The sequence below is a fragment of the Amblyomma maculatum genome, unplaced genomic scaffold (genome assembly GCF_055883805.1).
Source record: "Amblyomma maculatum isolate TAMU_Amacu unplaced genomic scaffold, ASM5588380v1 scaffold_13, whole genome shotgun sequence".
Classification (NCBI taxonomy): Eukaryota; Metazoa; Arthropoda; class Arachnida; order Ixodida; family Ixodidae; genus Amblyomma; species Amblyomma maculatum.
The window spans coordinates 333,049-477,227 of record NW_028146738.1 but is presented as its reverse complement, the minus strand read 5'-3'; the positions used below and the strand labels follow the sequence as shown (position 1 = coordinate 477,227).

Here is a 144,179-nt window from a genome sequence, read left to right as displayed (position 1 = left end):
CCCTGGGGCACTCCATGGGATACTGGCAGAACGTCAGAGGAGCAGTCCTTCACCTGAACAAATTACTGTCGGTTTGAAAGGTGTGAACATATCCAATTAACGAGGTTATCAGGAAAGCCGATATTCTGAAGCTTCGATAATAGTTCGCTGTGACAAATGCGGTCAAAGGCTTTATTTAAATCCAAGAAAACTGCATCTATCTGTTCGCCTTTATCTAGTGAAGAGGCAATTTCGCGAAAAGTGGTCACGAGCTGCCTAGTGGTTGATAAGCCTATTCTGAAACCGTGTGGAAAGGGTGAAATATTCTTGTTTTCAAGGTACGAGACCACATAGTCAGATAAAGTATGTTCGATGAGTTTGCATGTAGTGGAAGTAAGCGAGATAGGTCTAGTTTTCCACGTTCAAATGGTCGCCTTTTTTTTAAGAGCGGAACCACTCGAGCTATACGCCAGTCATTTGGAAGAATGCATTCTCTGAAGGACAAACAAAAAAGGTGGATCAGAATATGAGCGAGTGGTTCGGCATAGCGACGCAAAAACGCATTTGGTATATTATCCTGGCCGACTGAGGATTTAGTTCTGAGATTGGGTATCATACTAAGAACACCTTCATAGGTTATGAAATTGGGTTCATTGTCAGACGAGGGGTAATATTAACTACGTAAGGAACCGAGGGAGAGGAGACAGATTGAAAATAGCAGTGGAAGTGCTCGGCCACGTCGGACGCGTCGTTAACAACGGACCCATTTATTAATATCTTCCCTACTTCATCACCTGAGTCACTTCGTTGGTTGAGCCAAACTTTATTGGGGTCACTGGGTCACTTTTTAGAAACTGTGGAAGGGAACAACTAAAATACTTTCCCCTAGCATCAGACAATTTAGATGCAAGCTCACTTCTGAGTTGGGTATCATTGGATGCTGTTTACCGCTTTTCATTTTAGAGCGTTTAAGTCTTCGATGAATATGTATGATAATCCTGGTCACCCATGGGTTGTTCTTGTTCACTCTAACGCGCCTTTTAGGAATACGTGCATCGATGCAATCATTAATATTGATTTCAGCGTATTCCAAACTGAGTCGATGGTTTTCGAAAGATTCTCGCAAATGAACCAAAGACGATCAAGAATGGAGTTGTCGTCAGCTCTTGAATAATCCTTCACTGTTTTGTTCAGTTGTTCCTTGAGCATTTTGGGGTTTCCAAGCAATAAAGAGAGGTGAACGCTCTTGTGATCGAAAATACCGTCATGAATGGAGACAGAATAACACGAAAAACTGGAACTGAGGAAAAAAAGATCAAGAATTGAGCGTGTAGTGCCCGTAATTCTGGTGTATTCGGTAACAGTCTGAGTAACTCACACATTAACATTATATAGTCAAGAGGATTAGAAATGTCATAGGCAGAAAGCGAGTCACTCCAGTCAACACCAGTAAGATCAAAATTACCGGCCAGAATGATGTTGTCATCCTTAAAAGAACATTAGTAATCGTGTGCTACAAAAAAATCTACAAAAAAGTACGTCTACAAAAAAATCTGGAGTAGAAGCTGGAGGTCTGTAGGCCGCACATAAGGTGAACAAATGGCCCTAGCAGTTGACCTTAATAACCAAACTTTCGTGCTCGTCTAGCTGATTCAAAGGGTAACCACTCTGAGGTTTCTTTAAAATGATAGCAACGCCACAACCGCAGGGTGAACGGTCTCGCATAAATATGTGATAATTTGGAGGAATAAGAACTGAGTTGTTAATGCCATCATGAAGCCAGGTTTCTGTGATTATAGTAATATATGAATTATAGGCTAAAAGTAGGTATTCTAGTTTATCGGTATTATTTCAGAGGCTCTGTGTGTTCACGTTAAGCAGTCTGAGCTCCTTTGGTGCTGTACGTGACCGAACAGAATGTCAATCAGCACGTGCCGTCCTGGAAGGAAGTTCCACACGTTCGTTCCTTGCGTCATCTCACACAAACATTACGTCGCTAACCTTTAGTATGTCATGAAGTAAAGACACACGCTTCTTGCTGTCCCTATCGGCCCTTGAACTTTCCCAGAGCAATTTTCGCTTACTTAAAGTCGGGTGACTGCAATCGTTTTGAACAAAAACGTTTGTACCCTTCAATTTTTATGAGTTCTTCAACACAGCCTGTTTTTCATTGCAATCCTAAAAATAAGCAATGACAGGCCGCCGGCTTCCCGCGCGGCCTAGGCGGTGAATGCGTGCAATTGACTTGTATTTGACGCCAATATGTATTTCAAACACATTGCAAATGTCACTTTCTTTCAGGACGTCCTCAGTTTCATCTGACTGCTCATTAATACCGTAAACTATGATGTTTGAGCGGCGACTGCGGTCTTCAAGATCAACCACTTTACTACTATGTGACGCCATCATACCCTGAAGGGACTCTGTTTCCTTTATAATGAATGCTATTTGAGGCGAGGAGGCGATAGGCTGTTTAAAGAAGACTTCAAAGGAACGCAGCCTGGAATCTATCTCAATTAGGATTTTGCGATAATTATCCCAACATGCTTTGAGTTCAGCCATTTCTTTCTTAATATCAGCTTGGCAATGGAGGAGAGTATCGAGTATTTCGTTGATTGGGGGATCAGGATTTAGTTCAACTACACACGAAGTAGCACTATTAAAAAATGCACGAAACAGTGTGTCGGCGCGGCACAACAATCAGGAATATTTCTTTCCCAAATGTTACTTTGCGACTTTAAACCCCACAAACTAAATGTTAATTTGCAAACTGAAACGGAAAAACTAACCTGCGCAGCGAAAACATATATTGAAGTAAGCGGAATGGTTCCCATTGTCTCACCGAGCCCACTGACGGGGAAGCAGTCCAGCAGCTCTTCAATACGGCCATAGTCAGAAGACGTCGCAGATGACGGCATTCCTTGATCATGCGCATGCAGATAGTAGTCGGGGGGCGATAGTTGGTGGCCGGGGTGCGGTAAACGGCGACAGGTGTCCAGTTCGAAGGCGATAGCTGGATGGATGAGGCATATGTTACTTGAGTTTGCAGAACCGGCCATGACTGCGAGCTAGACCTGCACAGCGAAAACATATTTTGCAGTAAGCCGAATGGTTCCCATCGTCCTATATCTAGTAAAAAAAGGTTCATCTGCTGTGGAAAAAAAATGCTTATAACAGTACGTTGTGCGGTTTTAATTTCTGAAAGCAAAATACTGAAAGTTTTAATTACGTAAGGAAAAGGTGAGGGATATTAAGAACAAGTGATTCCATTTTTTGTCCAGCCCGGAACGTCTGGTTCATTTCATCGTCACTGATCGAAAGTTCAAGGAATGAGTTTGCAAAAGTTCTAAGTTTTGCGAGCGTTTTGCATTTCTCAATGCACTTTCAATGCCTATGTGTTCTAGTCCTCTCAGCCGAGTAGCCGAGGACTTTAGCCAAGTGACATTTACAAACAAGAATGGAGAGAAACAGCTTTTCTTAAAATTTTCTGGTTTTGGTTTCCACGCCGCCGCCGGTGGTCAAACCCGGCAGGGCGCACACCTCTACATTTCGCTGCAGATACAAGGAAGGTTGTCCGCGGGCATAGGTCACGTGAGCGATAACAATATAGCGAGCTACACTACGTTCTATTTCACTACCGATAACATACACTGATATAGTACCCGCTTCTTCCCTTGTCATTCCTGCTCTTGACGCAGCCCGACTACAGCGTTGCGATGAAATAAACTGCGGAAGAGTGACTACATACATCACTTCTTTTGATTCCCTTAAGTTGACGACTTACACTCTCTAAGGGCTTAAATCTACTCCACTCTAACGTCACAGACATCGCTCAGCTATTGAAATTGAAACTGATGAGAAAACAAATTCGGTTATAGATAATTTATTTGTTATATGGACGCAGTTTCTGCATGATGATATGTGCACTGTAATAACGTATGCATCATTGCAAAGAATAAAATACGCAACCAAAGAGAGAAGTATCCTGGTAAAAAAAGGCGAGCCGCGTGTTTGCGTGTGCGTGATGCCTCTCATTGTCCTCTCTTTTTGCCCGCCATTGATTTCTTAACATGAGTTATCAGTTCGCACAAACGTTTGCCCTTCTTAAAACAGTCGCCGCCTCATGCGCGATTTATCAGTCAAAGTTACATGGCTTGGTCCAAGATTTAGACGACGTGGTCTGTCTCAGAGTCCCAGCTCTGGAAAGCCTAAATGTTTTGGGTTGCGCGACTTTACTGCAATACGCCTCAAAAACATCGACGAGTTTTCGACCTTCTCACATTCGCTTACCAGCCAAACGACTCTTAAATAGGGAGACTGAGAGAATGTATTGATAAAAACAACAACAAGGAGCTGCCAGTTCATGCAGGCTAACATTTCAGGGTCAGCAAGCCTTCGTTTTTTGTTTTTTAAAAAGTGCCGATTTAAAGCGCAACTGGACTAGTTGGTAATCTTTAGACTCAAGGCACGTGGTAACCAGTGCTAAAGAGAAGGACAGAAGTGAGAACACCACGAACACTAGACATCAACTTGGTTTTATTCCAGACAAATACATTCAATATATAGGGAATCTATGTACAAAGGACCACACTCTAGAGCGCATGTGCAGCGGCACCTGCGCGTTCAATAATTGTAATTCTTTGGATGATAAAGATAAGCATGGCTCGCTTACGCACGACTGTCGTTCCATGTAAATGAGATAGGCTTCCAGTTTCACGCTCCTTCTAGTCTGAATTTGAAAAGACACTGGTCAAGCAGACAGGAGTAATTTTTTCATGTTCAGACCAGAAGGAGCGTGAAACTGGAAGCCTATCTCATATACATGGAACGACAGTCGTGCGTAAGCGAGCCATGCTGATCTTTATCATCCAAAGAATTACAATTATTGAACCGAAGGGGGCCGTTCCACATGCGGTTTAGGGTGTGATCCTTATTACATGGTTTGCCTATATATTGAATGTAGCTGCCAGGAAAAAAACCAAGTTGATGTCTGGCGGCCGTGGTGTCCGTCTCTCTTCTGTCCAATGTTTTTAGCGCTGGTTACCATGTGCTTTGAATCTAAAGTGGTGAACGTTTTGACAAACAATACTACAAAATTATACTTATTAAGGCACCTGGGGAATTAAACCACCTCTTCAGGAAATGAAGAAGCGCTCGCGGCATACCAGAGTTCGATAAATATTTGCTTCAGAACCCTGCAGTCCTTGCTACCGTCATCTTCGTCCTGGCGCTGAAGGAAACGGACGGCGAGTGCATGGTGGCGCCAGCCGCTCAGAAGTAGGTTCTGAGCGTTTCAGCTTCAGCGCAGGTACACGCTGTTGTTATTGCCAAATGTCGTTATGCATAGTTTACAGATGTCTTATTTTTCGAAGCTTTGCGTTGGTCTGCTGCTTTTATTCATGCCATAAAATGGTTTCAGATAACTTTGCAGAATCCAGCGCTGCAGGGCACAGCACGTTTGCTGATGACTAAATTGGCACGTCTTCTGTGAAGCTATGCATCGGTCTTGCGTAGCAGCGTTAAAACAATTATTGTGTTTAACATTTATTTGTGAATTTTACAATGCCAAGCGACTTTCGACATCTATACATGAGAAGTATTTTTCAAGTTGCAACCTGTGACCGACTTTGCTATCATGGCCTCTCCACTAAAGTTGATGTAATGAAATAAATCCCCTCAGCTGATAGTGAGAATAGTTTATACCAGGGTTGTGGTTCGGAACACAGTGAGAAAATAGCTGTGATGTTTATTTGGTTTAACGTCTTAAAGCGACTAAGGCTATGAGACGCCGTAGTAGAGGACTCCGAAAATTTCGACCACATGAGGTTCTTTAATGGGCACTGGCATCGTACAGCACAAGGAAGCCTTGTCGCCTCCATACAAAAGCGGCCGCCGAGGCCTGGATTCGATCCCACATCCTTGGGATCAGTAGTCGAGTGCCGGTGGACGAGTTTTAAGCTGCAGCCAATTACCTTTCTATAGGTAACGTCAATCAATAACATTTTATCTTTTATTGAATAAGTGGTTTTTTGTTGCTTAAGTTTCAACTAAACGCAGTAAATCAACTTTCTACTCCGATATATCAATCAAGAACATTTGATGTTTATAGACTAAGCTCAATAGACTGAGTATTTACAGGCGGTTTATAGACTCGATAAATGCTCAATTAAAAGGTAATTGCACCTCAATGTGAATTTTTGCAAATCCCAGCCACGTGTCACTGCCAGCCTTTGCCGTAAGAGGCAGCACAATGCAGGGCCGTGATGCTCGCTCACAGGCAGCAATTTTCCGGGAGTGTGGTTTCTACCTGAGGCAAAATTGATAGGGTATATGGCTTCCCCCCTGTTTTTAAAACACCCGTTCTGTACTGGCGGATGCTCGCTCTAATACCATCCCAGATAGTCTGTCGACAAGAAACCTCCACAATCCTTTCGGAAAGCACGCTTTAAGCAGTGCAGTGGCCCTGGAAATAGTGCGTTAACGTTAGCATATTTTTTGCCTCTTACCTGACGCCCTAGCGTAACGTGTCCACACCAAAGCGGTCTATCGGCAAGTGCCGCAACGTGGCACATGATAAAGACATGAGAAGGTGCAATTTAAAATTACTTCCTGACGTGAAAGATTGCTAAAGCAGAATTACGCAGTTTCCAGGGGACCTCAAGAGAAATTATCCCGATAAAAAATTCAACTAATCGATACATTTCATTACCTTTTTGACTGATGGCTATTACTTCACTTTCTACGGCCGCAAAGGTCATAGAAAGTGAAACACCAATAGCATACAGCAACAGTAACAAAAATAATATAAGGTTAAATGTTATGCATTAATCACAATAGAGAAATAGCTAATAAAATCAAATAGAGCAGTCGCAAGACCCGAAATTTCGCCTCACTTCCGGCATAATGCTCAGAGCACTGTTAGCAGAGCCCAACCCATGTTATCAACCACTCAGCTGCAAAATAGGAAAATTCCGGCTAGGTGCATACTGCAGGTATTGATCAGCTGCACTCACCACATTCACCAAGATTAGGACCACAAACGTTTCCCCTTACAACACCGCAACCACAGTTGCTCTAAATTAAACCCCGGTACTACCACACACAGAATGCAAACTTTTTTTTTTCCTGTTTGGTGCCTTTGGGGTTTAGAAACACACACTTATGGCAGTTTTCAGACACAGAATGAAAAAGAAAGATGGAAGCCACCCAGTCCTTTATCTTGGTTTGTCTGAATCGGCAGTACGGGAAGAGATAGTACAGTGCTCGTCGACGGCAGTTTCCAGAGAAAGAAGAAATTAAAAAAAAAAGGTGGAAACCACCCAGTCCTCTATCTTTGCTTGTCTCACTCGACAGCACGGGAGGAGATAGATGGGCTGGGCACCCCTGTACAGTCCTCTTCGAATCAGCGGCTTGTGAGGAGGGGCCCTCTGGTTCTGCCTTCAGAGGACCCTTAGTAGTCGTAGTCCGACTGCACGCTGAGGTCTGGGTCAGAAGCATATTCATCTTCAACCTCTTCATAGGAGCCTATGTCACTTTCCGTCTCGGAGTAGTCTTCATTTTCGAACACTATCTCGATTTCGTTGTTAGACAGCTCGATGTTCGGCAAGCTCGGCTCCTCCTCGTCGTCCCAGTAGTCAAAGTCCTCCACGACCACGTCCTCCAATTCTGGGGTCAAACGGTGTCGCCCAAACTCTGCGAAGCAATAACACTCCTCCTATATCGGGAGCTTTGGTAGTAACGTAAAACCCCGCACTCCTTTCTTTTAGATCACTTCTGTTTTGCAGGAAGCAGATTGAACTCGAACCATCCCTTTCAGTGCAGTGCGAATGCGGCTCTACATTGAACATCGTGTTTGGCGCGTGATAGCCTTAACTGCTTGTGTGGCATAAATCCTAAGACATGTACAAATATATGCACTATCATCTGCCACAATTATTAATGGCGAGAGGTTTACACATGTAAGAGCGTGTAATAAAATACAGGTCTACCTCAGAACGAAACACTCCGCACTCAGGTCAAATGTCAGCAGTAGCTACAACCGCATTCACGTCGACAATATCATCACACTGTCCATTGATGACTACAAGGTCCCCAAAGGGGAACACGCTTTCACGATCTGCTATCACCTGCCCCACTGAGACGGCGGAAGAGGTCGGAGTAGGAATTCTGGACGACTGACATCACCGGCCCTGCGACATAAGTTATGTGCACGTACGTGCGCGCGAGAGAGAGAGAGAGAGAGAGAGTATGCGTGTGCGTGAGCGTGCGTGCGTGGGTGCGCTCGCGCGCGCGTGTTTCGACCACATTGGGATTTTCAATGTGAATTCACACCACACAGCACAGGGCACCTTGAGTTTCACCTGCATCGCCGCCGCGGCCGATATCAAACCCGGGTCCCCTCTAACTGGTCGAACGCCATAAACAATGAACCACAGCAGTCGAGCTTATTCATGCATGCATGATGTAAGCATTTATGCATGTATGTATGCGTTTATCCATGTATGTAAGCACGGATGGATGTAAGCATTTATGCATGTATGTATGCATTTATGTATGCACGGATGCACGGCAGTATGTATGTATGTATGTATGTATGTATGTATGTATGTATGTATGTATGTATGTATGTATGTATGTATGTATGTATGTATGTATGTATGTATGTATGTATGTATGTATGTATGTATGTATGTATGTATGTATGTATGTATGTATGTATGTATGTATGTATGTATGTATGTATGTATGTATGTATGTATGTATGTATGTATGTATGTATGTATGTATGTATGTATGTATGTATGTATGTATGTATGTATGTACGTACGTACGTATGTATGCATGCATGCATGTATGTATGTATGTATGTATGTATGTATGTATGTATGTATGTATGTATGTATGTATGTATGTATGTATGTATGTATGTATGTATGTATGTATGTATGTATGTATGTATGTATGTATGTATGTATGTATGTATGTATGTATGGAAGCATACAATCGCCAACAGCATATATAGCTTAAGTTGCCTCTACTACTATGAGTCAGTACATTTGAATCTTTGGCTAAGTTAGCTGGGACACACACAAGATCAGGACAACGAAGGCTATACCAGATCCCAGCTAAATAAAACCAAGCGTTTAAACACGGAGGTACACAGGACTCTGAAACAAACTGGGAGATGTTGAAAGTATTACAGCCAGGGCTTCTTTTTCTTCGTCCTCCACGCTTTATTATTTGATTAGTACTTATTAGCTAACTTTTTTAAAAGGTTGGCTTCAGGCACAAACATCACCTTTACAAAAAGCTAAGAACATTATGCTTGCGCGAAGTTATCACTAACGTAAAGTGTTTTTCTTAACGGCATGAAACCATCCCGTCACTCCTCCGAGATCACTGTCATAAAAAATGTTATAGGACACCGCAATAAAAACGTTTCTACTACAACGTCCAGAGACGCGTCTCAGAGAACAAAATCCGCTTTTTAAAGTGCTCTCACTAATTAGGATTTATATGGCCATTAGGACAGAGCTATGAACTTTAGCTCACCACGTGATGGCTTTCTTTGAAGCCCGATAGTTTACGCTACGTAAATTGTACCTTGATGAAAACATCTCAGCTAACCTTCTCGAAGTAATCCCCAGTTTCTCTACTGCTGCTTTGCTCCTGATACATTTGTACTGATACATTTTGTAGAACAAAATTTACTGGAGCATAGGCCCGGCAACAAACACCTCTCAAATTGTTTCACAGTGCCGGGTACCGCTTGTTTCTTAAAGACTTGTATATGTTTAGCTGGAATAATCGGTTATGTTTCATATCTTCCAAGTGTTTTCGTGCCTTGGCATACCTCTGGAACAGGTTTGTTTTTGCTAAAATGGCAGATTTTTGCTGCCGGTGAACATGAGCGTCAGGCATCTGCAGTAGTTTGTGACGTACTCTACCGCTTTTTTGCTTGCACCTCTTTTCTATTTGCTTCGAAAGCTTCTGACGTTCACTTTTCTGACGTTCAGCCTATACTCTAGCGCAATGGTGGTTCGCGCGCAGGCAAATTAGTAAAGGAAAATAATGGAAATGCAACCTGAGAAAAATGACAGCTTAGCAAAGTATTGGTTTCTTCAAACTAGCAATCTGTATGCACTGCAGGAAAATGAATTAAAGATATTCCAGGTATGACAATCAATATGTTATTATGATGCACCCACGTTAGCTGCTTAGAAAGAGTTCTTACCTAATGTTACCTTACCATAATAGTGTGGAAACTAACTTCGTTATTTTTATTTATTTATTCTATACAGCAGGCATTAAACTGAGGCTGGATGGATCGACATACACTGCACGCACGCACGCACCCCTCCCCCCCCCCCCACACACACACAAAAAGCAACCCTTCATTTTTATTAATTTCTGTTAAGAGGATTACAGAGTGAGTATTTTCATATTTAATACATATAAACCTAACACCTCTTCTCTGTATTCTTTCCAGTGTTTTATGTTGTGTGAGACCCGTGCACAAAGTACTTTGTGCACGGGTCTCACACTATGCATTCATATTCAATTTTAGGTCTGGTTATTAAAGAGTAGCAAAGTAGGTTATAGTTAGGGGGGGGGGGGGGGGCATTTTTCAGTTTATGTCTTAACCAGCACAGTTCGCGAAATGCGGAAGAGAACATATTGCTTATGTGTGAGCTCCACAATATCTTACTAGTTATGGTATATTTCCTGTTTTTTCAGGTTTTGTCAGCTTTGCGAACCAATGGCCCATCGGACGCACCATTTCAAAACGTTGTTAAAAGCATTGTTCAGGTCATTTCAACCGACCTTGTTACTAATTTCCCTGATGAAACATAATATCGTCCAACAGAATGTAAGATGGAGTCCAACGACAGACTCCGCCCGCACCACTAATGTATCGCGGGTGATATCGCCCAACAATCGAATATGCACAGATGGGTTAGCAAAGTCAATAATATGAAAGGAATAGCGGAGAGCCCAATTAATTTCCCCGCGGAATACTGGATGAAATTGGAAAACAGCCCGAATGTTGTCTACCCCCCCCCCCCCCCCCCCCCAACAAATTGGATGAGGTTGTTTAGGCATGCAGTTGTCTGTGCTACTACAAAATCAGGAATTTCCGCAATCACCAATGCGCACTGGACGTCTCGCCATCGGCCACGCTTCGTGTTCAAAGAAGAGGCTAGGGCATAAGGAAAGATTAGTAACTGCTTGACTGAGGCCCTTCGTCCATCTTCAAGAGGTGCCTCGCGGAGCGACCATTTTTGTAACGTACTGCTGCGGCGCTTTTTCATTCACTCCCCTTTACTACAGTCAGGAAAAGTAGGCTACGCAGACATTATTGTAATAAAGATGAAGACAGGGGCTCTCACCGGCTATTGCAGCACCATCCCCGGCCGCAAAGAGTCCATTGTCCACACCTTGGAAGGGGCGTGGCAACAAAGCGTACCGGTTTGAGTTGCGAGCTACTGCGTCTAGGTAATAGGCCGCCGCTGCGTCGCGCAGCTCTTGCTCGTTCGCGAACACTGCGCACGCAAACAAGCGAACAGTTGGCACTGTTTTCCCTGGGAAATAATTCGGTGCCGCACTTATATTTGGTTACGGGTTGCAAAGCGCGACTCCACAGTGCGATTGACCGCCGCACTAGAGTGACGACGATAGATCATAACCCTTAACATGCTGGGCAGACGAAACTGGCTCTTGCGCATGATAGCTTTTTAGTGTGAAAGCACATATACGGACGCCAGAGCCGAGCAACGATGTGCCTGAATCCTGGTTGGGGCTCCAGGTCGTGACATCGCAGAGCATATACCCTGGTTCTGTCAATTCAATTAACGATTCCACTCTGTTTGATTTAACCAATTGCTTAAATAGGTTGAATCGCGTATAATAAATCTAGCGCATTTGATTAACTGCAATAAAGCGGTGAATAGCAATAGACGTCAAAGCCTGTAATGAAAAAAAAATCCCTTCTGTTTGAACTCTTCAAGATTCTCTGCCGCGAACGTCTCCGGCTGTCCTCTCTCGTATTGTCACCCCTAAGAACCTAATAAGGCCGGTGCATCTCCCTCTCACCCTGCAGCGAAAGTCGCGACCGAAGATAGGCGATAAAGAAGTAGCGAGGAATGTAAGCGCACAGGGATGGCTGAAATGGCGAAGGGACACCATGTGGCTCGACTCCAATCTGCGTTGACAGCTTCATTTGTTGGCGCATTGTCGCCTATCCGCAGTCGTCACATAGGCTGCATGGGTGCGCTGGCATTGTCAAGACCTTGTTTGGGACGGTCGTATTGTGCACGAAGCGAGTACTCATTCTCCCTTTCTTATCCATTTGGGCATCCAGCGTTGGTCACTGTTGTTCGGCGACAAAGCTGCGGTTTCAAGCGTCCTGGTTAAGCGGCCAGTCAATTGGCTCATTCATCACCAAAAAGACCTCGTTATTGGTTGAATATCGTAGCCAACGGTTGGCCAGTGTGAGCACCGAGTGAAGGCTATCGTCAAAAAGGGGACACGCTAGCTTATGATTTTGAGATTGGCCGCTGGCTACTTTCATATGATGACGCACTCATGCTGATGTATCCTCAAATGATAAGAAAAAATAGATGTACATTTAAAATGGCAGCCTTAGAGAGAATATAATGCGTAGTTGGTCACTCTTTACTTCGCTGTAGTTATTTCGCTGCCCAATCGCGCTGTGCTTTTGAGCATGACCAGCTCTTCAGCAAAAGGCCAGCGCGCATGATCTATGGCACTCCCCTTCCTTAAGTGCGTTATTGTGTCCAGACTCGGATATCAGATCGTTAACACTTCGACCACTCTTTTTTGATTGAATTCCGCCTCTAATCCTGTAGCAAGCATCCCTATCCGTACGTTTGCGTTTTCATATGTCTTATGAATCGTTCCACATTAAATTATTCTAGAAGCGAAAGCGGCAATTTTTCGAAGCAAAACGAAGTAAAACGGGGCAAAATTTCCAGAACTTTCGAGCCTAAGCTTTACACTATTCTTCTGTTGTTTGCCTTGTTCTGTATCACGGAGCTATGGTTTTGGCCACTTTCATAAATGTCACCTTTGGGAGTGCATTCCCTCTGTGGAAACGCCGCCGCCTCGGCAGGGCGAGAACAGACATAAAGGCTAAGATTTGCTTACCGCGATTTGCTGCAAGATAAGAGAACACATAACTGAGATTAGGTGATAACTCGCTAAATTTTTTTTATCGCTCAGTCAGCACATCAACATGTTACACTGGACTCATTGATTGCATAAATTAAACGTAGTGACCTTAATGCGACCGAGAAAGCACCATCTCAAGCGATCTTAAAAGGAAAACGAGTCGCATAAGCAGTTCTGTTATTTTCTGCCATAACAACAGCGCAAGAGCAGGCCAATCCTCAGAAGTTACACGGCTAAGCGCTCCGCGCGATTGCTGAGAACCCACGCCAGTAGCAGCCTAGGGGGCCCTATTAAACGTGTCGTACACCCAACATACTACCGTCACTATCTCAACAGCTGGTATCGATAATGAAATCTTTATAGCAGTGTTCTGTTCTGGCCTCGGTTACGGGACTCGTCAAAATCTTCACCGTAACGTCAACCTTGCAGGCACTACAGCCTAAACAAAGTCAAATAGCAGCCTCGACCCCCAAATAATGCAGTGTCCCGAGTATGGGATGCAACAGATTCTTTTCTCTCCCAGCTGGCAATGCTTGTTAGATGAATCACAAAGCATAAAAAAAGACTGAATGAAACAAGTGCCATACTACACGCAACAAAAAGTAGACGGAACTACGCAGCGCGGTGTGCACAGCGGTAAACAGCGAGCGCTTTGACGGCTCTCGCGTCCTCTCCCTCATAAGCGACTGGGACAAGGTTTCACCGGACAACCCAAATCAACGCTGACAGTTACTACTTTTTCACGAACGTCTTTTAATAGCCAGTAGGAAACAGCCCCACGCGGGCAGGCTTACTCTCATTGAGGAGGATGCGGGTAGCCATTGCCACGCCGTCTTCGTAGTCTGCTTGTGCTAGGAGTCGAATACGCTCGCTAATCTCGTGCCGTTCGCGAGCAGGCTGCAGCGCCTGCAGAATGTACAGCGAAAAAGACGCCATTCATGCACCTCAGAGCGCAAATGCAAACTTCGCGCCACAGATAAAATTAAGGACATGACTAGGGTTGTACTATCAGCAGGGTGGCTGAATCCCGTAGTTATACCAATTGTCTCGGCGTTGTCGATACCAAGCAGAAGGACGGGCTACAATCTCAATGTGTTTAAACGAGAGTACGAGATCATTCAGCGGCAACACGTCCGTCTTGCTCACAACAATGATGCCAATTACCTCGCGCATGCATGAATGACGCCGCGTCACGCTTCTGGAGCACATGTCATAATCACCAAATGTCTGCTTTATGATTACCCCGCGCCATCGCGCCAGGTGTGGCTTTCCTGTAAGCTATAAGCTCTTAACTATTAGCTCACAAAAGCCTGAAACTATATATTCGATAGAATAACGGCAGGATAAAAATGCGGAGATGAAATTCTGCCGTTATATCGTGGCGATGGTAGCAGCTTGTAAGATAAAAAACCGAAAGGAGAAAAAGGACCTTGACGGCCTCGGCAATATCTATCTAATAGTTAGGGCACCGCGGCTGCGGCCGGCGGAAATACAAGGAACAAAGAGAGGATATCGCGCAGAAGTACATGGTTGATTGATAACAATAAAAACCGGAATGCAGTTGGCGGGGTCTGTGTTGGGGAGGGGGTTTTGCCAAAGTGCAAAATGGCTATGAAAGGAAAGAAAACATGAGTTTTTCTCACAACACGTAAAAACACGCCAATAATCAGGTAGGTAAGCAGACAGGGCTAACTGGCCAGTGTAGTTGGGATAAATACATGACCTTCGTTCAAAGGGGGCACAGCCTATGCGCAGTGACTCCGAAGAGCACAAAGATATTTTTCAAACGCAGACGGCGCAGATGCGTAAAGGAACTTTACTAACGTTTTGCCATGGCATGCCGCGCAGTGGTCCTTAAAATAAGTCGTGCTATAATAGGGAAGAAGATCGCGAACATAAAAAATTCCGGACCACGCCTGGCAGTGCTGCTAGGCCTAGCGACCTTCAGTGCTTCGGTGAGAAGCGACAGATATTTTCCAATAACAGAGCAGAAATTGACGCGGCTACCGCTGTGCTTTCCAGTCATTTGCTCGCCTACGCGTAACGAGGAGGCACATCGACAGAGGCCAGGGGCTCTTGCTCTCTGTTACCTCGGATTATCATCGAATCGCTGATCAATTAGCGCCGGAGCTATAGTCTGACTGAAGGTGATAGGAAATGAGGTGCAAGATTGCAGCTCTCCCTATTTCGAGGCGCCAGCCCACCCGGTCTCCTTGTCCTACAAGATCGTCCAGACCTCTAGCTCTCCTCCGGACGTCCAAAGACAACGAGAGCACCGGCACTGCCACTTACCCCATCTCCTGCGTTCAGGTAGGCATCCTCGCCGACACGGGCGTTGTCACTGCCACCGCAACCGCCGGGCAGGCCTCCTCCGCACACGGCCATCGCGGTGGTTTCAGCGCAGCGATCTGGGGGTGGCCGCTCGTTGCCCTGGTACCACGCGCTGTGCGGTTGCACGGGTACACGCTGCGCCCCCTGTCTACAGTAAGCTTGCTTACTGCCTTCGTCGTTTTTCTGCTGCTGAACAACAGAATAAATGCTATTAGCTTACACGGTGGCAACGGTCGTCAGCGGCCGGGGCAATCTTGTGACAGCTGCCACTATGCGCGGGCGGAGCAAAGGCATAGCCGATGAAACTGCGATCGCGTTAGCTTGCGTCGGGACGGAAGCGAAGTTTGTCATCAGTGACAGTAAAACTGCCATACAAACTTTTAGCAAGGGCAGGTGTAAGGTCGTCAACAGTGTATGTTTTCTCGAGTTTTCTTTTTGTGTGTGTTTGTGTTTCCTGCCGTTTCGGGCAGCCGGCCCGCGAGGCGCGCGGGCGGAGCGGCGCCGTACCCAGGGAGGGGGGACCTTTTCTTGTTTTTGGGTTACAGTGTGAAGTGTCCCTGCTTGTGCGCGTTATCTGTTTTGTGTCTTTCTTGAGGGGCGAGGGGTCTCGCGCATTGGAGGGCACTCTGCCGTTCGGTGTTTGGCCTGGTGGCTAGCGCGCGAGGCTCCGAACTCCGTCGGCGGACCCCGTCGAGCGTCCGTTGGGTGTTGTTTTTCTTATTTTGTATGTGTAAAGCGCGGTCGTAAATCTCGTGCGCGTCCTCGAGAGTGGAATGCCAGTGGTGGAAAGGCCGGGGTTGGGACGCTTCGGCGAACTGGGCCTCGGCTACGGTATTCCACGAATCTGTGTGAACGGGGGGGACACCAAGGACGTTTTCACGGAAACGGAAAGCGCGCGAAAACGACGAGGTGCGATGGGTGGCCCGGGGAGTTGCAGCCCGAGCGAAGGAGAAGACGGACGTTCTCCCGTACGCTCGCTTGGGACGACGGACTGTCCTAAGCCGGAGGGCGACCCAACTCTGTGTTTTATTTGTTCTTCCTCTCAACTGTGCTGTGTTTGTTCATCCATTCAACCTATTAGTTTAATTAAATCAGTTTGTTAATTTAATTCGGCCCATTGAAATTCTTTCGACGAAGCAAGGAGGCGGGACCATTACCAACAAGAAGAAGAAGAAGAAAAAAAAGGAACTTCAAGAAACATCGTTAGGAGTTTACTGGCGCAGCCGAATACAGGATCACCGTCTCCCGTCAGGCTTCGGCGATCACAAAAAAAAACTTGCTCAGCAGGAAGACTTCCGGGCCGATGGACAGCGCCTGAGAAGGAGGTCTCCGTCGAAAGAGGACAGCACGAAAACACAGCAACATTGTGGCCGACGGACCGAGCCATCACTTCAGATCGACGGACCGACACTGAAGCTAAGGAGCTAGCGGCTCAGCATCGAGAGACGCCCAGCATTGTGGCCAACGGACTGAGCCATCAGTGCGCGTAAGGTGCGAGCCGCGCACCAGCGAAAGACGCCACGCATCACGGCCAACGGACCGAGCCAGCGGTGCTCAGCGCATCAAGAAACTGACTTCCAGCGCACCGGCCAAGGGAGCAGGCAGCGAAAGTGACATCAACCGCTAATGGACTAGCGGTGGACTTTTGTGCATTTTCCAAGTATTACTTCGCGCATTGGCAGCAGAGAGGAGCAAAGCCCGGGCGCAGGAACGGCAGACAACGCGGTGGTCAGGGAAGGCAGGGTGGCTACTCCAGCGGAAAGGTGAGTAGCCCTTATGCTGGTCCTCGGAGCCCACTGGTGCCGTGTGGTTTGTAGCGAGTGACAGGAATTGTGCATGATACTGCGTAGCGGTGCAGTGGTCACGAAAATGAGTGCGGAGGAGAGCGGAAGTGATAGCGGAGTTTCAAGAGCAGAGGAGGCGACGGGGGCAGGCGAAACGATGGAAACAATAGGATCAACAGGAGCAGATAAAAGCGGTGGCGAAGCTCCCGATTCAGCTATGCGACGGCTAGAAATGGAGCTGGAGCTTAGGAAGACCACGCTGCTCATTGAGCGGGAAAAAACACGTCAGTTAGAGCTGCGAAGTGGTGGACCACAGGGCTCGCTAACAGATGGTAAGCCGACGCGCGAGGAATCACTAGCGCATTTCGCAAAACGGCTTAAGAGTTTACTGACCGCAATTCCCTCAGATCCAGAGGTTCCAGTGTGGCTCGAGGGAATCGAGGGCATTTTTCGTTCCTATAGGGTGCCTGAAGAGGTTAGAAGCCATTTAGTTTTGCCTCTGGTGACCGCGAGATTCCCACACCTCTTTTCTAAACTTTCAACCGAGGAGCTCGACAGTTACGATCTGGTAAAAAAGTCGATTCTGTCCGAGTTGCGTCTGTCGCCAGGTGACTACCTCAGGCAGTTCCGCAATGCGCTTCCGGCTCGTGACGAGACCTGGCAGCACTTCGCGTCGCGAATTGAGAGCTACTATGCTTTTTACATGGCGGCGCGGGGGATCAAAACGCTAGAGGGCCTGATTGCTCTCCACGTGGCTGACCAGATGAAGCAGACACTGAGCACTGAGGCGTATAAGTACGTGAAACGAGAGGAGGGGGACGGTTGGGTGAGGCCACATGAGATAGCGAGGTTGGTGGAGGCTTACGAGGATTGCGAAGGTAAGGGGTCGGGAAGGAAGCAAACAGTTGCAGGCAGAATCCCCTCTGGCAAACAAGCAACTTTGCAAAAGTCCGGCCTAGCTGCGCAGGAACAGCTAGTCTCCTCGAGATCCTCAACATGCTTCATTTGCGACGGACCACATTTCGCTCGCTCTTGCCCTAAAAAACCAGCAACTGGTGACGCGCATAAGAAAAGCGTGAACAGAGTAGCGCAAGAAAGACTTAACGCTGCCGACAACTATGACAGCGGAGCGGTCGGACGGGGAACGACCCGCCACTTTCCGCCTTGCGGGGAGCCATCGGGGAAGGATGGCCTCGCGTCACTAGAATACGTCGACTTGAGATGCGGCGAGGCGGGTCTGAGGGCCCTGATCGACACGGGTGCAGAGATAACGGTGATTAAAGAGGGCGCCATACCGAGCGACCAGGTGGAGGTGGTGGGCAATATACCACTAGTGGGAGCTTTTGGTGCTAGAGTGGTAGCCAAGCTCGCTAGAGTGCCGCTAAGCTTAGCAGTAGATCGGGATCGGCAGATCAGAGAGAGTGCGTCGCTGTTGTGCGCCGTAACGAGTGAGCTGGCGTCCAGGGAAGCAGACTGCTTACTCTCTGCAGAGGCTTGGGACATGCTTAAGCAGACACGCAGCAGAGCTTGTGAGATGCCCGACATGAAACTAGTGGAAGCCGGGACCCTGGGAACTGGCAGCTGGGGAGAGCAAGAACTTCGGCCGTTGGGAAACAACGAGGCAGATCGGAGTACGGATGAGGTACTAGTGGCCGCTAACGAGACACACCTCGAGGCGACGAGAGCGCAAGAGAATCATGTATTCCGTGAGGCGCAGCGGTCGGACCCGGGCCTCGCCGATGCTTGGCGTCAGGGGAAAGCGAGTAGCCACGGGATGTTCGTACGCGATGGCTTGCTCTACCACAAAGACAAAATTGCCGGCATACTGTATGAGCAGCTAGTGCTGCCTAGGGAGAGAAGAGGCGCGGTACTGATGCTGGCGCATGAGTCCCCGTGGGGAGGGCACCTAGGAAAGAGGAAAACAATGAACAGAGTAAAAATGAGCTTCTACTGGCCGGGTGTTAACGCAGACATCAACGAACATTGCAGGACCTGCCATGGATGTCAAATGAGATCAGACCGCCGAACAGCAGATAGAATTCCTATCGCCCCGCTCACGCGGCCTAGTTACCCCTTTCAGGTGGTGAACATCGATGTTATCGGGCCGCTTAACCCCCCGTCAGCAAGGGGACACAGGTACGCGCTTTGCGTCACCGACCTACATACGCGCTGGCCAGAAGTCGTCTGCCTAACGTCGCTTACAGCGCGGAAGACGTGCGACGCGCTTCTTGAGATTTTCTCGCGCACCGGCGTCCCGGAAACGATATGCAGTGATCAGGGTACTAATTTCGCCGCTCAGATGACGCAGCTACTCTGCGAGAAAATCGGCAGTTCGCCGCGGTTTTCCACTCCGGAGCATCCTGAGAGTAACGGCTCCGTCGAGAGATGGAACCGTGTTTTCAAAAACATGATTTATCATGTAATTGAAAGTGACAAGCGTAACTGGGACAAATGTGTACCTTTCCTGCTCTGGGCATACAGAGAAGTGCCGCATGATACAACGGGAGTCTCTCCATTCCAGATGCTCTACGGGAGACACCCGACGGGACCCTTGTCCATACTAAAGAAAACTTGGTCAGGGGAGGTAGATATCCCCAATAATCTTAGAGAACCAGCGGCCCGATACATGGAGAAGTTGAGGGAGCAGTTGCAATTGGCGGCCGAGATGGCGGGGCTCACCGCCACCGCGAAGCAGGGAGCTTATGCCGCGCACTACAACCGCCGTGCCCGACCAAAAACATTCAACGTTGGCGAGGATGTAATTTTGTTCCGCACGGACAGTCACGGAAAGCTCGGCGCAAGGTGGTGCGGCCCCTATAGGGTCAGTTCGAGGCCCCGCCAGAACTCATACGAAATTGAGGTGGAAGACGGAAAGAGAAAGGTGGTACATGCAAATCACCTGCGCCCATATCATGCGAGAGTAAGCCACACAAGCGTGATTTTTGGCGAGGATGCCGAATTCGGGGAAGTCGAGTGCTCTCCGCCGCCCGATGAGCAGCTTGATGGTTGTTTGCCGTCCAGTGCGACAGAGCATCTGACTCCGTCCCGGGATGAGCAGATACGCCAGTTGTTTGGGTCATACGGAGATGTATTTCAGGGACGGCCGGGAGCGGCGCGCATCGGAGAACACAGGATAGTACTGAAAGAGGGGTTCATCCCGAAAAAGCGGTATACCTATCGCGTGCCTCAACTCCTCAAAAAGGAGGTAGCGAGACAGGTGGACGAGCTGCTAGATTTAGGGCTCGTATATCCGGCTTCGAGCGCGTTCGCCCATCCGGTGGTGTGCGTGACTAAGAAGGACGGCTCACTCAGGCTTTGTGTGGATTACAGGGCCTTGAACGCCGGTACTGTGGACGACGCTTTCCCTATGGCCCGCCAGCAGGAACTAATCTTTCGGGTGGGTGGCGCGAAATTCATTACCCTAATAGACCTAAAACGAGGGTACTGGCAAATTCCTCTGGAAGAAGAAAGTCAGGAGAAGACGGCCTTTGTTACCCACGTCGGGCAGTTTGCGTGGCTGGTCATGCCCTTCGGACTGAAAAACGCGGCCGCGACGTTTCAAAGAGCCATGAACGAGCTGCTACGGGCACACCAAGAGTACGCTTGCGCGTACTTGGACGATATAGCAGTATTCTCCGGAACTTGGGAGGAACACCTTGATCACCTTAAGGCGGTGCTCAGTGCTCTACGCGAGGCGGAATTTAAAGCCAACCTACAGAAATGTCAGGTCGCGGCACCGCACATCCGGTACCTGGGACACGTCGTGGGATCGGGGCAGCATGGACCTGACCCTGAGAAAGTTGACGCCATCAATGAGTTGGTGACGCCTGGCACAAAACGCGAGCTCAGGAGTGCTCTCGGTCTCTGCGGTTACTATAGAGACTATGTTGAAAACTATGCGGAAATTGCTAGACCCCTCACAGCGCTGACGGGAAAGAAAGTGCCAAATTGCATTCCGTGGAATCCAGAGGCGGAAGAGGCTTTTAAGAAACTAAAGGCAGCACTTTGTAGAGCGGCGATGCTCTCAACTCCGGATCCTGACAAGCCATACTGGCTATTTACGGACGCATCCGCTTTTGCGGCAGGCGCCTGCCTGGCCCAGATGGATGGATCAGGCAGAGAGCTTCCCATATCGTTCGCGAGCCACCGGTTCAACGAAACGCAGATGAGATGGGCCACAATTGAGCGAGAGGCCTTCGCAGTGATGTGGGCTCTACGCAGATTTGACACTTGGGTATATGGGGCGCGGGTGCATGTCGTATCCGACCATAATCCTTTGGCCTACATCACGGCCAGCCAGCCAGCCGGGGCAAAACTGGCGCGTTGGGCTTTGGCGCTGCAGCGATACAATGTGACTGTAACCCACCGAAGGGGCACCGCTCACGCAAATGCTGACGCACTGTCACGCTTGCCTCGCGCACAGGGTGGTAGCGAGCCGTTTTAGCGCCCAACACCGCTTTTGCCACCAGTGGGTTTCGGGGACAAAGCGGTCGGGCCACTCATGGGACTCTTTGTGTGAAGTGTATTTGCATGGCGTCTTGTTCTACGCCTCCCGTGAGGTGATTGTATTTAGGGTTCTGTAACTCGGCGCCAGATTGTACTGGCGGTTTTGTTTCTTTTTTTTGTGCGTTGTAATGAAGTTGTGACGACCTTTATGTTATTTATCGTGTGCAACAACCAGTGAGGTTGTTGCAACGATCTTAGGAGGGGCGTGTAAGGTCGTCAACAGTGTATGTTTTCTCGAGTTTTCTTTTTGTGTGTGTTTGTGTTTCCTGCCGTTTCGGGCAGCCGGCCCGCGAGGCGCGCGGGCGGAGCGGCGCCGTACCCAGGGAGGGGGGACCTTTTCTTGTTTTTGGGTTACAGTGTGAAGTGCCCCTGCTTGTGCGCGTTATCTGTTTTGTGTCTTTCTTGAGGGGCGAGGGGTCTCGCGCATTGGAGGGCACTCTGCCGTTCGGTGTTTGGCCTGGTGGCTAGCGCGCGAGGCTCCGAACTCCGTCGGCGGACCCCGTCGAGCGTCCGTTGGGTGTTGTTTTTCTTATTTTGTATGTGTAAAGCGCGGTCGTAAATCTCGTGCGCGTCCTCGAGAGTGGAATGCCAGTGGTGGAAAGGCCGGGGTTGGGACGCTTCGGCGAACTGGGCCTCGGCTACGGTATTCCACGAATCTGTGTGAACGGGGGGGACACCAAGGACGTTTTCACGGAAACGGAAAGCGCGCGAAAACGACGAGGTGCGATGGGTGGCCCGGGGAGTTGCAGCCCGAGCGAAGGAGAAGACGGACGTTCTCCCGTACGCTCGCTTGGGACGACGGACTGTCCTAAGCCGGAGGGCGACCCAACTCTGTGTTTTATTTGTTCTTCCTCTCAACTGTGCTGTGTTTGTTCATCCATTCAACCTATTAGTTTAATTAAATCAGTTTGTTAATTTAATTCGGCCCATTGAAATTCTTTCGACGAAGCAAGGAGACGGGACCATTACCAACAAGAAGAAGAAGAAGAAAAAAAAGGAACTTCAAGAAACATCGTTAGGAGTTTACTGCAGGATCTCGTCCTTAGCAGCCAGAATCCTAGGCCAGAAAAAGTTAGATAGGAAAATTGAAATGGACTCATGTGCTCGGAGCCGTCCCTGGTAATGAGGCAGCCCACAAGCTGGCTCGAGATCTATACCGCAGAGCAGCTACGGTGCCCCTTGATGGCCGAGGGAGCGGAGAGCGCTTGTTAAAATATGGGTAGATCCCGCAGCACTACAGATTGGATCGTAGATTTGTACCCCCGCCAGACCCGAAACTGAACAACAGACAAGCAGTCGCGTGGAGGGGACTGCAAACTTATACATATCCGCACCCTGTTATGGCGAACCACGTGTTCCCTGAGGCCACGAGTGATAAATGTAATCTTTGTGGGGCGAGAGGGACCCTCGACCACATAATGTGGGAATGCCCGTATTCTTCCAGGGGGCGCACAATATAGGCAGTACGGACACCTGGGAGACCCTGCGGCGTAGATCGGACCCTGAGCTCCAGCTCCTGCTCGTCCAACTGGCTGAAGAGGCTGCTGGGACCCAAGACCTCCAAGCCTGCATCTGAGGCGGCGGCACCCGCCACCTGACCTGCGTGTCGGGAAGTGGGTTCATCGCCTTATCCGTTTGATATTAAAGTTTAGTCTATCTATCTATTAGCTTTGCATAGCGTGTGGAAACGCGCTGAAAAGCTGTTCGCCATGCTGATCTTCATCTTAGAGCTCTCATAGAGTGTTTTTCATATTGTGTCCGACATATAATCCACGTTGTGAAAATTCAGCCATGTGTGCCTTATTTAATCAGTGTATTAAACAAACGGCTAATTTAAAACATTTTGTATTAAGATGTGTTTCGTGTAAACCGAATCACACTTGACAATCGGTCATTATTTTTTTGTGAAATAAGGGAAGTAACGAAAAGCATTCTGGTGGGAACTTAAGCTCCGCCTTTAAGAGTGTCACTCGATAGAGTAGGCTACCAGTTGATATATAAAGGCGCGTTTTAACCGAGCCGTATTAACGTGACTGCGTAGCCTAAGGGCAACATCAATGCAAGGGTCCTGGCAAGTTGATTCTGATACCACCCTCCCATGTGAGAGCCATGTGAGAGGAGAGGCCCGAGTTTGCATCTCCTGCTAAGTGCAATGTCAGGCAACCCTGCGTCCAGTTAATGCTCGGTCATGTCAGTTGCCAGCTCTCGCTTGCCAGTGCCGTGGTCTTGACGTTTCGCTCTATACACCAACGCCGGCGGACGGCCGCCGACTTCGGCCGCAGACCACGGAATTTCAGTGAACGGTACATTTAACGCCATGACATTAAGGAAGTTGCAAAACAATTAGGCTCTGCCAGCTATGGCTCTAGTAGCAGGCGCGTGTTTCCCTCACTTAACACGATAGCGTTAAAGGCCTCGCTTTACGAAGATCCGGCGTCGGCGGCCGTCTGCAGGCGTTGGCGCTGTGAGCGGAAAATGAAGCTTGGTGCTGGCTGGTGGTAGCTGGCATCTGACAAGAGCGAGCACTAACTGAACATAGGGTTAGCTGATGTTACATTTGGAAGCTGCCAAACTTGAGCCTCTCCTTTCCCATGGGACAGTTATTTCATAATCAGCCTGCCAGGGTCCATGCATTCACGTTAACCTTATAGGCCACGTATAATGTATATATGTTGTTACGACTCACGACTCACGGACACGGCTTCAAGCGGGCAACATGACACAGTTCGGTTTTGGCAGACCGGCGACCCGATGCTGTCAGGCGGGCTATTGCATAAGTAAAATCACTAATGCGTTTGACAACCACATATTGGCCGTCATAATGGGCCAAGAGTTTTTGATCTAGGCCACGGCGCCGAATTGGACTCCACAGCCAGACTAAATCACCTACAGAGTACGTGACCCGCCGGTGACTGGCATCGTATCGCACTTTACAACGTTCTTGTGAAGCACCAGAAAGTAATCGGGCGAGCCTCCGAGCTTCTTCGGCGAGACAGAGGGTCTCAGCCAGGCAGGGGTCTTCACGGCTTGTTAAGGGCAGGATAGTATCCAGGGAGTTGCGTGGCGGTCTGGCAGAGAGCAGGAAAAATGGACTGTACCCATTCGTCTCATGCGTGGAAGTATTAAACGCATACGTGATGAAGGGTAGTACGGTGTCCCAGTTCTTATGCCCGGCGTCCACATACATGGCTAGCATGTTGATAAGCGTTCTGTTGACGCGTTCAGTCAAGCCATTTGTCTGGGGATGGTATGGCGTCGAGTGTCGGAACGTTACGGCGCATAAACACATGAGCTCTTCAACAACATCAGCAGTGAATTGTCGCCCCGGTCAGGGATGACAATTCGTGGCGGCCCGTGTCGTAAGATGACTGAGTGCAGCAAGAATAGCGACACCTGATGCGCCGTAGCAGATGGAAGAGCGGCGGTTTGACAGTAACGTGTGAGATAGTCCACGCAGATTACAATCCAGCGATTTCCATCCACGGACTTCGGAAACGGAGCTACGAGGTCAATGCCTACTTGATCAAACGGAGCTGTCGGGGTCTTCACAGGGTGCAGCAAGCCAGGCGGAGTTGCAGTTGGACGTTTGTGGCGTTGACATTGCTTGCAACTGGAAACGTATTGTTCAATCGTCGAGCGCATTCTGGGCCAGTAAAATCTTTCTTGAGCACGGTGGAGTGTTCGAACCGATCCCAAATGCCCAGACGTGTCATCATCATGCATAACACGCAATACGTCTGTGCTTAACGTCTTGGGAACTACGAGGAGGTATCGCTGGCCGACAGGCGAATGACTCTTTTTCCATAGGCGGCATTCATGCACACAAAAACGGTACGCTGACTTGGGCAAAGAGAGCCTGCAGACTGCTGTCATTTTGCTGCTCCGTTTTGAAAGCATTCGTGTCGGGGAACGCTGGCTCGAGGGTCAATATATAATTGTCGATATCGTCGCTTTCAGCTCCAGTCGTGGCCATCGGCATCCCAGAAAGACAATCTGCGTCTGCATGACGCCTCCCGCTTTTGTACACCACGGCAAAGTCATATTCCTGTAACCGGAGAGCCCAGCGTGCGAGGCGATCACATGGGTCTCAAAGGTTCCGCAGCCAACAGAGTGAATGATGGTCAGTTACGATAGTAAACGAACGTCCGTACAAATATGAGCGGAAGCGCTGCACAGCGAAAACTACAGCCAGGCATTCCTGCTCGGTGACTGTGTAGTTTCGCTCCGGCTTGCTCAGGGTACGACTTGCGTATGCGATAACATGCTCTCGTTCATCGTGCCGTTGGACAAAGATTGCACCGAGACCGATTCCACTAGCGTTCATGTGTACTTCTGTCATTGCAGTAGGATCGAAGTGACGTAGGATGGGTTTCGATATTAAAAGAAACTTCAGTTGACGGAATGACGCGTCGCAGTCTGGTGTCCAGTCAAAAGTAGAGTTTTTGTGGAGAAGGCACGTCAATGGGTAAGCAACGTCAGCAAAGCAATGTATAAAGCGTCTAAAATACGAACACAACCCTAGAAAACTGCGCAACTCCTTCACTGTCTGCGGGGGTTTAAAAGACTCAAGAGCGGCAGTTTTCTGGGGATCCGGCATTACACCATCACCATTGACAAGGTGTTCTAGCACCAGCGCTTGGCGCTCTCCAAACGGCACTTTTTCGAGTTCAGAATTAGGGCGGCGTTGTGCAGACAATTCAAGAGACGTACTAGACGGTCACTGTGTTCTTGGAAGGATTTCCCAAATATGACGACATCGTCCAGATAGCAAAGACAAATTTCCCATTTTAAGCCGCGCAAAACTGTGTCCATAGAGCGTTCAAATGTGGCTGGCGCATTACACAGCCCGAATGGCATAACATTAAACTCATAAAGGCCAACTGGCGTTACGAAGGCTGTTTTTTTCTTATCCGCAGGGTTCATTGGAATTTGCCAGTAGCCAGATCTGTGATCGAGACAAGAAAAATAGGACGCACCAGAGAGGCAGTCGAGGGCATCGCCTATGCGAGGAAGAGGATAGACGTCCTTTTTCGTAACAGAATTTAGACGCCGATAATCGACGCAGAATCGCCACGAACCGTCTTTCTTGCGTACAAGAGTAACAAGGGCAGCCCAGGGGCTAGATGACTCCTGTATCACATTCTTGCGTAGCATGTCCTCCACTTGCTAATGAATGACTGCGCTCGGATGGGGACACGCGATATGGCTTTTGACGAATGGGACGAGCCGAACCAGTGTCGATGCTATGATGGGTACGATGTGCAGGGCGAGGGGTCGGTCCATCTGTTTGCAGGCGTCTCCTAATTTCGTGGCTGCAGTCTCCTTCCGAGGTAATCTTGGAGCACAAGAAGAGAAAATCTATCACAGCTTCCACTTCTTGTCCATTGATGCTCCAGACTTGATAAGGCAAGACGCCATGATCTTTGTCTTTTTAATGTTCAGTTTAAGCCCAAACTTCTCACTCTTCTTGTACGCGCATCAGAAGTTTCTTGAGTTCCACTTCACTTTCAGCCATTAAAGTGGTCTCAGCCGCATATTTAAGGTTGTTGATACGTTTTCTAGCAATCTTCACTGCAGCTTAAGGATCGTTCAGACCGGCCTTCCTCGTGATGCACTAAGCATATAGGTCAAATAGGCAGGGCGACAGTCTGCAGCCTTGTCTCACTCCTTTCTCAATCGGAAACCAATCAGTAAGGCCATGCCCAGCTCGGACTGTGGCCTCTTGCCCTTCTTACAGATTCCTGAGGAGAGAGATGAGTGAATTGGAATTCCCAACTCTTGGAGAGCTTGCCACAATCTGCTGTGATCTACGCAGTCAAACGCTTTCGCATAATCAATAAAGCAGAAGTAAATGGGTTTCTCGAACCCTCTTGCCTTGTACATGATCCAGCCAAGGTTGGCAATCTGGTCTCTAGTTCCTCTGCCCTTGCGAAACCCAGCTTGGACGTCCTGAAGCTCCCAATCCACATACTGCTGCAGCCTACCTTGGAGGATTTTCAACATCACCTTGCTAGCATGCGAAATAAGCGCGATCGTGCGGTAGTTGGAACAATCTTTGGCACTACCTTTCTTTGGAATGCGGATTTAAACTGACCTCCTCTAATCCTGTGGCCACTGCAGGGTTGTCCAAATTTTCTGACACAATGTATACAGAATGGTGACAGCGTCGTCATGGTTGAGACTTTGAAGCAACTCAGCTGGAACGCCAACAATTCCGCTAGCTTTGTTCTTAGCAAGGCTGGCTAAGGCCCATTCTACTTCACTCTTCAGGATGCCGGGCTCCAGATAAGTAATCACAACCATCTTATGTTAGGTTTGCACATCCGGGTCCTTCTTGTACAGTTCTGTGTATTCCTGCCACCTCTTCTTTATCTCTGAGGCTACAGTGAGGTCCCTGCCTCGTTTGTCCTTTATCACGCCCAGCTTAGCACAGAAACTTCCTTTGATATCTTTGATTGTCTTATACAGAGCTCTTGTGTTCCTAAATTGGCTGTTCTCAACTGCTTGGCACTGTATGTTCAGGAAGGCATTCTTATCTTTTCTTGCTATTTTCTGAAAATCCACATTGAGAACCTTGTGTCTTTCTCTTCCCCCATAACTTTTGCCATCCTCCTTTCCTCAGCTATTTGCAAAGCCTCTTCAGATAATCAGTTTGCTTTGCAACTACCTTAGTAGCAACTTGTATTATATCACGAACATCAGTCCACATCTCTTCAGGCTCTCTGTCTTTTAGATATAATTCCTGAAATCGATTCCTCACTTCCTGCAGCATATTCTGATGGAATTTGATCCAGATCCTACCTGAAAGGCTGTCTAGTTTTCTCCGTTTTCCTCAATCGAAGCTTGAATTTGGCAACAAGAAGCTGATGATCGGTGCCACAATCGGCCCCAGGCCTTGTTTTTACTGCTTGCATAGCGCTTCTTCATCTCTGCCGGCAAAGAATATAGTCAATCTGATTCCTGTACAGACCGTCCGGTAAAGTCCATGTGCACAGGCGCCTCTTATGCTGTTGAAAAAGAGTATTCGCTATGGTCAGGTTGTTTTATTGACAAAACTCTACTAGCCTCTGCCCAGCATAATTTGGCTCACCACGACCGAACTTACCTGTAGTTCCGGATATTTCTTCACTCCCCAACTAAGCATTCCAGTCTCCAATGAAAAAAAGGACGTCTGATGATGGAGTGCGGTCTAAAAGTTATACCAGGTGAGCATAAAATCTCTCGTCAGCTTCTTCAGCAGTAGTGGTTGGTGCATAGACTTGGATAACTGGTATGATGAAAGGGTGACCTTGGATCCGAAGTGAAATCATTCGGTCGTTTTTAGGGTTGTACCCTAGCACTGCTTTGCCCATTCTTCTGTTTACTATGTGAGCGCCCCATTCCTTCTCCTGGATTCGTGCCCACAATAAAAGACATAATGGTCACCGGAATTATATTCTCCCATTCCGGTCCACTTGAGCTCGCTGATACCTAAGATACAATGTTTAATCTGTCCATTTCTCGCTTGACGACGTCCAGTTTACCTTGCGTCATAGATCTTACATTCTATGTTGTTATGTGATATATCTCCTTGCAACATCGGACTTTCCTGTCGCTTCCCGACACATCCACAACTGAGCGTTCTTTTGGCTTTAGCCCAGCCGCTTCATTCGTCCTGGAGCTACTAGGAATCGCCCTTTGTTCATCCCCAGTAACATGTGGGACGCCTTCCAACCTGGGGGGCTCATCTTCCGGCGCCATACCATTAATGCTATTGTGACGCCATAGGGTTTTCTTGGCAGGAAATACTGGAGTGGGTTGCCATTACCTTCTCCAGTGAATCACATTTTGTCAGAACTCTGCCGTGACCTGTCTTTATTGGGTGGCCCTACACAGCAGAGCGCGAGCCCCTCCGCCACGACAAGGCAGTGATAGATGAAGGGGATATATATATATATATATATATATATATTGTAGTGTGGTAATCTTTGTCTTCATAGCCACTGTCATGCATCGCGTGCTGGCGCGCTCGAGGGCTCCGCTGCGGGTTCCTCCTGAGTGGCTATATAGATCTGAATAAACACACCCCTACAATTGGTGCAGATGCTGCTGGGTACGTTCCCATCCACCCTGGAATTCAGATAGATAGATGGATTCATTGAAAGGAAAAGGCAGAGAGGTTGGCCCGAATAATTCAAATCTGGCCTGCTACTCTGCACTGGAAAGGGGAAGGAGAGAAGAAAGAAGGTCATGATGGGTGACGATGTGGGAGAAGGCATATGAAATATATGTACAGACACAGCAGCTTGCTTTACAAGCGTGAATCAAGTCCGCTGGCGCTCAAATAACGGCAAAGAGCGCGCACTGCCTGGACGCCCTTCCCCTTGTCCTGCCAAGCGCCCAGCAGCAGTTCCTCCGACAGAGGAACATTGCCCTCTGCTACCATTATGCCGGACGATACCACCTCGACATCGCCGCCCATACCAACCACGGTACTGTGTTCTGGCGTTCTACGGCAGCGTGATCCATGCCTCTTCAGTGGCACGGCTGACCAAGACGTCGACGTCTGGTTGTCGGCGTTTGAACGTGTCAGCAGTTACAACAGATGGGACGACACTATCAAGCTAAGTAACGTAATCTTTTACCAGACCGACGTGGCGAACCTCTGGTTTCGCAACCATGAGGCAGACCTGCCATCTTGGTCTGCATTTAAGGAGAATTTTGCGGAAGTGTTCGGCCGTCCTGCAGTTCGCAAGCTCCGAGCAGAACAACGCTTAAGTGAGCGCACTCAGCATGCTGAAGAGTCATTCACATGTTATATAGAGGAAATCGTTGACCTGTGCAAATGTTTCGACCCACTAGTGTCCGAAGCGACTAAGATCGGACACATCTTGAAAGGTATCTCCGAGGACGCGTGTCAGATGCTCTGGGTGAAAAATCCTGCCTCCGTCAGTGACGTGATTAAACTTTGCCAGAGCTACAACGAGCTTCGAAAGCAGTGCGCTTCTACCCGGCGGTCCGGTGTTAGAGACGACATCATCTCTACACTAGCACTGGGCGGTTCTACTTCATCAGAGGACAGCCCTTTGATTCAACAAATCAAAGCCTTCGTTCGCGAAGAGGTCGCCCGCCAGCTATCCCTGGTCCCTCAATTACAAGACGCTGGTCGCCTTGTTTCTGGCATGGCTCCATCCTTGGCCCCTACCATACGGCGTGTCGTGCAAGACCACATCGCTGATGTCCTTCCGCCTAGCCCTGTGCTCCCGCCCAGCCCTGTGCAGGCGCAAGTAACGGCACTATTGACGTACGCGCAAGTTACAGCCAGGCCGCTAATGCCAACCGCACCTGTTTCCTACCAGGCCGCCCCTTCCAACCATCCTCGGTCGGCGTTCCATGTCCATATTTCAAGGGTATGCCAACGCCCTAGGAACCCTTGGCGAACCGCGGACAACGGTCAATCTGCTACTCTTGCGGGCTGCCGGGCTATGTAGCCCGTCTTTGCCGCCAACGCCTTCCACCTTCTCGCCCTGACCCCTGGAACTACTCGTACGACGCCGACCAGCCCTCGCCGAGAACTCAGCCCGGTTCCGACTTCGTTTCTCGGGACAATCAAACGTATACCTCTCACCGATCACATTCCCCTCGTCGCCGTTCACCATCCCCGCTTCCCCGACGTTCTACCGGCGCTGTTGAGGGAAACTAACAGTCGCAGTTCCTGGGGCAAGGACTGAGCTTGGTTCGAACTCTTCAAGCCTTGCGTCTTCTCCCGCTAACGTAATACAAGTGTTCGTCGACGGTGTCGCAATACTCGCTCTTGTTGACACGGGCGCTGCCGTATCCGTCATCAGTGAATCTCATTGCCGTCGTCTTCGCAAGGTGACCACCGCACTACCCGACTTTTTGCTTCGCACCGCTTCATCCCAGCGCATTCATCCCTCAGCATCGTGCACGGCCCGTGTTCTCATCGAAGACGTCTTATACACCATCGAGTTTATTGTACTGGCTCACTCCTCACACCACATCATCCTGGGCTACGATTTCCTTTCCACTCATCGTGCCGTTATTGACTGCGCCCGCGCGGAAGTTGCCTTTTTCCTGTGTGTGATACTGTCTGGTGTGACGTCCCTACCCGGTCTGAAAAACTCCTTGTCGCCAATGACACATACATTCCCCCATTTTCTGCTGCCCTCGTTCCGCTCTCATGTGAAAGTTTTGCTACTTCGACTGTCTTCTTCACACCGTCCGATGCCGCTGCACGCCATCCGTGTCTGCTGCTTCACTTTGCTGTTCTCAAGTTCGAAGAAGGTCTTAGTGCAATGTATGTATTGAATCCATTTTCGTGCCCATCCGTCCTGCTACGCGGCGAGTGTCTCGGTCGTATTTGGAGAATTCGATCCCGCGCAAGTAAATACTCTTCCTTCCACGCCTACTTCATTAGAGGTTAATGTTCTCAGCTCTTGCGATATAGCGACCGCTTCGACACTACCCGATGTTCTCCAACAAGCTATTGACGCAGATCTTCCACCCGCGCAACGCGATCAACTCTCCGCCCTTCTACGAAGCTTCACTCCTGCCTTGGACCTTCCTCACACTGCTCTGAGTCGCACGTCTGTCGTCACGCACACAATCGACACTGGTACAAACGCACCTTTACGACAGCGTCCTTATCGCGTGCCAGCCTCTGAGCGCCAAGTCATTGCTGATAACGTGGACGATAGGCTTCGCCGGGGCGTCATACAGCCATCAAACAGTCCATGGGCTTCTCCAGTTGTTTTGGTCACCAAGACGGATGGTTCCATCCGGTTTTGCGTCGATTACCGTAGGCTAAACAAGATCACGCGCAAAGACGTCTATCCTCTGCCACGAATCGACGATGCCTTGGACTGTTTACAGGGAGCCGAGTATTTCTCCTCTATGGATTTGCGCTCTGGCTACTGGCAGGTGCCGATGGCTGACGATGACCGATCGAAAACTGCCTTTATAACATCTGATGGCTTATACGAGTTCAACGTTATGCCCTTTGGCCTTTGCAATGCCCCGGCTACTTTCGAGCGCCTGATGGACACTGTTCTTCGTGGACTCAAGTGGCAGACCTGTCTTTGTTATCTGGATGACATCGTAGTTTTTTCTGCCGACTTTTCTTCTCACCTTCTCCGCCTAAAGCACGTCCTCACGTGTTTCGCCAACGCTGGGCTTCAGTTGAATTTGAAGAAGTGCCACTTTGCCGCTGAAAACTCACAATTTTAGGCCACGTAGTTTCTAAGGATGGCATTCTTCCCGACACCACCAAACTTTGCGCTGTTGCAGAGTTTCCGAAGCCGACCTCCCTGAAGCAGCTCCGGAGCTTTATCGGCCTCTGCTCCTACTTTCGACGTTTCACCTTGAACTTCGCCTCTATCATCGCTCCTCTGACCCAGCTCCTTGCCGATAGCTCCGACCTTTCAGCCTGGACACCGGCCTGCGATAAAGCTTCGACACTTTACGCCGCCTTTTGGTTTCGCCTCCCATTCTACGCACTTTGATCCGACTGCGCCTACAGAGATTCACACTGACGCCAGTGGTATTGGGCTTGGTGCCGTCCTTACCCAACGTAAGCCTGGTTACAGCGAGTATGTTGTGGCATACGCCAGCCAAACATTGACGAAAGCAGAGTCCAATTGTTCAATCACAGAAAGGGAATGTTTGGCCATTATTTGGGCCATCGGAAAATTTCATCCCTATGTGTATGGCCGACCGTTTTATGTTGTGACCGATCACCACGCTTTGTGCTGGCTGGCCTCTCTGAAAGACCCAGCCGGTCGCCTTGCTCGCTGGGCTCTCCGTCTCCAGGAGTATGACATCCATGTCATTTATCGATCAGGTCTGAAGCATACGGACGCGGATGCTCTTTCCCGCTCGCCATTGCCTAGTGATACCTCGTCTGAGCACGTCTGTGCTTACGATTTGTCGACTCTTTCCACTGTCGACATGGTTACCGAGCAGCGAAATGACCCGTGGATCAGTGCACTTTTGCATTTTCTTTCAAGTCCTACTCCCGGTCATTCATCCAAAGCGCTCGTCCGGCAAGCCCACCACTTCTCCGTTCGTGACGGTCTTCTCTATCGCCGCAATTGTTTGCTTGATGTACGGAAGTGTCTTCTATTCATCCCGCGTCATCTCCGCGCCGACATTTGTGCTGCGTACTGTGGTGACTCACAGTGTGCCCACGGTGGTGTATTGAATTCCTACACGCGCCTACGTCTGCGATTTTATTGGCGTGGAATGTACCACTTTGTACGACATTTTGTGCGCGCTTGCGAATCTTGTCAACGCCCAAAAACTCCACAGAAGTCCCCTGTTTCGTTGCAGCCGTTACCCTGCCCTGCTCGTTCGTTTGACCGCGTTGGAATAGATCTCTATGGCCCTCTTCCTACTCCTTCCGCTGGAAACTGGTGGATTATCGTGGCAGTAGACCATCTTATTCGCTACACTGAAACATCACCGTAACCCTCTGCCTCCGCAAGAGACGTTGCTTTGTTCCTTCTCAACAACTTGATTCTTCGCCACGGGACTCCGAAGGAACTGCTCAGTGACCGCGGACGCGTTTTCTTGTCCGAAGTTCTTGAGGCCCTACTGAAAGAATGCCGCATCATTCACCGCACCGCAACTTCTTACCACCCTCAGACGAATGGCCTGACCGAGCGCTTCAACCGTACTCTGAGTGACATGCTGGCCATGTACGTCAACGACGCTCTTTCCAACTGGGACCAAGTCCTTCCTTTCGTAAACTACGCGTACAATACTGCGATACAGACCACCACTGTATTCTCTCCTTTCTTTCTTCTTTACGGGCGTGAGCCAACCTGTACAATGGACGCGCTCTTTCCCTACCGCCCTGATGTCTCTGAATCGACGCCACTCTCGGACGCCGCCCAGTACGCAGAAGAATGCCGTCAGCTCGCCCGTTCGCTTACAACGGAAAACCAGTGGCAACAAAAACACCAGCGCGACACCGGCGAGCCTTCTACATATGCACCTAACTGTCTGGTATGGCTCTGGGTCCCTGCCACAACCACCAGCCTTTCAAAGAAGCTTCTGCCTCGATATCATGGTCCCTACCGAGTCCTCCAACAAGTATCTCCTGTCAACTACGTAGTTGAGCCTGTTACGCCCTCTGCGGACTTGCGTCGCCGTGGACGCGAAACAGTTCATGTGAACAGAATCAAGCCATACTACGATCCGTCTATTCTGTCGGCTCCATAAGTCGCCAGGATGGCTCCTTCTGTTGTTGGTGTTGTCCAAATAACTTATGGCACACACCCACAGAGGGGGATCGGCCAAGAATTGGGTAGCAAAGAATTTTTTTTTTCTTTTTAAGCATCAGTTCAGTTCAGTTCAGTCGTTCAGTCGTGTCCGACTCTTCGTGACCCTATTGACCATGTCACGCCACGCTTTCCGGTCTCTCACTATCTTCCTAACATCACATAACTTCATCTGCAGTGCCTCGAGGATGCCATCTAACCATCGCGTTCGCTGCCTACCCCTTCTCCGGTATACTTGCATAAAAAAAATGTAGTGTGGTAATCTTCGTCTTCATAGCCATTGCCATGCATGGCGTGCTGGCGCGCTCGAGGACGAAGAAGTTGGTCGCTGCCTTGCTGATTCGCCACGTCTGACGCTCCGCTGCGAGTTCCTCCTGAGCGGCTATATCAATCTGAATAAACACATCCCTACAATATATATATATATATATATATATATATATATATATATATATATATATATATATATATATATATATATATATATATATTATAGGCACGCTCTTACGGTTTGGTAAGAGCGGGGCTCTGGTAGCCTAAGCTATCGCAGCATATCCTAAAAGGCGGAGGTTAAGTGTCCCGCATAATCTTTCCCAGTACCCGGGATGGAAGAGCCATGGTGAATGCACCACGACCGGCCTTATAACTTTGCGACCTGCTGACTACTCCTCGTCCTACAGCGGCGCATATCTGCGGAGTATCCTCTGAAGGGACTGCGCTCCTCAACAGAAGCCAGCACAACTTCTGGCGTGTAGTTTATTTTCATATCTTTCTTTCCTCCGCCAGCTGCGTAACGTCAGTACAATTTCTTCTGGGCTGTACCTAAAACCATCGCAGTGCAAAGTCGCGATGGTTGCCGCTAATTGAAGATAAATGCGCGCTTCGTACGCTACTTTATTCGGGTACGCACACCCGATTGCTAATCAGTTCAAGTGATATTATACAAAAAAAATATCAATAAACTATCTCCACAGTCGAGAATATTATTTTGTCCGACATGATTTATATCATTCAGGATTCATATCATTCAGCATTTATATAATTCAGGGTTCATATCGTTCAGCAGGATTCTATTATATCGAACCTTACTGCATTTTCGGGACTCTTTTGCGATTTTGGTTTTAAAGAAAAATAAAACTCGTTTAAAGAAAGGGGAATGCGCAATATCTGCCACATCATTTTTCCCCAACCAAGGGGAGAGAGCAAGGTGGGAGTGAAAGTGCAAAGGGAGAAAGAGAAGAAGTTGTGGAGGACAACAGAGTAAATTTGACCACATGGGTATCTTTAACGTGCACTGACATCGCACAGACACGAACGCCTCTTCATTTCGACTCCACCAAAACGCAGCCGACGGCGGTCGGGTTCGAAGCCGGGTAATCGGGAACGGTAGTCGGGCATGCATTGATGATGTTTCATTTAGCGCGCTATTCTGACTTTTCAGAGGCGAAATTTAACAAACTTGGCCTCATGAAGCTTTGCACATCAGCCTTATCAGGGTCATTTTGTGAGGCTCTGTCTTGCTCTTCGAGTATACGAACCACGGACTTTTTCCAGATTATCGCAGCCCAACATGGGCGAACTTTTTGAGCGTCTTTGATTCCCTTACAAATACAGGAGCCACGCTTGAAGCAGCACCTTCCAAGTGGCTGACGAACCCTAAGCAAACCAAAGAAAGGTTGGACAGCCATCGCCGGTCCATGCCTGCGTTCATGGCAGCATTGCTGAACCATGTGCTGGATAGAGGCTAGTGCCAGAAAATTGATGGGGCAGCCTTCGCATCCCATGCAGGCTTGTAGGGCTCTATTTAAGAAGCCAAAAATCATTACTAGCCCGCAGGCTCGAAGGCTTTGTTGAGGGACGCCAGTAAGAACAAAGTATAATTGGAACTTAATGAAGGTATTCTGGAAAATGCTATTAGCGGAATTTCACTCGCAAATCGGAGCAAGCAGTGTGCAAAAATCTGCATTAAGCTTGCAATTATTGAAAACTTATCATTTGGCAATAGATTTGAGGCTGAGCTTTTCAGGCAGCAAAGTCCCTTAAGGCACTGCTAAGTTCCTGAATGAACTCTGTACCCTCTTTTTAGTCAGCGTCTCAGTCGTTATAACCCCCGCTCACAGACCTAGAAGGCCATGTGAGTACGCTACCTGAACTCGCTGTTTTATGTCAATGTCTATACTTTTCTTAGGTTCACTCCAAGCGCTCGAAATGATATTTCAGTAGGCTAACTATGCTAGCAGAAAAGCAGGATCCTTAAATCCTGGTATTCGGAAACAGCGCCAAGCCTCCTCGCTTTGCGCGCTCCATTTATAAACTGCGCGTGCACATTTAGCATACCAGCGCATGATGGGAACATTAAAAATTAAACGCGTAACAGAAATATAGCGTACGGCAACGAACATGTTTCGAACCTACGGTGCCAGAGCTCCCGTCAATTTCCTTAGTCGCTGCATTAGGCAACTGAACCATTTCCGCAGTCTGGCATCAAACCTGTTAAAGAGCCAATTTCTCGTGCGTTGACATCTTCATCAATATCCATTTGCGCGCATTTGCACTTATGAGTCAAGATTTGACCGCATGGCCGCATCCATTCGGGCAACCGTGCAGCCCGCAGGCAATAAAAGCTTTTCGCGCTGCTGTACGTCGTTACGGTAGGGACAATCAGGGATAGAGAGCAAAAAATGTATGTTATATGCGCTCTCGGCATAGACTCGCTGCCTTCGGCCACTCCACAGCTGAGTGGCATTTCGGCAGCAAATGCCACTCAGCTCGCGCTGTTTGTTGCGCTAAGCCACGGAGGTTAGCTCTACCAAATTTTCTTTAGAGGATTAATAGAAGCCACAGAATCAAGCTGAGGTTTTTAATAATGAATTTTATACTTCAATATCAAACTTGCCTTGCTGCCTTGGCATCTCTCTTTGCGGGATAATCTGGTTTTGAAACTTTACGCTTTAGAGGACACCTCAGCGTTTTCGTCTCCTGCTCTAGATTTGTCGGATACTGGGGGATAACTGATGGCACTGCGCTTGGCTTTGGCTTCATTATCTTCAGGCTTTCTCTGAAGTCATTTTCTTTGAAGTGCAGGCTGCACACCTTATGCGGTTGCTATAGAAATTCATAATTTTTGCCAGGTCTTGCAAATTTTCCTCCATTGCGAAGAGGGCATGAAAAGAAGGCATGGATTGAAGCCTTCACGACGTATAGCACAACAGTATGCAGTTTTCTAGGTCAGAATATCAACGCAGAAATAGTGAGAGAGCGGAAGTAAAGCATCTCATGGAGTAAACATGCAACGCACAAAAAAACTTCATTGTCTGGGACGCATTCCATCTGGAGCGTTGACGTTTCAGAGGTATATTTTTAGCCTTCACTGCCACGTAAACGTATATATGATTGTAATAGCTTACCTACTGCCGGCCGAGAAATATTTTTCCGCCACTCGTTCCGTCACGGGAAATTCATTTAATGAGGTTCCGAAGTTTGCTGTGCGCCTACTCGATCAATTTGCAGAGTGGAATGCTGGAATACACCATCGCGGGCGATGGTTTCCACGCCTTACGGAGGCTAGACTATCAGTCGTAAGTAAATAATCAGCCGGTGTGCTGACAGCAAGCACAACATGGTATGGAGGCGCGTTCACAAGCACTAGTAACAAGCCTCCAACCAGGCAACCTGGTGCCGGCGCGGAGCGATGGGGGTAGGGTGCCTCGATGCGCTCGTCCCCGTTTCATGCAAAACATTCTTTGAAAAGGCCCAGTGCTGCCTCCACGAAGGCGAGCGCCATGTTTACGCCCAATGTTACGCCTGCGTCAGTTGAACGTGGTTGAACGCATGGCGTCGTGTCTCTCTTCGATTACATTTTTTCTTGGCCGCAAGGCGGCGAAGACATGCCGGAGTGTTCCGTGTCTGCCTGCACTAATCACTCCTGAAATAGGTAAACGACGTTTGCGTTTGCTAGAGATAAAAAAGGAAGCTCTTGTGAACTATAAGGGTGAAACGTAAGAAATGGCAGCCGGCCAACGGCTCACTATTATGCAGTGTAAGTATACTATATTTCAAGCTTCGTTTGCTTGCTGTTTGCCAATAATTATGTTTACAACTTTAATTTAATACCCAACGTGTGTCCTAAAAACGGCGGTAGCCATTTTTCAGGCGTCGATTTTCATTTCATGCTTGATATTGGGTACAATCGCTTGTAGCAGCATATACCGCGAAATCGGGTGTCGTTTGCAAATGCTCCACCAACGTACACTACAGGACGCCCAACTGGGGGATATGAACTGCACATTAAGCGATGGCTCTACAGCTCGTGCGGTCAAAAAGCTGTCAGCGTAGTAGTAGTAGTCAGCACCGCGTGTCGGAAATAATCAGAGGCTGCATAAAAAAAAATATATCGTTGCAATTTGTAGTTTTATGGATCGACGAATTATTGCTGTTTGGTTTGGTTTGGTTTATGGGGTTTAACGTCCCAAACAAAGTAAGACTATGAGAGACGCCATAGCGGAGGGCTCCGGAGTAATTTAGACCAACTGGGTGTTCTTTAACGCGCACTGACGTCACACAGCACACGAGCGCCTTGCTTTTAGCCGCCACGGAAAACGGTCGCTGCGGTCTGGATTCCGTCTCGCATCTTTGGGCACAGCATTCGAGCGCCGTAACCTCTGCACTATACCACGGCGCGGAATTTATTGGTGTGTGGGAGGCGAGGACGAGTTAATAAAATTATTCTAATAACTTGATGAACTAAAGACATGAAAAATGAAAAAGGAGGTTCAAAGGTGTAAAAATGCTTAGAAAGAAAGGTGGATGCTTCATGATGCTAATTAAGAAAATGTATACTGTGTTATTGATCAATTATTTGAAATAATTTAAAAATAAAACTGCGTTAAAATAAATACTCAGAATGTAAACCAGTGTTTCTAGATGATCAGTACCGGTATAAAAAAATTTTACAAGCAAAATAAAAATATAGAAAGTGAAACAACACGGTCCATGTTTGTGAAACCCTTTCGCGTCCTACCCTCAGCGGCAGAGATTAGGTGTACCAATAATTTTTTAGGTTGAAGAAACTAATTTGCAATTAATAAGATACCTTGCTTTTAAAGAACACATGAAATACAAGCCTGCGTTGCAGTGCTTCCGGAACTTTCTGCTCTTGCTGTTTGCCACTCGTAATCTGCACCCAAAGCTGCAAATGTCTCTGTTACCGATTAAAATGAATATGAAGGCGAAGTCTCAGGGATCGTTACTCTGCAACTTGTAGCCGAAGTTCCAGCCGAGGTCAAGGAGAGAAGCGGCACTAAAGCGAACTAGAAATCGGCGGCTATGGAGGCGGCGCGGATGGCGGCGCGGAGTAATAAAGACGGTCGTAGAATCTGCCCGCTATCATACAAAACGATACTCACTCACTTAATGGCAGTGTCCAAGTTAGGTCACTGGGCTAGTGTCAACAGGGGTCCAGGTCACGGCAGCCGAAATGACAGCCGCTAAGCAAGAAAAAAAAGCTTTTATTTCTCTGTTTACAACGCCAGAGCCCTGAAGAGGGCGTCACTCCCCCAGCTTCCGCAGCACCCGGATACTCCGCGTCTGGCACACATGGTGCACGCTCAGGGCGAAGGCGGCCACAAACCGCTCGGCGTAGAAGGGCTGGCGCGGCAGCAGCCAGCCATCCACGAAACTCATGTGTCCTCCGCGCGGAGTCACCACAGCGGCCAGCCAGGATGACTTCAGTATCTCGTGTACAGGCAAGGTCCACTCGGGGTTCAGTGGGTCATCTTCCGACACCAGGAACACCAATGGTCGTTTCACCATGTACAGCCGGCCCTGTGCACCATTCGGATGTCTGGTTAATAGAGTAGCAACAGCGTGTCTGCCTGGGATCCTTCACCAATCGATCATCATTCGGGGAGCAAGTGACACATCAAAGCTTAAGGTTCAGTGCGGTCTTTACGCCCCATAGCACTAGATATCGCCAGCCACAGATTCAGTGTCATGTTTTCTGATGCTGCTGTTTTGCCCAACACCCTACCAGCGAGCGTAATGCCCAACACCTGCCATAGGCGGCCGCCGGTCACTGACCGCTCGCTTCGCTCCATCACCGAGAGGCAAGCTTCCAGCCGCCTCACCCCCCGTACTTGAAACGAGGGGGCTCGAAACCACACATCACGGTGACTGCCACCTTTTCTCCACTTTCTCTTAATCCCAATTGGCTCTTATTTGTAAATTTTCCATAGTGGAGAGTTCCGGCTCCTGGGCCTTGTACATTTCATTGGATTAAGCTCACGAAGACTCCGATAGATGTGAGCCCCCTTAACTTTTATGTTTCTCTTCTCTTTAGTAATGTTTTGTGGTTAGGGTGCTCGACTGCTGTGTCTGAGGATGCGGGATCGAACCCCGGCCTCAGCGGCCGCTTTTTAGTCGCGACGAACAACAAGGCGCCCATGTGCTTTGCGATGTCAGCGCACGTTGAAGAACCCCAGGTGGTCAAACTTTTCGAAGCCCTCCACTACGGCGTCTCTCATAGCCTGAGTCGCTTTGGGATGCTAAGCCCCATTAACCAAACCAAACCATTTATCTTCTTTTTAGATGGCCCCAGACAGGAAATAAGGACACTGCTCGCTGTAGTCCTTCCAGGAATGGGATTCCTATCTACATCTGAAATTAACTAGATAATCAACCCGTAAGGCTTAATTTCACAATTAAAACGAAGAGAGATCATCACTTTTCCTAAAATCCCAAGAAAACTTTGTAGGCATACACACTGTCCTAGTGTCTTGAGGCGAACTGCACCCTTACTGGAATGGCTCTTCAAGGCCAACTTTGGACTTAATGTGTATATTGCAGGAGTATTTAGATTTGCGGGATTCCTGGAGTTGTTCGTTTTTTCTCCTGAATCATCGCGCGTTATATATTTCTAAAAAAAAAACGCTCTTGCGGCAGCGGAGAATCCAACTGGGCAATCATTGAACCCTCGAAAACGCACAGTAAAAAATTATAACAGTGACAATAGTTATGTAACAAGCCCTTGTTTCCCAAGCCCTGCATTCGAAAGCACCGAAGTTTTCTAAAATAAAATGATAAAAAATAAGGGGGCACTGCAGAACCTGCACGGGAGTAATGAAAAAGCCTATCATATGGCAGCCATACATTGTGAGGTGCGGTCGGGGGGGGGGGGGGGGGGGGGGGGGGGGGTAAAAGGAAACGCATGCTACTCGCTTAATTTCGACGCCTGAAATATATATGTTCATAATTACTCATGTACGTCTCAGTAGAGATCTCGAGGATACGTTTTTTTAAAAACCCGTGCATTCACTAGACGCTCCGTTAATCACACTCAAAAGTTGAGCTTCCACCGCATTTTTGCAACTTTCGTGTGGGGAGGCATTTTAGAGCGAACGTCTCGAACAAGCCTCTTTTGAAGGGTAAGAGATGGGGGCTTGGCCTGTGTAATTTGTATTAAAGGCAGATTGTGCTGCTCTTCATGTTTCTGCGCAAACAAATACACCCCTTTCTTCATTATTCTGTCCATTACATGCTGTCCACCGCCTTACCAGATTTAATGGTCTCACCAACTGAAGGGGGTCGTTTTGGTGTGTTGCTCTATCTCCGAGAGGTGGTAGCCGCTTATTGTTTTCTTTCCACGCGTTTCACTCTGGACTATTGCAGAGGGTAAAGAAAAAGCGTCACGCAGGACCTCGTGGACGTGGTCTTGCCAGCCCCCCTGTACCAACAGATTTTCAAAAATACAGTTGTTCAAGATGTGTCAAAGAGGGTGAGGAAGATGTGGGTCATGCCTGCGATCAAGACTTTCTTCCATTTACACACTGGTACCCTATCTGTTAAAACTTATATCAAAAAGGAATTTATGTACCGTCGAGGACAAACCGTTTCTTGTGCAACAAATCGGGAACAATTGAACCCGATTTCATAGATTGTAATGTCATTATCTTTTTTGGGAGGACGTATCACAGCGTACCATTAAGAAGCTTCCTTTTGCACTGAAATGTATAAGTTTCTTACGCCTTCACGACCACGCCCTACAACACAATGCTATATTCTTTTCGGGACTGTACTCTGTATGGCTCAGTGCTATGGATTCTCGACATCTTGGCACTGGACCGAGATCTCCGTATGAATACCTTGTTGAGGGTATTAAAAAATCCACGATGTTTTGAAAGATGCAGACTGTGGTGATGAAACAGAGTTGGTGTTTAAGAAGCTATCACAAATGAAACAACTTTATTTTATACGGCCGGCAAACGGCCTGGCAAACTTGTAAATTTATATATGTGCTGCATATTTTGTAATTATGTATATTTAGCAATAAACAAAAAAGTTGCCGTGTTGCCGTGGCGTGGTGAACGCGTCCCCGTTTCGAGCGCTAGGAAGCCCGGTTTCGATTCGCACTAGAGATGGGTCGCTCATTAGCGAAATTGATCTTTTGAGCGGCTTTTTTCAAAAGAGCGGGTGAGCTGCAGCTCAAAACTTAGCGGCGGCTCTTTTGGTGAGCCGGCTCTCTCGTTGAGTGATCCTTGGGGGTCGGATTTCCTCGGTGCGACTTCGGCGCCATCTGTTAGCTATGCGAGAAAGTAGCTGCCCTCCCGCAGAGCCTCCCCCCCCCCCCCCTCTCCCCCTCCCGTGCGCGCGAGGGTGACCTCGGAAGCCATACCTCCCACCCTTCCTCCCAAGAGTCGAAAACATCCCCTTGCATCCAAGCTGTCTTTTGAGCCACTCTTGCAAAACAGCAAGAATAAGCGGCGGTTCACTGAGCCGCGGCCCTTTTGGAGAGCCGTCGTTTAGCGATCCGCCAGAAACTGTGAACGGCGGTTCTTTTGGAGAGTCGCCCGTTACCAGTCCGCCAGAGTCGGGTCTTCTGATTGCTGCGACTTCAGCGCCATCTATTAGCAGTGCGAGAAAGCAACTCCAGTGGGCAAGCAGGGGTGGATCGAGACGGCATACAAAGAGAAAGACTGCCGTCTGCACGATCCTCCGCACGCCGTTGGCTGCCGTCGGTCCGAGCGCGGTCAGCTGATTCGCTGCCGTATCGAGGCTCCGCGCCGGCAGCCGCAATGCAGCGAGTATTGTTGGGGTGGTCGCCGCCGGTTTTGTGCGTATTTTGTTTCGCTTTATATTCTTGATTCGGTTGGTGAACTGTTCCATAGGAGCGGTCTACGCTATTCCTTGACGCGCGGTAAGGTGTATGACGGCCAAACCGGCCGATGCATCAATGAGCGTTTTGGGGACCATTCGAGAAATGGTAAGAATTTTAAGGATAAGTACGCACATTTGGCTTCGCACATTAGCAGTTGCAGTGGTTGCGTGGCCCATTTAAGTGAGGCTAAGGTTCTCGGCAAGAGCGCTGGTAAGGCGACACATCTCAGCCTGGAAACTTTTCATATCAGGAAATATGTCAACAGATGCGTTAGTAAGCCTTCTTTATCGCTCTTCAATGCTGAAGTCTTCTTTTTAGATTCGCCATAAATTTTTCTCCCTTTGAATGTCTTGTTTTTGTTTTGTTTTTATTTTTCTAACACCACTTGCTTGCGCGTGTTTATCTGGTTATCTTCCCGATCGACGGCTCCTTTCATGTCTCCACAACTATTCTGTATACAAGGTGATGTTTTTCTTCAATAAAAATCAGTTGACAGTCAGCGCTTGTCTCGCCATTCGTCTATCATTTGTGGTTGTGTGTGTTAGCGCTGTTTGAAATTTTCATGTAGTTTCCATGCTTGCTATGCGTAGTTTTCTTAAGCTTCATTACAACAAGGCGAATGTCGAATGCATAACCCTTTCCGCAGCCAGCCCAGCAGAAAAAAATCTGATTCGGTCACGCACAAACAGCACCGACTGCAGCACGTCCTGTGCTCTAAACGAGAAACAGATAGATGCCTTAACTGAAAAATTAAAACCACTCCTCACAGCATGAATGGCGCAGACACAAAATGAAATGAATCAATGAACGAAATACGATCGGCGTGTGTATGTGGCGGTTAAAAATAGGAAAGTTGAATATAAGTTAGGTGAGCAAGGAAGAAACCTGTCGCCAGATAGAAAGGAAATAACGGGAAAAGCCGGGGTCTGAGAGCCGTGGGCCTTGAGAAGAACTGCTGCAACGTTGAACAAACGGGTTATAAGAATATACGAAAAACGAATCAGAGAAAGCAAAAAAAAAAAAAAAAACGGGGAGGGCAGGGATAAAACAAGCGCAATTTAGAAAATAGAAAAAGGACTAACGCGGACTCGAGCTAAAAAGCGCACACAGTACTCAAAAAACGAGGCGTATACATTTTAATGCAGACTTCCCCTGAATTCACAGTCTCGCAAAATATGGTAGGGACCTCGAATCACTTAATGCGCTTTCTATATACTTATATTTCACTATATCTGTTACATGATCACTACCTAATTTATTAATTGACACCCCACATGACATTTTGGGCTATTTTTGAAGCTGAAGGCACCGAGTATTTATTCGGGATAAATCTCAGTGTTGTTCATGGTGGCTAATGTTATTCAGATAGTTTTGAAACGATAGGATAAGAAATGAACGAATTCCTTGCTTGGGAAACGCGCGCACCTCCAGAGTGAACATAAAGAGAAAGAATCGCATCTGAAAAAAGCGCATATTGCTGTTTACAGGATATATAGAACGGCGACACAATTAGGTCCACACTTTCGTTGAGGACAGGGTTTCTTTTAGACTTGAATCAGTAGTCACGTACATGGCAGAGCATGCGGCATGCACGTGGCACGCTCGAACACGCGAAATGATCCGTTGCTCCGCGAAATGGAGTAGTTGCTTTGTTGCACCGCTTACAGAAGCGCAGACGTCGCACCCAGCAACCTGGCTGCAACGGAACGGCTCGGGAGAGGTCGAATAGGCGCGAATTCGTGAACGAGAGAAAGAGAGGCAGAGCCGGCTTTCTCTCTCTCAAATAGAACCACTGCTCGCTGCTGAGCGACCCAGACTTCAAGGTCCACAGAAAGGGGTCACCAAGAAGGGTAAACAACGCCATAACACTCATAGATATTGAACCACCCATCATTCTCCCGCAAAAATTTTCCATCTAGCTTTTGCAACACCAGAGATATCGGCGATTACAAATGGCCCCTCCACTCTTCCCTTTAAACTCGTACGCCGAAGGGAGTCATAAAAAAATAAACAATACAAGCAAGTTCAAAGCTCCGCCCAGAAATACGTCACTTCGACGAACTTCCGGTTGCCGCGTGCTCGCTCGCTGGCGTACTCGTGTCAAGCCGTCCTCGCTCGCACACGCCTACGGAGTTTGCCAGTTCGCGCAGCGTACCCGCGGTTACGCGAAGCCGTGGTTAGCTCAGGTTACACGGCGGACCAAACCATGGTTACACCACTAACTGCGGTTATCGCAAACCGAGCTTGGCGACCTCGGTTTTCGTCGTTAGCTGAGGTTATGGCGGCGTCTGTTGACGGAGGCTACTCGTCGGCGCCCGAGTACGCGAAACGTACGAGCGGGTCTGCTTCACAAAGTTATTCATTTGCCCACTGTATCACGTTTAAAGACCGATGTATAGAATATGCGGTGTCTACTGTGCCTCCCGACCTCTTAGATTGCGGCCGACAGCGCAGCGACTGCGTACTGAAGCCTTGTCCTGCCTGCAGTATCGTTTGAACGGCTTGTTGCTGAGCAGAACGTCCAAAAACGCGCCACCTTAGCTGTAAAGAAAGTACACGAGTTTGGAACACTTGCATCACGGGATGCCGCGAGCAGGCTGAGGTACGTTACACTTTACCGCGGGGATCGCTAACGATCCGCCGTGTCGTTCGCGTGCGGTATGCGGGAGTAGGGGCCACAGAGGCGGTGTTTACGGCGGTCGAGGAGGTGCTGCCATTGTGCGGTGCTTGACCGCCTGAGGAGGCGCCTGAGGAGCCCACCGTGCTGAGGAGCTCACGCAGCGCACAAGCAGACGACTTTCGCAGCTACCGGAAGTGTGTCCGTGACGTCATGGCTGCAGTGGCCGCAGCGTATGGCGGCTAGATACTTCTAGCATGGCCGGGTTAAAGGGGAGAGAGGTGCATAGCACTTACGGCCTGCGCGCCGAGGGAACAATAGGGTGCTTTCTCGACGGCTGATTGCCTCGCTCGCCGAGTGGGGGCGCTTAGACCCTACTCAACCTAAAAGTTCCTTGATTCCTTGATAATACGAAAGTAGCGACTTTCTGTGAACTTTTCCGCCGCTCCGCGCCGCCTCGCAGATCCTCCTCTCTCAACATTCCCATCGGCGCTCTTCTCAAGGATGATTGGCTCCGCGGGCCATCGCCGGGAAAAGCGCGCGAAAAAGTTCGCTCTTTTTGTGTTTTCATTTTTAGACGGTGCCATTTTTTAGGCAGCCGCCGTTGTAGGAGCGAGCTCCCAAGCATTCCGCGCTTGCACTTCGCGCTATTTGCGATGTTTAATGCAGCGCTATGCCGAGCTGCTGCATATTTAATTGCAGAAGCTGTCGTGAAAAAGGTTTCATTCTTTTCGTAATTCCAAGCAGGAAGAAAGACAACATTCGAATAAAAAAGTGGTTCAACAACGTCGGCCGTAAGAACTCCACCCCGAAGAAGACTAGTCACCTCTGCTGCCTCTGCAACGTACTGTGCATTTGTTCCAAGCGACATTAAACTGCTTGCAAGCGCATCACAAAGTTGATAATCTCACTTAATTCACTAACCATTTTGCGCCGTTATGCGCGTTATTGTTTTGACTTCATGGTTGCGCTCAATATGCTATAAGCGACTGCTGATGCATACAATGCGCATACAATAGGCGCTTTGTTTCCGAACTAAATGTCTCGCTTTTCAGCGCTAACGCGTGCAATGAGGAAGATTGTTAATTCATTAATAGGCTCATGTCGCAGGAGCGTGTAGAGGATTCTTCCGCCGAACTTGTCCACAGAGTGTATATACCTATATCCGCACATCAAAATTGTGTCTCTTTAGACCCTCGAAATTAGACCTTGTCTTAATCTGGCGAACATTGGTGTCCAACCTAATTTGAATATGGCGAATTTACTGGTTACGTCCAAATTTCGGTGGGCCTCCCTCAGAATGTAGCCCCAGGAACCCCTTAAATTTGACCTCATCTAAAGGTGGCAAAACTGGTGATCAACCTCATTTGCGTATGGCGAATTCTGGGGTTACCTCCAAACCTAGGTGGGCCATTGCCAAAATTTAGCTTTCTGGACCCCTGAAGTTTGACCTCGTCCGAATTTGACCAAAATAGGTGTCCAACCTAATTTCCGTATAGCGAATTGAGTGGTGGCCTCCAAACCTAGGCGTCTATTTCCAAAATTTAGCTCTCTGGACCCCGGAAAGTTGCCCTCGTCCGAATGTGACCAAAATTGGTGTCCGACCTATTTGAGCATGGGGAATTCAGTGGTAATCTCCAAATTTAGGAGTGCCACCCCCGAAGTGTGGCCCTCTGAATCCCCAAAACTTTACCTGGTCCTAGTCTAACCAGAAATTGGTATCTATAACTTAATTTGGATATGGCCAACTCAGTCTTGACTTCCAAATTTAAGTGGGCCTTCTTAATTGTTTGCCTAGCTAACGGGCGTCATGTCCATTTGCGTAGCGTAGAGCAGCCGTCGGCGGTGGACCCGAGAGGTCTAGAGCGTACAAAGAAAACTATGCTGTTTGGTCTTGAGTTGATATAGGAGTATTTTGTACGTGTGCACCCTGTCGCAGTTATCGACATAAGGCCTGTACTTCTTCCACATTTTGCACTAAAAGAGTTGAAAGCGTTCTGGGTCATGTTTCTTTAGTCTAGTCAAAGCAAAAGACAAAATTTTTGGTCATACTAAAATTATGGTTGACATCAATGTGGATGGACTTCCGACAAGGTTAAGTATCGGTGGTTGACAGGGCCAAATTTTGGGGTACGGACGACGGGAAATCGGTGCCCTGATCTTGGCTCTCGGTTTCGGCTCGACGTCATTTCAAGGCCGCCGAAAGCAAAAGCTAGACCGTTTTATGCTTAACAGAAAAAAGTTGATATTCGATCGTTTTCAAGCAGCCGCGAAAATTCTAAACTACGAAAACAACTAAGCATCTGCATGTGCACTGCGCGGTGCCAAACTCAGTCTAAACCCTATTGAAACATTTTAGCATGACCATCAAAGCATTTGTTCCAGCCTGTTGCTAGCAACCATCGTATTAACGAAACTCCGCTCGTTAACAACTGCCTAAACTTTACTTCCGCTAAAATTACTTTGATGTGAATCTACATTTAACTGAGCATCGGTATGCTGAGAATATTCAGGAATGTTCAAATATATAGTAAATATTATGCTTAATATATTGATACGTGGTAAGGTTAGTCCACGAAGGTTAGTCCAGGATGGCACAGCACACAAAACACAGAAACACAGCAGCCTCGACCTTCTAGCATCAACCTTTGCTACCACTTTTTCTTCTTCTGTCTCCCTGTTGCTGATCGTTGTCATCCTCAACTTCCAGCGATGCAGGGCATATATGTCACATTACCCCCCCCCCCGCCAAAAGCACAGTCCCGTTGCGCACTAGGACGAACTACTAACAGGGATAGTACGGCTTCATTCGGGCGACATGAACAATCTTGGTGCGTGGCATAGAGGACTGTTGCGGCGGATGTACAGGGGCGATCTCTTATGTCACGGAAGTGAATGGCCGTAAAACACGGTAGGGTCCTACTTAGCATGGCAAGAGCTTCTCAGACAGCCCTACTTTACGAGCAGGAGTCCAGAGCAAGACGAGAGAGCCCGGAGAGTATTGGGCATCCCGGTGGCGAGAATCATGGCGCCGTTTTGGTGAACTTTGGGAGGAAGCCAGTCGGCGGCGAGCGATAACACGGGCAGCGTGAGCTCGGGAGGGTGCGTCACGAACGTAGGAACTGGCGTTAGCGGTGGGAGTCAGTACGCTGTCAAATGGAAGGGGAGCGTCACGGCCGTATTGAAGATAAAAGGGTGAGTAGCCCATTGTGTCTTGACGACAGGAATTGTACGCAAATGTTGCAAACGGCAAAGTAATATCCCAGTCACGGTGATCACCCGAGACATACATTGACAGCATGTCCGTGAGCGTGCGGTTGAGGCGTTCGGTGAGGCCGTTCGTTTATGGATGATAAGCGGTGGTAAAATAGTGCTTAATGCAGCAGTACCGAAGAATTTCGTCTACTTCTTGAGCAAGAAAGCAAAGGCCATGGTCAGTGAGCAGCTGGCGTGGAGCACCATGGAGCAGGATGACGTCGTGGAGAAGAAACGCAGCCACGTCAGTTGCACAGCTGGTGGGTATCTCTCGGGTGACAGCGTAGCGCGTAGTATAATCCGTGGCCACCACAATCCATTTATTCCCCGACGCAGAAAGTTAGAAAGGCCCGAAGAGATCAAGGCCAACTCGGGAAAACGGGTCTACTGGGATGTCGATCGGCTGCAGGGATCCAGCAGGAATAACCGAGGGCTTCTTCCGTCGCTGCCACCGGTCACAAGAAGCCACGTAGCGACGAACCGATCGATAGAGGCCTGGCCAAAAGAAGCGGCAGCGGATGCTGTCGTACGTACAATATACGCCAAGATGCCCCGCTGTGGGTTCGTCGTGCAGCTGTTGAAGAACGGTGGTACGCAGGTGTTCGAGGACTACGAGCAGAAGCTCGGTGCCATCTGGTCGCATATTCCGTCGGTATAAGGCGCCGTTGTTGAGTACAAACAGAGAAAGGGTAGCGTCAAAGTGATCAGTGCTGAGGCGATTGATAACGCTGCAAAGCTTGGGATCTAAGCGCTGCTCATGGAGAATGTTTGAAAAGTCATAGATGGCCAACACATATGTTTCATCGTCACACTCGCCCGCAGGTGGCGGATCTACGGTGCTGCGGTACAGGCAATCGGCGTCAGCGTGCAGCCAGACAGACTTGTGGACGACAGAAAAAGTGTATTCCTGAAGGCGGAGGGCCCAACGGCCCAGGCGACCAGTAGGGTCCTTCTGCGTAGAAAGCCAGCATAAAAGGCATGGTGGTCGGTGATGATGCAGAACGGGCGGCCAAACAAGGGCGAAAATTGTAATGGCCGACACAAGGACTAAGCACTCCCGTTCACTCCCGTTCTGTGATCGAGTAATTCCGTTCAGCTGCAGAAAACAGGCGACTGCCATAAGCAATGACGCTAGTGCGACCCATCTGCTGTTGGACGAGTATGGCACCAATACCGTGACCACTGGCGTCGGTGCGTACCTCCGTTGGTGCCGAGGGATTGAAGTGTGCCAGGAGGGGCGGGTTGGTGAGAGCTGCAATGAACGAAGAAAAGGCTTGGGATTGTTCTTGGTCAAAGCGAAATGAAGTGCCGGTCTTCAAAAGATTGGTGAGTGGACGAGCCGTGTCCGCGAAGTTGGGTAAAAACCGCCAAAAATAGGAGCAAAGCCCAAGGAAACTACGCACATCACTGATAAAATGGGGTGTAGGAAATTCACTTACAGCACGTATTTTGTCTGGATCGGGGTGAACGCCACGGGCGTCGACCACGTGACCGAGCACCTTGAGTTCACGTCGGCCGAAGCTACATTTCTTCGAGTTCAGCTGAAGGCCAGCTCTTCGGAAGACGCCAAGAATGGCATCAAGGCGATGGAGATGGCTCTCGAATGTAGAGGAAAATACAATGACGTCATCGAGATAGCACAAGCACGTCGTCCATTTTAAGCCGCGCAGGAAAGAGTCCATCATGCGTTCGAATGTTGCGGGCGCATTAAACAAGCCGAAAGGCCTCACCTTGAACTGATACAGGCTATCGGGAGTGACGAAGCCGGTTTTCTCTCGGTCCCGTTCGTCGACTGCGATCTGCCAATAACCGGAACGAAGATCAATGGAAAAGAAATAGCTGGCACCGTGCAAGCAGTCGAGGGCATCATCTATCCTGGGGAGAGGGTAAACGTCTTTCTTTGTAATTTTGTTGAGGTGTCGGTAGTCAACGCAAAATCTCCAAGTATTGTCCTTCTTTTTAACAAGCACGACAGGCGACGCCCAGGGACTGCTCGAAGGCTCTATAATGTTTTTTTCTAACATCTTGTCCACTTCACCTTGTATGACGCGTCGTTCAGAAATGGCGACTCGGTAAGGTCTTCTGTGAATTGGCCTGACGTCACCGGTATCGATGCGATGTGTAACGAGGGACGTTTATCCTAAGGGGCGGTCACCAAAATCGAAAATATCGCTGTACGAAGTCAGAAGGCTCGTAAGTGCGGTAGCACGGTCAGTGCGCAAGTTAGGTGCGACCATTCCTGATATGCGGTCCTCCGGAGGTGGGGATGGTGCAGGTCGTGTCGACACTTTAGCAGCAGGGTAAGTTAAAAGAACGGCCACTGTGATGTCAGACAGTGGGGTCAGTTCGGCGAGAGTAATGCCCTCGGGAAGAACTTGCACAAAAAGGCCGAAGTTGAAGACTGGAATATAAGTGTTGTTATTTTTTACGTGCACGATGTTATGAAGGAGAGCGATTCTATGCTGCAGGATTACGTCGGTTATGGGGCAAACAACGTAGTCGCCATCAGGAACGGAGGGGAAAGGCGACTTGAGCACATACACTGCAGCTTCTGGTGGCAGGCGAGTAAATGTAGAGGAGCGGAGACGGAGCATTGAAGTATCAGAGGCCTGCTTGTCATGGCAGAGTGGGAGGTCCAGATGAAGCAGTGCAGAAGAACAGTCAATGAGCGCGGAATGTGCAGTTGAAAAGTCGAGTTATAATATAACGTTGTGAGGGCAACTGGTGAGGACTGTAAATAGCTCAGGGACATGGCGGTCGGCAATGATAATTCTCACAGTAGACAAACCAAGCACAGTAGCTGTGTTGCTATCAGCAACACGAACGGTAGATGAGGAAGCGGGTGTGAGGACTTTGTTGAGGCGTTGACGGAGCGAGGAACTGAGGACGGAAATGTGGACGCCAGTCTCAATAAGGCCAGAAAATGAGACTCCGTCCACAAGAATGTCCATGAGGTTACGTCTGGGTGCGATGGTCAGTTCCGAGTTGACAGTCTGGGTCGGTAATGCAGCGTCACTTCCGGGCGCTGCATTCGCTAGTTTCCCGAGTAGTTGCCGGCGTATGATGGGAAGGAGTCGCGAGGAGGTACCGGTGAACGGGATCGACGAGCCCGGGGAGATGGAGATTGGCTGTAGCGACGAGTAGTTGGGACGGTTTCGGTGCGAGGTTCATCTGGTTGAGGAGGAATGTGTGCAGGTCGATCATAGCCGGGGCGAGGCTCCTCTGGTGGGGCAACAAAGCGTCGAGGTTCATAGTAACACCGACGGTCAGCGTTGTGATAGAAGCGAGGGGTGGGGAAAGAAATGGTTACGGCAATACCACGAAGTGTGGTTGATCCGACAGCAAATGAAGCAGATTGGCCTGTCGTCTGAGGTGTGCCACTCTCCAGGGTTGTGACCAAGGTAGCGACGTGGGGAGGCTGTGCTGGTGGTTTTAGCAGCCACTAAAGGAACAGGGTGCGATGGTGGCGGGGGCGGCACGGAGCTAGAGGAGAGGCCGACGTTTGCAAGTTCCTGGCGGACAACGGCCTGTATCATGGCAACGCTGTCGGGAAGCGGAGACGGGAGTGGTGCAGGAGTTACGGCCTCAAATGCTCTGCGGACGATCCGAGTCGCGGTCGTGGGATGGGAGGGTTGGTGCAAAGGGGTGAGGTCATCGCAGGATGAGGTAGCCGCCGTGTTCGGAAGACGCTCAAAGCGATGTACGAGACGTCTGTGTTTAGCCTGCTCGAATTTTCGGCAGACTTGGAGTACCGAGTCGACGGTAGAGCAATCCATGCAGAATAGGATGTGGAACGCATCATCCGCGATACCCTTGAGGATATGCCCTACCTTGTCACTTTCCGGCATGGAGGTGTTAATCTTGCGACACAGCGCAAGCACATCCTGAATGTAAGCGAGGTAGGGCACCGTGGGGGATTGGACACGAGAAGAAAGTTTCGTTTTTGCAGCCAGAGGATGTCCAATTGGTTTCCCGAAGAAGTCCTTAAGCTTTCTCTAGCAGGCATCCCAGGTAACGAGCTCTGGTTTTGAAACCATGTTCGAGCTGTTCCCGCCAAATAAAAGATGATGTTAGCGAGCATCATGGTGGCGTCCCAGTGGTTGTTCCGGCTGCAGCGCTCATACTCATCTAGCCAATCGTCAACGTCTGGGTTGTCGTCGCCATTAAAGATGGGAGGGTGGCGAATGTATGTGAGAACAACTGGCTGAGGCGATGTTCCCGCGGTGGTAGGGGCTGCTTCGGAGGTCATCGTGGCTGTTTGAGACGTGGTTGTGATCTCAGGTAGGTGGCGGCCGCTTCGCAAATCCAGCTTTTGGCAGTGCAAATGGGCTAATCGGCACATACGGGGATCTTGATTCATCTCCACCTAGATGATACGTGGCAAGGTTAGTCCACGAAGGTTAGTCCAGGGTGGCACAGCACACAAAACACAGAAACACAGCAGCGTCGACCTTCTTCTAGCATCAACCATCGCTACTACTTTGTCTTCTGTGTTACTGTTGCTGGCAGTTGTCATCTTCAACTTCCAGCGATGCAGGGCATATATGTCACAATATTATGCTGTGTTGAGACACGCGGTATTGAAGTCAAAAGGAATGTGAGGTGTATGCAGCAAGCGGTTTTGTTCATGCGGCAAGCGTTCGTAATTTGCACTTTTATTGCGCGTACGAGACGCTAAATTATGTGGCTCGCGGTACAGTCAAGCGAGTCGCATGTCTTACTCGTGTCTTTATTCGATAACAGAGCGTGGAAAAAGCGCTAACTTAAGAGCGCGCGCGCGTGCCAGCCAATTTCCCGGACGGCGAAGGAGCGCTGCCCCAAAAAACGTGCCCTGTGCCGCGCGCGCAGCCGGCGGGCGAGGATATTCGAGGAAGAAAGTGCCTGAGTGGAGGAGAGTGTCGCTACTTTCAAATTATCGAGGGGCATTAACTCAACCTAAGGCTCAGAGGGGCCATAACTCAACCTCAGTTCAGTTCAGCGGTTCAGTCGTGTCCGACTGTTCGTGACCCTATAGACCATATCACGCCACGATTTCCGGTCTCTCACTATCTTTCTAACATCACATAACTTCATCTGCAGCGCCTCGAGGATGCCATCTAACCATTGCGTTCGCTGACCACCCCTTCTGCGGTGACCCTCAACCTTTCCCAACATCAAATCTTCCTCCAGCGACTCATCTCTTCTCATCAGATGACCAAAGTAGCTGAACTTTAACTTTAGAATTTGACCTTCCAATGAGCAGTCAGGGTTTATGGTCGACAATATCGACTGATTTGATCTTCTGGCCGTTCAAGGAACTCTCGAGATTCTCCGCCAGCACCACAATTCAAAAGTGTCAGTTCTTCGGGGGTCAGCCTAAAGCCCCTCGATAATTTGAAAGTAGCGACACTCTCCTCCCTTTCCTCCTCGAATATCCTCGCCCGCCGGCTGCGCGCGGTGCACACGGCACGCTTTTTATTGCTGCGCTCCTTCGCTGTCCGAGAAATCGGTTGCCACGCGTGCGCGGTATTAAGTTTGCGCTTTTTCCACGCTCTCTTATCGAATAAAGACACGAGTAAGACATGCGACTCACTTGACTATACCGCGAGCCACATAAATTAGCGTCTCGTACGCGCAATAAAAGTGCAAATTACGAGCGCTTGTGGCATGAACAAAAACCGCTTGCTCCAAACACCTCACATTGCTTTTGACTTTTCATTACTGTGTGTCTCAACACGGCATAATATATTAAGCATAATATTTACTATACATTTGAACATTCCTGAATATTCTCAGCATACCGATGCTCAGTTAAATGTAGATTCAACTCAAGCTAATTTTAGCGGAAGTAAAGTTAATGCAGTTGTTAACGAGCGGAGTTTCAGGAATGCGATGGTTGCTAGCAACAGGCTGGAACAAATGCTTTGATGGTCATCCTAAAATATTTCAATAAGGTTTAGACTGAGTTTGTTACCGCGCAGTGCACATGCAGCTGCTTAAGTTTGTTCGTAATAAAGAATTTTCGCGGCTGCTTGAAAACGATCGAATATCAACTTTTTTTTCTGTTAAGCATGAAACGGATCTAGCTCCTGCTGTCGGCGGCCTTGAAGTGACGTCGAGCCAAAACCAAGAGCCAAGACCAGGGCACCGATTTCCCGTCGTCCAAGGGAAGTGTCGTCCGTACTCCAAAATTTAGCGCTGTAGACCACCGATACTTGACCTTGTCGGAAGTTCGTCCACATTGGTGTCAAACCTAATTTTAGTATGACCAATATTCTTTTTCGTTTGCTTTGACTAGATTAAAGAAACGTGACCCAGAACACTTTCACCTCTTCTAGTGGCAAAATGTGGAAGAAGTACAGGCCGTATGTCGATAACTGCGACAGGGTGCGCACGTGTAAAATACTCCTATATCAACTCAAGACCAAACAGCATTGTTTTCTTTTTACACACTAGACGGCTGCTCTACGCTACGAAAATGGTCATGACGCCCGTTAACTAGGCACATAATTAAGGAGGGCCACCTAAATTTGGACGTCAAGACTGAGTTGGCCATACCCAAACTTGGTTATAGACAGCAATTTCCGGTGAGACTCGGACCAGGTCAAATTCTGGGGATTCAGAGCTCAATTTTGGGAATAGGCCACCTAGATTTTGAGGTCACCACTCAATTCGCCATACGCAAATTAGGTAGGACACCAATTTGGTCGAATTCGGACGAGGTCAAACTTCGGGTGCAGAGAGCTAAATTTAGGCAATGGCCCACCTAGGTTTGGAGGTAACCACTGAATTCGTCATACGCAAATGAGGTTGGTCAATAATTTTGCCATCTTCGGGTGAGGTCAAATTTAGGGGGTTCCTGGGGCTAGATTCTGAGGGAGGCACACCAAAATTTGGACGTAACCAGTAAATTCGCCCTATTGAAATTAGGTTGGACACCAATGTTTGCCAGATTAGGACAAGGTCTAATTTCGAGGGTCTAAAGAGACAACATTTTGATGTGCGGTTATAGGTATATACACTCTGTGGACAAGTTTTTGCGGAAGAGTCCTCTACACACTCCTGTGACATAAGCCTATTAATGAATTACCAATCTCCTTCATTGCACGCGTTAGAGTTGAAAAGCGAGACCTTTAGTTCAGAGATTAAAGCGGCTATTTTATGCGCATTGCATGCATCAGCAGTCGCTATTATATAGCACGTTGAGTGGAACCACGAAGTCAAAACAATAACGCGCATAACGGCGCAGAATGATCAGTGAATTAAGTGAGATTATCAGCTTTGTGATGCGCTTGCAAGCAGTTTCATGTCGCTTGGAACAAAAGCACATTACGTCGCAGAGGCAGCAGAGGTGACTAGTCTTCTCCGGGGTGATGTTCTTGCTGCCGATGTTGTTGAACCACTTTTTTATTCGAATGGTGTCCTTCATTCCGCTCGGAATTGCGAAATGAATGAACCCTTTTTCGTGACAGCTTGGGCAATGAAATACGCAGCAACTCGGCATAGCGCTGCACTAAAACAGCGCGAAGTGCAAGCGCGGAATGCTAGGGATCTCGCTCCTAGCAACGGCGGCTGCCTAAACCATGGCGCCAGCTAAAAATAAAAACACAAAAAGAGCGAACCTTTCGCGCGCTTTTTCCGGCGAAGGTCCGCGGAGCCAATCACCGTTGAGAAGAGCGGAGATGGGAGAGTTGAATGAGGAGGATGTGCGAGGGAGCGCGGGGCGGCGGCAAAATTCTCAGAAAGACGCTACTTTCAAGGAACTTTACCTCAACCTCACTCCAGCAGACGCCTCGCCTCGCCTGGCACGGACAGGGTCCTCCGCATGTATTGTCCAGGCACCGCGAACATTCACCGGACATCAGTGGCGCACATTAGCTGCTGCGGCGTTCTGCCAAGCAGGTATGGTGGTTTTTACGTTTGATTTTTAAGATTTTTTCAATTGATTGCTGATTGCGCTGTTAAAATTTTTCAGGCTGGTTCGTGTTAAATCTGCACGTGGACTGATCGGCATCCATATGGTGTACTCCTGCGTACCTTTTTGCCGCTCGTACTCTGGGAAATGCCCGGGCGTTTCTTTTCACCAGTTACCGAGTCAAGGAGCGTTGTGCGCCAAATGGCTAAAAAACATCGCAAGAAAGGACTTATTTATCGACGATAAGTCGCCCTCTACGGCCGTGTGTAGCCAGCACTTTTTTTCGACGGACTACGCTCCAGAGAGCCGCATCAGGAAACTTTTGCCTGGCGCTGTCCCCACCGCTTTCGAAAGCTATCTAACCTACCTAGTACCTCCCGCGAAAAAGCCTCGCAAAGAACCTGCTGCTCGTTCTATTCCAGCTCCAAAACAAACCAAGCGAAAAGCTGAGCCACTTGAATCGCTGCCTGTGGAGTGCAATCTGTTGGACTGCCCCGATGAACACACTAAAAGCGTCACTATAAGCAAACTGCGAATAACGATGGCCAGCAAGCAAGCCGGTTCCTCTCTCTGATCTCAAAGCTTCGCTCTCAAGTTGCATGTCACCGCTCCAAGAGCCAGAAGTTAGTAAAAAAACTCGCGACGGAAGAACAACGCACTGCATTCTACCGCAAAAACAAACATCATGCTTCGGTCGGAAGAATCACGGTGGACGCACAGAATGGAGACAAAAGGGCTGTATTTCTGCTTCACCAAATAGAGCGATATGGAAAGCAACATCAGACTTATCCTGAAGTGGTTAGTTGAGAATGCATCATATGGCAATTTCTGTCACCGAAGGGTTATGACCGTGCTCGAAGGTGCACGCTGCTGAATTTTCCAGCAAAATGCACCCTCCAGAAATACATGGACCCAAGTCCGACCACGTCCGGAATGAGTGCTGCGATGCGAGCAAGACTGGTTCACGCGGCTTCACTTCTGAGCAACAGGCATCATATGTCATCATTATTATTGATGAAGCCAGCATAAAGCTGAAATGCATTTATGACCGCAAAGGAGATGTTGTGTTCGGTCTTAAGGACAGGCCGAAAGCAGCATGTCGAACACGCAGAGGAATTTAGCGAACAGGGTTATGTGCTTTGTTCTGTGCGGCACTAACAGCCAATATAAGATACCTTTCTCTTATTATTTCACAAAGCAGCTAAGTGGAAAATACCTTTTTCAGTGGTCGAAGGAAGTGATGGCCGCTGTCGAGTCGTGTGGATTTATCATAGTTCGAATTGTGACCGATAACTACTTGGCAAACACCACAATGTTCAAGCACATGGTAAATGGCTGCCAGTGTACAGTTGCAACGCATCCGCATGACCCCGAGCGGGTTATCTTCCTTCGCTTTGACCCGTGTCATGTTATAAAAAATGTCCGAAGTCAGTTCCTCGAAAGGCAACTCATGGATGGCAGCGACGTTATAACTGGCACATACGTTCAGAAGCTCTACGAGCATCAAAAGCAGATGACCGTGAAACTGGCTCGAAGCCTTACAAGGAAACATGTGTATCCACCGAATCTGGAAAAGCAAAATGTGCTGCGTGCTGTTCAAGTGTTTTTACCGCAGGTTTGTGGGGCACTACATCACCTACAGAACTACCGTGGATATAGGGTCTTGTATTATTTTAAAGAAGCGGGTGCAACCATTCGTTTCCCAAAAACGTTGAATAAATGGTTCGATATATACAACACTTCGTACACAGGAAGTGGCTACAAGACGCCGATGTCCAATACGGATTATATTCGTTTGCTCTGGCTAAAAAACCGAGTTCAGTGTATACATAAGGCATGTACAGTCATGTTCAGTTGCCTCACGCAACGGCGCACTCATAGAAGAGACATTTCAAGCCTTGCTTTTCACAACTCCGTCCACTGTGGAGACAACATGCTTCTTGCTGCAAAAAGGCGTCAGTTCTGTGCTGACGAAATTTAACAACGACTCAATTAAGGCACGTTTTAGAATTCGACAGATGTGCGGCGGCAACGATCAACTGGATGCGAGGGCCGTTACGGCTGCCCTTGATCGGATTGTGAAGGTCAAGTCGTTAAGCCCGAAGGAAGCTGAGACGCCCGATATTGATGTTAACAAGTGGCTGCAACACTGTCTGAAAAGTTTCACGGCGAGCTAGAAGACCACAGGGAATGTCAAGTGGCTACACCAAGGTCAGTAACTTACTCGGGCTTGTCATATGTTGGTGGCTACATTTCCAAGTTAATAACAGATTTTGGTTGCGGGTCCTGTGAAATGCCTGTCACAACATGACAAAGATGATCCTCTGTACGCACTGTTACAAGGCCAAGACAGGAGCGGGCTATGCTATTCAAGGTCAGAGTTCCTTGCTCTTTTGAACGAAGTAGTGACTTTTTTTGAGCGCGTGGCAAAGACTTGCCACGAACGAATACGCTTGAAGTTCTTCACTTGCTCATGGAGCGTCGGCTTGAAAGCGCACAGGTACTAAGCTGTCCAAAGTGTGTTGACGACAGCTACGCAAAGCGATGAGCGGCTTTATATGCCGAAAAATTCACGAGAATACTTCTCATCAACCATGCAAACAAAATAACAAACGCACAGTATAAGCCTTCCAAATATGTGCACAAGCCCTCCAGGAAGTTAATCAGATTATGACCTTGACATATATGAGCTCAGGACCTTTGATGAAGAACTACGAAGTACAACTACAAGCTGCTTGTTTACACAGTCTTCAATGACTCTTCTGAGTGACTATTTTTAATCGAAGCTTGTACCCAACTTTGCTGGAATCACGACGTTCGAAATGCAGCAGGTAGGATTCAATAAACAGTATATTTAAGAGTAATTTGCATCATTTGTATCATAGCTTTTGCGTTGAACATTTCTTTCAAATGTTCATGATTAGAAGCTTCTCAGTAATAATTTAATGCTGTTCCGACCGTAAGCCGAGAATTCCAGAAGTGGGGAGGGAATCACCATTTCCAGGACGCCCAGGGCAAAGGGAATGTAAATTGATGTAAACAGAACCCCTATTGCCTGTTCTCCACGAAAGGGGGAGGCGCCCAGTTCAGTCAACTGAACTGACCAGGGTTAAAAGCCAGGGTTGGGTTACAGCGCCACAAACTAGCGGCGGTGAAAGGTGGGAACTTGCCCCGAAGCGCAGGCCGTAAGAAAGAGCGCGCGCTCCCCCTCGGGACCAGCCGTGCTTCTAGCAAGCCTTGCCAGTCAACTCACCCGTGACGTCAAGGTTTAAGGAAGTAGTTCCATGCGACACCGGCAAGCGACAACCTCTCTGCCCGCAAATTTCAAAAAACGCTGTTTCTAAAAATTAATAATAAATCTCTGGCTTTGTTTCAAGGCGTCATACTTTGGGTTAATGCTCAAAAGGATTCGTTCTACACACTGAACACGTTTATCAGTGGCTTCTTGGTGACCGTTTCAGTGCACCTTTAAGTGAGCCGGCAAGCTGTTCAAAAGAGCCGGCTCATTTCAGTGAGTTGAGCTGTTCTGAGCCGCTCACTAAAGTAAGCCGCTTTGCCCATCTCTAATTCGCACCCTAGGCCCAAGTGTTCTTGTTTTAGAGTGCAGCTCCTTTGCGCCCGTTCCTGCGTTTGGCGTCGTCGTCGCCTTTGTGGGCGTTGTCCTTAGTAACCATCGGCGCAGCAGGGGCAGCGCGCGCTCCTTCCCCCCGCCCCCCCCCCCCCCCCCCTCTCTTTCTCTTCCTCCGTGGCGGCGACCGTGATTGCTGCGCGTGCTCCTGCTGCCACCGTTCGTCACTGCGTGTACCCCCCCCCCCCCCCCCCCCTCCTTTTTCTGCGTGGCGGCGACGGTGCTCTTCGGTTGCCGCAGCGCCAGCTCGGTATCAGCGGATCATGGGGAGTGCATCCCAAGACAAAACGCAGAGCCACGTTGACTTGACTCGCTAGCGACGTCAGCGGCATCAGTCAGTCGCTGCTATTTATTCGCGCAACGTTTCTATGGCCCCACGCGCTGCCTCCCGCGACCTCCCGATAATTTAATAGCTCTTTTAAGTTCCCCGACCACAAAGCTTCCTTCGACAGTCAAGAACTGTTAGTGGAGCGTTTCTTAAAGGAATATATGTGAAAAATGAAAACGTTGTCTGTAATTGTACATGCATGTCTTGCTCGAAATATTTGCCTCAGTCTATCGAAAAGGTGAAACATCTGATGAGCTGCTCTCAAATTTTGCATTAGAAGTAACGTAATTGTCGGCAATTTTTTTTTAATTCATTGGCAGATGGAGCGGACACTTTCTGCGGACGCTACTCATGAGCTGTTAGGTGCTTCCGCGTGAAACTTACGCCAGCTCCGGTTGAAGGGCGTAGTTTTTCTAAGCCTGCTTGTGCACGTACCTTGAGGCTGCAGGAGGAATAAAATTGCTGCACAGATCGGAAACCGAAAGCAGGAGCTGCGTAGTGCTTGTCGAAAGAAGACAGGGTCCAGCAGCGGAACACTTTGTCGGCTCGGACCACCTTCTGCACAGAAATCACGTGGGCCAAGAACTATCGTAAGCTTTTTGTTCCCAACTACAAAAGCAAATAGAAAAGAAAAAAAGATCAGATGAATAATTCAGAAGGAACTTCAAGAATTGTATACAGCGGATGTGCAGTGCAGTATTTAAAGCAGGCACACTTGTTGCTCTTTCACAAATACAAATTCACAATTAGGCAGTGAGCATTCTGAGTGCCCCCGTCATAGTCAGTGATGTACGCTGGCTTGCGGCATCAGATATTGTGACAGCGCTGTGTGCTCACCTCGGTCAACAAACGAATCCCGCATACGCTTAGCAGCTACCCAGTCACCACCTATAAAAGGTGCCGCCGAGCTGATATCCGTCTCGGAGTATGTCTCAAACGATCACACCTGTTCCACACGAGCAGATGAAGCGTTTCATCCTTGAAGTTTATGCGTGGAATAATAAGGGAATTCACTGCCGCGTGTGGAGTTGGAATATAAATTGAAGACATTGGAAGCTTTATTGAGAAGAGCGGGTTTACATTCTGCTCCGCTGCAAGCCCCGCATTGGGGCGCTAGCGCAGCATAGCGCGCTTTAAAGAATTTTAGCACAGCGTCTACTAGCTTCGTAGAGTAAAGTAGAGTTATCATATAGTCTTATATGAGTGGAGTTACTATATATAGACCTCCTTCATGTTTGAAAACAAACAAGACGATTGAGGTGGCGCTGCTCTGGTCAGCGATCCCACGGTTGGCAAAAAGCACGAGCGAGGCTGCGGCACTGTGGCCAAGCTTGTCAAGGCCGTGTTATTGTGTTATAGGACCCAGTGCTCAAACAATGGTTGCATCTATTCTAAAAAAAAAAAAAAGGCATCCAATAAGATGTTCAATTTTTTGCGAAGTGAGTTCCGGGCAGATTTTCCGTCAATTTCTTAGGTGACATTTTTTCCTAGGGGCCGCTTCCTTAGGGGACCTTTCTGGACGTTTTGTTCCGGAGTCGTATATTCCAGGGACCTTTTTTTCGGGGCTGTATCTTCTGGGGACCTCTTTTCTGGGGCCGTTTTTACCTTCACCCGTGGTTTCGTAGTTACGGCAGCCCAGTTCGGTCTCGGCCCCTGTGGCCGCGTTAATGTGGGATAAACTCCACAACTGCATTCACAATCAGCCACTGTGAATACAAATAAAAGCGCTCGGCATAAATAAAAAAGTGCAGCTCCAATCCAAATCAGTAGCTATCAACGTGAAGTGGAAATCTCCATCAGGAAGTAGATTAAAATAATTTGACGTGAACGCGGCGAAGTTTACCTATGCAACATCTATATCACGGATCGAGGCGTGCAACACAGATCTCTCGCACAGCAGCTCACTGCGCATACATACGATTACCAAAGCGAAAAAACGGGCTTGAGGAACAGTTTACATGGGTAAAACATCAATGCATGCTCTAACAAAGAAACAGGCCTACGCATTACAGCATATATATGACTGCCTCCTCTACAATGTTACTGCGCACCGGCGCCCGCACCGGCACTAAAACAGTACCAAGATCCCTTCACGCGTCGTCGTAAAAAGGCTAAACTCGAGTTATTCGCGACCTTTGATCCGGTAGACCGCACTGGCGTAAAGGTGAATAAGTTCCAGCTTAGCCATGGTGAAGTGTTTGCCGCATATTTGATGAGCAGGCATCGGTATCCAACCTTGGCGCTTCACCGCGGCGGCTCTCCACTGTTTACGGCGACCATTGTCGGGAAGAAACCTGTGCGAGCTTACTAAACTTCCTCCTTTTGGCACATGTCATAGCGACGCGATTAGTCGGCATTGTGCTCAGCATATCCCTGCAGCAGCAAGCCATCGCACAATCATGGTAGGCAAAGCGACTGAAGCGTTGTTTTGTCTACCACGCGAAAGTCACTAACGACGACAGCGCCATCGCATTTTCGTGACGTAGTCGGAGTAAAGGAGATCTATAGGAGTCGCTATATAGGCAAACCCTATAGAATAACTCTAGAGCGGAGCGCGCTGCCCCACTTATCGGTGGACAGCGGGGTTATATGCTGAAACAGATTTAGGTCAAGCTTGCTTTTTGTTACAACGAAAGTGCTAAATAAGGGCATTCTTTGTTTTTCTAGTACAATGCCTCATTAAAAAAGAACTGTTTGACACATTTCACGGTTAAGTCAAACTTATGCACCGCGCCGCAAACTGTTTTCTTTTTTTTTTTCTTTTTGCGCTCTATGCGAAATGTATCTTCAGTGTGCGCAAGCACATTATTCGGCAGTGACGACTTCAAAATGGACTACGCAAAAGCCGTTTGTTAACTTCTAGCGATGGCGAAGAGCCTACTCCAAGTCCCGCTACCCTTGTCGCAACTAAAATGGTCAAACATAGAATACTTGCTGTGCCTCAAAGTTTTTGGAAAGTGGGTAAAGCTGAAACCGAAAAGAAGTTCCCACCAGTGTTCAACTAGCTCGTTTCACTTGAATAAATTTATGTCATTACCACCATGACGCCCCTATGGTGATGAACTGTTATTGTTATAGAAGAAGGAATGCAGATACCGGGCCGCCTCTACGCTGCGTTTCAATCCTTGACTGTCATCACGTTTTTCAATATGCCAACAAGGCGCTCAATCTCTCCCGCGCGCTCTATTCGTCCCAAAACCTCTTCTTCGCTTCCCTCATTCTGCTTGCTGATTCCCGCCCGAGTCTGCAACAATTGTGCACCTCTTTTGCCTACATTTGTTTCCCTATTCCATATTTTATTTCTTTGTATCCACTCTTGCATGGACCCGAGAAAGGCCTGCAGTACTTGTAAATAAATAAATATATAAATAAATTAAACAAATGTGGCGCCATTTTGACCACCATTACAAACTCATCGCTGTAGCCAGCATAGTTTTTTCTCGCTAAGTGAAAAATTAGCAAGGTTAAGACTGTCTCTTAACAACTGCTGTATATACAATAGCTTTACAAAACTTTTGCGCATTTTTCTAGCTTCAAAAGATATTTCAGACACCGCTTAGGGTATAACGAGTACATTTCGACCGTGAACCATGTTCGCTCTTGACTCTGACTTTCGGCTTGAAATTTCAATTTTCGAGTGTCGCATCAGCTGGCAGTTGCACGGGCAAAGAATGTAAAATAAGAAGCCGTTAGTAACAAAGAGTCGCTCGCTCTCCTGCATCGTGATGGAACCTTCACGCGTTGTATGCAAGGCAAAATCTTCAAAAGGCTGCGAAATATCGCCTCACGCACGTGTGACCAAATGCGCCGCATTGCACTTACGTTCGCAAATTTCAGGACAGGTTTCAACTTCCACTGCCAGAGCTCTGTGTGAGTTGCTGGACTGATAGGCGTGTGAACGAGAACATCCCTGAGACCAATGACACAAAGCGAACTGAATATTTGGAACATTTTTATTCGCAGATTTCTTTACAGGAACAGCTGGGCAAATGGTTAAGCGCCACGCGTTTACCAACGTCTCAGTTAGATCAGCTAGAAGAAGCTGCTCTGCTGGCTGCATTCTCAACCATCAGTTATGAAAAAACAGAGGACAAATATTTCGGATAGTAAACACACACGCCAGCAGCCTTTGACGCTTGCTGTATGCAGCACTGGTCATCTAGTACAGGTCCAGGTAGGGCTACTATCGGATAATTGGACACAATTTTTTTTCCGTATCGAGTTCGTCTTCTTGCACCAAAAATAACAGAGGAGATGCGTGTGCGCTCGACGGATGAAATGTACATGAAGCGGGAATCCACCGCAAGCTTAGCTGGCCTTAAGGTAACAACACAGGATAGACACCTATATGAGGTTACATAGGAGTAGTGTAAAGTCTACAGACAAACTTTTATATGAGGTTACACATAGCATGGTGAGGCTACTCAAAATAATAAAAAATAACATGCCTCTGCCCGTGCCACTGATATGAGGTTACAGTAGATAAGCGACACGAGATATCATCCCGTATGCTCCACACATGACAATTTCGCTGCTGTCTACAGGGGCTACTCTACTGCAGTCGTCATTTAACTGCCCGTCGCCATCATCCAACGATATAAGTTGTCAGGTTCAAGACTTGTTCATCGGCTAGATTTAGCAAACAGAAACTATCTGACAACCATCAAATAATTTAATGATGGCGGCAATCACGCGTTAGCAACTCCAATTCAGTGACTGAATACGCAACAATGATCTCAACACTGACTCCCCGAGGTTGAGGCTGTGTCAAAAGCCCAGCCAGGGCTTGCCAAACCATAATTGTTGTCTGGAAGGCCTTTTCATGCGACACTGCTCCTGCCTATCGCCTGTGCCCAAGCAATTCTCGGACACACTGAAGAGCAATTTCCTGACTTGCTCAAAACAACCACGCTTGGGTCCACCTGAACTCGTTGGACACGTTCTCACAGGTAAGTCGTAGAGAGAATAACAGTTTTGAGAGTCGATATCTTACACATTTTCTTTCATTTTCGTTCATTGACGGGACGGCACGAGCCATATTCCGAAAAATAGAAACAAAAACGTTTATTTCAGTGACCACAGAAGATTCCAGGCCCTGGAGTACCTGGCCATAATGTGCCCAAATTAGATCATCTGTGAACATTTGTCGTATCCCAGAAGTAAACATGAAACTAGCAGCTTTACGCACCAGCAAGCACACCCGCCTCAACAAAGCGTTGTCGCTCATTGTTTTCTTATCCTACGCCTGGTGCTTGGAGAGACGCAAGGTGGAATTCCGTCGTAATATACAATTTATTTACTCTTTCATTACTCTTTCAGGTAACTTTGGAAACAGCAAAGAATATGCTTTGTTTGAAAAGCTTGTTCAGCGGCGTAACTACCTCATCTACGAGCATTCTGCCTGTCGTTTGTGGCCCCTTCTGCTATACCAATGGCGGGGTCTCCTTGATTCCTGAGCATGAAGCCTTCAACAAAGCTATAGACAGTGTGATTTGGGCCGTGAAATTGGGCTTCGGAAAAATTGCGAGACTTTTCGGCGTCATACACTTCAAAAAAAATATATATATATATCTGGAGCTTGACGTCCAGAACCTGCCACGTAGATACAAAGCAAGTGCACTTCTCGCGAACTGCCATTTTTGTATGTACAGCCAAATTTCTCATTTCAAACTCGAGCCATCAACTCTAGGGGTTTACCATGCCAGTCGACAGTGCTTCACAAAACCACGCAGCCACCAAAACGAAGACTTCATTAAAGAACTGTGCAAGAATACCATGGATCAAAATGCCTCATATATATGTGGTTATCAATATTATTTCTGCTGTGCATTCAGAAGTTCGAAACATTGATTTGTTCGTGAAACAGTTTTTGTAAATGTTAAAGGTGTTTCTGCTGGTCGCATTCTTTCAAATCGGGACTTCTTTCTTCAAGCTCAAACTTTCTCTTTCCTAAAGCAAAGAGACGCTCCTCCACTTTCATCTTTTCAGTTTCCACTTCCTTGTTTCACGCCTCTGTCTCTCATTGCGAACAGCTGATGCCTCACACTTTGCAATCCCCAGATTCCTGCAAAGGTAGACAAAAACAACTATTTCGACCGTCATTTCAAGTCAGTTCATGCACTGCATGATTGCTGTGCGGTATTTTTATGTCATAGGACAAGCACAGATCCCGCGGTGGTAATTACTCTAAAGTCAGCTTGTTGTCGTGCAGTTCGTACTCCACTGATTCAATACTGGTTTGCAAGCATGCATTTATGGGAAACCTAGAACTTAGGTGTACTGATTTTGTGGCTAATGCACCCTGATAAACAAATTCTGTTCCTGTCCTTTTATTTTAGATATATTCCTGAAAAGGATGAGAATGTTCCAATGTCTATAAGGCATCTATCTGATAAAGGGAAATTCGGGTCATGAACTGATGTGCCTTGGAAAGATGTCTTCTGATTTATGCATTCTGTCTTTCTACACAGGCGAGGTCCTCAGTGTACTTATAAGTGAATTCTGTGCATGTGTTTCAGAAGACTCAAGAATGAGCGCCAGTGTACATTGATAATTTTGTTATAGCCCTAAGCAAAAAGTTGTACTGGAAGGTTAAATGAAGAGGGCCTATGTTCGACTTCTACAAATTGCCAAAACGATTTATCGATTTAACTTTGTACGCTTATAATATCCTGAACATGATTCCGCTGTGTACATGCAGTGAATAAACATGCCTAAAAGACTTGCATTTAGCCATAGTCGGCTGAACCTGTTACCAAGTAGCGGTCTGGCGCTGGTCATGGTTCACTGAAGGAAATGCTGTGAGAGGACGCTTTTGTTGGAATTTCCTTCATATGACATAGTGCTGCTGCTGCTGGCTGCCATCCGCCTGGTCTATATGATACCATTAAACATCACTTGCAGCAGAAGATGGCTCCGAGGCAGTCTCCTGATTGAACACGCCCAGGAGCAGCTGCAGAGCCGGAAATCTTGTTTATGATGAACGAAAAACAGGGGGAGGCAATTCTCTGACTAGATGCGGTTAAAAGCTCAGCAGCTGTCAGCTTAGCTATCACTTAAATTAAGCGAGGGCACTAAGCAGCTTCGGATACACCTATGTGGGAATTCATGTTATAACCCCCCATCCCCTCCCAAAATATCAGTGCTCCAAAGACGCAGCATCAGAGGTCAGCCATCTGGGAGACCAAGAGGATCGACGAGCTGTGGAAATACCAAGGTTCAACTCCAGCTAGATGACTTAGAGGCTCAGGAAAAAGAAATCGGCTAGAACACAGACAACTTCGAAACTCGAGCCTTTCATATGAGCAAACACGTGCTACTTAGGAACAACTGAGCACCAAAGATTACGGGCCGTGCATGCGATTTTACAAATATTCGGTCGAAATGAAAAACAAAAGAATGCGAACTTTGATGCATACTTGAAAAACTTACTATTTTTCTCACCAGTTACGCAACTCTGCGAAGCTGTCGCAGCAGAACAGCAGTAATCGCCAGCAGCTTCTTCCTCCCAAGTTACTCACAACTCGCAGTTCCTGGGCTGCCCTGCTCATCCATTATTTATCATGAGCCATCACTAGCCTGTTTCTACGCACGTTCCAGTCTGTATTTCGTACGTTTATCCTCGGCGCCTAATGTACATCCCAGGCGTAGTTAAAAAGATCCTACAGAATTTGTTCCTCGGCTCATAGGGACGCCATTAACCCGTACCCTTACTCTGTCGTACCAGTGCCGTTATTTTTAAAAGGGCAGAATTAAGGCCTAGCAGGTATTTTAATATACTGTTGGCAAAGAACCCATGATGTTGCGTTCCAGAACTGCTCAGTTGCCATCTTTACACCCCGAAAGCTGGGGGCTCAAGGAACCGTTGTGAAAAGCGCGTCGTCGCGCAGTTTTCAATTTTAAAAATCTGCATATATGAAGAAGTCTGTTCTGTTTTTAAGCGCACAATGTTTTGGGTTGGAAGGAGAAAAAGTGCACTGAAAAACACACAGAAGGAAAGAAAACGACGGGGCAAGCGCTAACTGTTACAAGAGTTAGCGCTGGTCCTGTTGCTTTCACCTGGCACTCAGTACGCTGGCTGCACAGCAATAGGGCACATCACAACATGAAGCGCGGTTTAGAGCCGGTGCAATCTATTCTGGCCTTGAGATTGAAGACAACCTGATGCCATTCTATATATGTCGAATTATCGCCATATCATATTATTTGCGAAACCCATTCGAGTTCAATACAACCGGGCTCTGCTGGAATCCTCTCTTTGTGTACACAACCGGCGAAGCAGTTACACGATGCTGCTCGTCACAGTTATGATGTGAAACGACTAAAAGCGTGCAGCATGAACAATGTGCCGTAATTCCGGCTATCTGAAGCGTGCTCCTAATGGTCTGCGAGCACATATTCACGCACAATACGGTGTTATGACTTCGTAATTAGAAGAAAGTATGAGTGAAAAACATATCTGAATTTTCGGCGAAGATCTGGCGGTCGTCTTCTCAGGCCTTGTGTAGTTGTGCCTCTGCGACGCCGTCTTCCGTTGGTGAAACAGTAATCGCTTCTTCCATCTCGTTTGTTATTTTTCGCGCCCTCAAACAGCCCAGTCTCACCACAAATCTAAGAAACCTCTTCTTACTTACAAGCTAGGTTACGTTTATTTTACTCTTCATAATCTCTAAATGGCCATATGACGTTTATCGGCGTCCTGATTACAGTCTGCGCGTTTTAGAATGGTCGCAACAAAATACAAAAATGAATTGCAATAAAAGCGAATTGCAAAACCAGCCGCTCTCGGATGTTAAGCACATGCTGGGACTTTAAACCATTAAGCAAACTCCACTGAATAAAAAGGCTTCTCATCATGTAATACCACGCATGCAATTACAGCGTTTCCTTTTCGTTATCACATCGCGAAGCATGCGCAGTAGAGAAGGCGCGTACCTCGAAGTCGTGGCGTCCCTGATTCACTTAACTATATATATGCTGAGTAACAGGTTGTTCCATTTAAATCGCCAAAGTATCTGTGTTATTGGCGAGCCTCCATCAAAAATATGAATCCCAAGGTCTCAGGTTGTTTGCTTCGTTAGGCATTTTTAGTGTTCTAAATCTCTTGACGCAGCCAGGAATTCTGGACAAGAGCATTTTCCAATAAGGTGTTTCTGAACACAAACTGTTGGCATATCGTAAAATTCCGCTAAAACAATCCATGCAACAGAAGATATCTAATGGGGAAGGGGGGGAGGGGGGGGTTCTAATTTTTTTCTTAGCGTTTCTGCTCACGTCTGAAACGTAGTTTATCGATTTTCTTACAGTTTTACCTACTCGACCGAGACAACGCTAAACCTTAAAAGAAACCAGTGATGTTATGTTCGTTGTTCGGCAGGTATGGAAGCAGAAGACGAGAACAGTGGACGATGATCTGATGATGGTCAGGAGGAGAAATAATATTTTTCATCTGTAAATATATATCTCCTCCTGACCATCATCAGATCATCGTCTACTGTTCTCGTCTTCTGCTTCCGTACCTGCCGAACAACGAACATATGCGTCAGCCCACGCTTTCTTTAAGGTTTCGTCTGATACTTGGTCGGATCTGAATACCTGGCGCTGTTTTAGGGCTGCGTCCGCGTCATCCTGGATCGAGATTACATCTTCCTTCTCGCTTTCTTCCAGATCTACTTCACAGGGCTGTTCCGTCGCCACACCCTGCTCACCACTCATTAGTTTGTCTGCCTCAGACCCCGCCGCTTGCTCCTCGTGTGATGTAGAGCTCAGCTTTGCGCTCTGCTCCGCCATGGTGACAGACGCGTTAACTGCTTCAGACAGAGGGCAGGCCTTATTCATAACAAGTGCCTCGTAACGACTGTCTATCTCCGAAAGCAGTTCCCAATCCTCCCTGGAGAGCAAACAATCCACTCCCTCCGCCAGCTTATCAGAAAGCGCGCATACAATGTCTACTGCCTCGGGCCCTGCTATGTGTGCGTTGGGCCGCCTGATGCTTACCGCAGGAGTGACCAGTTTTGCGTTAACTGTCTCCCCAAAAGCCGAAACTAGCTTTATCGAGCCTGATGGCTCCCGACATATACTTGGCACGAGGCCTTCAGCTCAAACGCACTTTCCCATATCGCGTGCCGGAGTTATCAAGGAGTGAGGTGAGCCGCCAGGTAAACGAGTTGCTAGACCTCGGGCTGGTGTATCCGGTGGAAAGCGAGTGCGCCCATCCCGTTGTATGCGTGGGTAAGGAGGATGGATCGGTGCGCATGTGTGTTGACTATCGCGCTTTGAACGCAGCGACGCGCACGGATGCCTTTCCAATATCACCCCCTAAAGAGCTCATCATGAGGGTGGGCCGCGCTAGGTATATCACTCTTATCGACTTGCGACGCGGATACTGGCAGGTGCCGGTAGCTCCGGAGAGCCAACATCTGACCGCCTTCGTAACTCACGAGGGACAATATGCTTGGCGCGTCATGCCGTTCGGGCTAAAGAACGCCGCGGCCACCTTTCAGCGGATAATGAACACCCTCCTCTCGAAACATCAGGCTTATGCGGCCGCATACCTCGATGACATCGCCATTTTTTCTTCCTCGTGGACTGAACACTTGCGGCACTTAGAAATAATTTTTGATTTGTTGCGCGACGCCAAGCTTAAAGTGAGCCGAGAAATTGTCAGGTCGCACAGGCCCACATTAAGTACCTAGGACACATAGTGGGAGGCGGAACCCATGGGCTAGACCCAGAAAAGATATTGGCCATTCGTGGGCTCGTGCCCCCCGCAACAAAGAGACAGCTACGGAGTCTGCTAGGCTTATCTGGTTACTACCGCGATTACGTTGAAGGATACGCCGAGGTGGCCGCACCACTCACGTCTTTGACGAGGCGAGGTGTACCTAACACGATTCCGTGGAGCCAGGAAGCACAAAACGCGCTCGACAGGCTCAAGTCAGCTCTGTGCGAAGCTGCATCGCTGAACACCCCCGACATTAAAAAGCCATATTGGCTGTTCACCGACGCATCCGACGTTGCAGCGGGGGCTTGTTTGGCGCAGGTGGGAGACGAGGGCGGGAAAGGCCGATAGCGTTTGCCAGCCACCGATTCACGCCAACGCAGACCCGCTGGTCTACGATCGAGCGGGAAGCATTTGCCATTATCTGGGCACTAAAGAAATTTGATCATTGTGTGTACGGGGCAGAAATTAACGTGGTGTCTGACCACAACCCCCTCTCCTATCTCACTACTAGTACGCCTCATGGGGCAAAACTCGCGCGATGGGCGCTGGCCTTACAGCGCTACAATGTGACGGTGACCCACAGGAAAGGGTCAAGCAATGGTAACGCCGACGCGTTAACCCGTGTCCCCAATGTGACTTGGGGCGTAGAGCAAGCACACGCTTGAGCCATGGCCTTTCGACGACGCGTGAATGTTCCCGCGTACCCGGCGCTATGTGTGATATGAACGGTGGAGTGCGCGTGAACTTGACGTGAGGACATCCAATTGCTCGCGCGCGGGACTTTTACGAACACTGTCCAGTCCACCGATGCGAATGTGTGGTTTGTTCTGTGCTATACCCATCTTGTGTCGCGAGTTTCATTTGGTGTTTCATTCACGTGCGAAGTGTCTTACATGTTTTGTTTTCTTCGCGGGTTGTTGCGGTCTTTGTTGTATTAGGCTGAAATGACCGGATTCCAAGCTCATTTACCCTCTTGGGAGGGGCGTGTAAGGCCGCAGTGAAAAGCGACTCGCACGTGGAGTCGCGCTGGCGGTCGATCCCCCCACGCGCCGAGGCAAAGGAGCGAGCGCTGTTGTTTTTTTTTTTTTTTTTCCTCCTTGTCCCCCCTTTTCTTGGGCGCGGGCTCGCGGGGCGCGCGGGAGGCCTGGTTGGTTTCATCCTTTCGCCCCGAGGCGTCGCCAAGACGCGAACGCAGCCGGGATCAACAGTGGCACGCTTCTGCGAACCAGCTTACGGTCAGCAGAGGGCGACAATAGGCGCGACAGTGCCCCCCACCCCCTTTTCCTCGAACGGGACGGCTGAGTGACCTCGTCTCGTGATCCCCCGCGGCGTTTCTTTCACAAAGGCGCAGATGCAAGGTCGCGTCGCAAACACGCTGAGGAGTGGAGGCAAAGACAGGCGCCGTGTGAGAGGGTTTGGGGACCGGCGAGTGGAAAGAGTGTGTGTTTTGAATGTTGTATTTTTATTTGCAGTAATTAAGGACCTGGGTCCGAGATTATTCCCAACCCAGGGGGGTTGTGGCATGTTTTTGAATAATTTGATTGGCTGCTTTATTTTCGGGGCGGGTCACCTAGGGTGACCGCCCTCAGGCCTTTGTTGATGTTTGTCATCAAAAAGCGGTCCTCGGACCATGTTTGTCAGTCAAGTTTGAGGCTCCTTGCTTAGCACGTATTTACATTCCCTAGGCTTTAACCGAGATGCTCGGTAGAAAAGTAAGGGCTTGTAGTGACTTCTCTGTGTGAGAGTCTATTTTGTCTTAAGTTGCAGTTGTCTGTGTGACTTGTTACTGTAACTGTTTGCCAATGTAAATAATATTTTTCATCTGTAAATATATATCTCCTCCTGACCATCATCAGATCATCGTCTACTGTTCTCGTCTTCTGCTTCCGTACCTGCCGAACAACGAACATAACATCACTAAACCTTTCCCTGCACATTCGACAATATAAACATTCCCGTCAATATTTCTATAACTGTGTCTTACAGTGATCTGCAGTTGCCTCCCAATTAAATTGGTATCCGAGAGAGTTGGGCTTGAGTTCATGGGTAATGAACATTAGAAACTGGTTAGAATATTAGGACTGTGTAGTCCTCGTATGTCAGAGAGTTAGGACTTGTGCGGTTGCTACAAGGACACCACCACACCAATTTGGAGAAAATAGCTTGTGGGCTCCCTGCTTTGTACAAGGAATGTACAATGTCATCCACTCCTTGTTCGAGCATGGTCCAGTCTTCAAAGGACCGTTTTGTCCGACACGACTGCATATCGCAACAAAGGGATGCAAGCACAGAGGGACCTCGAGGTGCTTTCTCGCATGGAATGCCACTAAGCTTCACTGCGCGGCGGGGCCGGACGCAATGACAGTCTGAGGACAATGGCCGTGTTCGAAATATATCATTACAGAAATCCTTCCTACAATGGCTAAAATCACCTTGGCAGTTTCATTTCGAAGCGCCAATCGTCAATGCAATGGCCTGCTCATCAACTTCAAACCAGATGCTTGGTCGCTCCGACGTCCTAAGTACCAATCTGTAATACAACTGAGCCCTCAATGTGATAGCCAGCCTTGATTTTCTAATGACGGTTTGTTTGATCACTATGACATCTTGTTTATCAAACTAGTACACAATTGAGCCGTCAATATGGCAATATAATGCCTCTCTTCATAATTACGTCACAATTGTCACAACATCATTTGGTATACTTTCATCTGTGTTTCACTCACGGCCTGGCGCACCACCTCCTCGTTTTCGCGCAGTCGCCCGACAAGTCCACGCGTGATGCAGGCGTTGAGAAGCAGGTTGCCGCCCCAAGGGCTGGCTAGGGTGCGGGCGGCCACTGCGGTCTGGAAGATCGGCGAAACGGCCAGCGCTGCGTCCAGTTGTGCATGCGAACCCCACTGGCACAGGTAGAGCGACAGCACCAGGCCTCCCAAGGACACGCCCACGCCCAGGAGACAGTCACGAGGGTAGCGCTTTCGCACCTCGCACACCACCTGCGGCGCCAGCCTTGTCGATTGCTCTTAACTCACTCGAACGTTGGTTTATTTGATTTATATTTCTTTTATTTTTTTTTTGTCTTGGAGGCGGTACGTATGAAGAATTTGAATACAATTCTACAGAAGGGGGTCCCAAGGTAAAAACGGGCATGGGGACCTCCTGTGAGTGAGGGCACTATTAGACTTTGAATAATAAAACAGCAATACAAAGCAAGTGCACATAAATGTTTTAATCGCACCAAATAAAAAACGCAAGTAATAAATTAACAATGTTCGCTCTTACCACCTATGTAGAAAATTGTATGAAACGAATTTAAACAATAATATCAAAGTCATTAATACCATAGCCAAGGAATAACGGACAAGGAAAAAGCCGTTACCAATATTTCAGGAAAAATGCAATGCAAAATAACATGAAACAAAATTATTCGCAAAAGGGCATAATAGATTAGATAATAGTCAAGAGCGATAAAAAAGAAATTAAAAGCAAAATAATCACTATGCTAATGTAGTAACCAGGTAGCTCTTCAACAATTGATGAAATGTGTGTTATGTGCGTAGTAACTTTAATTCAGTCGGTATAAAATTTTATATCTTTTCTTTGCGCCCGATACATGTACGGGGTCATTGCATTAGGTTTCAGTTCATAATTACGAACATAAAATACAAGTATAACGAAAGTAAGAAAATCGAGAGAAAGAATATTTAGGTCACCGTATTCGCGCAATGCAGTCGGTTCTAATGAAGCAAAAGCGTTTACACGCATGGCTTCATTTCGCAAATGACGAAGGCAAGAAAAGTGAGTACTGCACGCATTTCCACGCAATGATAAGAAATAAGTCATGCAGACATTGGTAGCAACGTGTTCTGATTAATAGGTGAATCCCAAAGGCAATGTTAGACGTTATAGACCTGATATGGGCAGCAAACATTCAGTTATAGTCAAAACATGTGGAGTATCCCACATTATATTAACATGGGTATTAAAGTGAAATTGGGGAGTTATGAATATTTGTGTTACTACAATGAAATACCATGAAACTAGTTTTCTGAGGATTAATGTCAAGCAAGTTTATTTCATTCCACATTGCAATACGGTGAATATCTTCGCCTAATTTAGAAGCAAGGTTAGAAATATCGAAATCGCTTTAAAATGCTGTTGTATCATCAGCACGAACTATGCAAGAATTAGTGAGCCAGTTTGGAAGGTCATTAAGTACAGCTCCAAGCGCTTTCGCTCTGTAAGAGAATATAGTTATGCGAGGTTCAACGTGCCTGAGCTTAATATGGGCTATGGACACTGAGTGTGGGGCATTGTATTATATGCACAAGCTGTGCTCATCGAAATGCCCAGGCATTGTACCTGTTACAAGCGTTCCATTTTTTTTTCAGGTCACCTTCATCGAAATGCGTCCGCAAGGAACGGGACAGCCTTGGGCTTACGAGCCGAACGTCGAAGTCATTCAGCTAGCATGGCGTGGTTAGTTAACCGAGAATGTTTAGTAAAGCTCTATTGACGAAAAAAAACATTTAACTAAATACGCGACAAGTTGCAGGCCGTGCAGTGGCCGCTCGCAGCTGCCGAAGAGCCGAATGCTCATGTACAAACTAATACAAAATCAACCTATTCTGTGAAGGAGGAACAATAGCTTCGGCACTTCTGCTCGGTTTGTTATGCCCGTTCTCTTCGATACTCCTCTACTGACGCGAATATTCCCTCTACTGTGACGGTGATGCAGAAATACAGGCGACATCATTTTGAGCGAGATTGTACGATATTTCGCGAAACCGTGTGCTTCTCGTGAGCCTTGCGATAGACTGCGCTTGCTTTTTTGCGAACTGGGCCCAAGGACTTGACATGTTGTAATATATTTTTGTTCTTAAAAGGCATGTCAGGGGGGAAATCCACTCGAGCGGCACCATCACTCTAAACCCCTATAAATGGTCATCACGTTGGCTGACAGTTCTTTTTGTTTTTTTGTCTGCATGCTGTACTCGACACTTTTGCCTCTTTTCGCACTGCAATTCAACCTACACCTAGCAAAAAAAAAGTTTGGGGGAAACTTAAGCTCCGTTTTTAAGGGAATGACGGGATAGCATGGGCTACCATCCCACATATAAAGCTCCGCTATAACCAAGCCAAATGAAAGTGACTGCGTGTACTAGGGGTAACGTCAATGCAAGGGTCGTGACAGCCTGATTCTGATATCACTCTCCCGTGTGAGGGTAGAGGCCCGACGCGGGGGGGTGGGGGGGGGGGGACAGCTCCTGTCAAATGTAATGTCAGGAAGCCTTACGTCCAGCTAGTGCTCGGCCGTGTCAGCTGCCAGCTACCGCTTGCGAGCGACATGCTCGTTTCGCTCACAAAGTCAACGTATTTTTGGTGAACGGGGACTTTAACGCTATTAGCCGCGAGATCGACCTAGAGGTGGCTCCACCGTCGCTCCGGTAGTGGGGATCGGCAGCCGGCGGCGCTTTGCCAAGAAAACGTGCCTTAACTGTCTATAGTGTTCCAATGTTACCGAAAAAATCCGTGAATTTTGCCAATGCAGCAAAAAAAAAAAAAAAACGCTGCGCGGATTTTAAGAAAACAAGGCACGCAACCACCCGTCTTTTAGTTTTAAGGCATCGCTTTGCACGGTTTTTGCGTTGTGCGGCGTCCACAGGTCTAATAGTTTGGCCTGAACATATATATCACTTCTCAACAGGGCGCACGTGTCTTATACGAGTGAGACAGGAAATTTTAGTCTCAAGCCCATGGAGATACAATGTTCATGCTTTGACCTGCAGTACTTTAGAATGAATCGAGGCAGACTGGTTCATTATATCGTACCTGACTCGAGGATTAAGCTGGGTAAACGTAGCACTGACAGCGTACTGCCCGGCAGGTCGCCGTAGAATGAGTGGACATCAACTCTGGCTAGACAACCAGGCACAAGTATTTCCCAGAAATGAGATCCAAACTATACAGGAAACCTCGCCGCACAGGAAAGCTGACTGCTCACGTGTAGAGCGGGGAGCGGATTGAATTTGCTGAGCTCACAACAGGGTGGATGCTTGTTGCGGCAGATAATCTGCTTTTGCACTGTAAAATGACTAAATTATTTGCTGACAACAGTATCTCTTGCTGGGCTAGTTGGTGTGACATTGTGTTTAACCAAGAAGTGTGTGCTGACGCTACCTACCTAGGGCGAAGAAAGATTTCTTGCCATTCGATTCGGCCCAGTCAAAAACTGTTAAGAGGGCTATTGCCGCCCTCTCTACTGAATCTGCACTCCTCAAGTCGTGCTGTCACATGATGAGGGCGAGCTTCCAGGGTGAGGTGAGTAGACTGCGTAAAGCAGGGATCCCAGACCATGTTATGGCTGGTGTCACTGAGGCATTGCTACAAAAACTCAAGGGCAAGCCAAAGGGGCAACGTAGGAAAGAACCCTTTCATGGAGCCAAGCCTGTGGTGATACCTTATATCCACAAAGTGTCCCAGAAATTAAAATGAGTTGGAAACAAGTACGGAGTCGCCATGGTCTTCTCCGCCCCTGCAAATTGGCCAAGATGTGCCCGAAGGTTCCCAGCAGTGCTAAAGCAACATCGGGGTGTGGAAAGAAACACTCGAAGCCCTACGTAAGGTGTGCGACGGGAGTGGTCTACGAGATCCCCCTTACGTGTGGCAAGGTGTACGTCGGTCAGACCGGGCGCTGCGTTAACGAGCGTGCTGGTGAACATTACAGGTATTTAGGGAACGCACCAGATTCGTTCCAAAACCAACCCGCCCATTGCGGCTCGTGCTTTGATGAAAATAAAAAAAGCTGTGAACCACGATTTGGAGAGATTAAAATTCGGACCAGAAGTAAAGACAGATTATCTCGCGCGCTCGCAGAAGCCTTTTTTATCAAAGAAAGGGGGGCAGGTGTGTCAGCCCCACTTCTACATCTGTGCATGAAAGCGAGCATAGATTGTTGAAAGATGCGAGGTTATGACAAATTTTACCCGAGGGCGTTTTTTTTTTGCGTCCTACCTTTCAGGACATGCGCAGGCGTTCACAGTCTTCGGGCTATATATTTGTGCACATGTATCTTTCAGTAAACTTCGTTCGAGTCCGCGCCTGTCCCGTTCGTCTTTCTGTGTGTTCTGTCTAACATTTAGCGCTGTTTTTCCTTTGGTTAAACACAAGGATTTCCTGAAACCGAGGGAAGTATAAGAAGTTTCTAATGTATGTGATGTTTATAAATGTGAAATTAGTAGGTAGTGTAATTATTTTTTTCAATGACAATGGGCAATGAAATTCACAATTTGACAGAGGTTTTACTCATTTGACAAAATATAGGACTATCAGCGATTAATTTTCAGTAACGTTAAAGTGCAAGCTACGATTCAGTAGTTGCTAAGACATTGTAAAAACTGCGCTTGGTCGCTGTCATGTTCACGTAAGGAATGTTTAAGGCTGGAGATCTCTTTATCATTGTAATTAATGCTGAACAGTGACTTGGGGCGGTTCTGTCATTTACTTCCAAAACAGGTGCCGGATATAAAACTATCCTGAAAGAAATGGAGTTTATCTTGTCATGTAACTATAGATATGTATTTATTCCAGAACTAAACTCAGATGATTGAGCCCGTATGAAGCTCCCCTTGTCAGAAGCAACCAGTTTGCTTGAAAGACAGCATCGACGGTTATAATGATTCTTATTGGCTACCAGTGTACATTGATCTATGCGTATTGTGCAATATTTAGTGTAGCAGTTGCTGGGAAGATTTGTTTCTCAAACGTTCTAGCATTTCTCTAGAGCGAAGTGTGCTGAATACCACTGTTACGGATGCTCAGAAGCCTTCAAAGCAACAAAAAGAAGAAAGGGAATGCATATATATGTTTAACGCGCCATGCGACATCGGCTATATGATGGATGATGTAAGGGTGGGACTCGGTGTCGTTGCCCACGTGGAATTGTTTAACATGCAGTCAAACCCCACAGCCTAGGAGCGCCTTTCGGAAGGTCGGAATTGGACCTCCATTCTTGAAATCAGCAGTCAAACGCCCTACCAATGAGACACTGCGGCAGAGGTTTAACAGAACAAAAAAAGTACTCAGACAACTCTACCGTTGATACAGAAGGCACAGAGTGGCTTGTTCAAACTGGATTTTGCTATGCAGCAGTATGTGGTCGCATGTTTCAGTAGTTGCGGTATTCCAAACAGAAACGGGAATGTGCGATGTTTGAGCGTTTTTATTAAGTTGCATTGACGGCAGCAAACTATTTTGCTTTGACATGGTGCCTAACAATAGCAAGGCTTTGTTTGAGACACCGCTTGTCAAAGAATCTCAAGCGCCGATGACCGCGACTGATGATGTCCTTTCCAGCGTGACATATTGGATATGGACAAGTACTTTTTTTTAATGGAGCGTGGGATTATAGCCTGTTCATATTTATTTTGAAAAAGGCGGGTAGGTAAGCAAAAGCGCACGGGAACCGCGAAACAAACAAAAAGCACTCTTGTACACGCCGCACGCGCGCGTAAATCTCTGCGGGCTGGCACGCGACGCGAACACGCGTCCACACTGGATAGGGTTCGTCGCTATGCCGCTAGGTGGCGACTCTGCTCGATCCTGAGGACAATAGCGTTAAAACGCATAAATCGAAAGTGAAACCGCAGCATAACCTCGGGAGCCGGCTTTGTCGGTGGGAAGGCGCTGCATACGCACGCGCCCGATCTCAGGATCAGCACTCGTGGCACATTAAAGGGATCAGAGACTCCATCCGCCAGGGACCGAAATCCGTCTTGTGCGGTAGAAATCATTGACCTTTTTTTTTCTTTCCACAAGATAGGGTCAAGTCCCTATTTCTTAAACAAAAAAAACATAGTTAAGCCCTTAAAAACAAAATTAAGTTAGGAAAGTTTGTACCCTATGTGTCACCAGAAGGTCACAATACGCGGCACTGGGGATCCAGCGCCTGGCCCTCCGTGTGGTGGTTATGTTTCTTTCCTTCGTAATTACACCCGCCATGTTTACAAACCATGTGACATTTCATTACGCCGGGAACTCATTTTAAGCTTTGCCCTTTATATGGCCTAGAGATTTAGAAACTTTCTGCTTGCAACAATACGTGTTAGACGCCACAATCATTCCTGCGACCTAAAATCGCTTCCCGCTCCGGTCACAATTTTAATCTTGTATTAGTTAGTCTACCGTATTTTATGAGATGGCTCCCCCTTTTCAGTCTCAAACTATTAAGAAGCTTCCATTCGGAACTATTCCACGGAAAGAGGCGACTCTGCCAGGAAAGAAGCATAATGTAAAAATTAATTCGAATTCTTCGAATACCTCCAGAAGTTGCCATTTAACTGTAGGGACAAGGAATATCCATCAGGCTGCCGACACTTGCGCTTAGCAACCTTCTCGTTTGGCCGCATCCGCTCTTTCCATGCTGTGCTGTTGCAAAGCATCTCCTTGTGGCTTTCATTATTCCTCCAACTTCTATCACAGTCGCAGGGAAATTTTTGTCCACAGCTGACAAATACGAAAGTGTTACTTCCGGTAAAGAGCTTCATTCAGCCCACTTGTCTTACATATTCAACAGCCACGTGATAAAGCAGAGTGTGAGTCGACAAGTGAGAAAGAATTTCGAAACGCGACGTGGCAGAGAAAAGCATTCTGACAACTGTTACTTATTCATGCCAACCCCTTCGATGCCACTAGTTTATTTCTGTTTACGCTGCGCAATTACGTAATGCTCACACCAAAAGGTTTTTGCAGTATGGTTTTAAATCAAAACACTAAATCTTCATTTAGAACGCGCCTACGAATGCAAGAAACCCGTGCAGAGCGAGCGACGAAGCGCCCCACGGAGCTGTTGCAAAATAAAACAATGTAGGATTTGCATAAGCCAACAGTCTAGCGCCCACCTCGCGTGAATAGATAGATAGATGTATTTATTGAAAGGAAAAGGCAGAGAGGTTGGCCGGAATAATTCAAATATGGCCTGCTACTCTGCACTGGGGAAGGGGAAGGAGATCGCGTGAAGATCAGGATGTCGGCCTTTCAACGACGTATTTGCCAAAATAAGTTCTCCTGTCGCGCTTATATTAGGTACTGTGCTTTCCAGAATGCCAAGAATGAAAAGCAACTCAGCCCACAAAGGATGCCGTAGATTGGAGGACGCGCATAATTTCAGCGAGGTTCTTTGACGTGTACTGACACTGCACAGCACGCGGCTGATTTGTGCATCGCGTTCACCGTAGCGCTATCGCCACGGCCGAAATAGAACCCGGGACACCGGCTTTGTAATCAGGCGCCCTAGTCATTGAGCAACCGCGGCGGACGCCGAAAGTCAATTTCTGGAAATAAAACTACTTCGTACCGTAAAAAATGTATTTCTTTATTAAACTTTCATCGCATCGAATGTGAAGTGATATTTAAGTATGATGATCTAGCGTCATTCATTGTTGTTCACTACATTATAGTAGTGGGAGGGGAAAAAATTAATGCACGAGGCGGTACCATAACTATCGCCTTTGTAGCTCCCCGTAAAGTACCAACGCGAATGGCTTTAATTCCCGGTACAGCGCAGTCCTCCTCAGAGACGCATTGCCCTTAAAACAGATGTAGCAGCTAGGGTGCATATCAAAGAGCCACATTTGAAGAGAGTGTAATACCTCGGCAAAATCGCTCACGCTCGCCGCGTAGGTGATGTGGTGCGTGGTGAGGGACACGCCCCCGCAGCCCCGCCCGTTGACCACCACGCAGGGGAAGCCGAGCTTGGCGAGCATCGGCAGCATCGAACGCCATGGCCGGCTTTGGCTGTCCGTGGAACCCCCGGCGATGAGCAGCACCACGGGGCCGGGCTGATCCTCGTTGAGCCAGTCTAGGGCTATCACGCCCTGGTCCCAGAGAACAAACAGCTCGCGACGGTAGTTGACCCTCGGGAGCCACCACTGCACGCGGGAACACCGCACAAGATCATTATTAGGAATACGTCTATCTACGTACGGTACTGGCCATCCTTTCTTGCGAAAACTGTCTAATCTCAACCGTTCACCTAACATTCTGCCGTTCCCTGCTGCGATTTCCCTCTCTTCGGTTGCCCTCAAGGACCCTCTATTATCTCACCTAAACAAAGCATGCTCTGCTCATGCCCGGTCACGTAACCGATGCGGCTGTCGCTTAAGATATGCGGGTTAACTGATGCTGAGAGATGTGACGCCACGCACGAACGGAACTTTTCAGCTGCAAGTCAGATGTTGTTGCGCATTTGAAAGCGTTTATGGACCTTCCTTGATCCGAATATGGAGAAACAGCAGCCTCTTCCCGGCGGTCGTGTGCACTAGCTATAACCAAGTTAAATTATTTCCATTTTGACGCCCTGAATTGGTCCAGGTAAACTTTTACCATCAGCGTTTTTTGCAACCCACTGTACACACCTGCCACCAGCAGCTCGAAGAAACCCTGAGCGTTTGACAAGCCTCCCCAAAGGCAGCGTCCAGCCTTACGATAACCCAAGAGACATGCTTGTTTCCGTTACAGGGAAACGTGAGGTGCACGCACATGGTAGAAGCTGGCGACGATACGCTGCATGACGGAGCCGGTGCACCAAAATGGTGGCCAATAGTGGCTCCTCAAAACGCTTTTCATCTGTCCAGTCAGAAGCCGGCGCAGGATGCCATTGCGGCACACTATCCGCGGCTTGCGCACCACCGCAAACACGTAGTATACGACGTATGAGAGGCATCCTAGGAGCAGCAGCAACTCGCCTTTTGAAGGCGTCTTCACACGGATCACGACACTCATCGCTCACCGCTAAAGCCTCGAGTAGCCGGTAGACTGAACAGACGGCGGCCCCTGCTGGCAGAAACTTCCGCTTCTTCTTCTTCTTCTTGATTTTTTAAACGGGACACAAACTCACATGGGGGGATCGGCCAAGGTGCAGTAGTATATACATGAAAACTGCCACAGGTGATTACGACAAAATAGCAACTCCAATCTAGAATTTTGACAAATGTACTGATGTAAAGCGATAGAAGAGCATTTAAAGTTTAATAATAAACGGAATATTTCTGTGAAGAAGAAGATGTCGAAAAAATTTAAGAGTTTGCAATTTAACCTACAAGATGCAATTAAATAACCATGGAGAATCCCGCATACTGAACCCAATGCAAATCCAGTGGCGCTCGCATCGAACGATAATACCACTGGCAGAAGAAAGGGGGGGGGGGGCAGGGGGGGGCTAACTGGATTGATTGATTGATTGAAAACTTTATTTGTCTTTTGGTAGTTTGTTAGCGGTGGAGGTCGAGGCTTCTTCTGGAAGTCCGTCACCTCCCTGGCCGTGGTTGGGCCCCTAGTCCAGGGCTCCACTGAGTCGGGCCACCTCGCTTGCGTGTGCTATGAGTGCCCTCTGGGCCTCTAGCTCGCAGCTGGTGAGCCGGCTCTCCCATTGCTCCGCACTTGGTGTTTTCTGTTTGTGAAATGCATGATTTCTCTCGCATTCCCACGTGATGTGATATAGTGTTGGTTTTGATCCGCACCATGGGCAGCTGGCGCTATATTGTCTTGGAAAAATCTTGTTTAGTATGTGTAGGTTTGGGAAGGAGCCCGTTTGCAGTCTCCTCCATCCCGTGGCTTCTTCCTTGGTTAGTTGTTTGTGTGGCGGGGGGTAGTGGAACCTCAGCCCCTTATATAGGTTTAGTAGGTCTGAATAGCTCTCTCCGCATCTGATCTGGGGGTCCTCCGGGGTGTGCGACGCTCCCGCTCGGCTGGTCATCCCTCGAGCTAGGTTGTCTGCCCCCTCGTTGCCCCTGATTCCCGCGTGGCTCGGTATCCAGATTATGTTTTGCTTTGGTGACTCCTCCGAGGGCGCACCCTCTTTGAGGATCTTGAGTGCCGCACTGCTAATCCTGCCCCTAGTGTAATTCCGGCATGCCTCTTGTGAGTCTGTTAAGAAGTGGAGAGGTCTCCCTGTCCTATATCCTTCTCTTACAGCCAGAGCAATGGCTATCTCTTCTGCTTCTGTTATGTCAGACACCCTGGTCGTGACACTTGCGATGTGGAAAGTCTTCCTCGGAAGTGCGAACTTCAGGCAGGAGAGGAAGAAAGGTTCTATAGATTCAACTTCCCCGCATGAGTCACATAGTTTTGTTGGTGTCCACGCGCTATGCATATATATTAGTTCAAGCTGGAAATCCTGCAACGCAACAGTGTCATTGAAACCCCGCCCGTCCTTGTTTTACATAACCGGATGTTCCAATTGCATGCTAAGTGTTGATAATTGTTGGTATTTAGTAAGGGATAACGTAGTCTGGCTGATATGTGCTGAAATTGCTGAAACCTAGAAATCGCCATGGGCTGAAGTTAGGGGCGGGATATGTCACTGACGCATTAAGAGCCAATCTTGCTAAGAAATCGGCCATTTCGTTATAAATAAATGGGTGGCTGGGGATCCAGACGAACGGACCTTTTTCAATGTACCGGGAAAAATATCGAAGGAAACTGCTGAAATAATGTTCTTGTGAAACTTGGAGTCACACTAAAACTGACAAACAAACAGCGAGGATGATAATGTGTGACACTTGACATGACATTTTGTGCACAGCCAATCCAAAAAGTGAGCCGAAAATTCCGAAAATGATATAGGAATGTAATTCGGGATGCGGACAGAATATCTCCAAGCCAAATCCACCGAAAAGATGCCCCGTTTTCTAGGAAAGGTGGAAAATAGGGAAAGGGAGTCGTAATGCCGTGCCCTACGGAGTCAGAAAAAAATCGTCGAGAACGTTTTATTTTGTGCCGGGATGTCTTAGAGTTTTCTTTTTCTTCCTGATGGCAGCGGCGATGGGATTTATATCCCGACGGACGAATTGGACGACCGAAGCAGGTATTTCGTTGGAACCTTCGGCCTTCGTACTCATGATTTCATTTGATAGTCTAACGGCACGTGACGGGTAATTCCCCAAAGTAGAAGGTTCCTGGCAGCACTTCCTTCGGAGAATTTACGGATTTACGCTTTAGTTGAAGCAAAAAAACACCGAATTGGTTTTCATTTTTGCCTCGATGCCGATCTTACCAGGTCAGATTTAATGCAATGCATTCTTTATGCGGGGTGGTGAAGGTGTATATTTCATGAAATACCCTCTAAATAAGCTTGCCCAGTACCGTAGTTGCTGATAATAGTTTGGCTTAAAGGGTCACTAAAGACACCCAAATGTGCTACCAAAATCTAATAAACGGCATTTCGTGACACTGACGCCGCATATCCGGCAACAAAAAATCGAATTATTGCTGAGATATTGCGATACGAAGATGAGGTTATTTTTTTTTTGTTCCCGCCTGACGAATACAATCTAAAAGCACTTGCTGCTGGGCTAGTTGGTTTTGGTTCATATTTAAAATAGTTTAAGGCGTAAAAAACAGACAAACACAAAGGTAAGTGGCAGGACGAAGCGCCAACTCCCAACTGATTTTATTGCATGCAAGAAAACGTACTTAAATAGTTTTGTAGTCACATGCGTAGATGTCACCTAAAGCTCAGGAACGACCTGATAAGGCGCGCTCCAGGAATATCTTTTCACAGTTATATAAAACAATTGATGTGTCACTTACGCACATGTCGCCTTTCTTTTTGATATAAAACGCTTCTATCAATTCCCTGGCATTCTTATCATTGCTTTTGCCCAGAATGCGCACGTCAGTGAAGCATGGCTCACAATTGCGGGACGGGCATGCATTAATGTGCTTAGTTATATGGGTGCCTTCCTTGTTCTGTTGTACGTTTCTCTCATGTTCCCTCGTCCGCTCATTCAGGCACCTGCCTGTCTGACCTATGTAGGAGTGGCCGCAAGACAGGGGGATTTCATATACAACCCCTTCAGCACATTTCATGAACGGTCTCCTGTGGTTCGTTCCGCAGCCTCGTTCCTTGGTATTTTCTTTATCGGTACGGGAACAAAGACCACCTAGCTTTCTCGGTGCAGAAAAGGTGAGCCGCACACCATGGCGGCTGGCAACTTTTTTCAAATTATGGGCCACACGATGCACGTATGGCACCACCACTGGTCTTACCTCATCTCGAGGGACCTCCGGCCTAGCTCTACCAGTACTCTTCTTTGTCTTGTTTAGGAGACATTCAGCCACCGCGGTCACGAGCGAACGGGGGAACTCGGCTGCAAAAAGCCTAGCCAGTTGGTGATTAAAACTGTCCCGCATTTTGTGAAGGCATGACTTTTTGAGTGCCTATTCCAGGCAAAGCGAAGCAATCCCGCGTTTCACCAGTTTAGAATGGCAGGAGTCAAAGGGTAACAGCTGCTTCTTTGCACGCGGGAAATATGTCCAACAGACCCGATCACCACAGAACTCCAGCTTCAAATCTAAAAACTTCAATGAATTGTCATGGTCAGGTAGTTCGTACGTGAATTCCGTACCTTTTCCATGCTCTTTAAGGGCAGATAAAACACTGTCCACTGTTTCCTTACGGTTGTAAAGACCTTCTTTAGTTAAAACATCATAAAATCATCTACATACCTAAAAACGTTAAAAACCTTGTCAATGGGTAAAACTTGCTGCAAAGCTTGGTCAATACCAGATAAAAAGATGTGACATAGCACCGGTGCCACACAGGAGCCAATGCATATGCCAGATTTCTGCAGAAAAAACTGCTGGTCAAAAGAGATAAAAGTAGATTCCAGGTAAAACTGTAATAAGGTTAAAAAGTCATCTATGGAAATACCAGCGGAGTTCTGAAAAGCAATCGGGTCATTTTCTTCAATGCACTCCCTAACGGCTGAGAACAAGGGGCCATGAGGGACTGAATAGAATAGATCTACAACGTCCACTGAAAAAGCACTTCCAACATCAGGGTTGTTTTCAAAAAGTTCACAAATTTCATTTGACCGTTTCGTCAAAAACGGATCATTGACATGCAGTTTTGACAAGTGCTTAGCCAAATACATGCTAAGATGTTTCTGCCACGTGCCTTTTTCAGTTACAATAGTTCTAAACGGCATGCTTTGCTTGAACTGGGAGAATAATATTGGGATGGTCCGTATTTGGAAGGTGCTCACACATTATGACTAGCAGCTTACCGGTATGCTCAAGAGGAAAGTGTAAAACAGTTGCATCCTACCAGCACTCACCTATGGGGACGAAACATGGAGGATAACGAAAAAGGTTCTACTTACGTGGAGGACAACGCAGAGGAATGTAAAATGGCATGCGTAACGTTGAGACATAAGAAGCATGCAGAGTGGGTCAGAGAATAACTCAAGTAGTTGATATTCCAGCCTAAGTTAAGATGAAATAGAGATGGGCTGGAGATGCAATGCGAAGACAGGAGAACAATTAAGTCTAACCAACTGGATTCAAGGGAAGGCAAGCGTAGCAGCGGGGGCAGAAAATTAGGTAGGTGGAGGAGGTTAAGAAGTTCCAAGGGGTTCCAAGGGGTTCCAAGGGGTCAAGTGGATGCAGCTAGCACAAAACCGGGTTAATTAGAGAAATATGGGAGAGGCCTTCGCCCTGCAGTGGGTATAGTCAGGCTGATGATGTTGATGATGATATCGGGGAAGCCTAATAGCTTTTAGTCATAATGAACGTTGATTTCGTCAGGTTTAACAGACAATCAGTCGCTTGTAATAATTGTTACCCTGTCTTTTGTTCTTAATTTGTAGTAAACAAAAAATAACCTTAAGATAAAATTTATGCTTGAGTAACACAACCTCTAATTCAAAAGCAGAAAGGCGTTATCGGGTCGTACTGTCAATTTACCTCTATAGTAAACCCCATTTTCTATTTATATGAGAAGTTCAAAGAATAGTAATCGCATAAAATAAAGGCACAAAAATGCTTACTAATCGCAGTTAAACTTTCTTACTAGTGGTATACCCGCGGGATTTGTTCGGAGACCTTCATCGGCTACATTATGAATACTAATAAAAATAAAGCAGCCGTTGTCGGTTTCCAGACTGGCCAGCACACTGCTGGTACATTCGATTGCTATAGACAGTTCATTTGATTGTTGTCGTATTGACCCCACTGAACATAAAACGAGCCTACAACCACGACATCAAATTACTGCTACGATGAAAACAAAATGCATGCTGCCTTTTTCATGTTCAGTCGTGTTATTGTAGTTGCAACACCATCGGAGAGAGCTCACTCCGCAACACTACTCGCTGCACGCAACTGTCGAGTGGGACCCAATATGCCCCTACGAGAGTGAAACGGTGGCGCGGGGTAGTACAAAAGGTGTCCTGACTGTGAAAGCGGAGGCGAAGGTATACTGAAGCACCCTAGGCGGGGACAACTTGTGGCGCCATGGAAAGCTGCGGCAGTCGAGCGAAATAAAAATCGGCGGCTACGGAGTCAGCGCCGATGAACAGGAATCCACAAACTATCGTGCCTAATGGCTAAGTGCTCAAATACTTGCTTTTTTTAAGATCAATGACTCCTAACTCTAAAGTAAAAAAGCGTCGCGCCCTGGTGCCTATTGCAAGTGCTTATCTCTGTCTACTGATTACGAAAATAAACAGGTGTGAATTTCCTCACTGCGACACCCATTCACTCTGACTGAACCAGTTTCGCACAGTTAAAATCTATAGCATGGAGCTAAGAGCAGTTAAGGACAAATCGCAAACATAACCACAACGTGCATACTGGGTGACTGGTTCCCTTTTGTAAAGAGATTATCAGGTTTCTACTTAACCTGTAAAATTCACTTCATTGTACTTTCAACTATAACTGTATAACAAAACATTTAAATTCACAAAGAACTAAGCTCGATGACAGGGCATACAGAATCTTTTATGGGTTACCCACTTTTCAATATCTGCAAGGAAACTTAAATGACACTGCTGGTTTTTCCTTGGCTACTGGCAAAAGTCTCATTCAGATTGTTCCCGCAAAGTATTGAATAGGCTTCAATTTGGAAACAGGGTTTGTTCCGCACTTTCAAGAAAAGAGGAGAGTGAAATTAGTATTTTAAACCACTGTAGTCTTCATCGCTCAGCAAATCTGTCTGTGAAGTGCCACCTCCAGTGAGGCTGTTCATACATGGGCCAGCGCTGCACTGAGGTAACTGACTGCCTCAGGTGTGGAGCGCTGTCTGGAGATCTAGATTGGCTAGCTACTTGTATCACAAACCACGTGATGCGGTGGCCAAGAGCGTAAAGACGGTTGATTGTTCGCGTTGAAGATGCCAACATCTCAGTACAAGCCTTACCCGCAGACGCAGTGGCGACGAACACAAAATTACTTATGGTGAATTTCTTTGCAGCTTAAAAAGCTCGCATCTTTCTGCTCTGTTTCGTGGAGAATAAGTGATATACTGCTGCGCTTCACCCACCTTCTTTGCCTGATTCACGAGGAAACATGGACGACGCCTACAAACCCAAGTCACACAGAGCACCCACCTAATTAAAATCAGGAGGTTCGGTTTCGGCGTAATAAGGCGCTGATTAGTCTCGAGTCCTTTCCTCATCAACGGCCGAGTATTCTGCCATCACAAGCACTTCAGAAATTTGGTCTTGGACGGCTGCACCCGTAGTGACAGTGACAAGTTCTTCAACCGCTAGGGTGTTGTTTCCCTTCGTAATGCTCCTGCCGAAGCTCCCTGCCCTCAGAGTCATACTGCTAAGCCTGGAGATTAATTGCTACATCCAGGGAGGCTATTCATGCATGAGCCAGCGCTGCACGGAGGTGAATTACATCCTTAGGTGAGGAGCGCTGTCTGGATCGAGAGATAAAAAAGGCGAGAAATTTTCTGAAAGAAAATAGCAGCCAAGCATATTAAATTTACGTAGTTTCAACTCAATCTGCACCGTTGCCACTTTACTACACCCCACTCACATTCCTCATGCTCGAAAGTCAAGCTGAATGTGTCCTACAGGACTGACATTGTCTCATTTTACTTCGATATACAGTACAAAGTCGACCATATCCTTCTGCAGATCATAGGTGCGGCGTCTTGCGAAGCAAACTGAGTCAAATATTAACGTACTTGTTTTTGCTTGCGCTCGTGCGCTTGGTATAATATTGCTGCTGTTAAGAAACGAGAGCGAGAGTATGTTCGGTAAAATCGGCATATGACTCAGAATCTCCTCTACTCTCTCCGCTGAACTCCGCAAGACTATTCTAGACAAGTGCAATCGATTCCGTACTGTGCAGTCAAACCCATGGTGACAAAGATGCGAGGTATTCTAAAGAGTAGAAAAGTGCCACATAACACTTACACAGGTGCGACAGAAGGAGGCCTCACAGATTTACGACAATGCAGTATATCGAAATCGTGACTGTCTCCACAGAGTGCTTCTTGCTCACGAGGGAATTATCGCGCGGCTTGTGTGAGCGGCGAGAGTCAGCTCTACGGCACAATACTTTACGATGAATTGTGAATGCCTCTACTTTTCACATATTTTGTCGCTGCTATGGAGCTGTTGCAAGCGTACGTACCAAAAGTTTAATCTAGCCAAAAGCCAGCAACAATTTTTACCTCGAGCTGCTAAGCTGGTTTGTGTACCGCAGGTAACTCTGGAAGCAGACAACAAATGGTCGGTTAACGGAACAAGTTTGGTACAAAAAAAGAAGAGTAGAACAGTAGAACCGCATGCGATAGGTGAGAGAAGTAAAAGGGGCGATTTGGCGAGATGGGATAGTAGTAATTTACTGAGATACGGTCACCAAGAGTGGCGGAGGAAAAGGCTGGTTTGAAATCACAGTTCGAGCAATTAGTCCTTCGGTGGGCTTAACCTTGGTTCTGGTAATCACGATGACATGTGCGCACCTTACAGTGTGCCCTCCTGTAAATAGGGAGGATAGGACGGATTGAACGCAACTGTTACTGCCAATTTATCTCAGGAAGACATTGCGAAGGATTAATTGAGAATAATTATCCAGTAGGACCGCTCTCGCACGAAATTATTATTGTTACAATGTCTTGCTGGACAGAGGGGGAAGGGTTGGCTGTAGTGCTGCAGGGGTCACTTTATCATGCCAAAATGGAGGAAACATCAAGTTTCAGAACCAATACCTGCGTTTTGTGACTTTATCCTAGCCGCCGTCGTAAGCCGTTGTATAAGGAAAATATCACTTAAACCCCATACCTTGGTATAATGGTTAATGGTCTCAGTTCAGTGTCCTGTACACGTCATTTGGTCTGTGCGTCCCGCACGAGCGTCCCGTACTGGCTACGTCATTTTATATTCATTATCGCTTTTCACCAAGGGCTAATTTTCAGGCTTACCAGGTATGTAGTAGCAATTTGTTTTTCTTTCGGCGACTTCAGTAGCATTTTAACACAATGTACGACACAGCAAATCGTTCTGTGCTGCCATCGGCATGCGTCGCTCAGAAGTTGAAAATAAGAAGGTAAGATGACCCCAGCAGGGAACGAGGCCTTGGTAGCTTTTTTCAGTATATCAGCAAACATTGTTGCTCTGGGTTGTCTTCATTACTGCAATGGTGATGAAGTAGGGAGGAAAGTTTGACAGTTGCGGTGCATTAAAATATTTCCAGATGTTTTATTCGTCAGCAGCAGAGAAGAAACGGAATATATGGGTTAGTCTACATGGGTGCAGGCCCGTAATGAGATCATTTCCTCACTAGCTCGGTAAGCTCTTTCAAAACAAAAATAAATACTCCGTGCTCGAACACATATTTAGGGATGTATACTATGGCGCTACACAGCACAGAGAGAAACAATATTGCAAAATATTGTGCCTGGTAACATGAAGAAGTCTTTATTGTTAGTATTGCTGCCGGTATGTACGCAAAACAGAGCTGCCATACTTACCAGTATCCAAGGAAAAGTGCAGAGTGAAAATTTAAGAGGAAAACACTTGTAAGCCAACCGTGGAATGTGGTTTAAATGGCGACCGTGCTTGATACCCAAATGGTGATTCTGATGCGAAATCCGGTTAACAAGTTTAACTGACAACGCAGTTAACGAGGAAACCAGTCAGTGTTGCGATATTTTTCGGTTTAAGCGATATCTTGTAAAAATACCAGCCTTATTAAAAAACGTTTGTGTCCATCTGCGCTGTTCACGCGTACCATTTTCCTGGTAGGGCTAGAGGACAATAGAATTCGAAAGGGGAACCAATAAATATAAGCACTGAGCGGTATAGATTAGCATGTTATTCCGAAAAATGAAGTGGGCAGAAAAAAGAACTGAGAAGAGCCATTGTGCCTCTAACTAAAGTGGCTCTTCTCATTCTCACTGTATGGTCAAGTTAGGTGACTGGGCTAGTCTCGACTAGGGAACAGGTGACGGCAGCCCAAATGACAGTCGTTAAGCAAGAACAAGAAAAAAAAAAGCCTTTATTTCTCTTTACACCGCCGGAGCCCTGAAGCGGCCGTCAGTCTGCCAGCCTCTGCAGCACCCGGACTCCCCTCGTCTTGCACACATGGCGCAGGTTCAGGGAGAAGGCGGCCACAAACCGCTCGACGTAGAAGGGCTGGCGCGGCAGCAGCCAGCCATCCACGAAACCCATGTGCCCTCCGCGCGGAGTCACCACGGCGGCCAGCCAGGGTGACTTGATGATCTCGTCTACAGGCAGGGTTCGCTCATCGTTCAAGGAGTCATCCGCCGAAACCAGGAACACCAACGGTCGCTGCACCATGAACAGCCGGCCCTGCGCACCATCACGACGTCTGGTTACTAGAGTAGCAACATAGTGTGCGTGTAGTACATCACCACTCATCTTTCGGGCAGCAAGTGACACATGAATGGCTAAGGCTAGGCGCGGTCTTTATCCCCGACGTCACTAGATATTGGCTGCCACAGATTCAGTCTCACGTTTACTGGTGCTTCTGCTCTGCCCAACCCCTACCAGCGAATGTAACGCCCAACAACAACTAAGGGCTGGCGCCGGTCACAGATCCCTCGCTCTGCTCTGTCATTGAGAGGCATGCTTCCAGCCGCCTCACCCCCGGCCCTTGTAACGCGGGGTCGCACAGCTTTTCGCTGTCACCTTTTCCGCCCCCCCCCCTCTCCTTTTTTTCTTTATTCCAATTGGCCTTTATTTGTAAATGTTCCATAGCGGAGAGTTTCGGGTCCTGAGTCCTATACCTTTGATTCGCTTAAGCCCCCGAAGACTCCGATAGATGTGAGCTCTCTCCACTTTTATATTTCTCTCCTTTTAAACATGCGCAGCGCAACAAACATAGGACAAGCGAGTAGACGGAAACAGTGCTGCTTTCAACATCCGTGCTTTCAAAGCACGGATGGCTTCCTGGTGTGCAAGACGGGCGATCTGCCCGCTGGAAGCTCAGGTGTTGTGTGGCGGGCTGCAACCATCCAAAGGTCACAGTCGTAGGATGTACCGCATCATCTCTTCAGTGTGGTGGCAAAACCTTTACAAGGACATCCCCTGGGTGGCATGCGGCAAGGCGAGGCATCGAGTGCAGCGCTTTCGAGAGGGGTGCCAAGTAGTGGAAAAAAAAAAACAGCGCTTTTCCGTCTACTGGCTTGTCCTATGTTTGCTGCGCTGTGTATTTTTAAAAAATGACGCACCAACTAGCTCAACTCTCAGTTCTATTGCAATTTTATATTTCTTGCTTTTTAGAGAGCCCCAGACAAAGGAAACAAGGAGACCGCTCGTTGTTGGCCTTCCAGGAATCCGATTCCTATTTGGATCTCAACTTAACTCGCAAGGCATACTTTCGCAATTAAAAGAAAGAGAAATCATCAGTGTTCCTAAAATCCCAGGAAAGCTTTGTAGGCATATACACTGTCTTACTGCGCTTACTTGAGTGGCTCTTCAAGGCTGGTACTGGATATAATGTGCATATTGCTGGAGTTGTTAGATTTGCAAGATTCCTGGTGTTGTTCATCATTCTTTTTCTAAAACCATCACGGGTCATATATCTACAAATAAAACTCGTCAACCACTTAACCATTGAAAACGCACAGTAGAAAAGTAAGACTTCGACAATGGGGTGTGACAAGCCCTCGTTTCCCAAGAACTGCATTCGAAACCCATAACGGTTTGAAAATAAAATGGTAAAGAAATAAATTGGGCACTGCAGAACCTGCGCTGGTGAAATGCTGAGCGCCGCCCAGCGCCATCATGCGGGCACCATGGGGGGGGGGGGTTACTGGGTAGGTACCACGTGATGGCGTTACGACTGCACGGAAACAGCGGAGGAAATTCACAAGAAATGTATTCTACTCGCTTAAGTTCGACATGTGTAATTTACATATTCATAATTACTCACGTACGCCTCAGTACAGATCTCGACGACTCGTTTCCACGAAACCCTTGATTTCACTAGACGTGTCTTTATTCGCGCTCAAACATGGAGTCGTCGTGGAGTGATGGAGGCATTCCCGTTTCTAACGCCGGGTGCCCAGATTCGATTCGTATTCTAGACCCAAGTTTTTTGTTTTTTGTTTTAATTCATAGACAGATGGAGCGGACACCTTCTGCGGACGCTACTCATGAGCTGTTAAATGCTTTCGCGTGAAAATTACGCCTACTCCTATTAATAGGTGTAGTTTTTCTAAGCCTGCTTGTGCACGTACCTTGAGGCTGCAGTTCTCGTAAAAATCCTGCACAGATCGAAAACCGAAAGCAGGAGCGGCGTAGTGCTTGTCGAACGATGCCAGGGTCCAGCAACGGAACACATCGTCGGCCCGGATCACATTCTGCACAGAAATCACGTGGGCTAAAAAATATCGTAAGCTTTTTGTATACAACTACTGAAGCAAAAAACAAAAGCAAATTAATCCTTCAGAAGGAACTGCAGGAACGGTATAAAGCGAACGTGAACTGTATTATTTAAAGCAAGGCTGAATGGTGGGCTTTTGGTAATCCATATTTAAATAGTAAATCAGCCAAAAAAAAAAGAAAGATTCAAACACATAGACGCAAACACATGTCCTGTGAAGTTCTCTCTCGTGTTTGCGTCTTTGTTTGGCTGGTTTACCCTTTGAGTATTATTTGAAGCACTGATACTCGTTCCTCAATCACAAATACAAATTCGCATGTATGCAGTGAATATTCTGAGTACCTCCATCATAGTCAGGTCAATTAAGTATGCTGGCTCGTGGCATCAGATATTGTGGCAGAGCTGCGTGCTCACCCTCGTCAACAAACGAATCGCGCATACGCTTAGCAGCTACCCAGACACCACCTGCAAAACGCGCCGCCGAGCAGATATCCGTCTCGGAGCATGTCTCAAACGATCACACGTGTTCCACACTGGCAGATGAAGCGCGTCATCCCATGATTTTGTATGTGGCATTATATGGAGAATAAATGCCACATTGTGTAATGGAATATAACTTCACGGCATCAGACTTTTTTTTTGGCGGAGATGGTTTTGCTCCGCTCCACAGCGGGGCGCTAGTGTAGAGCAGCGCGAGTAACGAATTCTAGGAGAGCGTCTACCACAGCCGATTGAGCTTACTAGGGCGGAGTAGAGTCATTATATGTAGGAATTACTACATAGGCAAAGCTTATAGTAACTCTGGAGCGAAGCTCTGTGCTGCCTGACATCTGTCGACAGCAGAGTTACGCTCGAACGAATATAAAACATTTTTGCTTTTGTTATAACGAAACTGCTAAATATAGACAGTTTGTTTTTGTTTTTTCTTGTTTTGTTTTGTAGCATATTGTGTAAAGTATATTCAATTATCTAATATTAAGTATGCTGCGTCAAAAAAATTAATATGCGATGCTTTTGACAGTCAGGCCATAATAAGCCTCGCGCCGCAAACTCTTTTCCGTGCGCTTTTTGCAAACTGTCAGTGCATGCATGCATATTTTTCCCGAGTGACTACCGCAAACTGCCTCCCCGAAAGCCATGCTGTAGGATCTAGCGATGCCGAAAAGTATATTTGAAGTTCCATTACTCTTGTCGCAACTACAATGGTCAAAAAGAAAATATTTGCTGTGCGTTGAAGTTTTTGGCAAATAGGTAAAGGTGAAATCGAAAAGAAGTTCCCATAAGTCTGCAGCCATCTTCACCGCCGTCATCAAACTCATCACCGTGGCCCGGGTAGATTTTTCTCTATAAGTCAATAGTGAGCAAATTCCTAAATGCAGATTTAAAAAGTGTGGTAGATATAATAAGTTTATAAACGTTTTGCGAATTTTTTTTGTCTAGACTGAAAACATATTTGGGACACAGCTTGGGTCATGAGGAGTGGGTTTAGGATAATTTTGAACCATGCTTGCTAGCAGATGCCCTTTGACTTTCGGCTTGAAATTTCAATTTTCGAGTGTCGCTTCAGCTTGCTGTTGCACGGTCAAAACATTTGAAATAAGCTGTTAGTAACGAAGGGTCGCTTTCTCTCCTGCGTCATGATGGAACCTGCACGCGTTGTATGCAAGGCGAAATCTCCAAACATATCCGGCATATCGCCTCACGCGCGTGTGAGGCGCTGCATTGCACTTACATTTGCAGATTTTATGACAGGTTTTACGTTCCACAACGAGGGCTATGTGTGAACTAGGGACTGCAAGACGTGTGAACGAAAACAACCCTAATACCAATGACACCAAGCGAACTCGGCATTTTATTCGCAGATTTCATTACAGGAACAGCTGTTTCCAACGACTCAGTTAGATCAACTAGAAGAAGCGGCTCTGCTGGCAGCATTCTCAACCATCAGTTATGAAAGAACACAGAGCAAATAACTCGGATAGTAAACACAAACGCGAGTATCCTTAGACGCTTGCTGTATGCAGTCCTAGCCATCTAGAATAAGTCAAGCAGGCAACTGCCCTGGAATTTGTCAGAATTATTTTTCTATATTGAGTTCTTCTCGTGTCAAAGCAACAGAGGAGATGCGTGTGCGCTCGACGGATGGAATGCACACGAAGCTGGTATCGACCGTGGTCCTATAGCTGGCCTTAAGATAGCAACGCAGAAGAGGCACCTATATGAGGTTACATTGGAGTAGTGTGGAGTCCATAGACAGACTCCTATATGATGTTTCAGTACATACGCGACGCGATACATCATCAGAAATGCTTCACATGTGACGATTTTGCCATTGTCTACAGGAACTACTCTACAGCAGCCGCCAATTAACTGTACGCCGCCATTTTCCAAAGGTATATGTGGTCAGATTCAAACCTTGTTTATCGGCTAGATGCAGCAGGTATAAATCATTTGGCAACCATCAAACAGTGTGATGATGGCGGTAATACTGTGTTAACTACCACGATGCATTGGCTGAATAGCAAGCTTTTTTTTTCTAACGTATGTTTTTGGCGAAACACGACGTGACCCGCTTTCTGTGCGCAGGCTTCTCAAGATTGACTGTATCGAGAGCGGTGCCTTCAGACGTACTTCCGATCTCAGAAGGAAAATGTGTACATGCTGCATAGACTACAGAGGACCTAACTGATAACTGAAGCGATGGTAACTCCGCAGTGTGTAGGAGTTCCCGAGGACAATGCCCTGTGTATAACCCAGCGGGGGCTTGTCAAACCGGATGTGTGTTCTCGAAGACCTTTTCATGCGACACAGCTGGACCCTATTGTCTGTGACCATGCAATTCCCGGACAAACTGAGGAACAGTTTTTGTCTTGCTGGAAACAGCCACGCATGGGCCCACCTCAACTCATTAAAAACTTCCTCACAGGTAAGCTGTAAATAGAATAACAATTTTGAGAGTCGAAATCTCTCATATTTTTGCTCATTTTTTTCAGATCATTCACAAGAAAGGAGGCCCGTTTTAAAAACATTTGCCAAACCAGCCGCAAAATTGCAAAACCAGCTGTTCTCGGATGTTAAGCACACGCTAGGACTTTAAACCCTCCAGCTGCCTGCACTGAAGAAGAGGACTTCTCATCTTGCAATACTACGTATCACTATACTGCGTTTCCCTCTCGTTATCACGGCGCGGAGCATGCGCCGTAGAGAAGGCGCGTACCTCGAAGTCGCGTTGTGTCCCCGATTCACTTAGCTACATGCTGAGTAACGGGCGGTCCCATTTAAATCGCTTCGTTATGCATTCGCAGTGTTCCAAATCTCTTGACGCACACAGAAATGTTGGACAATAGCATCTTCCAAAACGGTGTGTCTGAACACAAACTGTTGGCATATCGTAAAATTCCACTACAACAAATCATATATCCTCAGATATACCCTCAAGATGAAAAGTGTGTGTGTGTGTGTGTGTGTGAGAGAGAGAGGGGGGTCCTAAATATTTTTTATTGATTGTGCTACTGGTCGCCACTTTATTGTGCTACTTTATCCGTTTTCAATGACCGTCCTTTGCGCTCAAAGCGAGACAACGACAAAGCTTAAAGGAAACCTTCCCTTGCGCTTTGGAAGATAGGACCATTCCCGTCAATATTTCTAATGCAGTGTCGTACAGTGATCTGTAGTTGCCTCCCAGTTACATTAGCATCATAGAAAGATGGGCTTGAGTTCACGGGGAATGACTAGGATACTAGAATCTGACGCCAATATTAGGCCTGTGTAGTCCTCTTACACCCGAGAGTTAGGACCGGTTGCTACAAGGACCCCACCACACCAATTGGGAGAAAATAGGTTTGGGCTCCCTGCTTTGTACAAAGGATGTACAATGTCATCCAATCCTTGTTCGAGCGTGCTCCAGTCTTCAAAGGGCCGTTTAGTCCGACACGACCGCATATCGCAACAAAGGGATGCAAACACAGGGGAACATCGAGGTGCTTCTTCGCATGGCCTGCCACTAAGCTTCATTCAACTAGCGCGACCACACTTTGAACAGTGGCAGCGTTCGAAATACACTGTAAAGAACGGCAATAAAGGCAGGAATTTTCTTGGCAGCTATATTTCCTAGCGTCAACCGTGAATGCAACGGCCTGCTCATCGACTTCAAACCAGGGGTTTGATCGCTTCTGCGTCTTACTTGTCAATCTTAAATAAACTGAGCCGTCAATGTGATGGCCAGCTTTGATTTTCTAATAATGGTGTGTTTGATCACTTTGATATCTTGTTTATCAAACTAGAATATAACTGAGCCGCCAATATGACAATCTATAGCCACAATCTATACGTCACAATTGTTACAATATCCTCCGATTTCCGTTTATTTGGACTCCGGCTGTAGCGTCGCGGTTGGTAGCTACTGCCTCGCAGGGCGTATCGCTGCGTTCACTTTCTGAGACGGACGCCACTTTGTTTCGCTCCGCAAACGTTCAATCTGCGAATGCGGTATTTGACTTCTCACCTCCTATCCTGTGTTACCAACGGATACCTGAATCTTGAAGCACCTTGGACACCGGACTTTCGACGGTAGGCCCAATTTTCTGGATTTTATGAGTCTAAAAATTTCTGACCGAGGCCTAGGCCTAGCTCGACTCCGAAGCCTGGCTGGGCGCTAGGTGTTACCCGAAGAGGCTGGGAGCGACCCCAGAGCGTCGCGAATTGAGAAGAGCAAGATGATGGAAACCGTGGAGGGAACAAACGCTTCCGCCAGCGATATTTTGAACAGACAATGGTTTATCAGAAAGAGAAGCCGAAACGTGGCCGTCAACAACGCCCAAGCCGACCACGTTGGAACGCTGAGCCTACCCAAGCCCAAGCCCAAGCCCCTACAAGGGAGGAAGCTCGCCGAAACATCGATTGAGCGACAGCCGGAGCGAATTCCCAGCACTGCTAACAAGATCATCATTCACCCCAGAGGCGGAATTACAGTATTATCAACATCGTAAGAAGATTGAACTTGTCTCGAGGTATCATCCAAGCCGCCGGCTAGGACCTGACGACCACGAAGGGTGACATCATCTCCCCAAACTCTACTCAGTAATCAATACTGGTCGCTACGACGGATACCGAGAGAACTTACAAGTACGCAGCAATTCAAGCTCTGAAGATTGGACCCAACATAATTGAAGCCAAGTCATACAGCGCAGCGCCATGCCGGAAAACGGAGGCAAAGGCGTCGTTCACGACGTACCACTCGAATATTCAGCGGAGGAACTTAACAAAATGATAGAATGGAGTGGGACTAATCCGCAAATCTCCGGTATTAGAAGACTGGAAGCGGGATCCAAAACCATTCTGATACTTTTCGAAGACTGGTTTGTGCCGAAATGGCTCAATTTCCAGGGAATCAACATGAGGTGCTTCTTGTATAAGAAGAAGTACGAAGTCTGCACAACATGTGGCAGGCTGGGACACAGAGCCGATGTATGCCCAGACCCGACCAACGTGAAATGTCGCGGCTGTGGCTTGAAACATCCAGGCGCTGGACACACATGTGAACCTATGTGTCAACTCTGCGGTAAAGACCATGTTCTAGGAGACAACAAATGCCGCGAAATATACAGGATGCCCTACCTTTCAAAGAAGAAAATTTGGGACAAAAAGCTAGAAAAACAATTGCAATCAACTTCAGGAAGCAAGGGACCCAACCTCTACTCGGAACAAGAGCGCCAGAGACGAGAACCCCGAGGAAGGAACCGGGCAAACACGGACCCACGGTCGGGGACCCGATCGAGCTCGACAACCAGAGCGACCTCGAAATCCCGGGACAAAGCCAGGGACGAGGACCTGGCCTGCCTCCCAGAGATCCCAAGAATCTATGGGGCCAACCAAATTAGCAGACAACAAGACGGTAAGCTTCGTTAGCAAAACCTCCCAGGCTGAAAATAGAGAGATGAAAAAACTCAGAGGGGAAAACGCAGAACTTAGAGAGATCATCAAACAAATGAGTCGCGATATTCAGGAAATTAAATTTAAATTCACCCAAAAGCCCACGGCTAAGAGCCCGCCGGAAAATCAATCAAATGAGGTACCAAAAACCATAAATTCAATTACTACTAATTCCACTTCAGAAGAATCAAACTGTATGAACTTGGAATTCACCCGGCCGCCACCCCAGAAGCGTAAAGAGGGAGAGACCGATCCGTTTATAACCCTTAATAGAAAATTTGAACAACGTAATGACAAATTTGATAAGCAACTCGAGAATATTAACACGCTAATCCAGCAACTTTTAGGGGCTCAGGGACAGATGCAAGTGCAGATTCAAAATCTCACTATACAAATGCAGGAAGCATCACTGCCTTCTCTGAATTCAGTAACAGAATCGCAAAACTAGAAGAAACAATGGGTAACAATAACGGACAAAAGCCATAATCAGAAAGACAACTCCACGATCTGGCAGTGGAACTGCCGAGGATACCAGAGAAAGCGAGCGCTATTTCAACAATACATAGAACAAACTGCCGACAAACCCATAGCTATCATGATACAGGAGACTGGTAAAAACCCAACCAAATTGTTTCGATATCAAAGTCACAGCAGCGATAGGGGCGAAAAATCCAAAGTCAAGACTTTTATCCAGAGAAACATAGCTGCTACTAATCACGAGATCACATCTCGGGATATAGAAGCAGTTTTAACTGAAATCATCGCTGGAAGAAAAGACCGAAAGAGTATCTTTCTCTTGAATATATACAGCACACCGAAGATAAGGAAAGTTAGGTTTCAAGTCCTATTCCGAAAAGCCCTAAAGATCGCAGGAAATAACCCGTTAATCATAGCGGGTGACTTTAATGCAGCCCATCAGGAATGGGGGTACGATCGGCAGGGTCCTAAGGGCAGACAATTATGGGAAGACATGCAAACACTAGGACTCACCCTACACACTGATCCAAACACCCGCACGCACGGGTAATAGCGTCAGCAGGGACACCACCCCCGACCTGACCTTAAGCAAGAAAGTAAGTACAGCGGACTGGAAAAACACCGAGCAAAACCTAGGTAGTGACCAATTCATTATTGCACTCACATTAGGAAAAGGATTCAAAATTAGAAAACCCGAACAACCCAAAATCACGGAATGGGAAAGATTTAGGCAAATACGAGAGACCGAGGGAATTGAGAAAATCGACGATATCGACAAGTGGTCAGAAACGCTAAAGAAACACGTGGAGGAAGCAACAGTCACTCTAGAAGACGAAGATGCACCGCCGAGTATTGATAGCAAATTTCTAAACATGTGGAAGAAGAAACAGGACCTAGAGAAAAGCCTAAAAACACAAAGATGGAACCGTAATATTAGGAGAGCACTAGCTCGACATAATAAAGAGATGGAGACATATGCCATCAAACTAAATGAACAAAACTGGTGTAGCAGATGTGATGAAATGGAACAAGGCATGAGCCTCTCCAAAACATGGAACATTCTACGACACATGCTCTATCCGGAAAAATCTAAAGCACAAGCCAACGTAAATAAAACTAAAGTTAAGCATGCCTTCGATGGCTCGGACGAACAATTGATGAGTAAATTGATCGAAATCTACGTCGGACAAACGGAAACCGAAACATTACCAGCATATCAGGGGAAACCTAACCTAGACTTAGACGCCCCCATCACTAGGGCTGAAGTCCGAGCTGAGATTATTGGATTAAAGACAAGATCAGCCCCAGGACCTGACGGTATCACGAGCTCTATTTTAAGAAATCTAGACGACGAGTCAATCACAGCCCTGACAGAATACATGAATAAGGTATGGGAGACTGGACAACTACCGCAGGCATGAAAAAATGCCAGTATAGTCCTCATACCCAAACCGGGGAAGCCGCCAAAACTAAAAAAACCTATGACCCATATCACTGACCTTGTGCGTGGGAAAGCTAATGGAACGCGTTATTCAGGCGAGACTTACGAAATACATGAAGCAAGAGAACCTCTGGCCACGCAAAATGGTGGGCTTCAGGCCAGGGCTAAGCACACAGGACGTGATGCTCAGACTTAGATACGATATCATAACACATGAATGATCAGATACAAAGATATTCTCGGACTTGACCTAACCAAAGCCTTCGACAATGTCAAGCATAAGGCAGTGCTCGAAGGTCTCCAAGAAGTTGGGGTTGGAATCAGAACCTATAACTATATCAAAGAATTTCTTACTAACAGAGAAGTCACCATGAGCTTTCAAAGCGCCAAATCACCCACAGTCACCTTAGGTAGCAAGGGAACGCCACAAGGCTCTGTCTTTTCTCCCTTTCTATTTAACATAGCTATGAGGGGGCTACCAGCACAACTAAAGCAAATACCGGACGTAAAATTTAGCATGTACGCAGATGACCTAAATCTCTGGATAAATAAAGGTACCGACACAGAGATACAGAACAAACTCCAGGCTGCCGCAAATAAGGAGGTTGAGTACACTGCGGAACGCGGTCTATCCTGCTCACTGCAAACGTCAGAACTCATCTACATCCCCCAAATATAAGAAAAATAAAGCGGACATAAATATAAATTTTGAAAACTACCCGGTTCCACAAGTAGAGGAAATTAGAATCTTAGGAATGATCCTCCAAGCAAGAGGGCAGAACACAACCACCATCAAAAAATTGGAGAACTACGCAGCCCAAGTTATGGGCATATTCAGAAGAGTAGCACTTAGAGGACACGGTCTCAAGGGACGCAGTCTACTCAAAATGACACAGGCCTACATCATCAGTCGCATATGTTATGCCACACCTTTTCTCAATCTCAAAAAGACAGAACGTGAAAAAATCGACGTCACAATTCGAAAATGCGTCAAACGCGCACTAGGCCTTCCTGTCTCCACATCAGCAGAGAAGCTGGAGAAAATGGGGATTCATAATACATTGCAAGAGCTTACTAAAGCTGTCAGAATCTCTCAACTGGAAAGTCTAAGTCCGATGGAGACAGGCAGAGCCATCCTAGAGTGGGTCGGACTCCAATCAGACAGAGGCCCACAGACGAAAAGATCTATCTCACCCAACATAAGAGAACACATACTGGTACCACCCTTACCTCGAAACATGCACCCAGACTACAACAAAAAACGCAGAGAACACAAAGCCAAAGTCATCGCTAAAAGAATGAAACGCAAAGCAGCCGATGAAGTTGCTTATGTAGACACATCATGCGGACGACACGGAGCAGCTGTCTCGGCAGTAGTAAATGGAGAAGGTGCACCTAAAATTGCGGCCTCAACACGCACCCGTGACATTAGTACAGCTGAAGAGGTCGCAATAGCGCTCGCAGGCACTGGTACACAGGCCAAAACTATAATCAGCGACAGCAAAACGGCTGTCTGGAATTTTGCAAGAGGACGGATCTCAGAGGAGGCCAAAAAGATTCTTCTCACAAATCCCATTACTAGAACCATATCCATCATATGGATACCAGCACACGAGTCTGTCCTTGGCAACGAAGCTGCGCACCTGCTGGCCCGAGATCTCTACCACCGGACGGCGGTAGAACAGCCCGAATGCAAAAGAATTAAAGATTGCGCTATCACATACAATGAGATCACAGAATCTTACAAACCAGATCGAAAAGTATACCCTCCTCCAGATCGGTCTCTCACTAACAATGAAGCACGCATCTGGAGGCGATTACAAGCCGATAACTACATTTGCCCTGTCTGGGTTTTCTTAACACAGACCGGGGAGGAAGAAGATTCTAAATGTAAAAATTGCGGCGAAAAAGGCACGCTAGATCATATAATAAGGCAATGCGCCGATTCCCCAGGCGCCGGCATTAACATTGATAGCAGAGAAGCCTCGGAGGTTTGGCTGCGGAGCGGAGATCCCACCGTTCAGCGGCACGCGACCCACCAGGCGGCTGAGGCCGTGAAGAGTGCTTGTAACCTCACCTGACCTCAGCCTGCGGGGCCCTCCTGACCCGCTCCCCGGCCTGCGTGCCGGGGGCGGGAGATGAAGGGCTCCTTTTCGGTGGAAATAGTTTTCATTTATTCCTTCCGTTTATCTGTGTTTCACTCACGGCCAGGCGCACCACCTCCTCGTTTTCGCGCAGTCGCCCGACAAGTCCACGTGTGATGCAGGCGTTGAGAAGCAGGTTGCCGCCCCAAGGGCTGGCTAGGGTGCGGGCGGCCACCGCGGGCTGGAAGATCGGCGAAACGGCCAGCGCTGCGTCCAGTTGTGCATGCGAACCCCACTGGCAAAGGTAGAGCGACAGCACCAGGCCTCCCAGGGACACGCCCACGCCCAGGAGACATTCACGAGGGTAGCGCTTGCGCACCTCGCTCACCACCTGCGGCGCCAGCCTTGTCGATAAAAGACTGGTTCACTCTTAACTCGCTCGAATGTTGGTTTATTTGATTTGGATATTTTTTTGCCTCGAGGCGGTACGTATGAAGCATTTGAATAAAATTCTGCAGAAGGTCCCAAAGTAAGAACCGTCATGGGGAACTCCTATGAGTGAGTGAGGGAGTCAGATAGTTAGTGCACCAGTTATAACGTGAAGAATAAAACATCAAAACAAAGTAAGCGCACAGAAATACCTTAATCGTGCCAAATAAAAATGCAGAGAGTGCTTGAACAAAATTCAGTGTTACCATTTACGTAGAAAATTATACAAAAGCACTAATAACAGTCACTAATATCATTGGGAAGTAATAACAGAAGAGTAAAAGGGTGTTACCAATATTTCAACAAATGATAGAATGCAAACTAACATGAAACAAATTTATTGCAAAGGGGCATGATAAATTAGATAATAGTAAGAAGCACGCTGAAAAAAACAGAAAATAATCATTATGATTATGTAGTTGGCAAGTAGCTGTTCAATTATTCAAAAATAACTGTTATGAACATGTATATAGTGTTATTAGGTTAGGGATAAAGAATTCTAGATGAATATGCCGGAAAAGAACAGTAATAGTTTACTATAATTGGTAAGGATTTTCAGAAGTAGGGTGTTTTGTTTTGAAAATCTTGTTATCTTTGTACTTGATGTGTGTAGGATGATAGGTGTAGGATATTTACTAATGCGAAATATAAGGAGGGCTAAATTAAGATTCAGTTGAAGGTCGAGAGGAAGACAATTTAGGCTACCGTATCTATGCAATGTAGTCGGTCTCAATGCAGCAATTATTGTGATTATGCGGTACGGAAAGTGAATGTAGTATGTATTTGCCCCTAGATGCTAAGTAGTGAGTAAGATGGCTATGTATGAAGGAATAATAAAGTGAGCGAAGGACATGCAGCAAGAAATAATGGCGTGTTCTAGTTTATACGTGGATTCCAAAGGCAATTTTAAAGACCTAATACGGACGACCAACATTAATTTACAGTGGAGACGTGCGGCATTATCTCACGCATAAATAAAAATGTGTTAAAATAAGTTTGCTCAGTTATGAATATTTTTATGCTTCAATTAAACACCGTGAAACGAGTTTTCTGAGGATCAATCTGAAGTTTCTCTCGCAGCACATTGGAATACGATGAAGACCTTCGCCCAATTTAAGATGCATGGCAAGGAATATCGATATCGCTCCAGAATACTGTCGTATCATCAGCATAGACTATGCATGAATTAGGGAGCCAGTTTGGAAGGTCATTTAGAACATATGCATGCGCGTTCGCTCTGTAAGAGAATATGGTTACGTGAGGTTCAACATGCCCGAGCTCAGCATCGGCTATGGACGGCTGAGTACAATGCTCTGGATAATTTACCCCACCTGTGCACATCGACACGCACTGGCATCGTACTGCATACGAGTGGTTCTTTTTTTTCAATTTCGCCTTCATCGAACGACCGCCACTGACGGGACAGCCTTTGACTCATGAGCCGAACACCGAAACTATTCAGCCAGGGTGGCTTCATAAGTTATTCGAGAATATTTCAGTACCTGTGTATAAAAAACATTCAACTAAATGCCCAACAAGCCGTAGGCCATGCCATGGCCACTCACAGCTGCCGAAGAGCCGAATGCTCATGCACTACCTAATACAAAATGGACCTATTGTGCGAAGGAGGAACAATAGCTTCGGCACTTCTGCTCGGTTTGTTATGCTCGTTCTCTTCAATACTCCAAACTGGCAGATATTCGCCCCTCTGATACGGTGATGCAGGAATGCAGTGTGGCATCATTTTGATCGATAAGGTACGACATTTTGCGAAACCGTGTGCTTCTAGCGAACGTCACGAAATATCGCGCTTCCTTTATGTGCTGGGCCTTAGGACTTGAGATGGGCTAAGATATTAAGCTTTTCAAGGGCACGTCAGGGGCTGAATCCACACGCGCGGCACCATCACTCTAAATTCCAATAAATGGTCTCTTTTACTAGACACGTTTTCTTCTTTTGGCGCAGCAGTTCTACCTGCATCTCGCAAAAAAAATTATAAGGGGCAATTAAGCTCAGCCTTTAAGGGTATGATGTCATAGCGTAGGCTATCAACTCACATATAAAGCCCTGCTCTAGCCAAGTCGTATGAAAGTAACTGCGTAGTCTAGGGGTAACTTCAATGCAAGGGTCCTGACAGGCCGATTCTGATATCACCCCCCCCCCCCCCTGCTATGTGAACGGAGATGCCCGAGTTGGCAACTCCTGTCAAATATAGCGTCAAGCAACCCTACGGCCAGTCAGTGCTCGGCCATGTCAGCTGCCAGCTACCGCTTGCCAGCGTCATGGTCATGATTTTTCGATCACAACGCCAACGTAGGCACCCGTCCGTCAAAGAAGGATTTTCGCTGAACGGCTCCTTTGACGCTACCGCGTTAGTATAAATGGAAGGTGAAACGCGTAGCATAACCTCGTGAGGTGGCTTTGTCGGTGCGAAGGCATCGTATAAGCGTGCTCACGATCTCATGCTCAGTGCTTGTGGCACTTTGAAGGGTAAGAATAATCTACCCGCGAGGGACCGAAATCCGCCTTGCGCAGTAAAGACATCTGGAATTGCATTCTTTCCACAATGTAGGCTCAAGGACATATTTACCAAAGACTAAAGCCCCAGTTAAGCCTAATATCAGGCGAGGTGAAAGCTTCCCACTGTGTCACCGGCAGGTCTGCGTTGACGACACTCGGGATCCAACCCCGCGCCCCCCATATGTTGGTGATGTTTCTCTCTACCGTACTTACATCCGCCATGTTTACAATCTATGCGACATTTCATTCCTGCGAAAACACATCTTAAGGTTGATCCTTATATGGCTTCGATTTAGAAGATTTCTGTGCGCCACACTGAATTTTAGGCGTTACGAACATTCCCCGCTAGCTAATACCGCTCCCCGCTCCGGTCATAATTTTAAGCTTGTATTAGCTAGTCTGCAGTATTTTATGAAAAGAGTCCCCTTTTTCAGTCTCTACTTCCAATATTCAGCTCGTGCGAATGTTTCTTTTTTAGTCATTTTTGCGACGTCATCGGCCTGTCACACGAAGCTTGCTACGGAGTGATATTCGGTGTTCTGTTTTCGCGATTTTAAGATGCCTCCATTCGGAACCATTCAGCGTAAAGAGGCAACTGTGCCATGGAAGGCAAGAAGCATACTGAAACAATTAATTCGAATTCTTCGAATAACTTCCGCAGCTACCATTTATCCATAGCGACAAGGAATATCTATCAGCAGACCTACTGACACTTGCACGTTAGGGATCTTCTTATTTCGCCGCTTCCCTTCTTTCCATGCTGTGCTGTTGCAAAGCATCTTCTCGTGGCTCTCATCATTCCTCCAACTTCTATTACAGTCGCACGGTGATTTTTGTCCATAGCTGACAAATGCGAAAGGGTTACTTCTAGTAAAGCGCCTTCATTCGGCCTACATGTGTCTTTCATAGTCAACAGCCACCATAGAGTTCCTTACACTAACTATAGGGAAAACTGAGGGTGCTGCACTTCAGCCACCATGGACGCGCTAAGAATCATGGGCCGGTGTGCTACTTGGTGCGGGACAGTCGGCTTTTCTCGAGTGCATGGAGTGGCGTTACTATGATGTTTCTTTGTCATCATCATCATCATCTCTAGGTGCGTACGTAGACCGCAAAAGCCATAGTAGTGAAGGCGCAAAAGCAGACGTCGCCAATAAAAGGCTTCTGTTCCCGAAATGGCAATAAAAACTTTCTTAAGTGATTGCACAACCATAAATATTTCCAAAACGTTTTTTCTTTTCAAATTGTGTCTATTAGGTGCAAAATATTGGTATTTGTTCCGCTAAAAACTAAGCCAATAGAAGAAAGCGCCCTCGCTTATATTCGATAAATCTCACACTGACATGCTGTTTCTCTCTCTCTCTTTGCAATTTATAGTCACAATATTGAATGTTAGCACGTTATTTATACGGCAGAAAAATGTTTATCTTTGCATTAGTTTTGCCTAAAAATTGTAGGTGTGCACTGGGTAGCTCTCTGGCCCATGATGCTTTGAGCGCCCATGGTGGCTGAACCGGTCGTCTGGAACCTCCAAATAAACTCCCATAGATTGCAGCACAGCTTTCCCTCTAGGTAAGAGTAAGAAACTCAATGACAGCCACGTGATAAAGCAGAGTGTAAGTCGACAAGTGAGAAACAATTTCGAAACGCAAAGGGGTAGGAAAAAGAATTCTGGCAACTGTTACTTAGTGATGCCAACCGCTTCGATGCCACTAGTTTAGTTCTCGTGACGCCCAGCAGTTGACATAGTTTATTAATTTCAACTTCCTGCGAAGCATCTGAATATGTTTATACCAAAGGCACAGGAGTTTGGTTTTAAATCCATAAACTAATATTTTATGAATGCCCTTACAAATGCAAGAATCATATAAGATTTGCATACGCCAACAGTCTAGCTCTCACCTCTCGTCAAAATCAGGATTTCGGCCTTTCAACGCCGGATATAATAAACACATTTTCCTGTCGCGCTTATATCAGGCACTGCGCTTTCGAGAATACCAAAAATAAAAAGCAACTCACCCCCCGAGGGGTGCCCTATAGTGGAGTTCGGACAATTTCAACGAGGTTCTTTTACCTGTAATAACATTGCACAGCACACGGGTGGTTCGATTGCGTTCATCGCACCGCTACCGCCACGGCCGGGATCGAACCTGGGTCCACCGGCTCTGTAATCAGGCGCCCAAAGCGCTGAGCAACCGCGGTGGGCGCCGAAGATGCATTTCGGGAATGAAAGCTACTGCGTACCTTAGAAAACGCCATTCTTTGCCAACCTTGCCTCTTTGCGAATGTGAAGGGGTGTGTAGGTTTAATTATCTGCTGACATCATTAATCGTTGATTATGACATTAAAGTGCACAAAATGTGTGTATATACAGATATATATGCCCGAGGAGGTTGTTCCAGGGTCATTGCCCTTATAGCTCCCCAGAATTGGCTAGCGCGTGGGCACCGGCCGCCCAAGAATCGTACCGACGCGAATGGCCTTAATGCGCGGTGCAGCGCTGTCCCCCACAGAAACGAATTGTATTTCAAACAGATGTAGCAGCTAGGGTACAAGTCAAAAAGCCACAGTTGGAAAGAGTCGTAGTACCTCAGCCAAATCGCTCACGCTTGCCGCGTAGGTGATGCGGTGCGTGGTGAGGGGCACGCCCCCGCAGCCCCTTCCGTTGATCACCACGCAGGGGAAACCAAGCTTGGCGAGCCCCGGCAGCAGCGAGCGCCATGGCCGGCTTTGGCTGTCCGTGTAACCCCCGGAGACGAGCAGCACCACGGGGCCGCGTCGGTCTTCGTTTAGCCAGTCGAGCGCGACAAGACCTCGGTCCGAGAGAACAAGCAGCTCGCGACGGTAGTTCAGCCGTGGGAGCCACCACTGTACGCGGAGGCACCCCACAAGATCATTATTAGCACAATGTCTATCTTCGTACGCTACTCGTCATCCTTTCCTGCTCAAACTTTCTAATCTCAACTGTTCACCTGACCTCCTGTCGTTCCCAAACTATTCAGCTACTTTGAGGAACCATCTATTATGTCACCTACACAATGCATACCCTGCCCATGTCCGGCCATCTAACCGATGCGGCTGTCGTTTAACATATGTGAGTTAACTGGTGCTGAGAGATAGGTGACTCGCCACGCATGAGTGCAGCTTTTCAGCTGAAGTCAGAGGTAGTTACGCATTGGAAAGTGTATATGGACTTTCCTGTGTCCGAATATGAAAAAACAGCAAACTCTTTCCGTCGGTCATGTGCACTGGCTACAACCAAGTTACATTGTTTCCCCTTTGACGCCCTGAACTGGTCCAGGAAAGCTTTCCATCCGCGTTATTTGCAACCCACGAAACACACCTACCACCTGCAGCTCGAGGAAACCCTGAGCGTTTGGCAAGTCTCCAAAGGCACCATCTCGCTTCACGATAACCTAAGCACGATGCTTGTTTCCGCTACCCAGAAACGTGTGGGGCACTCACGTGGTAGAAGCCGCCCACGATCCGCTGCAGGTTAGCGCCGATGCACCAAATTGGTGGGCGATAGTAGCTTTTTACAAAGCCTCTCATCGGCCCGGTCATGAAACGGCGCAGGTGGCCACTGCGGCACACCAGCCGTGGCTTGCGCACCACCAGCAGCACGTAGTATATGATGTACGAGGCGCATACCAGGCACAACAGCAGCTCGCCTTTTGAAGGCGCCTTCACTTGGACCACGACGCCCATCGTTCACCGCTAAAGCCTCGAGTAGCCGGTAGACTGCAAAGATGGCGGCCCCTGCTGGCAGAAATTTCTGCGAAAATGTGCGACTTCTTCTTTTTCTTGATTTTTTAAACGTGACACAAACCCATTTGGGGGGATCGGAAAAGGTGCAGTAGTATATAAATGAAAACTGCCACAGGCGATTACGACAAACTAACAACTCCAATCTGGAATTTTGACAAATGTACTGATATAAAGCGATAGAAGAGCATTTAAAGTTTAATATTAAATAGAATATGTCTTTGAAAAAGAAGACGTTGGAAAAACTTAAGAGTTAGTAATTCAACCTACCAGATGCAATTAAATAACCATGGAGAATCCCGCATACTGAACAAATTGCAAATCCTGTGTTCGCTCGCACCGAACGATAATACCACTGGTAGAAGAAAGGGGGGGGGGGGCTAACTGGAAAGTCTTTCTCTGAAGTGCGAGCTTCGGGCAGGATGTGAGAAAATGTTCGATAGATTCAACTTCCCCGCATGAGACAAATAGGTTTGTTGGCGTCATGGGCCATATGCATATATATAACTTCAAACTGGGAATCCTGAACCGAAGGAGCCTCATTGAAAGCCCGCACATCCTTGTTTTCCATAACCGATGTTCCAATTGTATGCTAAGTGTTGATAATCGTTGGCATTTAGTAAGGGATTAGTAGCCTGGCTGATATGTGCTGAAATCACTGAAACCTGGAAATAGCCAGCAGGCTGGAGTTAGGGACGGGATATGTCACCGACGCATTAAGAGTCAATCTTGCTAAGAAATCAGCCAACTCGTTTGAATGAATACATGCATGTCAGGGGACCCCCCAAAAAAGCGGGCCTTTTTCAAAGGTACATGGACAAAAATCGAAGGAAACAGCTGAAATAATGTTTTGTGGAGTGTTCAGCCAGACTAAATCTGACAAACAATTAGCGAGGATGATAACGTTTGACACGTGACATGGAATTTTGTGCATAGCCGATCCATGAGCCAAAAATTCCGAAAAGAATATGAGAATTTAATCCGGGATTTTCACAGAAGAGCTGCTAGCCATCATCATCATCATAATCAGCCTGCCTATATCCAATGAAGAGCGAAGGCCTCTCCCATATTTCTCCTATTAAACCCTTCTCTGCTAGCTGCATTCACTAGACTCCTGCGAACTTCTTAACTTCATCCGCCCACCTAACTTTCTCTCGCCCCCTGCTACGCTTTCCTTCCCTTGGAATCCAGTTTGTTACCCTAAGCGACCATCGGTTATCCTCTCTTCGCACTACATGTCCTGTCCATGCCCATTTCTTTTCCTTAATTTCCACTAGAATGTGGGTAACTTGAATTATTTCTCGGACCCACTTTGTATGCTTCCTATCTCTTTATGTTACCCCTACCATTTTTCGTTCCATAGCCCTCTGGGTTGTCATCAACTTAAGTAGAGCCCTCTTGGTCAGCCTCCACGTTTCAGCCCCATAGGTGAGTACAGGTAAAATGCAACTGTTGTACACTTTCCTCTTGAGCGATTCCGGCAAGTTGCTAGTCATTATCTGCGCGTGCTTGCCAAATGCGCGCCATCCCAATCTTATTCTTCTTGTTATTTCCTTTTCATAGTCCGGATCTGCGGTTACTACCTGTCCCAAGTAGACATATTCGCCTACTACTTCCAGTACATCGCTGTCTAACGTAAACTGCTGTTCCTTCCCGAGGCTATTGAACATTACCTTAGTCTTTTGCAAACTGATTTTCAAGCCTACCTTTCTACTTTTCCTGTCTAGGTCATCAATCATTATTTGCAGTTTATCCCCCGAGGTGCGTAGCGAGGCAATGTCATCAGCAAATCGCAGTTTACTGAGGTATTCTCCACCTACCCTGATCCCTAACTGCTCCCATTCCAAGTCTCTGAATACTTCCTCTAAGCAAGCTGTGAATTGTACTGGGGAGATTGCGTGTCCTCGCCTCACACCTTTCTTTATGGGAATTTTGCTACTTTCCATATGCATAACTATATATATATATATATAGCCACTGTATATATCTTCCAGCACTTTTACGTACGGCTCGTCTACCCCCTGATTTTGCAATGGCTGCATCACCGCCAAGTTTTCAACTCAGTCAAAAGCTTCTTCGTAATCAATGAATGCTATGTATAAGGGCTGGTTATAGTCCGAGCATTTTCTATCACCTGATTGATGGTATGGATTTAATCGATAGTAGAGTACCGTTTCCGAAAACCTCATTGATCCTTTGCTTGGTTGACGTCTAAGGTTGTCCTGATTCTATTCCTGGCCTTAGTGAATACCTTATAAGTAACAGACAGTAAGCTGATTGGTCTATAATTTTAAGGTCCTTAGAGTCCCCTTTCTTATGAATGAGGATAATGTTTGCATTCTTCCATGGTTCCGGCACCGTCGATGACACCAAGCACTGCGTGTACAGGGTGGCCAGTTTTTCTAGCACGATATCCCCCCCGTTCTTTAGCAAAGCTGCTAGCCAAATCCTCGTAAAAGATGTCAACCGCCGCTCTTTTGCAGCTCAAGGAAGCATCTATTGAAATGACAGCATGACGAGGGCATTTCTCTATATATTGGCAAAGAAGACCATTTAAAAAGTTTGCAGGCATTTGCTTAGCATGAGAGGCGAAGATATTGTCGTAATGAAATTCCACTGTTGTCGCAGTGTCATCAACCCTCTTCAATGAACTGAGCTCATACCTAAGCGGAGGTTAAACATTCTGCGGTAGCATAACCTGTGTCACTTGATACCGTGGCCAATGACTAGAAAAGAACGAGGCCGGTTGAAACACAAACATGGGAGTGCTGAACTTGAGGGACCCCTTTTGTTATCGTTGGCTATACTTGTTTTTCTTTTCAGTGATTGCACTGAACAATAATTTAGAAAGGATTGTAGGTGTGTACATGGAGCAAATATAGAAGCAATTTTGGCACGTATTAAAGTCGCGGTATTTAGCCACGCCTTGTAAGCGACCAGAGAAAAAGATCGTGCTTCGCGCTACTAAGTCAGATGGCGCAGAATGACCTCTCTTTCTCCGTCAGCGAGTACACAACAGTTTGCATGGGGTAGAAACTTTCCCTTGGACAGTAATTCGGCTCCTCCGCGGCGAAATGCTTGACAGTTGGGTCTTTGACCTGACATTAAAAATGTCTTGTTGCGTTATAAAAAATAGATCATCATCATCTCTATCAATTTCTCTGCTACGTTAATTTGAGACTTTGCGCCGGTTGCGACATACTGCTGCATTACTCTGTACTAACAAAAATTACATGCCGTCACACTTTCGCGTCATGTGATCCATGTGGACACGGGCCATATGTGGGCGGTTACAGTACGGCCACCTCGCACAATCTTGAGGGACACCTTTATAATCGTAAGCACGAACTACCTAAACCAAATGTCAGCAGAAGCACACTGTTATTAGAAATTAGGCGAAAAAGGCCTGCTTTGTCTCACCTACCTCACAACATGAATATAGCGCCATTATATTTCAATTTATTTCGTAAGGTCAAAAAACACCGGGTGCGAAAGCGCTTTGTGTTCGATGAGGAGAGGTCGCCAGTATCGTGAGCCTTGGGAAGATACTCCGAACTTTAAACAGACACTCCTGAAAAGGAACATCGTGTCTATACTCGGGAACAGCTTTCTAAGCCCCTGCAGCTAAGGCAATGTACGGGGGTGGAGGTTTCCGTCCAGGGCTGCTGCACCAAGTACTTCAGACATATTTGGCCTCACTATCGTTTTCAGTTCTGACCTTACCTTGTGTTAACAGTGTTAGAGATGCCTCCTAGGTATAAATGTGTTCATTTAGGTCGGAAAAAGCGCCTGTGAACGTACATTAGAGACTTGTTTCTACCCCATACTACATTCTTTTGTCAAAAGAAGCGCATTGCGAAAGCCGACATGAACTTATGGGGAGACACGCAGGCGCCCGCAGACACGGCCCCCCTACGCTTCGCGCTATTTATGACAGGCGGTGCAGCCATAGGCATGTACACAGCACGTTAAACTCATGCTGTCCTGGTTAGTATTGGAGTATAATCTTAATGTGATAACAACAGTAATGACTCCATAATGGTAAAATATCCGAAATGCAAATGCAGATCCCTGAAAATCCTGGAAGAACGTTCTGCTGCATTGTAAGCTGAGTCTCGGTCTGTGTATTTTTTCCGGCATAGCCACGGTTGTCCCCAAGTATAGCCTAACTAATAGGTTAGAGCTCTGTGGCCTAGAGTTTTCATTTTTACTATTAACAGAGCTTCGACAAGTAAGAAAATCGCTTAAGAGAGAAAGGCTGTAGCGACGTCTGTCGAGAGCCTCAGCTACTGCAGCTGGTCACTTGAATAGTTTGAAGGGAGAAATTGGGTCTCCACTGTAATAAACAACGCTATGTCGTCGTTAACAATAGGCATCACCGTGAAATAGTGGCGCGGCACAGGTTGCCAAAATACAAGGAGGCGAAACCGCGCACTTTTGATACCGCACAGTGGACTTTCTAGAAACCATCTTACGCAGAAACCTCTGTAGCGCAAGATAACATGCCTCTCAGCTATTTATCCGAATAGGAGAACAGTCGAGTCAAGTGAAGTAAAATACATGTTTAGTGGGGAAAGAAAAGGTGGGGGTTTTGAAGGTGGTCAGCAGCTGCGTCCAGACCTTGTAGATACCGGGCAAACAGGCCCACACCACGGTTCGCGTTTAGATGTCTGGCTCGTCGCTAGCCTTTACTTTATTTCATATATTGAGTGAAGGATCAGGCACGAATTCTATCATTGATAGGTGGGCCCCACATTCGCAAGTTATATGATCTAATGTTGCTGCATCACAGCAGACGCGACCGGTCAGTCTAATTTCTGAGTTAAGGAGACTGAAAATTAGGCATAAGCTAGAGATGATATCGGTGTCAAGTTTTCTGCACACCACCTGCTGCTGTTTGGATAGTGAGTAACGAAGTTGTCTGCGCGTTCTTCTCCCTAGTATGTAGTGTGTGGTGTAATCGTTGTGTGAGGAGAGAACGGCGGTAAACTGGAATTCATGCCAGTGATGATTATCGTGTGTATTTCGCTGCAGCAGAGACAGAGAGGGTAATTTTGACAAAAAGTATGAAAGTGTGACCCTTGATTGCTAATCCACATTGGAGAAAAGGAAACAGAGGTAAAAGGAGATTTAGAGCGCATATTAAGGACAATTATGTCATGATTTTCGCAACGTACAGGCGCATGATAGAACAATGGTTGGTGTATGGGGCTTAAATGTCCTAAAGATACGCCGGCTGAGAGAAGCCGTAGTGAAGGGCTTCGGAAATGTCGACCATCTGGGGTTCTTTAACATCCACTGATATCTCACAGCACAGGGGGCTCTTGCTCTCCGCGTCCCTGATAGGATAACGTCAGGCTCAAGGAAGCTTTATAAATGCATATGAGGATGAGGGTGATGATAATGATTGTTTGTTACTTGATAATGTTACTAAAGAATTTCTGTGCGGTTTCTGGCAACAAACTTGTTAATGCAACAGACGTTTTTGTAGTAACATCATAATTAGCCTGAGTTGCTTTGGGACGTTAAACCCTACAAACCAAACCATAATTTACTGCAGTTACAACACAAAAGTACTACAAAAGATCAGACGACAGAAGAATGCTGAAAATCTACAGACCTATAGAAAAATACAGAAATATTTAACGTTCATGACGAAACTACAGAAACTTGTCGTATTTCTGACACGGCTGTTTTTTCTTTTCGACTGGGTAGCGCCGTGTGTGAGAGTTATTGGAAGACCAAGAAACAACAAAATTTCGAATTTTCTTTGTTAGCAATGTATTTACCTGTTCGCGCCAGCGCAGCCTCGAAATTTCATTGCTCTAGCGCTGTCAAGGGGGCATTTCCGAAATAATTTTTCGACATCGACGTTAAATGCAGTCACACTGCGTCGTAATACTGTCTAAACTTTCCGCTTGCCTTTCGCTTCTTTTGTATTTATACAAAATATATATCCTCTCAAAAAAGCTTCGAGAGTCTTCTCAATTGAGATTGAGAGCGACGACTCACGTGTATTTACGACATACGTTCCGGGAACCTACGATCTTCCTTGCTGACTACAGTCAAGCGTAGAAGACACTGATTACTGACAGATGTTTTCTGAAAAGGACAATGCACGTAAGCACTGAAACGAAGCAAGAAAGAAGAAGATAAACATTTCAAAGAGTGAAGCATGTTTTAATTTTGCTGTTCTTCACACACATCTGGCTCATCCAGAATTGAAGCCAGGGGTGGCCTTTCATGGCTGAGAAGGAACAGGTGCTGTTCATGGGGTTTTGGGGTGCACAGTGTCGTCGCACAGCACCGTTAAACGCACCCTCTTGGAAGCGGAGCTCTGGTGGCATACAGGGCCCGGCCACTGGATCCATGGCTGACGTCATATTTGCCGGGCCGCTGCTCGCACTAGCTACTTGTCTTCCTCGTCCTCGTCCTTCTTAAAGGGCTGATCGCCGGGCATTTGGGCTGCCTGCGCGAGGTTGTCGCACTCTGCGTGGAAAAAAATGAGTACTGTGGTTGCATGGCCTGGGGAATTCTACGCCTCTATTTGCTAATGGGTTAGGCGATTTTGCTTAGTACAACATGGAATCTTAAGAATGGTATTGAGGTAGAATGACGTGTGTGTGTGCGTGTGTGTGTGTGTGTGTGTGTGTGTGTGTGTGTGTGTGTGTGTGTGTGTGTGTGTGTGTGTGTGTGTGTGTGTGTGTGTGTGTGTGTGTGTGTGTGTGTGTGTGTGTGTGTGCGTGCGTGCGTGCGTGCGTGCGTGCGTGCGTGCGTGCGTGCGTGCGAGCGTGCGCGCGCGCGCGCGCGCACCACGGTATACATTCCAGCAGCTTCAACCGATTGCATGGGCATTTTATGAATACTTTTGTCCCCTGTTCACCTTTCTATAAGAATTAAATGCGGAGGAGTCTTCATTTCCTTTCTTAGAATTAGCTCCGTCAACGGGAGAACTAGCTGTGGCCAATTTATGAAATGAAAGTGGTTCGAGCCCTTTGATATTTCCCTAAGGTTTATCTTCGCGGCAAGTAGCCAGTCATCAAATCAATGCAAAGGCATGTGAGTAGCTGTTCTGTTGGCTTCACTCAGGTGTTTCAGTGGCTTATAACGAAGGACGGTTCATCGATCGGCAATGAGTTACACGAAATCAAAAACCCAACTATGGTCAGAAGCAACACTAATCGGCACAGTCGGGCTGGTTAAGGCGTAGCCTGAAACCCGACGCGTGTGCTAATCGCCGAGCAAGCAGTGGATTCCTTCAGTGAAACTCAAATGGCCATGTCTGCAGTGCATGAGTTATGATTTGCGTATGTAGCCACCGAATGTTTCCGCGCTTTTATGACGGTAACGAGCAACTGAATGGGACAAATTTAGGACAGACGCTTTGGATGTGATGAGCTCAGTAACAAAATCGTGCAGTTCTGGCTATTAATGGTATCATTCCTTACACAGTCCACTCCGGTGGGTTCAAACCTTGGACTCGAATTGGTGCGCGAAGCCAAGAATTAAACTGCTTTATCTTCAGACGACAATGGGCGAAGTGTTGACTGACTCATTTACTAATGTTTTTATGCTCAATAAAATTATTTTTCCCTATCCTACGCGACGGGCCTACTGCCCGCAGTTACCTCACCTCACATCGCCGCCGTCGCATCTATTATTGCAGTGCAAAAAGCACTACAATAATTATAACGCGTGGACAGTAACCTAAATGCGCTTCAAATGTACCTCCCGAAGATGGCTGAACATCAATACGGTAGCCAACGGTCAAGTCTAGGTGGCACTGGGGCTATATTCACGCAACATACTTTACGTTAACGGTCATTTTTCACCTAACTTCTCCCAAGATTTATAAACGAGCAAAGACTCGACGAATATTAGTATAGCGCAAGGCTGCAGGCCGTCGTCTCGACCAGCTCATCGTTTTCTTTATACGCCTCATCTCCTATTTAAATGAACCCTTGTTTAGTGTCACCTCTGGCTCAAACTTCGTAATGTGTGCGTTGAACAAGATGTTTAAAACGTAATCTTCATTCTTCACAGCACTTTTAGCAGGGCTCGCTCTCTCTCACTCTCTTTCTTTCTCTCTTTTTTTTTTTTTGAACTTCAGAATAAATGCTATGTGATTTGATAATCTTCACGCGACCATGCACTCCCATATCGCGACCATCGAAACCTAAAGCGGGTCCGCTTGAAAGTGCTCGGTTATACGAATCTGCATTGAACATACAGTCCACCGTCCTCAGCGACAGAACAACGATGAACGTTAGGACTTCGCTCTTCTAGAATCATGGTACGGTAGCAGCACGGCCATGCCAATGCCGTTTCACGGCATAGCGCTGAAAATTTGTGGCAGTTCAAGACGGTCGTACGCTTGCGGCAGCGTATGTTTACAAAAGAAGTGAAATGGTCGCGCTGATTGCAGAAACATTCATGCGGCCAGAGTCCTGTTTGACAATCGCAGCCTTGTGCGACAAGATGAGGCGATGGTGCAACTGATGGCAATGCCCAGCAAGTTTTCTAGCTCTGCAAAACCGAAGAGCGTGTTTCAATGGTGCCCTCAGGATTCATATTATCCTGAGTGCTAATTGGATCGTGATGAATAACTTGCTCCATTTCGTGCTGCTCCAGACTACCGAATGGAATACCTGATGAGTTATTTCGATCGGAGTGCGTATGAGGGTGCTAAAAATTCTAGAGGGCATATTTGACCACTAAAGTGCGGTGAGGTGAACGCCATTATAGCGCGGTGGATCGTAGCCATCCACTACGGCACCTATATCTCCCTCTCTTCTTTCACTCCCAACTTCCTCCCTTTGGCGTGGTATCATGTGTCCGCAGAGAATTGTGACAGATACTGCGCCTTTTCTATCCTTAATTCAATTTCAAACGCCGCTGATGCCTGCTGTACTAACGCCTCCTGGACATCTGGGTCTGCTTCTGTTTGCTGTGTGGTGCGGCGTTCGAGGAAGCGGCAAATGAAAGGCGCCGCACGGACGCCTGAACCGGACGCCCGTCGGGGTTAGCTTCGTATATGCATGAATCGCCTGGTGACGTCATGACCTGTCGTGACGGTACATCACGCGCCCCTTGCGAATACAACCAGCATTTCATCGAACGCATCAAAGTTCACCGGCGTTCTATAATTCGTCTGCAGTAAAGGAAAGGCGCAGTATTTGTAACTCGCTGAATCCCGCTATCATCCTCACGATAGACGAGGGGAATTATGAAGAGCGTTTCATGATCCGGGGCGTGGTGCAGTTGATAAAGCGCTTGGCTTGGGATCCAAGGGATGCAGGTTGGTTTCCCGGTGGAGACACGGTTTATTTAGCCTTTAATGGCTCATACTGTCGTGGACAAAGTGTGTCCCGCTTTTGAGGCGTTGTGATTGGCCGAGGTGGGATGCGTCCCTACCATCTGCAATGCCACACTTGAACGCGCGCCAAGGGACACCATGCGACAACAGCGATGGTGTACCTTCCAAACTCACATTTGTCGGAGAAAGTGTGATCGATATTGCGCCTTTCCTTTCCTGTAAACCAATTAAATTATATGTAGCACCGCAACGAATGCCAACAAGAGGCTAACGATGGGAGCAAAATATAGGATATGAAGGGTAAGCTTTCGCAATTCTCCTCTTAAGAGACATCTAGGAGACCCGCTATTTTTTTTTTTTATTCACGCTCTCGAAAGCGTGACACCTCTGCTGACAAAATTCTGCTGACAACCTTCTGTGGACAACGATGAGGCATTCAAGGCTTTCGCCTTAATATCTAAACGCGGAAGCACATTGTCATGTGGTAATAGCCACGTTAGCTGAAATAACGGTGCGCTGTAAAGGCATTTTCAGGAGAACTGAAATGAGTACATATGTGCGAGGGAGCATTCCAGCTATAAGACCTCGTTCAAATGATGAGATCATGAGCCGAATGCAGGAAACGTCTTACAGGCGCCATGCTATCTCTTAAAGCTAGCGCTTCTGGTCATTCATGATAGTCATGGCGACCAATCACGGACGCAAACGAGAAAAACTTCGGACAGTGAGGACGTAACACGGGATTCCTGAGAGGAGTTCAATTATGCTTTTGAAGTGTTGTTTGAAATCAACTGCGCTACAGTGCACGCAGCCGTCTTGACAAGGTGAGCAAAAGGTTTAACTGTGCTGAACGCCTGATTGCCACACACAAAAAAAATAATCTTAATTTCTTACTGTGAAATCTACAGCAAAATTTTCAACGTTAACGTTGAAGATCTACTTGCTTCATTCAAGCTATCTAAGTCACGGCAGATAACCAAAGAACCTCAGCAGATCAAAGGAACAGTTTAACTGAGCTTTAGTAATGGTCCCGAATAAGGTTTCCTTTTTCCTTATCCTCACCATTTTGCAGACACATCATCGTTGCGTATGCCATTTGCCCATCCTCGGCCATCGTCGCGACATCGTGTTGACTGGAGCGGGTGGTGACGGGTGGGGGCTCCTCGAGGGCGAGAGCTTGGACTTCCTCCACGAGTTTCTCTTCAGTCTTGTCATCTGCGTCGGCAACAGTTAGTAGGTTACGGGAGAAAGCGCACAGATCATCGTTTGTTGCGCAAACTAGCAAAGATGTGTGTTGAGCCGTAATTTCAGTACTGCAATTTCGATAGAAGAGCGAAGAGCTGCACAGTCCAAACTGCAACCTTTTTCCACCGAAATGAAAACAGGCCGACATCCGGTGATGTTTGATTGCATACCGAGGCTACCGCATTTTTCTGCTTACAATTGAGTGAAATATCTCATGAATTAAGATCAAGATACGACGCAAACTAGAGAACATTCTTTATAATGAACTTAGCAGTGAATTACAGGTAACCAAATTTTGCGGAAGCGCCCAGTTGGTCTACAGCACGGGTAGTAAGTACAGCGTTCACTAAAAGGCCTTTCATTAAAGAAAATCTTACTGCCACTCATTGCTTTCTATTTGGTCTAGTCTTCCAAGCCGACCAAGCAGCCACCTCCCCTTTCCCTCGTACTCACTAACGTTTGTTTGTTTTTTTTTTTTTTAGGCCAAATGTTTCATGTTTTCATTTACACAAGCGTTTATATTGGGGCAGGATATCACGCCAATTTTTGTGGTAAAAGAGCCCCAGGGTAAAAAATTGATAGAACTGATGCTTGGGCGAGTTGGTATGCCATTTTCTGAAGAACAGCGCGTCCGTTTCTGAATCGGTGCTTGCGTGTTTAAGCAAAACCAAAAGGAAGGAAACGGCCGAATCCGCCAAACAAAAAACAAAAGACAGTCGTTCCCTACATCCACAAATTTTCCCACAGGCTAAAGAAGATAGGCCACCGAGCTAATGTCAGAGTTGTTTTCTCGGCTCCCGAAAAGCTTGGGAATTGTGCAAGCCCGTTAACGCTGAATCTATACGAGAAAAGTGCACTATAAAACATGAGAATCAATTTGTTGCATGCAAAGATGGTGTTATCTACTCCATCCCACTATCTTGCGGCAAACAGTGCGTCGGCCAGACGGGCAGATGCCTTAACGAGCGCCTAAGAGAACACAATAATAATGTTTTTAACTCCGTTAAAGGGCATCTCGGCATCCATTGCAGAGATTGTAAAAGTAACGACTGCCAGCCTTATTTCTAGAAAACAAAAGTGTTAAATAGGCATCGGGACAAGATAACCCATGAAATTATTGAGGCCGCACAAATCGCATGGTCAAATGACGCCTGTGTCAGCAGCCCGTCCTTGGCGTTGTCAGCAAAGGAACTTAGATATCTAGCTACAGGGAAGTGACGTGGTGGCATCACTCGTGTTTTCAAGTGTATAATCAAATGTGTATCGCTTCTGTGTTTTCTCTTGTTGTTTGGAGCCTGATATATATATTACCACGTTCCGAGCAATAAACTTCGGTTGCAAGTCAGCGCCTGTCCGTGTTGTCTTCCTTCCGTCCTTGTCCAAGTCGCGCTGTTCTTCAGAAAAAATTGACTCCCATTGAATTGGTAATATTTGTAAAATAAAAGATTCCTGCAAAATGTTCAAAAACTCCTTTTGCAATGTAAAATTAGCGGCTTAAAATGTCAACCTGTTATTGAATAAGGGTGGTGACATAGCTAATAGCACGCTTACAATTATTATTTCGCCAAGAATGAAAGCTAACCATCATGAGCCTCAAGAGCTCAGCTGGATCCCATATACTAACCCTATCGTGGACGGCACGATTACCAAAGGCAGTTTTGATCGCATCTGCTGTTCAACATTGCTCGTGTCAGCGAGTCTTGCAAAATAGCGCTGCTTTTCGGCCAAAGTAACCTGTCGTATAGTCAAAGACGGATTGCGGATTGATATCGAAAACCCGTAGGGCCTTACCGTTCATGAGTGTCTTGGTATGCTCAAAACTACTGTCGAGATAGCCGGCTCATGATTCTAAACAAAGAAAAGCTGCGCTCCCGAGCCAAGGACTGGTATGAAGCAAGACACACAAACGCCGACTAGCAACTATACTTTGTGAATAAATACAAAGCAATATATAGGAGATCTCTGCCACAAAATAATATTCTGAAAATGAGCACGTGGACATTTGTGCCAGACAAGATAACAGACAAGAAAACTACGCATGCAACGAAGATAATCTTAACCTGGGCCGGCCCATTAGGTGACGGTTGGTTTGTGGGTTTTAACGTCCCAAGGCGACTCAGGCTATGAGAGAAGCCACACTTAGTGAAGTGAGACAGCAGAAGCCTAAAGCCTAAACAACGGGGCAATAATGACTGCCTTTTTTTTTCTCGTGTCCTTCGTTCTACGGGCTCCACGGCTGCTACGAAACCCGACAACTCAACCTCAGGAGACGAACACCCTGCTACTGAGTCATTACGATGAGTCCACCAAGAAAGTAGCCGTTTGAGAGATACGCTCCTAGCAGCTTTTGCCGCAGATATGTAGACTTACTGCGGATAGTAGCAGCACGCTACGTGCAGTGCATAGAAACCGTAAAACGCAAAAAAAAAAGGAAACATATCAGCTCACCTTTCTTCTCGGGTTTCTTTCCCTGCTGTGAAGCGTCACGGGAGCCCTCTTCTTCGCGCGCCTGGTGATACTTCTCTTGATCCCCGCGCAGTGACTGCACAGAACGGCGCTGCTTGCCATAGTTGCTCACTGAGCATGCAGCACCGAACACTCAACGAAGCTATTTGACTAAATGTGCTCACTGTCGGCCATGAAGTAGCAGCGCGTGTAATGCTTTGCCGCTTAGTTCTGACTGTCTGTGGCCGCGACCTAGCGGAACAAGAACAGCGAAGGACGCGGGCGCTGCGAAAAAGAACAACTGATTTTCGTGCTCCTTCTACGTGCGTGTATTTCATTCTGGTCGCATCTCAAAATAGCCCGTCGTGCGCTCCTACGACTGCTTCCGCTGTCTAGCCGAGGCCGGCTCTATTACATCGGTCTCATTCTAGCACTAACCACAGCATGGAGGAAGTGTATAATAAAACAATGGAGTGTATAAAGCAATGTATTCGAGGCATTAGATAAATAGCTGGCGCAAGACAAAACGGATCCTGAATGCGCGGGCAAACCAGTGGCAGTCATGAGATTAGCTAAAATACGTTCAAATGATGTGCCTGTTGAGCCAGCGACAACGAAAGTAATCCACGAGTGCCCTCCGACAGCGTTAGTCTTAGCCTCATGAAAAATGCTGCTGGTTAAGACAACACGTGCTCTTTGCACGTGTTGACGGTGAACGCATTACGTGAGCGGCGGCTGTGATGAGTGCCGATCAAGCATGCGCCATGTGGCATAAATTGCGGAAAGACGCCGCAAACAAAGTGCGCTTAGCTGCTGTGTTCAGGGGTACCTTGGCTGCATTAGCCGGTCGCTATGGCAATGGTCCGGCGCACAAGCATTGGCGCCGAACCACTAGCGTAGAGACCGGCCGATATATGCTAAGCGAGGCCGTGTTAGGCCTACGCATCCTGCTCGCGTGCCTCTCTAACGCGAGGCTACCTAGCACTGAGACGAGCCTGAGGCTAGGGAAAGATACGAAAGCTTCAACTACCAACCTTAATTTTCACATAAAGCAAAAGCGAATTCCTTCCCACCAAATCTAAATTCTATTCTAGACGGCGCGGCACCAGTTAAATACCGTCTCAGGGAATCGAACACGACAGCTCGTGCTCTGCCCCACGACCCGCATTCGCGTTAACCCTACAGATGTACCGTGAGCCCGAAAACAAGGAGCAGAAAACACCGCACGTATCGGCCCTTCTTCGTTCGAGGTAAATTCTGCTAGTTCGTATTGACGAGATACCCAACCACTGACGCGTTGGCGTAGTCACGCGCCCCACCGAGCCGCAGACGGGCGAGGGTTAGCACGCCTAATGCCGCAGCGAGAAAATAAGATTAAATATGCGTTGCTTACCGCTGCCAGGGCTGAATCCTCATCTAGTTCGATGTCGGTGTCGGTCTCCACCTCATCCATAAGGTAAAATCCGCGGCCATCATCGCCTTCCATGGTCTCAGAAGCCCGGAAGTGTGGCCTTGCTGGGGCGAACCGCCTCTGGCGAGCTCGTGGAGCGAGACTGAGGCGCACCCGCTGTCTCGAGCCTCGAGAAAAGGCGGCTCTTCTGCTTCTTCAGGCTGCCGCTGGCAAACAATATTTCCTGGCTGTATAAACACGTTTTAACTGGCACACGTACTAGTAGATACAACATTTTTTTAAAGCCTAAGCTATTATTCTGCAGATATAACATTGCAATAAGAGCGACAGCCTCGTGATGCCCATAGTTGCCTCTGCACTCAATGCGCTACCACCGCCTCCAAGCAGTATCTCGATAGATGCGTGAAGTTCAATAAATGGATGCCACTTTGATACCAAGGTTTCCCCAATTAGCACCTCAAAGCAGCAAGATTTCGAAGTTAGGTGCAGTTTTGGCCCTCCGGAACCGCGTCTAATTTCTTTTTGTGTCCGACAACAATTTGCTGTCTGTAGCTGGGATGTGGAGAGCGTGCGTGCGTGCGTGCGTGCGCGCGCGCGCGCGCGCGTGTGTGTGTGTGTGTGTGTGTGTGTGTGTGTGTGTGTGTGTGTGTGTGTGTGTGTGTGTGTGTGTGTGTGTGTGTGTGTGTGTGTGTGTGTGTGTGTGTGTGTGTGTGTGTGTGTGTGTGTGTGTGTGTGTGTGTGTGTGTGTGTGTGTGTGTGCGCGTGCGTGCGTGCGTGCGTGCGTGCGCGTGTAATCGAGGTAATGTGCAGACTATAAATCGAGGTTATTCTGCTGTACTTTCCTTCCAGGAACCAATGGCTTTTCCCGCCGCGGTTGTCCGCTTCGCCAATCAAAGACTTCCTCCTGTGAGCCGCAGAAAGCGTTACCACATAGGCGTCAGGTCATTAATTTCTCTCGACATTTGGATTTTTCTGTCTCGCATGCCTTTACCATGTGATATAGTCCAATCACATCACCGAAGAACACGCACCACGTATCGGACGAATTCCTGAACATTGCTGTACTTGACTTGGTTAAAAGGCATTTGAGTGCAATTAGCTTAGGATGACCCCTTCTTCCTCCTTCTATAACTATCCTGTTCGGCGTATATTTCCTTGTTATTCTCATACTTTAGGAGTAATTCCCTCCATCCAAAAAATGGCTCTGAATAATTATTGCGCTGCGAATGCCGGTTTTAAATAGCGGGCAATTGGCGGCGCAATCATCTTCGTTTCCAACATCTGCACGTATTCAGGGATACAGATCATTTGTAAACTTCTTTCAAATTATGAAGTCTTTGTCTTCCCTACATTAGAATATTCGTCTTTCATGTTTACCGATCTTTCCTTTGGTATAGTTTTGATGCGCAGACTAACAGCGCGTAATTACGCAAGAAAGATTTCGGGATACCATCGCCAAATAAACTAGTGCCTTGGCGGTTCCTTGGCGTCGAATTGAGGTCGCGCTAAATAATTCCCCTTCCGCATCAGCACATACTATGGTTATTATCCCGTTGACTGGCGCCGACGCAACTAAGCACATTGCCTCTTTCAGCCTAGCCCGATAGGATTTCTGCTTTCGTTATGTGCCTGGGAAGGGGCCGCACTTCGATATTGCTTGTGTGACGTGCTCTTCCAATCCTCCTGGTCATCCGTAGACCAAAAGAAAGTGATCCCTAGTCTATCCAGTGTACCCCGCCTCGTCCCGCTTCCTGAGGCCCACATCCGTATATAAGAAATCGTATTTGCTTCAATAAATAAAATGTCCATCTTATTCGTCTCACTTTTCTTTCATTTCAGATATATGACGCCATTAAAATCCTTCGCAAACTTGATGGTGTCCTTTTTGACGCTTGTCGTTTAATAATATACGAATAATTCTCGCCACATGCTCAGTTCATAATGAATACAGCTCTTCAAAACACAAGGACAATACGAACTAGGCGTCACATGCGCTACTGCAAATAGCGCCTGTAGTAGCTCTGTGTTTGCCCTGTGTTCTATAGCACTACTGTCTTCGTCATGAAACTTGTCTAACCAGCTAACCTGCTCCTCTCCTAACCACTTCTCTGTTATTGCCCTTGCCGCCTAATAACGGGTCTAAGATTTTTCGTAAGTGCGTTGAAAAATAGTTTATTTGGGCGAAATTTCCCCTCACGAACCCCAAATGTTAGGAATCTCAGAAGCTCTCCTCCGTTCCTACCCCTTAGCGTCTCTCATAGCCTGAGTCGATTTGGGACGCTAAATCCTACAAATCAAAATAAAAAAGATCGGCAGTTGTTACAGTGAACCGTGCACTGACAGTCAGAACCAAAATCACTCAATTCGTCAGATCAATTCATACTTGATTCTGGGCATTATGGGCAACGGCTGCAGGAGTTCGCGGACAGTTTCCTGGGGCGCAAGAGGCTCTGGACACAATCGCGAATATTTTCGAACATTCTCATGACAGATAGCAGCCGCCCATGTTTTACTATTTTGAAGGTTGTATGTAAGATAACGCGCCCCGTAGAGGAGGAGCAATGACAGATAAGATTGGGCGCTGGAAGAAATAAAGCGAACATTCTGTTCAAGATGAAATAGAAAATTTGGGAGATGTTTGAGCTCCGCCTTTAAGAGTAAGACGCTACAGCTTTAATGGCTCCCTCCTGCGGCACCAATTGCGGATCCTCCTTCGCGTGCTTGGCCTTTTCCACTCGCTTTGTCACCAATTTCTTAATCGTGCCCTATGATCTCGCACTTATTCCAAAGCCTAAATTCGTAAGCTGCAGCATTATGTGCAGGACCAACCCACATGAACGATATAAAGACCCGCTTTAGGCGACCAGTACAGTAACGCGCCTTCGAGGCCTATAGGAGCGGTGTGTCTGACTCCGGATATTAGGGTCCCTGATGGTTGACCTCCGTCTCATTTATCTCAAAGGAACTGCTTCAGTTAGCAGCTCCTGTAGAATCAACCATGCCGTGTTATCTCGGGCCGTGACGCAGCCCGTCTGGCGGCCAGCGCCCGGTCACCACATAAAATGTCAGTTACCGCCAGCCAGAGTCACACTCGAGATTTTTCGGTCACAACGTTGACATCCCCGGATTTTCTTGAAAACGGAGCCTTTAACGCTATCGCATTAAAATCAGGTGGTAGCTAAATACTGGAAAACCCCTCATAATTTTTGCGTAATGAATTTTTTTGAAGCCCAGCTCAACTCCCCCGAGTGTGCTCTATAAGGTTTCCACGCGTGTTTGCGTTCAACAAATATAAGTGTACGTGTGCGGTATATGTAATTCTATACCGGGTAAAAGGTTTGTTCATTAGAACTGTGAAATTCATTTATTAACGCATAAAAAGTCACGCTTTTTTCTAAAGCAGTAGGCTAGAGCATGTGACTATTGAATAACACATTAGTGCAGTTTAATGCATCTAGTGCTTTCCAATTCAAACCACGTTCTGCGAGTAAACCGTTAATTCAACCACACGAAGTGCGCAAACTAATGCACGCTCTGGGCAATAAGTCACGCCATTGAATGGAGTACTCGGAATCAATCTCAACGGCATGCGTCACTTTAACGCGCACAGGGATCACAGTACTCAGGAGTTAGTTGAGTTTGTTGCAGGAATTATCGCCTCCTAGGACCTGCTCCTTCCAAATGCCCTCGACATCTTCGTGTCGTCTAGACGCGGCCATGGTGTCCTTGAGGGTCGCAGATAGCAATGAAGGATTCGCACTCCAGAATCAGTGCTTCATCTGCGTTTCTTTAACGTTCGCAGAAGGCTTTGGAGGAGTTAACCCACAGCAAACAGTGCCTGACCATGCTTAAACGAGCTTCCGCTCTGCATAGAATACGCACATAAGTCTAACTCAACTCAGAAACACTACATAACCATTCATAATAAAGCTTTCGCTTGTATAACCGGGCTTAGCCTAGCTAAGCCGCGGCAATTTTTTCCGCCGTCGAACGCGGTTCCACCTCAGTCAAGACTCGTTGCGAGAACCGAGACGAACTAAATGGCCTCAAACATCCTGACATGTCCTTATACTTCCTTTTAATAAAAGGCTGTTCGATAACCCTCCCTATCGCATTTTGACACCTCTAGCGCTTTGGTAAATTATGTATGCAGGCAGGGCTCTAACGCAACCGTCCAGCATATAACCCTCCCTATCGCATTTTGACACCTCTAGCGCTTTGGTAAATTATGTATGCAGGCAGGGCTCTAACACAGCCGTCCAGCATGGGCGCTCCAGGGTGGAGACTTCTATACAGCGGTTTGAGGGAGGAAGGATGTCCAATATGAACCAACTCGCCCAACAGCAAGTTCTAATATTAACTATGCTACCTAGCTGGGTGTCATATATTATATATCTGCGTTTTGCTGACAGACCCACGCCATGTTGTATAGGTCAGCGTACCCCCCTCACAATTTTCACCTACCCGTGAATGCCGGGTCGAAGTGTTTTAGTAGGGCGAGATTCAGGAAACACCCTGTTTGGGCCCGCCTCAAGTGGCACTCCTCGGATCTGTTTGAATCCTTGGGTGGTCTGAGAAAAAAGTTCTCAGGATTAGGTGCTAGCTGCCGTACTGTATACCAAGCCATTATAGTTTTCTTTTTTCGATTCATTTTGTCCTTTAGCATTGGTCACTGCTGTACAAGTCCGCAGAAAGCCACGTATTTTCTGCTTTTGTGGTGCTAAGAGGTTTTCTATGCTTCAGAAGCTGGTATCGCGTCGGCTTGCTTAGGGATTCGAACTCCCCATACACAATAAACACCCATCTCATGGTGAAGAAAGATTATTAGTGAGTTATGGTTAATTAGCCAAGTTTTTTAAAAACGTTCTTCCTGGAAGTACACATGCAATGAAATAAATTTCAGACTGTTTTTATGAATTAGTGAAACTGTTCGTAAAGCACCCGATAGAAGCTCCAGAGTTTTGGACGCTGGCGCTAGCTTCAACAACGCTCGCTAATTACAGCGAGTAGTAGCGGACAGGCACGTAAACGCGTAAAGAGCGGAAAATGGGTGAGACTTCAGAACTGCTTGAAAACAGACAGGCGGTATACGGTATTAGTATGGTATATTGTGGCTAAATGATGTGGCTAAAGAAATAGTATGAGTTACCAGTTCAGAAATATAGCATTCCCCGTCCAGCTTCTGCAATTTTTATGTCTCTGACTCCGGTGACTACCCTAGTGCCGATACAGGCTAATACGCGGCGAAGGAATTAAATTATATTAACAATGACCATGCGGACCTAGGAAAAAAATTTGAAACGACGTATGTTGCTTTTTCTTCTTTTTGTTTGTTTGTCTGGTTTAATGACTACACAGCACAGTCAGTCTGCGGGAAAGTATGAGCAAAAAAGGGCAGACACTGCAAGACTAATACGGTAGTTCCCTCTCGACAGCTAAAGTCTGCGCCGATCTTGTTGGGATCCCAGGCTCATAAGAAGCACTCTTCTGCCTTTACGCAGGAACTCAGGCCTCGCAGTCCCAGCCACAGCCTAAAGTCGCGAGGCCCGTGAGCAGTTCTTCGGTTGCCGCAGATTTGTCGTTGTCGGAGTGTAGTCAGGAATCTGCCTCCTTCTAACTACCGACAATGCTGTCCATTTCAGACACAGTGTCCGGGTTGTCCACTACTTTGAAGTCGCTGTCCGAACTATTTCTCCTAATTCGTAGGCCTCAAGGTCATCCATGATTATCTCCAAAGGCCCTTAAGGGCTAATGAATGGACCATAGCTAGTACGAACCAAGAAGAGCACAATCGTGATGCCATCACCACTCCATTCGCGGCATATTTGCGTCCTAGCAGTACACAAAAGTGTATTGTAGCAATCATCCAACATATGAGACGCTATTTTGAGCAAGCTAGATTGAGAAATATTTACGGATGTTCCTTCCTCATTATTAAGAAAGGCTACTGGCAAAAGGACACTACAGCTCTCTTTACGGAATAGCGTATGCTGCTATTTCCGTTAGAAAGGTGTCGCCGTGACCTGAAACAAAAAAAACTTCCAAACGTGTCAGAAAAAATTACGCACGTTATTTTGGATACAAATTACGACCATACCTTCTACATTTCCTTCTACAGCATCCAGGGTGGTGCCATATCATTTCGCTTTCCATTTAGCATCATCTGCTAGTCAAGTTGGGTTGGGATTTGGATTTCAATCGACGTTAGTACCCCCAAATATATGCCACTAATAGTAACAACACGTGTCGATAGGGAAATGAGACAGATACTGTTCGCCTTCATTTTCCCACAAGCCAAATGAATGAATGGCGCTTAGTACTGTGCCAAACCCTCTCAATGTCAAACCACCAAAGCAAACGTCGCCAAACCATGCTAAATATGGCTGCCGCACGTCTTAATTATTTTAGGAGGAGTTACATCTTGGCTAATTTTACGCGGTAGTCTATGCAGCACGTTCCACCGAAAGTGCGCCATTGTCGTGACCTGGCGTCGCGCCAACAGTCGCCAAACGTGAAGGAAAAAAGGACACACGCTATCGCGTCAGCTCTTACGTGGTGCCTAAGCGTCTCCCAAGATTTTCGCGGTGACTGCTGCGCCCCCGATGTCATTTTCCTCACGTTTTGTCGAGGGCAGTAGAAAGAAAGGATGGGCTGTGTCCAGTGGGAAGTCACTTCCCTCACTATATTCGGAAAACAGAAGATCGAAATACCCCCATTTCGCTTGGCAGTTTGCCACGCGCAAATATCCATCGGCTCCTGCTTTGCGGCAGGTACGACCTGGCAGTGAAGATAGTGAACGATATCCTGCTTCGCGGCAACTGCTTCCTGCAAGCATCTTCTTTACCGCTTGGTTCATGTGGCATTGCGACCCATGGTGGGCTAAGAGGATGCCGAGCTTTTTCTTCACTACCCTTTTCGTGCTACATCCTATTGAGGGGCGCTTATTACAGCCTGTGATGAAGAAGTGCTCGTTCAGACTCACGATTTTATTGCGGTAGCGTGGAATTTCCTGTTCTGCAGTAAATCCGACGTCGTTGTGAGCGAATAACCACCGGCATGGCTCTGGCAGGTGCAACTTCACACTGACACGATCAGGAACTGATTGGTGTGCATGTTTGCCACGTCACGAGACCATATATGATGTTGGCAGCCAACTCGGCTTCTACTTTAAGGTGGGTGAGTGAAATAGAAATGGAAGCTTCCTTTGGCCTTTGGAAGGACCTTTGGCGACGTGTAAGACAGTACGGTATGTTTACAGTCGGGCTATAAATGTATCCATGTCGGATGTCGTTCACCTAATTGTTTAGCTTGTAACAACTTTATGCTGACGAACGTGCGCAGGAAAATGAAGCAGAAATGAAGGCTTTAGTGATTATAAGCCAGCGGCAAATTTGACATACGTGAACGGGGATCCATAAGAAGAGCCGCAAACGAGAGCAATGAAAACCGTCGCATCATGCCGTTAAAGGCGAAGCTTAATTAGGTGTCCCTCTAGTGTTTGTTCCTTTTTTTTACGTTCTTCTTCATCAGTCCCGAATATTGTATACAGTAAAGCCTCACGCTCTCTGGAGGTCAGCTGAGGAAACGTTTATGGTGTAAGCGAAATGAAGCGACGTGTTTTTAAAGAAACCACCTTTGTGCGTTCTCTTTGACTCTTTCCTTACCAAGAGGGATAGGGAACCAAAGCTCGAGTTTGCTCCGCGACGCCAGCGCTCGGTTTCCAGCGGAGCGGAGAGGAACTACAAAACCTACGCGCATCCGCGCCCGCGCTGCGCGCGGCTGCTTGCGAAGTCTGCGCAGCCCGCTCGCTCGGGAGCGCGTGCTACAGGCAGCCGCACGTGCACGCGGAGCGGGAGAAGGAGAGTGAGGACGAGGGGGGATGGTCGTGCGTCTATGCGCGCAAAGCTGGCGCTCTTTGCCAGTTGTGTTTCTTATTTTTGCTTTTTTCTGTGCCCCGGCTGACAGAGGCTGGCTGGAGGCACGCTTTTTATCGGTGCTTCCGAAAGTGAGAAATTATGATTAATTGATCGCCGCGGACATTGTTTTCAAAGAGCGCTTGTTGGCAGGCTCAGACAAAAAAAAACATGAACGCGAATTCGGTACTCGAAGGCAGAGGAAAGCGACAGGTACTATTTTGAAGGACTTGAGGCTGCACCTCTTGATGTCTGTTCCATGTTGTTCAGAGAATGAAGGGTCCAGCCTTCTCGTTGAGAATTGATACGCGTGTACACAGCGACGAGTGCTCCGGGCGCTGGTTGGGGAGCTTCCTTTCTATTTGCGACTGCTAACTTGAATGGGGCCTATTCAACTCTTTGGGGACAGACGTTTTAGGCGATGCTGCCGGCGCCGTGGTGCCTGCTTTCGGCGCGTTTAGGACACCTTCCCTACAAAGGCACAAAGCATGCCGCCTTACCCTTTGGTTCCTGCTGACAGCGGTCAGGGGGAGTTCGCTGCTGCGGCGCTGCCATCCGAAATCAATGACTTGTCTACCTTTAACGATGAGAGGTTTCTTAACGATCTGGATCACTGACGAGAAGCAGAGGCATGCCATTTTGTCGGCAGTTTCCTCTCTCCGCGAGACGAAGAGCGAGGAAATGCCTGACCACTTTTCATGTAGGCGGGGACATCTCTCCAAGTAAACCTTGGTATTCTTAATTTCACAGCTACGCTGTACAATCCCTAGTTCAGTTATCTCCTCTAGCGAATGCGCAGTTTTTAGCTTCCGAAGCAGGATCGCGTATGAGGATAGAACGATTAACGTATGTGTTTTCCCTTTATAAGCGCCGATTGATGGCATTAATGACATATATCTGTTTCTTGAGGCCGACTTGGTTCCGCGATGACTGCTGCGGCACCGCCAGTTACAAACAGAGGTGCGAGATACGAGAGGTACGAGATACCTAAAAAAAAAAACGACAACCATCGTTTCAACACGAAAGAGAGAAGAGAGAAAAACACTTTCACGAGGTTTGCGAAAAAGCGCGCCGTCACTTTTTCATTCCAGTTTTTTTTTTCTTGCCCCCTTTGTTTGAGCGCGACGGCGGCCAGAATGCGGCCGGAGGAGGAGAGAAACAACCGAGCGCGCGCGCGCAAACACGTGCTGGAAAGCAGCGCGGAGCAGACGACAGCATGCTTTTCTATGCGGCGGGGAGCAGACGACGCGGCCGCACTATAGCCGCACTGCTCGGTGGTTTTGACGGGGTCTCCATGGAGGGCGCTGACGCACAGAGCGGCGCAGCGCCCCCTGGCCCAGGTTTTCTCCCCTATAGGTGACTGTACTAACTTCAACTATCCCTCTCTCACAACTTTTATATCCACTCATCCCCTTCCCCCAGTTCGGGGTAGCAAACCGGTTGCTTTTACTGGTTAACCTCCCTGCCTTTCCTCCTCATCTTCCTCCTCCTTCTACACCCCAGCTCGAGTCAACGCTGACCCACAGATTTCGCGGGATTCTTCGGAATTACGAAAGTTATTTTATACCTTCTGAGAATTTTTGCCAAACGTTTCAAATGTCGGAGCAAAACTATAGACAAGCGGCTGTGATCATCGTTCTTGCCTATTTCTATTATGTGCGGCATTGATTCCCTAAGGTTTAGTCGAGAACTTGACTTCCTGTTGCCAGATAATACAAAAGGTTGCTGCTGAGTTAGCACAGTTCCATCTGTTTCAGGTCGCTGGACAGCCTGCTTCTAATGAAAGTTTCGGAAGTCAATATTTCTAAAATAAACATGCCTGCTCATCATTTGTAGCCCGACCAATGAGGAATAAACTGGCGTTAAGTTGGGTGTTTTATTTTTGTAAGAAACGTGCCTAATTCAAAGTATATCAGAGAAAAATATCATGAGCTCACAACATATGTGCTCAACTTATCTCCCTCAGTTTCTCAGCGAAATAAATTCGTGGACGAAATCAGCGAGCATTTAATACATGCCATCCCTACCTGTGTCAATACGAAAAATGTCGCCTTATTCATTCTTAATATCTGACATACATTCAGGGGCGTCTCAAAAGGGTAGTCTGCACGCGAAAGGGAAAGAAGTGATGGCATCGCGTCACGTTCCTGGCTACTTTGCTTCACTGACTCGTAACTCAGAAGTCAGAAATGGCAGCAATAAAGAACATTTGCGTGGGAGACGAGAAAAGCGGCATTAATTTTTAGAAACTGGTAGTGCCCAGCAAGAGATGTTAACAAGAATGCCTAAGGGTCAAGAACTATAGCGTCCTTTGGCGCTTGAGATTGCAAATTATAGCGCCCTTTGGCGCTTGAGATTGCAGATTACCATGCGTGGCTATACACATACACGATCATAACATCCCACTAACCTCTTCAACTTTTACACATCTATCTCGGGAAACAAGAAATAATTTAAGCTTCTGTTTTTACCTTCAGGTTATTATAACGTGTACTGTAAGAGAACCATCATCTATCCTGCTGCCATAACTTCGAATAACCTTCCAGTGAATTCAAAAACAGGTCTTGTTTCTATCGCCGAACTCAAAACTTTCTACCTTTGTGAGCAGTATGAGGCGCCATGATAAATTAGTGCTTCTTTATGTGCATTTCTTTCGACATTTGTTTTTCATTTCTGTTTGCGACTACTATGTCATTTTTGCCGGCATGAAACGTTAATATGCATCAGTGTTGTGTTATGAGTACATCACTTCTATCGATTATCATTCTCTGCGTAACCACTGCATAATTTCGGTTTGAAATTTTCTTTTCTCAGTTTGTCTCGCTACTTTCTTTTCATATAGTACACTATGCATGGGCTCATTCTAGCTGAGAACACTAAGAGCTCATATATTTACACGAATCTCAATTTGACTATTTCAAACGAAGCAAAGTTAAGCCAAATGGAATTAAAAAACAAAGGAGCGGAAGAAGAGGAAGAAGCCCCACCGCCCAGCGCAACGAAGTCTCCTCTGTCACCCAGATCTTCGAGTGTGGCGCCATGCGGAGCTGCAGGAACAGGTTCATGTTGCTGTTCCTGGCAAGGGAATTCACGTAAAGATAAAAGGTCATGACCAGCAGCGCCTCGTCGTACACTCCGGCTGCGTACACGAAGCATCAGCACCATTAGCGCAGTCATGAGGACCACACACACGTATACGCTCGCAATACGCCAGTTGAGGCGAATGCTCGTGTATCCCCACAATGCTGGAAGGAATTATATGAAAGTGCGACTGGCCAGCATACCAGTGCTTCCCAGTCACGACAGCTACAGAGCCAATAACGCTGTAAGAAATAAGACACAGAAATAAGACCCAAAACTTTTACAAACGCCCATAAATACAGCTAAAAATTGAAGGGGGGAGGGGGGGGGGAGCGCAAAACAGCACTAGGAGAATCAAATAAAGAGCAACGTTGACTGGGGTACCCACCACTCTAGACATTTGAAAATTTCCGTTGTTACCCTTTCCTCCCATTTCTTACTGCTGTGCGCCACGATGTTTGGAGCGGTCGTATTGCCCTGAGATTTGAGGCGGCTAGTTATTACACTGGTAGCATTTAGCTTCGTTTTCGCCGGTACCTCGGACAGTAATAATATAAAACGCTTGTTTAAATAAAAACCATTATGGGTTATGTTAAGGACGGAGTTGGTCGCTTCCTCAGTGAAGGATTCCGTTGGCCGAAGAAGATGCCCCAGCTCTTTCAAGGGCTTTTTCTGCTGTCGAAGCTCTCGTGAACTTGTGCCACCTGCGAGCCCATTCTCAGAATGGTGCGCACAAAGTCGACAGTGAAATGAACGAAAAGGCTACGCGAAGTGTAGTAGTCCTCCCTCGGGACGGCAGGAGATGTCAAACCGCAGTAAGCACCTACTTATTGACTGCAAGCTTCGCGCAGTGTTGCTGACACAGTTGCATTCATCATCATCATCATCTGCCTGAGTATACCCACAGCAGGGCGAAGGCCTTGCCTATATTTCTCCAATTAACTCGGGTCTGTGCTAGCTGCATCCACTAGACCCCTGCGAACTTCTTAACCTCATCAGCCCACCTAACTTTCTGCCGCCCCCTGCTACGCTATCCTTCCCTTGGAATCTAGTTTGTTACCCTAAGCGATCAGCGGTTATCCTCTCTTCGCACTACATGTCCTGCCCATGCCCTCTTCTTCTTAATTTTCACTAGAATGTCAGTAACGTGAGTAATTTCTCTCACCCACTCTGCACGCTTCCTATCTCTTAATGTTACTCCTACCATTTTTCATTCTATAGGTCTCTGGGTTGTCCTCAACTTAAATAGAACCCTCTTGGTTATCCTTCACGTTTCAGCCTCGTAGGTGAGCACAGGTAAGATGCAACTGTTGTATACTTTCCTCTTGAGCGATTCCGGTAAGCTGCTAGACATTATCTGCGAGTTTTTGCCAAATGCGCTGCATCCCAATCTTCTTCTTGTTATTTCCTTTTCATGGTCCGGATCTGCGGTTACTACCTGTCCTAAGTAGACATATTCGCCTACTACTTCCAGTACTTCGCTGTCTAACGTAAACTGCTGTTCCTTCCCGAGGCTGTTGAACATTACCTTAGACTTCTGCATATTGATTTTCAAGCCTACCTTCCTACTTTTCCCGTCTAGGTCATCAATCAATATTTGCAGTTCATCCGCCGAGTTGCTTAGCAAGGCAATGTCATCAGCAAATTGCAGATTACTGAGGTATTCTCCATCTACTTTTATCCCTAACTGCTCCCATTCCAAGTCTCTGAATACTTCCTCTAAGCAAGCTGTGAATAGTACTGGAGAGATTTGTCTCCTTGCCTAACACCCCTCTTTATGGGAATTTTGTTACTTTATGCAGAACGATGGTTGCTATGCAGCCACTATATATATCTTCCACCACGTTCACGCACGGCTCGTCTACCCCCTGATTTCGCAATGCCTGCATCACCACCGAGGTTTCAACTGAGTCAAATGCTTTTTCGTAATCAATGAATGCTATGTATAAGGGCTGGTTATATTCCGAGCATTTTTCTATCACCTGGTTGATGGAATGGATTGGTTTGGTTTATGGTTTTTAACGTCCCAAAGCGACTCAGGCTATGAGAGACGCCGTAGTGGAGGACTCCGGAAATTTCGACCACCTGGGGTTCTCCAACGTGCACTGACAACGCACAGCACACGGGCGCCTTGCTTTTCGCCTCCACCGAAAAGCGGCCACCGAGGCCGGGATTGAATTTTACAGATGCATTATACAGATGAAATGCCTAACATTCCTGGAACATGCCTAATGGGTAGACTCTTATCTGGAACATAGCGGTAAAGATATGCCTGTTTTATTTTCTAATGCTTCTTCTTCATCAGAATAATTCGGACTGCATCCCTATTGTAAAAACCAGCGTCTCCAGTGCGAAACCAGTAAGATTTTCGCACTGGTTTTGCACTGGATCTGCTGGGCACGCTGGAGGTCTGCGATATTCACTGGAGCAGTAACGGGAAGACACTGGCTGCACTGGTGCGATGGAAGAAAAACGCTGGGATTAGCCTTTTGACGCTGGGTGAGTCGCTGGCATCCGCGATGCACTGGGAGAAGCGCTGTATATGCGCTGGGGCCGCACTGGTCCCAGTGTCCCAGTATCGCCGGTGCGCCCTGCGGCGTCAGCCGGAGTAGCATCCCTCAGGGGCCAACACGGCAACAGCGTACTTTCAATCGACCATCGGGGGGCATATGAAAAATTTGGTTCAAGCAAGCGCTTTTTGCTGCGAAGTCGTTGCGAATTGGTAAGAAAACAAAGGCAGTATCTTTTTTCTAGAGTTTCCATGTTTCCATAGGTCGTTTCGAGCGTTTCGAGAGAGACAACGACCGCCGCGCCTCGATCTCATGACACACTGGCGATTAACGCACAACTAACGCTGGAATTGAATAATGTGGGCTACCATGCATAACCAACCTCACAGCGAAAATGTTCAATGCGGGCTCAATCGCAGGCGAGCGTAACCTGCACCACGGCCCAGTATAAACAGCAGAAAGGAAAACTAAAACCAAGAAGATAGTAGTTTACCGAGCGATGGGCCCATGAGAGAAAAAGCAACAACATACAGCGCTTGTAATACATAATATTTGGCGTGTTTCTCATCCCTTTGCGCTCCTTCTTACTCGGCGTATCAAGCAGCCGAGCCCTCGGTCATCGCAACGCTTCCAGCAATGTTTACATACAAATAAGGTTTAGTCACACGCAATTAGGGTCATCGCTGTGGCGCTTGCCGGTATTGAAGCTTGGTCGCACTTTTTTCCTTGAAGGCTTCTACTAAAGCTCCGTGTTCAGCGAAAATTACGCCCACGGTAGAAGAGCACCACCCAAGAGCCGGCGTTGGTAAATTTGCCAGCGATGTCAAACTCGACATGTTAAAATGATTCCAGTGCACAAAATAGCGCGCATAGACACCCAGAACATTAGTTGCAAGTCGTGAGAGCAGACAGCAAGCTAAAATGATCAAGAAGTTGCAATTGTTAGAGCGGTAGCAATGGCCTGTAGACTGCAAAACATGAAGTCCCAACCTTATAAATGCGGGTACTGAAATAAAACATAGAAATGTCTGAACAGAATTCAGTTCTCACCGTGGCCGAGCGGTTAGCGTGCTAAGCTAGTTATTTATATGTGATTAGGTACAGAGTTCGAAGCGCACTTGGTGCACTAATTTTTTTTTCTTTTTACTTTCTTTTTTGTTTTTTTTTGTATCTAACTTGTTTCGTTACTTTTTGCTTTTAATTTTTATCCCACGCCTTTTTTCTCCGGGCGAACAGTGCCGCCAGTGCGGAGCGTCCCAGTGTAACGCGTTCCAGTGCGCCCAGTTTCCAGCGTCATACAGGGACCATAATCAGGTATGGCGCTGAGGCGCTGGCACCCAGTGGCACTGGTTTTTGCAATAGGGATATGCCTGCATGGAGAGCGAGTGGAGTCTATTGCATGCAGCTGACGTCAAAGAACAAGCTCTATTGGCCTCGAGATCGAGCAAAGTCGCCAACTAGCGACATAGCGTCGAAACCTACTCAGTGTGGATGCGTGTTCGCATCGTGCGCCAGCCCGCAGTGATTTACGTGCGCGCGTGCGGCGTATACAAGAGGGCTTTTTGTTTATTTCGCGGTTTTTATACGCTTTTGCTTACCTATCTTCCTCTTGCAAAAGAAATGTGAACAGGCTATCACCCCACGATCCATAAAGAGACGATCGATTTGCACAGTTATTTAAATGCGAAGTAGATGCGTAGCACTGCTTAACCGTTGTACTTCAGCACGTCAAGCACGGCGAACCTGCGCTGCAGTGACCCGGCTTTATCCATTGCGACGCGAAGCAAACGCGCGACGTAGCCGCGTCCTAAGCTTTCCTGACACCATCCTCAGAAATGAACACAATGTACCTGTTTACAATGCACTGCTCTGCGGCCGAAAGGATGGGGTGGGATCATAAGGGAAGAGAAAGAGAGAAGAGAGAGGGAAACGCGGTTGAAGGCGAGCGCCAGTGAAGGCGCGGCGGTGAGCACAAATAACTTCCCGACGCGGCGAGCGGCTCGGAGTCGAGGTCCGGGGAACACCGCGCGCGCACGTCTGCTGTCCGTGAAGGCTGATGAGTGACTGATTCGAGGGGAGAGAGGCCGAAGTTGAGGACGCGCGAGCGACACACGACTGGTCACTCCGGAGTGACACACGCTTCTGAACGCTGCCCTGTTACCGCCGCCGCGTCTGGAACTGACACGCCCCTCTCTCACTGTCTTATGTAGCCGCTCCCCCCCCCCCCCCCCCCCCCCCAGTTTTAAGTCGCATGACGTGGGCGTCGCCACTTTACCTTCCTTCTCTTCAAGTTCACGGAGAGACAGATGAACAGAGAGAGAGAGAAAGAGCGGCCTCCGCTGCAGCTATGCGGCCGATCCGCCTTTTCATTGCAGAGCCGCGTGAAGCGCCCGTCGCCACCTTATCTTTCTCCACTTGAAGCTCATGGATACAGAAAGAGAGAGATAGTGTGAGCAGCTTCGGACAGACATCGGCGAAATCCGTGATTGCGGCTAGTAGTGCTACGCACTAAAATAAGAATACTTGTCCACATCGAATATGTCATGCTGGAAAGACGTCATCAGTCGCGGTCTTCGGCTGTTGAGATTATTTGGCAAGCGATGTCTTAAACGAAGCGGTGCCATCGTTAGGCGCCGCGTTAATGCAAAACAGGTTGCTCCCGTCAATACAACTCAAAGCTAATGGTCAAAAATCATATATTCCCGTTTGTTTGGCATACCGCAGCTACTGAAACATGTGACCGCAGACTACTGCATAGCAAAATCCAGTATGAACAAGCCACTCTGTGCCTTCTCTATCCACGATACGGTTGTCTAAATGCTGTCGTTTTTTTTTTCCTCTTGAACCTCTGTCGCTGTGTCTCAGTGGTAGGGCTCTCGGCTGCTGATTTCGAGAACGTGGGGCTCGACCCCGGCCGTTTCGAAAGGCGCTCCTCGGCTGTACGATTTGAGTGCATGGTTAACAACCCCACGTGGTCAACGACACCGAGGCCCGCCCTTACATCTTCTGTCATGTAGCCGATATTGCACGGCGCGTAAAACCTATATATGGATTTCCCTTCTTTTTTTCTGTTGAAGGATTTTGCGCATCCGTAACAGTGATAATGATCGAGCAGATTTCGCTTTAGAGAAATTCTCGAACGTTTTAGAAACAAATTTTCCCAGCACCTGTTACACTAAAAATTACAAAATAGACATGGATCAATGTACACTGGCAGCCAATTAGAATCATTAGAGCC

At 47.3% G+C, this 144,179-nt stretch overlaps 3 protein-coding genes across 3 annotated transcripts; all 3 read right to left on the bottom strand.

The window, feature by feature from the left end:
• Positions 1-40,618: 40,618 nt before the first annotated feature.
• Positions 40,619-84,448, bottom strand: LOC146172082 (protein ABHD1-like). The gene is made up of 5 exons (XM_084585828.1): positions 84,206-84,448; positions 83,317-83,595; positions 75,394-75,663; positions 62,380-62,502; positions 40,619-40,894 (listed from the first exon to the last, which is right to left on the bottom strand). The coding sequence occupies exons 1-5, from the start codon at positions 84,446-84,448 to the stop codon at positions 40,619-40,621; spliced, it is 1,191 nt and encodes a 396-aa protein (XP_084441954.1).
• Positions 84,449-93,999: 9,551 nt separating this feature from the next.
• On the bottom strand, positions 94,000-112,963 carry LOC146172081 (protein ABHD1-like). Its single transcript, XM_084585898.1, has 5 exons — positions 112,721-112,963; positions 111,845-112,123; positions 106,368-106,637; positions 96,168-96,290; positions 94,000-94,275 (listed from the first exon to the last, which is right to left on the bottom strand). The coding sequence occupies exons 1-5, from the start codon at positions 112,961-112,963 to the stop codon at positions 94,000-94,002; spliced, it is 1,191 nt and encodes a 396-aa protein (XP_084442024.1).
• A 6,231-nt stretch (positions 112,964-119,194) lies between these two features.
• Positions 119,195-127,619, bottom strand: LOC146172080 (uncharacterized). Its single transcript, XM_084585948.1, has 4 exons — positions 127,420-127,619; positions 126,030-126,123; positions 123,399-123,551; positions 119,195-119,509 (listed from the first exon to the last, which is right to left on the bottom strand). Exons 1-4 carry the CDS (start codon positions 127,510-127,512, stop codon positions 119,430-119,432), a joined length of 420 nt encoding a protein of 139 aa, XP_084442074.1. The 5' UTR covers positions 127,513-127,619; the 3' UTR covers positions 119,195-119,429.
• Positions 127,620-144,179: the final 16,560 nt, after the last annotated feature.

Coding starts and splice junctions, on each gene's coding strand:
- LOC146172082 (XM_084585828.1), bottom strand. CDS start 84,448: ATGAGTGTCGTGATCCGTGTGAAGACGCCTTCAAAAGGCGAGTTGCTG. Junction 75,664..83,316: donor GCGTGAGCGATTTTGCCGAG/GTATTACACTCT, acceptor CTGGCGCCGCAG/GTGGTGTGCGAGGTGCGAAA. Junction 40,895..62,379: donor ATTCCTCCTGCAGCCTCAAG/GTACGTGCACAA, acceptor AATGGTGCACAG/GGCCGGCTGTACATGGTGAA.
- LOC146172081 (XM_084585898.1), bottom strand. CDS start 112,963: ATGGGCGTCGTGGTCCAAGTGAAGGCGCCTTCAAAAGGCGAGCTGCTG. Junction 112,124..112,720: donor TCGTGGGCGGCTTCTACCAC/GTGAGTGCCCCA, acceptor CTCCGCGTACAG/TGGTGGCTCCCACGGCTGAA. Junction 96,291..106,367: donor AGGAGGTGGTGCGCCTGGCC/GTGAGTGAAACA, acceptor ATTTCTGTGCAG/AATGTGATCCGGGCCGACGA.
- LOC146172080 (XM_084585948.1), bottom strand. CDS start 127,512: ATGGAAGGCGATGATGGCCGCGGATTTTACCTTATGGATGAGGTGGAG. Junction 126,124..127,419: donor AGGATTCAGCCCTGGCAGCG/GTAAGCAACGCA, acceptor CGTTCTGTGCAG/TCACTGCGCGGGGATCAAGA. Junction 123,552..126,029: donor AAAGAAACCCGAGAAGAAAG/GTGAGCTGATAT, acceptor TTGCCGACGCAG/ATGACAAGACTGAAGAGAAA.